General features: G+C 32.1%; 11 protein-coding genes, 1 long non-coding RNA gene and 1 pseudogene across 15 annotated transcripts; 7 read left to right on the forward strand and 6 right to left on the reverse strand.

Annotated features, from left to right (window-relative positions):
* Nucleotides 1–997: 997 nt before the first annotated feature.
* Nucleotides 998–7,742, reverse strand: LOC145945235 (ubiquitin-protein ligase E3C). Its single transcript, XM_083054110.1, has 6 exons — nucleotides 7,117–7,742; nucleotides 6,180–6,637; nucleotides 5,196–5,734; nucleotides 4,129–4,940; nucleotides 2,593–3,861; nucleotides 998–1,748 (listed from the first exon to the last, which is right to left on the reverse strand). The coding sequence occupies exons 2-6, from the start codon at nucleotides 6,593–6,595 to the stop codon at nucleotides 1,581–1,583; spliced, it is 3,204 nt and encodes a 1,067-aa protein (XP_082910236.1). The 5' UTR covers nucleotides 6,596–6,637; nucleotides 7,117–7,742; the 3' UTR covers nucleotides 998–1,580.
* Nucleotides 7,743–8,523: 781 nt separating this feature from the next.
* LOC145945244 (uncharacterized) lies at nucleotides 8,524–17,414 on the forward strand. Its single transcript, XM_083054123.1, has 6 exons — nucleotides 8,524–8,728; nucleotides 9,404–9,587; nucleotides 9,755–9,951; nucleotides 13,724–13,933; nucleotides 14,546–15,540; nucleotides 15,961–17,414. Exons 1-6 carry the CDS (start codon nucleotides 8,524–8,526, stop codon nucleotides 17,143–17,145), a joined length of 2,976 nt encoding a protein of 991 aa, XP_082910249.1. The 3' UTR covers nucleotides 17,146–17,414.
* On the reverse strand, nucleotides 10,258–12,875 carry LOC145945245 (carbohydrate sulfotransferase 14). The gene is made up of 4 exons (XM_083054124.1): nucleotides 12,506–12,875; nucleotides 11,987–12,309; nucleotides 11,488–11,674; nucleotides 10,258–10,978 (listed from the first exon to the last, which is right to left on the reverse strand). The coding sequence occupies exons 1-4, from the start codon at nucleotides 12,599–12,601 to the stop codon at nucleotides 10,469–10,471; spliced, it is 1,116 nt and encodes a 371-aa protein (XP_082910250.1). The 5' UTR covers nucleotides 12,602–12,875; the 3' UTR covers nucleotides 10,258–10,468.
* A 3,655-nt stretch (nucleotides 17,415–21,069) lies between the features above and the next one.
* Nucleotides 21,070–30,909, forward strand: Med1 (Mediator complex subunit 1). Its single transcript, XM_083053782.1, has 8 exons — nucleotides 21,070–21,353; nucleotides 21,718–21,881; nucleotides 21,956–22,089; nucleotides 22,465–22,603; nucleotides 22,690–22,909; nucleotides 23,059–23,284; nucleotides 24,145–24,376; nucleotides 24,504–30,909. The coding sequence occupies exons 1-8, from the start codon at nucleotides 21,320–21,322 to the stop codon at nucleotides 29,427–29,429; spliced, it is 6,075 nt and encodes a 2,024-aa protein (XP_082909908.1). The 5' UTR covers nucleotides 21,070–21,319; the 3' UTR covers nucleotides 29,430–30,909.
* A 177-nt stretch (nucleotides 30,910–31,086) lies between these two features.
* On the reverse strand, nucleotides 31,087–39,164 carry LOC145945019 (sterol O-acyltransferase 1). The gene is made up of 9 exons (XM_083053783.1): nucleotides 38,741–39,164; nucleotides 36,780–36,853; nucleotides 36,418–36,551; nucleotides 35,689–35,859; nucleotides 35,005–35,153; nucleotides 34,197–34,336; nucleotides 33,886–34,049; nucleotides 33,167–33,440; nucleotides 31,087–32,232 (listed from the first exon to the last, which is right to left on the reverse strand). Exons 1-9 carry the CDS (start codon nucleotides 38,829–38,831, stop codon nucleotides 31,798–31,800), a joined length of 1,632 nt encoding a protein of 543 aa, XP_082909909.1. The 5' UTR covers nucleotides 38,832–39,164; the 3' UTR covers nucleotides 31,087–31,797.
* A 4,104-nt stretch (nucleotides 39,165–43,268) lies between these two features.
* On the forward strand, nucleotides 43,269–69,905 carry Kkv (hyaluronan synthase-like protein kkv). 4 transcript variants are annotated; one of them, XM_083054409.1, is made up of 20 exons: nucleotides 43,269–43,799; nucleotides 53,293–53,406; nucleotides 54,146–54,396; nucleotides 54,477–54,770; nucleotides 55,415–55,624; nucleotides 55,787–56,128; nucleotides 56,364–56,755; nucleotides 56,842–57,109; nucleotides 57,217–57,479; nucleotides 57,669–57,879; nucleotides 58,034–58,281; nucleotides 58,846–59,038; nucleotides 59,440–59,594; nucleotides 60,575–60,880; nucleotides 61,042–61,289; nucleotides 61,455–61,755; nucleotides 62,852–63,028; nucleotides 65,667–65,828; nucleotides 66,230–66,458; nucleotides 67,349–69,905. In XM_083054409.1, the coding sequence occupies exons 2-20, from the start codon at nucleotides 53,294–53,296 to the stop codon at nucleotides 67,696–67,698; spliced, it is 4,713 nt and encodes a 1,570-aa protein (XP_082910535.1). In that variant the 5' UTR covers nucleotides 43,269–43,799; nucleotide 53,293; the 3' UTR covers nucleotides 67,699–69,905. The 4 variants fall into 4 exon arrangements, with proteins under 4 accessions (XP_082910535.1, XP_082910536.1, XP_082910534.1 ...); XM_083054410.1 differs by lacking the exon at nucleotides 62,852–63,028 and adding an exon at nucleotides 63,635–63,811; XM_083054408.1 differs by lacking the exons at nucleotides 60,575–60,880; nucleotides 62,852–63,028 and adding exons at nucleotides 59,965–60,270; nucleotides 63,635–63,811 and having other exon boundaries at nucleotides 43,271–43,799.
* Nucleotides 45,775–46,945, reverse strand: LOC145945252 (uncharacterized). Its single transcript, XR_014426808.1, has 2 exons — nucleotides 46,712–46,945; nucleotides 45,775–46,095 (listed from the first exon to the last, which is right to left on the reverse strand). It is a non-coding gene; the product is annotated as an uncharacterized LOC145945252 (long non-coding RNA).
* Nucleotides 69,906–70,087: 182 nt separating the features above from the next.
* LOC145945370 (fatty acid synthase-like) lies at nucleotides 70,088–82,607 on the reverse strand. Its single transcript, XM_083054335.1, has 20 exons — nucleotides 82,525–82,607; nucleotides 81,674–81,857; nucleotides 81,286–81,536; nucleotides 80,885–81,116; nucleotides 80,166–80,584; nucleotides 79,321–79,611; nucleotides 78,808–79,015; nucleotides 78,186–78,346; nucleotides 77,137–77,454; nucleotides 76,556–77,055; nucleotides 76,089–76,393; nucleotides 75,474–75,875; nucleotides 74,347–75,368; nucleotides 73,977–74,218; nucleotides 72,999–73,692; nucleotides 71,955–72,786; nucleotides 71,246–71,721; nucleotides 70,898–71,152; nucleotides 70,528–70,776; nucleotides 70,088–70,457 (listed from the first exon to the last, which is right to left on the reverse strand). The coding sequence occupies exons 2-20, from the start codon at nucleotides 81,843–81,845 to the stop codon at nucleotides 70,359–70,361; spliced, it is 7,128 nt and encodes a 2,375-aa protein (XP_082910461.1). The 5' UTR covers nucleotides 81,846–81,857; nucleotides 82,525–82,607; the 3' UTR covers nucleotides 70,088–70,358.
* A 1,569-nt stretch (nucleotides 82,608–84,176) lies between these two features.
* Nucleotides 84,177–96,531, reverse strand: LOC145945392 (fatty acid synthase-like). Its single transcript, XM_083054356.1, has 20 exons — nucleotides 96,448–96,531; nucleotides 95,604–95,787; nucleotides 95,235–95,485; nucleotides 94,826–95,057; nucleotides 93,529–93,947; nucleotides 93,071–93,361; nucleotides 92,569–92,776; nucleotides 92,003–92,163; nucleotides 91,425–91,742; nucleotides 90,844–91,343; nucleotides 90,353–90,654; nucleotides 89,796–90,197; nucleotides 88,669–89,690; nucleotides 88,292–88,536; nucleotides 87,315–88,008; nucleotides 85,931–86,762; nucleotides 85,220–85,695; nucleotides 84,873–85,127; nucleotides 84,353–84,601; nucleotides 84,177–84,282 (listed from the first exon to the last, which is right to left on the reverse strand). Exons 2-20 carry the CDS (start codon nucleotides 95,773–95,775, stop codon nucleotides 84,184–84,186), a joined length of 7,128 nt encoding a protein of 2,375 aa, XP_082910482.1. The 5' UTR covers nucleotides 95,776–95,787; nucleotides 96,448–96,531; the 3' UTR covers nucleotides 84,177–84,183.
* Nucleotides 96,532–99,285: 2,754 nt separating this feature from the next.
* LOC145945576 (very long chain fatty acid elongase AAEL008004-like) lies at nucleotides 99,286–101,196 on the forward strand. The gene is made up of 4 exons (XM_083054637.1): nucleotides 99,286–99,325; nucleotides 100,038–100,309; nucleotides 100,539–100,841; nucleotides 101,017–101,196. Exons 1-4 carry the CDS (start codon nucleotides 99,286–99,288, stop codon nucleotides 101,194–101,196), a joined length of 795 nt encoding a protein of 264 aa, XP_082910763.1.
* Nucleotides 101,197–105,311: 4,115 nt separating this feature from the next.
* On the forward strand, nucleotides 105,312–107,947 carry LOC145945224 (very long chain fatty acid elongase AAEL008004-like). The gene is made up of 4 exons (XM_083054086.1): nucleotides 105,312–105,429; nucleotides 106,093–106,364; nucleotides 106,598–106,900; nucleotides 107,047–107,947. The coding sequence occupies exons 1-4, from the start codon at nucleotides 105,390–105,392 to the stop codon at nucleotides 107,224–107,226; spliced, it is 795 nt and encodes a 264-aa protein (XP_082910212.1). The 5' UTR covers nucleotides 105,312–105,389; the 3' UTR covers nucleotides 107,227–107,947.
* Nucleotides 107,948–109,943: 1,996 nt separating this feature from the next.
* Nucleotides 109,944–111,844, forward strand: LOC145945577 (very long chain fatty acid elongase AAEL008004-like; annotated as a pseudogene).
* Nucleotides 111,845–114,987: 3,143 nt separating this feature from the next.
* LOC145945417 (very long chain fatty acid elongase AAEL008004-like) lies at nucleotides 114,988–117,338 on the forward strand. The gene is made up of 4 exons (XM_083054405.1): nucleotides 114,988–115,129; nucleotides 116,007–116,278; nucleotides 116,510–116,812; nucleotides 116,997–117,338. The coding sequence occupies exons 1-4, from the start codon at nucleotides 115,087–115,089 to the stop codon at nucleotides 117,177–117,179; spliced, it is 801 nt and encodes a 266-aa protein (XP_082910531.1). The 5' UTR covers nucleotides 114,988–115,086; the 3' UTR covers nucleotides 117,180–117,338.
* Nucleotides 117,339–121,896: the final 4,558 nt, after the last annotated feature.

A 121,896-nucleotide genomic window follows, 5' to 3' on the forward strand; every position in this document is an offset into this window, starting at 1 on the left:
TTCAGATGGCTTTAGCACATTCTTAAAAAACCCCGAAAACTATCCTTTCCCCTTTATAATCAATCAACAGCTGTAAAATGTAATATTATGAAGCCCAGTCCGTCTGGTCTTTGCACATGCGCAGTCATTCCGCATGTCAAAGTCTGACATCTCGATCATTTTACAGATGTTGATTGATTATAAAGGGAAAAGGATAGTTTTCGGGGGTTTTTAAGAGTGTGCTAAAGCCATTTGAAGTGCTGTTTAATCGAAATATCTTTTCATTAAAAAATGGCATCTAAGAATTTTCAGCGTGTGCTTTCTCGCCTCTGACGTCACAATCCAATATGGCCGCTGTGAGCACCCAGGAGCCTTAAAAAGCATTGAATAAATTACACTACAGCTTTAAAAAGGCGTTAAGTAAATTACGTGTCAACGTTAGAGAAGAATGGAAAACTCTTAAAATTATGTAAAGTGGGACCAAAATTTGTGCTTTCAAGAATTCATCGACACTTGTCTTAAAATTATATTTTGCTGAAATATGTATATAAATTGAAAAAAATCATCGAGTTTCTATATTCCTGTACGAATTTCTACAATTTGGCAGATAGACACTTTTTTAAATGTTATTTTTTTTATCTTTTCCTTTTCGAAATGAAAAATCTTAAATTATTAAAATAAGTTGTTCAAATATATTTATATTTATATTAAGTAATAAGGGAATTTATATACGAATATATAACTATATAAAAATGACCTGACATATTAAATATTATTTTCTTTCTAATATAATTATTTAACGTGATTAAAGATTAATTTATTAGCAGTCATTTTAATCGCTATTTAATAGTTTATTTAAATAATTTTTTAAAGAATTTGTAAAAGCGGAAATTAAATATCTGAAAGAAAAATGTTAAAATTAGTTTCAAGTTATAAATCGATATATATCACAAGTAAAATAATAAATTAATACGAGTCTTATCTACAAGTGATTTTTGTTTTAATAATACGTACTCTCTTCTTTCCAACGTTTTGAAATATTTTATTTACACAGACTTAACAATATATATCTCATAAATACGTACATCTATTCTCTCACGTACATTTGAAATGAAGTAGCACAGTCGTTGTTTTGGGCACATCACACACATGACGAATATATAAAACAATAAAAATATACATCATTTACAGTTATAGGCCAAAGGTGGTAGGAAAAGTTGAAACCGAATAAAATATCCGTATGAACATGTGTTTACGCATGATAAATGTCCTGCAGATATCTCCCTTTTTCCTCTTTTATTTATTTTTTTTCTTTACAAACGATTGCGGTCGCATCAAAGTGATGTCGGCAATAATCTCCGGTAGGTAGATACTATTAGCTTAGTAATTGGCCCCTCCTGTTATAATTATTATAATCTTTGAGAATCTGCGCACAGATTCTCGACGCTTCTCTTCTACACAGATATGATGCAAAATGTCTCTTTCTCTTTCTTTTTCCCTCTCTGTACGGCATTTCTTCCTTTTCTTAGACTCGTTTAATTATACATTGTATTTACAAATGATAGAGTCAAACGGAGTCGCCGGAAGTCAAGGAGGTCTCTCTAACTGAGTTCGAAACCCGCGCCCGCTTGTATCGCGTACAAAAGTTTCTCGCGCAGGATTTTCTCATCCGGAAACTCGGGAAGCTTTAGTAGATTCATACAGGTACTCGAAGTCGGCAAACGGTCCATACTGCCGGCGTGTTGGATGCAGAACGGCGGATCGAGTTCCTGTAACAGGAATATGCATTAGAAGAAATCAAAGAAAAATAACTATACTATTACTTTTATATAATAACTATACTATTACTATATAAATTAATATACTAATAATACAGTTACTATATTAATTATATAGTAATAGTACAGTTACTAAATAATGGTGATAACAGTATAGTTGTTATATAATGATAATAGTAATTTATAGTTACTATATAGTAGTAATAGTTATTAAATAATGGTGATAATAATAGTATAGTTTCTATATAATGCTAATATAGTAATTGTACTATAATAATTATTATTATATAATAAATAATTATATCATTACTATTACATAGTACTATTACATACTATTCTATTACTATTTTATAATAACTATTATACAGTAACTATTTTATTACTATTATGTATCAACTATACTATTATATAGTAACTATACTATTATTGCTATTATGTAGTAACTTATACTAATACTATTATATAGCAATTATATTATCTCTTTTAGTATATACGAATGTTAATATACAAATTATATAATAATTTCTTATTAATATTTATATAATAATTTTGTATAATGTTGAAAATGTGCTTAAGAATTGATTACAATAATTATATTGTCATAGTATTTCAATAATACAATAATAATTAGGGCTTAATTATACATATCATAATGAGATTTAAAATAATAATTTTCGAATTTAATAATTTTAAATTTCTAAATTCAAACCTAGCCAGATTGGTATGTGGCTAATAAGTATATAATATATACCTTATATAAATAATATACCTAATATATTAATATAATATATAAATAAAATATAATATAATATAAACTAATATATAAATAATATACCTTAAATCCTAGGAGAGGAGGTCGACTGCAGCTGGTGACGAATTTCAGTAGCTGGCCTTTTTGCTGATCGTTAAATTCGCCGACGACCTTCCAGAAAGCAGTGATGGTCGGATGATCGAGCGCGTATCCGCCGGTGTAGTTTGTGTGCAGCTTCAAATCGTTCACGTCCACGGGGATCTGCGCGCCCGATATCAACACCTGCAGCTCCTTGTTGTTGAACATTTGCAACCAATCGAGCGGGAGTACGTTGCCGATCCCCTGCTTGAACGCGAAACATTGAGCGCGAATCTGCTTGTTCAGCTTGTAATCGGCCATCAGGTGGATGTACTCGATGCGATTGTGATTCGTCACCGGGATATTAGCGCCGCTCGGCTTCAACTCGTCTACTCGTCTCTCGCCCAGCTCGTCGCTGAGGACGGTAAAGTCCAGGTTGAGATCCGCCACGTCACCCATATAGCTCTTCAGGTAGAGTAGATTGCGATACATGATGGGATCGAGGGAGGCGAGGTGGTGCACGTCCACGTCGGACTGGCGGCCGACGATCTTGGATAGAAAGAACTCGGCGAATGGCAACTCAACCAGTAGATTTTCGTACAACGATTTCCCCAAGATTCTGCCGATGAAGTAGTAATGTTTCGGAAAGTCATCGACCAGCAGGTGCACCGTGGGATTCGGATAGAGCATGTTATCCTTGGTGAGTTTGAAAAAGCCGCGATTGGGATCGAAGCTGGTCTTCAACAGCTCGGACAAGAACTCCCTGAAGACGCCGCCGCCGTCGACGCCGGCCTCCTCCAGTCCCGCGGTGTTGATTAACTGCACTCGTATCTTCAACCGTAATTCCGGCTCATTTTCGCTCGACAGTCTGTCGAAAGCGTCCTCGTAAAGATAACCTCGCCTCGCGGAAATCTGTATCGACGGACCCTGCATGAAATGCGTCAGCTCGCCCTGCTGTTCCCTTTTGTCCTTGTAGATCAAGGACTGGAACACGATGACGCGATTGTTGAACGGTACGACGAACGGTATCTCCCGCAGCAACGTCAGCGTTCGCACTTCTGTCGCCGAGAGAGGCGGTCCCTCCTCGAATTCCTCCCTCGTGAACGCCCTCAGATTCTGGAAGGGCACGTATCCGCGAAGTCGACGTCGACGGAAGGCGAAGTCTTGCGGCTTGTCGATAGGAATGACGACGTTGGATGCGATCCAGTGATTTGCCGGACAGAACTGCCGTCTGAGATCGCGCGTATGCAACTGGCGCAGAAGGCCCACCGTGACCTTCAATGAAATTTGTAAAAACACATTTTATTTTTAATCATTAATTAATTATTAATAATTGATATTATAAGAGCTATGGACATTTTTCATAAATAATAATTTAATAATAATAATTTCATAAATAAAAAATCAAATGCCAATTAGGCGAAGAATCTATCGTGAAAAATGTAATGAAAAGATTGGAAAATATTATATGTAGAAGACTTTAGATCAATCATAATCGTCCCAAAAATTTCAGATTAATATCAGACTAATTCTGAGAGTGACCTTGAACAGATGAGTCCAGATCTGGGTGTCGTGTCTGGATTGAACGGTGGACATCGGACCCAGTACGGCGTTTTTGTAGTCGTCTCGCACTGTGGGCCGAGTGTCGGGAAACGCGAGCTCCACCAGACCTAGGCAGACGCCCTTCAGATGACCTGACAACACCGCCAGTTCCGGAATGGTGAACGGCATGGCATGCTGTTGCCGATTGTTCGACGAATTCTGTTCCGCGGAGTTGTTCTGCTCGAGGAAGAACTCGGTATCGTGCAAAGTCGCGATCAGCAGGCTGAACAGCGAGCAGAAGACCGCGAGTAGAGGGACTATCTTGTCGGTGTCTTCCGCGGAGAGGGCGATTCCGCGCGAGATGATCTGCAACAGGGATGTGGCTGCAGCGGTGCCGCCGAACAACGACGTCTGACGAATCGACACCAGGCTCATCCACAGGTGTTTGAGGAACATCGGCTTGAAGGCGAGCATGTAGAGGAGCTTGTACTTGTGGACAGCCAGCTTATTGGTGATGAGCAGGTGGTGGCACAATCGGCACAGCGGTTGCAACAGCGCAGCGTGATCGGATCGACTCTGTTCCATCGAAGATAGTATACAGTTGACGCGCTGTTGCTCGTTCAGCATTTCGATGCACTTTCGCAAAATGTCCGCCTCCTGATCATTGATATTCCCATCGGATTCGTTGTCCGAGTCGTTGTCGGCAGCTTGCTGCTGCTCCGAGACACTCTGCTCTACCATCACGATGGTAGAGCTCAGAGATGCAAGGACTTGCAGATAGTTCGTCAGCGCGTCTTCGGATTTGCACCACGCTGCAATGGAAAAAAAAAAAAAAAAAAAAAAAAAAAAAAAAAAAAAAAAAAAAAAAAACAAGACAGCAGTTTGATCAACTTCTGCATCAATTTACAAAGTTAGTTTTGCTTAAAAAATATTATATCACATACGTATAAGAAAAATTACTTATGAAAGAAAAAAAGGCTTTGACAGGCCTTGATATCTTTATCTATACATCTTCATGATTGAAGCTATGCGTTAATAACAAGATTAATAGATTCTTTCCTACTTACAGAACTGATCGATCGAGTCTAATGATAGAACGCAGTAGAGGAGGTTTATCGTAGGTTGCAGCTGAAGACGATTGACGCAGGCAATCAGCTGGACATATGGAAAGTCCTTGAACTCCGTCAACGCTGGCACAACAAACATGCGGATCGGATCGGACAGTCTGGGGGAAAACACACTCTTGCACATTTCTCGAAGCACAAGCGTAGAGAAGTCCTCCTTCCGATCCACGTAAGAGATCAGGTTCAGCGGCCGTTTGATCATGTCAAGTAGACACTTGGAGATCGGCGTGGGTGCGACCGACGTTGCCTCCACCATCAGAGGCACTTTCTCGTCCAGTAGCTTTCTCAGTTGCTCGAAGTAGCTGTGCAGGATCAGGTATACGAATATACTCTCCAATTGCCAGTAACTGTTCTCGCGCAACATCTTCTCCGTGTCCTCTCGCGTGGTGAACACCTCCAGAACACGCAACGGGATCGCCAAGGAGTAAGCTCCGTCTGGTAGGATTTCTGTGTTGTATCGCATACACATGCGAAGGATCCACCTGTATTGATGAATTCATGAATTATTCAAGATATCTCTATCTAGTATCTGTTTTGTGATTTCCTTAGATAATTTACATATATTAGGTAATATTATATAAATTTATTTCTTCATTTATATATATTATATTAGATTTTATATATTAGATTAAATAATTATATATTATTTTGTAAATTTATATATTATATTAAACATTTATATAAATTTACTTTGTTATAAATATAATATAATATAATATAATATATCTGTATCTAATATACATATACACACATTCTTATTTACTAAATTATTATTTCTTAATTATTTTAATGTAATTTCTGAGTGACTTTTCTGGATTTGTTATGTTTATATAAACTGCAAGCAGTAATAATGGAACAATTGTGAAATCAATGTACTTTTTCCATTTAATATCTCTTTTGTGGCTTAGCTCTATATTAATAGCCTACCGCAATCTCCACAACCATTGCGACGAGTTTATGGACTTCAACTTGATGTCTCTCTGATGCTTCAGAAAGTGCTGCAGGACCCATATTAGTCTGTTGGCGTCCGAGATGTGATTGTAAAAGAAGAGCAGCTTTCTCAGATAGGGCACCAGCTCGTCCAGACTCAAATTCCTACGTCCCGCCGCCTGTTGCGCCTCGTCGAACTCTTTCCTCTTCTGCGCGCACTGCCGTCTCCTGGTGACAAAGCTGCGTGCGCGCGCTTGTATCTTCAACGCGGCGTCATGCTTCTTACGCTGCTGTTCCCTCTTCAATCTCTCCAGCTGCGCATGCTGCAGCAGGACAGTCCTCTCATCTCGCCTGCTGGCACCTGCCAGATTCTGTTGCGGCTTACGCCTGTAGTCTCCCTCAAAGCTATACATGCTGACACATGATCAGTTGCGCAACACCTTAATGCTAATTCTCTGAAATATAGGTATGTTCCATATATTATATATTTCATTATTATATATTTTATTATTTGTATACGTCAAATATACTACGTTATATTTTATTATATATAAAATATCTCCAATATGTTATACATAATTTATGCATTAAATAATTTACTGAAAAATTATGCAATATTAATAAATTCTTGTAATTTTTTTAAAAATAATTTTGTTTCAGATGTATGAATAATTTAATAAATAATATAGTATATATATATATATAATAATTTAAGAAATAATAAAATATAGTGAATACAATAACATAAAATATAATAGAATTTTCATATATTGCGCAATAAATATTAAATAATAAATAGTATGGAGCAAAACATTTTATATATGTACATATATATATGTCAATGATATTCTATTGAATTGCTTGTTGCAGGGTTTCACACGTGGTTCTCTCGTCGTGCATAAAATATTTATACATCTCTATATTCGTTACTTACTTTTGATACAAACGAATGATACAACACTCGTGCAATAACTACAGAGATACAAGTGTACTTTCATTCCCTAGGAGCGGATTAATGGCACGTCTTCTATATATAATTAACGTTTATAATATTCTCCCATCGAAGAAGAGTATCACTTTCGAAAAAGAAAAATATCTTCAATATTCAAACTTGGAATCTCTCCATCAAAGGTTAAGCTCAGTCGAACCTTCTCGATCGAACTCGTCGATCCTTAACCTTAACACACTGCGGTCGACGAATCCCTTCCTGGATTCGAAGACTTCGTCACACCGGACGATGACAGAGGCAACAATGACGTCTGGCCGACGAGTCGCGCGTACAGCTTTTTATACAATAACGCGTACATACAACGTCCAGTCATCTAGAGGCTCGCCATGTTTTTCGGGGTCTCTTGCCGAAAACCAATGCCGTCACGCTGACCCGCCTCCTCGTACGCGCGAATCAGGATTTCGTTATTACTCTCGTAACTCCGGCATCCTCGAGGACTCGAGGCCTCGCGGCCCTCCAGGCCCTCCGACAGGAACACTCTCGTGCCCTCCGACTGAACCGCACTTTCGACAGGTGCAAAGCCGCGTCGTCGTGTTTGGGGTTTCGGGGTGCCCGAGCACTCGAACCCCAGGGTGCCCCGAGCGTCATACTACGTCCCTGGTGCGCGCGAGGTTGGCCAACCTTGAAACTAGCGCGGCGGCGCGAGCCAATGACGGCGCGAGTCACCGCGCATGCGCGGCGGCGCGAGCCAATGGCGGCCCGTCAGCTCGCGCATGCGCGGCGCCAGTGAAGTATTTAGTTCGAACGAAAAAGGGTGTCATTCGGGTCCCGCACTTTTTGAAAATTATCCGAGTCTTTTTTTCATTTTTGCACAGAATCTTCTTATATTCTCGATCGAGGTTAGACAATCATTATCTTGTTGTTATTTTATTTACTTTATTTCACCATTTTTACTTATACAAATATGAGATTCAATAAAAGTTAAATAAATAAAATTCAAACTTTATAAAGTTATAATTATAAATCAATAATAATCCTCTTCTAATTTAAATAATAATAATATTTTTATCCTAATTTAATAATTTTTTTGCTTTTATTATTATATTCAAGTTAATGATCTTGATTAAGTTTATGTTTGGAAAACCTACTAAAGAAATTGAAATTTTCTATTAACTTATAATTTAATTATTTTATATTATATTTTAATCGTCCTATCAATCAAGATGGAGAAAAAATCATTATTATACACTCTCGTCTATTTATTTCCGATTTATTCCGATCGATTTACGTCACGTTTACCTCGTCTGGCGACAAATGTCAAAGTGCGTACGTCACTGCCGCGCATGCGCGGGGCGACGCGGGGCTCGAATCGGGCGCGAATTCGAGGCTCGAATGGCCGGCGTCGCGCCGGGTGACGACGAGGCGACGAGGATGCGGGAAGATGGCGGCGGCGGAGTCGAGCAAGTCGAATCGCGTCGTCCAGGACGCGACGCCGACGACGACGACGGCGGCGACGACGGAGAGGGAGGACGCGCCGCGCCGGCGCCGCGAGTATTACCGATTTCGCGTCGCCGACCTGCTGTACTACGCGCTTTCGGTCAGTTTCTTTTTCGCGGACGTAGCAACAGGTGAACAAAGAGTGCTCTCCCCCCTCCCCCCAACACTTAATACGCATGCACGGGGTGTCCCGTGATTTCGCAACCCTCGATGACAGGTGTCAAGTTTTCCAGCTGATGGACTTTTCACTCGAATATGAATTTTGAAATTCCTTGAAATTTTTTTTATCTCGATCCCAGAGAGATTTGTTATGTCAACACAATTTTCGCGATAAATAATATAAATTTTCTTGACTTTCGCGTTAAAAAATTACGGGACACCTTGTATATGAAGATGTTTGTTTACTTCGATGACGCTAATTGAAAGTATTGCAATTTCACCAAACTAATTTTTTTCCCAGAAAAATTATACAGCTAATTTTTTTTTAAATTTATTTCTTATAGTTTACAATAAAAAGAAAATAAGACTAAATATATATAAACAATAAAATATAGCAGCAAGAGATTGTAATTATATGCATATGTGATAACTTTTATTAACGTCGTCGAAATATTATTTTTCTCATGCCAATATTATTTGATATTTGTCATATGACGATATATTTATGTATAAAACTTGCATACTCAAAGCATGCGATTGTAAAAATTTGCATTAGTGGGAAAAGCTTTTGTCTTTGTACAGTGAACACTTTGTAAGATATTTTTCGCACACACAGACAGCATTGTATGTGTGGAATACCTTTTGCAAGGCCACTCAGCGTGGGGATGCTTTGCAATGGGTTTCAGCATCTTACCCGCTTGTGTTACTCAACTATTTAGTTTGAGATGGCATCGCAGCGACGGTTCTCTGCGGACTGTCCACTGGTTATTGCACTTCTTACTACTCGGCTTTTTGCACAGGTACTTGATATTCATGTTTTTGCACAATCTCTTCAGCTAGATTGTTTGCGAGTTTCTTGTAAATTAATATAATATAATTTATGCAATATAATTTGATTTATATATAAATTATAATTTTATTTATCAATAAACTGGCTATTTATATTCATTTATGTATTTGTCTTTAGATACTTGACGTTGCTTTACACCGCAATGCACTCTTTGAGAAATAAGTCGAGCTTCAGCAGGGACAAGAGCTGGGTGTATCGACAAGAGAGCGATATATGTATGTTGCATTTGTTTGAATCGTTTATGGGAGCTGCGCCACAGTTGATACTACAGTTGTACATTATTGCGGTATTACATCATGCTCCACTTTGGACGAGTAAGTGTTATTTATCATTTTTTTTACGCTTTTCAATATTATTTTATTCTACATTTTATGTATATAATGAAAAACATATGTATCTGTTTATTTTTTTAAACTGTTTTCTTCTTTATTTGATCGCAATATCTCTTTCTTCTTTTATTCTGCAATGCCTGAATATATGCTTATTTAATTTTTTAAAAAATGTTAAATCTAAGACTATATATATATGTACATATTTGGACATATTTTATTTACATTTAATACAAATGTTTTAATATATATACAAATTCTCTTTCTAAGAATATTTAAGACATAGAAAATAATTTACAAAGATTGTGTTATATCACGTTTGAGGGAAACTTTAATACCCTATATTTGATACTATTATTTATATGATTTTATATATCATATAAAATAATATATATCATATAAATATATTATATATACAATTATATTATATGATATTATATATCATATAATATAATCACAAGCTGCCATAAATATTATAATACGAAATGAAACAGGTCATGTCTTATATAAATGAGTAGTTGAATAATTTGTAATCGTTCTCGTAGATTTTATAAATCTCGTCGAGAAGCGACCGAGGTATCCCTGTGACATATTCGTTGAGTATTTCCCTGGTAGTCGCACCGTGAGGATTGACGTTTCCCGGAAGTCTCACCTCATAGAGATGATCGCTCAGTTCGGTGTCCTGTATGAGAAAGTTCTGATCACGATCCAGGGTCTCTAGCTTCAGTATGTAATCGTAGCGGAGTGCGCACGGTTCGCAGGTGCGATAATACGGCGCCCAGTGCTCGTCGAAGTACCTCTCCTTGGCTATAAATCGCAAGAATTCCGCGAACGTCGGCTCCAAACTCGTCGCATTTTTACCGGGCTGGCGATACTTTAGCGTGATACGCCGTCCGAAACGTCTGTAATAATATTCGCGGCCCTGCATGTGCTCCAATTTGTCCCTGTACGCGGATAGGAGACGCTCCAGCGGATGTCGCACGATCAGGAATTTCTTGGTTCTGCTCACCTTCTGAAAATCAAACGCGCATTCGCGAATCTTAGATCTGTCGATTTGTTTGTTTAATGGTTTATAGGACAAATTAAAAGACGAGAGTAGAAAGAGTTTATATTTTTTATTGTATAAAATTATTTTAAATTTAATCTCTCTATTTTTTAACAGTTATTTTATATTATTTTACATTTTATATTTAATTATAATTAATTTGATGAAGATATATATTTAGAGTCCATTTTTAATATTTTTTTATATTAATATTTAATTAATAATTGTTTTTATTTACATAGACGTTTAATTTATATTATTTTATTCATATATTAATAATTTATATTATTAATTTATATTATTTATATAATTTATATTTGATTTATATATTATATTAAAAATTAATAATTTTTATTATATTTAATGCATTTATTTTATCGCATTTAATTAATTTTTATCGCATTTTTAATATATGCAATCATTATTTTATATGATTGATGAAAATTGCAGTCCTATAAACAAAGTGTATCTCTCACCTCATAGGTTTTATTAAAATCCTCGTCGAGTCGAAACTTCTGTCTCACAATATCGCTGACTTGTACAAGATTGCGTCGAATTGAATCCACAGTAAGGTCCGTCAGAGCACCTTTCAATGTGGCGAAGTAAATCATCCACGTAGAACTCGCTGCTTTGTATATAGGGCACCACGATATCTTGTGCTCCCTTCGAATCGAATTCTCGATTATCGTTCAATTTCTTTATATATTTTATAAAAGTTTGATTACTCCTCTCCGTCTCGTGAATTAATGTCAATTTTTTTATATTAATATTATACATATATATATACTTTTTTTTTATTGCAATAAAAATTTCTGATTTTTCGAGCTAATTAACATAAATTAGGATTGATTAGGATTAGCAAAGAGGGTCAAGATGAAAGAGGGGAAGCGGATAAAATTTGGAATTTTTTTTAATTGAAAAATATAAAGCACACAATTCGTGAAAATTCTATTCGAAAAAAAAACTTTTACTCACGTGTCGATGATCATGTTGGTCAGGACGGCTTCCAAGCGCGATTCCTTATTCAGGTCCTCAATTGTCTCGCACACGCAGGCTACTCGTCGCCTTCTGCTGTCCAGTTCTCTTTTAACATCCTCCATCTGATTTTGCGACATCGTTGCACGCGGTATTATTATTATTTCAGATGCGTATTTCGGCGTCGCATACCTCGGCAATGCGGTCGATTCTATGTTTGTCTTCTTCATCATGTAAGTTTGCGTTAGATTCGTCGTCATTAACAATAGAACGGCACTGATTGTCATCAACAGTACGATCGATTTTATCACCGTGACTTGTCTCTGTAATTAATGGAATAAATTTAAAAAAAAAGAATTTTTTTCGCTCACACAAGACACTCTTCTGGATTTATTTTATCATCATATTTTTTTCTTTGTTTTATTGTAGAAAATTTATTTCTTTGCTCACACAATACTTGGGTTAATTTTATTATTATTTTTTTTTTTAGAATTTTCTTATCGTAGAACCTGGACATACCTGCTTCAGGGAAAAGAGTCTTTTCGCGAGGTGATAAGAGCCGGTCTTCAGTAAAAGCGGATAGACGGATAAATTTTCCTTCAACGCGTCTATCATGTTTGGTTTAATGAAATTATCCTCTCTCGACGAAGAGTACGTTGTATTACTGATGCTGAGCTTGCCGGGAATATGAAGAGAGCTATCCGGCGAAGAGGACGCGCTATTTTTTCTTCCTTCATCCCGTCTCTCCTCCCTCGCAACTCCTAGTCCGCCCCCGGAACAGATAACTGGATGGCGGAAGGGATCCTGACTGTTTTTTATCGCTGGACAGCTGTTATCTGTCTCTTCTCCGAAGAACAATGATGCGCGACGACACGAGATCTGCGGGGGAGACTCCTCCTCTTTGGTTTTAAATATAAAGCGACGTAGCGCGAAGCGTATTCAAAAATAGAAGCCGAAAGAAAGGCAATAACCCGTCACGGAAAAAAGTGCAGAGTTTCTCGAACTTCCTTTATTTGACTCTTTTCAAAGTCTAATTAGTCTAATAATGTTGATGTTGCACGAGGTGAAATATCTATATTTAATTTTAATGAAAGTTAATTGATTATATTATATAATATAATAATTTCTATACATTTTTCTCTTGTATATTCCTTTCGTAATATTGAAGACATAGGATTAGGAATAACACATACATTAGGAATTAGATTAGGATTTAATTTCAGATTTTATTATACGATGAATTCAATGTCATATATTTAAATTTTATATTTATGAATTATATTTAGAATATATGGTTAAGAATTATATTTATAATATATAGTTTAGAATTATATTTAGAATACATAGGCAAAATATATAATTATATTTATGCATTTTTTGTACATTTTATATAATATCAATATTTATGTATAAAAATATTTTAATTAATATTTGTATTTATATATAAATTTACATAAATATAAATATTAATATTACATATTAAAATAATTAATATAATATTAATATTATATATAAATATTACCATTAAATATAAATATATAATAAATATTAACATTATATAGAATATATATAAAAAATTCATAAATATAATTCATAAATTATATATTCTAAATTATAAAATTCTATATATAAAACTATATACATATTAATATTATTAAATATTAATATATCGTTATTAGATATAAGGATATAATTTTAATATTTTTATTAATGTAACATATTTTTTTTATTGCACAGGCGCTTCGGCCATAGCTTCCTTCTGTTCCCTGACATGGGCAGTGAGTACGTACATAAGAGCCATGCACAATATCAACCGCGAGCGCAGCAACGCGACCTGGGTCGCCCTCGTTTTTCAGGCCCTCTGGCGCGCCGGTATGTTGCTGTCCAGAATTGGGGTTCTCGTGTTGGCCGCCATTTTTATGAGAGCATGGTTCTTCTTGGTTCTGGGTAAGTTTCTCCGACAGAAATAACAAGGAAGAGGAAGAAGCGAAAGTTTACTATTATTAAGAAAAACAACCAGTCCTCATCAATCACAAAAATGGGATTTTGTCTACATTGTCTCCTGACCACATATGGCTAAAATAAATAACCCTGCGATAACCCAGGAAAAAATTCTAAAGCTTTTCATGGTCAGTTCTATCCCTTCCTCTTTCTTCTTCGAAATCTTATTTTATCAGATCAACCTTCTATCTCTTTAAGTCACTTAAAAATTAAATGGAAAAATCGGGATATCGAGATAGATTTATAAAAAACTTTTTTGCATCAAAACCTCCAAAATTGTTCGAGGAAGGCATTAACAAATAAATGGGAACAAGTTGTACTTAATAATAAAGAATATATAATAGATTAAAATTTGTTGTAAACAATTTTAAATATAAAAATTCAGTTTGTCAAGCAAAACTTATTTATGAATCAACCTATTACAAATAGAAAATGATATTCGTATCAAAATAAAGGACAAAAAATGATGCAAGTTAGTTTCTGTAGGATAAAGAGTTTCAGTAGTCTTATGTAAATTAAAACACATTGAGCTGATAAATGACAATTCTCATCTTGCAGGTCTGCATTGGCTGGTCATGATGATCTGGGTGATCCTGCAGAAGACGGAGTTCTGCCCAACCGTGTGGGAAGAGCGCATCTACAACTGCATCATCGGGCTGATCTACTGCTTCGATTTCTTCAACTTGCGCGAGGGCAGATCTCGTTACCGCGTGCTCGGCTTTTACATGCTGATCGTGGCGCAGAATCTGATTTTCCTGACCATGTACGCGTTGAAATTCAAGGACACGATCACCAACGACACGATGATCGCGATAGCGTCCGCGATAATCGGCGGGATGCTCGTTGGTTTGACGAGCATGTCGTTGTACTACGGCAAGTTTCATCCGTCGAGGATGACGACGAGGACGACGAGCGGAATTTCAAGATCCCAGAACGAGCCCTCACACGCTGCGAATACCGCGAAAGCCGACACCCCCGGCAAATCCTTCAAGCTGTTCCATCGCGGCTCCCTAGTATCGTTGCACCACTCCATCGACATCTCGCCGAGGACCGAGGAGGGCGAGGTGGCCACCGACAAGCAGTCCCTGCTGACGAATATCGCGCAAATTTCCGACTGCGCCGAGGAGGGCATCGTGAATCGCAACTACAGCTCGGAGAACGAGTCCAACGCGAGTGTCGTGCGCGTCTCCACCGAGTGCGAGAGGCCGCATAGTCGTGTCGGATCTAAACATAAAGAGGAGATCGCGTCGAACGACAATAATCCGGACAACGGCAGCCCGGCAGCTTTGTATCCGGGCTTGCTCGACATCGACTCGTCCCGAAAACGTCACGGCATCTACGAGCACGATATAACGTTGCAGTTGGACTGGCGAGCGCCTGACATACTGAACATCGACCTGCTCGATCAGCTCGACGACTCCGAGCGGAACAATTCTCTCGCGTTCAATTCCTGTTCCAGCAAGGTGATCGACGCCTTAGACGTTATCAAGAACAGAGGAAAATTGACGACCCCGACGCCGCTGGAGAGCGGCAGGATATTCGATATAGAAAAGGTAGTCGTCGAGGTCCTGCAGGAGCAGAAGCTCTTCAATTAATTTTTTTAAATTTTATTAGAGTTATTTTTTATATTTGTTATACTAATTATATACTATATACTACTAATATATAGTATAGTATAATATATAGTATATATTATAATATATAGTATATAATATATAGTATAGTATAATATATAGTATAGTATAATATACAGTATAGTACAATATATAGTATATAGTATTATAATATATAGTATAGTATAATATATAGTATATATTATAATATGTAGTATATATTATAATATATAGTTAATATGTATAGCGTAATATATAGTATAGTATATACTGTATATACTATATACTATATAGGTACTATCATATATTACTATATACTGATGCACATTATACTAATTTTCTCATATACATGTTTTCCAGCAGCAACAGCAACAGCGGGACGACACGATGAGTTGCGTGACGTCGATCCACGATTACGAGAACGTATGTCCCCTGGGGATCGCCCGGCCGCCTTGGTGCATCCGCAGCTGGAAAGGCTACATGGACATCGAGACGTACATCCACGACGACAGCGTGGTGCGGGATCGTCGACGGGACACCTTGACGAGTACGACCGGGACGACGTACAGCTCGGAATATTCCGACGGTATGATCTCGCGTGGAACGTTAAAGCAGGACGATTACGCGGACGCCCTGACTTACGACCTGGTAGAGTCCAAGGAGGGATCCAAGTCTTCGTCTTACGGCGACAACACGTTTTCCGCATCCGACGTGGACGATCGGACGGCCAGTTTATATGTCGCTAAACCGGTGGTGATCGACGATCGGGGTGGCATGCTAGCCCTGGACACGATATTAGAAGAGCGCGACGATTCGTCGGACGAGAAGTTCTCGTCTCACGGGATGGAAGCATCGCGCGACGGTTCCGCGAGCACCCTGGTAAGCACGATAGACCAGATCAGGCGGTACACGGCGGAGAATTCGCCGCGACACGTCTATCACACCAGCGAGACTCAGTGGGAGGATCTGAGTCCCAAGAACCTGATGGCGCGAGCGCGCTTCGCCCAGGTGCTCCTGGACAACGACCTCAGGAACTCGTCGACGACGGTCGGTTCGGTCGATCTGACCTCGCGGGACGTTGAGAAGCGCGAGATAGACGCTATCAGGGAGTTTGTCCGTTGCTGCGCGATAGAGTCCATCAAGAAGACACCTCTAATAGAAGCTATTCTGTCGGATTCGCCGATCCTAGGCAGCAGGGCGAGCAAGCTGGTGCGGCAAGTCACGTTCGCGGATCGTAAGGACGACTTCGACGCGAACGAGAGCGATCTGTACGTGGAGATGAGTCCCCTGGTGTCTGTCGAGAACGGCGAGAAGACCAGCGAAACGGAAGTCTCTGCTAAAAGAAGCAATCCGTCTACGATATCGGAGAAATCGCCGGACAAGGAAAATCTGGCGCCGATTAGGTCCAACAACAACATCAGGCGGATCAACAATATGATGTACGATAACAGTGATAGTCGTGACAGACGTGCTTGGACCATAGAGAGAGATGACAAGAACGACAGGTCGTTGTGCAATGTGCGTTTCAGGGCCGGATTAACCTAATATGCGGCCCTAGGCAGATTTTGGTGGGGGCCTATGTAGGATTTTTTGAAAATTAATTGAACATTTGAGCACTAAAAAAGGAACTGTAATTAATATAATACAAATAATAACTAATAGTGAAATGCATCATTAACTATTTACGAATTTACTTATAAAATATAATTTTTTTGGTTATAAAAAAAATTTTTCTTCATTGGTTGGTGGGGGCCTTTTCGTGGTGGGGGCCCATAGGCAGTGCCTAGTTTGCCTATGCGTTAATCCGACCCTGGTGCGTTTCAATCTGAAGGAGAAGAGACACTTGTTTCTGGAACAGGTTCTCTCCCCGGTTCCGAAACTCTGGAACAAACGTATCTCCTTTCATCCGAGCACCAAAAATTTATAGCAAATGGCTCTTCGGATCAAGCGAAATTCGTTGAGAATTGACTGGAGGTTTTCGATTTTTTATCGAATATTTTTTATCAAACATTTATTGTAGTGAATAATTTTTGAAAAATTTTAAATAACGAGTGATTCTATAATCTTTTATATTATATATTTGGATCGGCAACTCACAATTTTTTTTGTCTTGCTCAAGTATTCTTCATTTATGTTTTAAGAATTTTCTAGGAATTTTTTGTAAAAACTTTTGTAAAATAAGCTCACGAGACGTGATAGAATTAATAATCTTAAGTCCATCAGAGTATTGAGTACTTTTTTTAATGATAATGTTATCATTTCTTTTCCACGCGTATCCGGAGATAAATCAGGAAGATGATGATCGAATGCAGCGGAAAGGATTAATAATAATACACCATAGTACAAATGTACCGCAGTATATTACGTCACTCGTTAATTTTACACCACACATGTAACTTTTTTTATCCCACGATTTTTAAGCTGCACCGCGTTTTATATCTTTATAGATGACAGAGAGTGAACGCGATGTTAGCGTGTGATACGCGCCGTCCTCTATTGTTATAAAGACATAGTTATAAAAATATATAAGTATTGCGCTTTTGCGATCCTTTTAATTAAGTGTATATAAAATGACGTATATATCGTTCACCGAGATTATTTTTGTAATTTTTTACTATGTATGTATAATAAAAAAAAACGATTCAGCATTGATCAGCATGACAGATTTGAAATATGTATTATTATATTTATTATTATAATTTATTATTATTATTATATTATTAAAAATCAAAGAAATTTTTTCAGCTCTTGAAGAAATTTTAGACATCTGTAATTTATAAAAGTCGAGATAAATTAAAATTTGTACAAATTATTAATTTTGATATTTGTCTTTTATTCATAATTAAATTTGTAATTTGATACATTAAATTATATGTAGGGGAAGAAAGTAACGGAACCGACAGAACATTGCTCTCCTTAGGGAAGTTATATATAATTTAATATATTATAAATATAATTATGTATAAAAAAAAAAAAAAAATTTATATTTTAAAATTAATTTGTACAAATTTTTTTATTTCAATTTTTATAAATTACAAACATCTAAAATTGTTTCAAAAGCCGAGAGAATTCCTTTGATTCTTAATAATAATATTATATAATATTATTATTAAGATTCAAATATATATTATATACCAGGTGTCCCATTTTAAAGGACCCACTCAAATATCTCATTGTCAGAAACGCTGCGTTAAATCGAAAAATGTTTCCTACAAAAGTTGTAGGGTTTCGAGGGGGACATAACATAGTAATATTCATTTGACCTTGGGCGGCATCTCCAAGATCAAGTGAAGGTGAGAATTTGAAGGTGAGAAGATGAATTTTGAAGAAAATAAAAAAATGCTTCAGATAAAAGTTGTTCAAATTAATTAGTAGAAAAAGATGTTATAATAAAAAATATGGGTTTCCATTTAAAAAATTTATTCTCACCTTCACTTGACCTTGGAGACGCCGCCCAAGGTCATATGAATATTACTATGTTATGTCCCCCTCGAAACCCTACAACTTTTGTAGGAAACATTTTTTTATTTAACGCAGTGTTTCTGAGATATTGCTTATTATTTATTGTTATATGTATTGATTGATAGTGTTTTTATTAACTTATGTTATTTTCATTGATCTACACTACTTTTATTGACCTATACCACTTATATTGATTACATCATTATTTTATATCACTGTTTTGCATTTAATCCCTTAATTATAATGTTTCAAATTAATTAATTTTGCTTATTATTTATTATTATAAATATTATCTTTTAATATTTTATTGATTTATACTACTTTTATTGACCTATACTACTTACATTTACTACATTATTTTATGTCACCGTTTTACATTAACTTTTTAATTTATGTACACATTTATATATATATACATTTATGTACACATTTATATATATATATACATACATTTATGTACATATTTATATATATATACATTATGTACGCATTTATATTTTTATTGCATTTGTATTTAGATTATTTTAAGCATATCAATCATATTATTTCCAAGATCATCTTGTTAAAAACTTTATAATTATATATAGAATGTTCTATAACTTAATTGCGCAAACTTTTACTTTTTCGAAAAAAAATAATATAATTATTCTTTACATTATTTTTTAATTATTTTAATTATTATTCTTATTTTTATCTGTTTAAATAATGCATAAAATATATAAAATAATAATAATGTAAAAATATATAACAAATAATATAAAGTAATAATGTAAAAAAAATATATATATATGTATAACTATAGAACAGACTGCACTATCTCTGCAATAATATGTGTCATTTATGTCCGAAAAATCGTCTGAGTTAATAGGAGAATATAATTTGCAAAGAGGTAGTGTCAATAGTGCAGCAATAAATATATTCGAAAAATCATCCGCGTTAATAGGAGAATATAATTTGCAAAGAGGTAGTGTCGATAGTGCGGCAATAAATGTCTTTTAATATGTCCGAAAAATCGTCTGAGTTAATAGGAATACATGTTATGCAAAGAGGTTGTTCGAAGTAACGTCGGTAATGAAGGTTGGTAAATATCTTATTATCGATAAATTACCAACCTTTATTACCGTAATGAAGGTTGGTAAATTATCGACGTTATTATCGATAAATTACCAACCTTTATTACCGACGTTACTTCGATCTACCTCTTTACATAATATGTATTCCTATTAACTCAGATGATTTTTCGGACCTGAAAAGACACATATTGCTACACTATACCTCTTCGCAAAATATGTTCCCCTATTAACTCAGACGATTTTTCGAGCGCAATAAGACATATATTATTGCTCGTTAAATCTCTTCGCAAAATATAATCTATTAATTTAGATGAATTATCGAAGATATTAAAAGACTCGTATTATTGCACGTTAATTGCATTAATAATTATCTGTAAATTAATAACAAAAATATATGAAAACTGATTTTTCTCGCAGATTCTGCCACTGAATAAGCGCAAGAAAGAGTCCTGATGTCTTTTAATATATTTTAAATAATATGTTATAATACTTTAAACTTGATTAATATTTTTGAAGTTATCAGCTCTGATTTCTATCAAAAAATATTAATCGAGAATAAGATATTATAACATATTATTTACAACATATTACTATTTTAATTTTTTATCATATTATTTAAAAATTTAATTAATAAATTAACGCTTTAATCAGCTGATTTCTATGAAAAACTATTAATCGAGTTTAAACAAATTTTATAATATTTTTAAAAAAATATTTTTTTTAACATAAAACCGAAGAATGGCGCGTGTTGTTCTAGTATAATATATAACATAATAATTTTATAAATATATAATATATAATTATTTATAATAATATTATAATATAATATTTTTTGTTGAATTATTTTAAAAAGGCTCTCTAGTTTCTTGTTAAAAAATTCCCTAGAAGAAAAGATTGACGCGCCATCTGGCGGCGCGCGCGAGGTTAGGCCAGGGTTAGGTTAGGGAAGAGAATTCCGCGAGCTAAGCCTCTGCACTTCGGAGCGATCGCTGCGAAGACAGACGTAGACGCGATACGGTGTCGAGGAATACGGACGAACCTTAGGTAGTCGCGCGATCGCTTCAACTTCGCGGATCAGCGACCAGGAGAGCCATGACCGGGAAAGCGTCGTCCAGAGTCATGACGCCGCGGTAGCGCGAGCGCTGCCCGAAAGAGGACTGTCGACCGTTCCATATCAACGACACATGGATGCGACCAACGGGCAGAAGCCCCACGGGGGTGAGGGAGTTTTTTTTTTTTTTTTATGAGAATTTAATTAGAGAAGTCAATTTCGAAAATTCTGTACAAATAATGCGTGAAATTATTTCGCGCGATCGTTGACACAGTTATTAAATATAATTAAATTTTTTAACATTTTTTAATAATGATTCGAGAAATTATTCTTGGAATGAAAAAATAAAATTCAGTTACATTTGCATAACATATTGATGAAACACTCTTTTTCATTCTCTGAATTATTTCTCAAATTGTGTTTAGAATTATTATTCGAAGATTACATCTATATCTCATATATGATATATCTTTTATGCAAGAAAAATAAATTTACAACAATATAGTTCGATTAACTAAGCTTGTTTTACAGCGGGACAATCCTCCGGAGGAGGAGGAACAGGTGGAGGAGGAGCACCCGCCTCCTCCGATAAGGGTAAGGACTGGCAGATGGAGCTACTGATGGAGAAGTTGCGTTCCAAGGCCTCCACGTTTAAGCCTTTGGTGGAGACGGCCAAGAACATGCGTATGGGCATAGTGAGTGACTTCCGTCACTTCAAAAATTGTAGATGCGATTGTAAAAGACTATAGAAATTGTTTTGTATAAACAGGATAAGCGATTCGTAATTGACAGCGTGGAGAGGAATCAGTTGCAGAAATGTTTGGATACTCTACAACATTCTATCAAAGTCACTTCCTTTCAGTCCATGGTAGAGCGTCTAGAAAGTTTAGCGAGACAATTAGGGTGAGTGTCTATTTATTTACATAACAATATGCATTGTCACATTCTCAGCTTCTCAGTGACCAGACTTCACTAAGACTTCACTTTATCTCAAACGGAATAAATATTACTATACCTGTGATATCAAAAGCATATCACATAAAAATATATATAATATATTTTAAAATATATATAATAAAATACACAAATATTGTAATTAAATTATATCAAATTAGTCAGATTTTTCAATATTAAATAATTTAAATAAAATAAATTTAATTTAATTATATTAAATAAATTAAACTAAACTCAATTATATATAAATAGTGTTATAAATAATAGATGTATGTGATATTTCTATTGTAATACTTATTCTTACATCATTGTCTTCTTACGCAGATTAAAGTTCATGATGTCTGGTCCTCCAGGCACAGAAATATTCATATCCTCCGACATGTTCTTCTTGGAAGTTCTGTTGGAACCGTCAGGACTCGTTAGAGACGTCAAGATCCATCACGAGGGAAAGAGTGAGCAACAGGTGACTATTGCGATTACTATTGTATGCTTCTTTTTCTCATTACTTTTTTTCGTTTTTATTAATAATCTTGAAAATTGTTTTTGCAGAGCTGCGAAGCGCTCGCATCGGCTTTATCACGCGGCGACTTTGTCGATTTCACCACCCAACTGGAAGGTTTAGCGTCGATATACCAGCTGAACGCCGATAAGAAAGTCAAATGCAAAGCTTTCAGCGCTCTGCAATCTCTGGAGGCGGATCTGGGTGTTTTGGCGCAGCTGCAAACGTTTATGAAAGAGCCGTTCAATCTGGTTCACAAGAGTCCTGTCGGTTAGCGATCTATTATATAGCTTGTGTCTTATATAGCTTGTATTTCGCGGATAAAAAGTCAAGGAAGCTATTATTTATTTATTATTTATGCGCAAGTGCACTTATATGTTTCTGCGATGCATATTATAATTTACTGAATCGTTATCTAGGAATTTTGGAGAGAAGAAGAGGCGGCCACCCGATGAAGTTAACGTATTTCGTTTCGCCATACGATTTAATCGACGAAGAGAATCGAACCTACGACGTTTTGAATCCCGATGTCATCGTGAAACGGAAAATAGGTCATTCGGTGACCGTTTGTATGGAAGGTTCGATGGGTCACAAGCTTCCTACATCCAGTATTATAACTGTAAATAGAAGTCCCACGGGCAAGAGGTACGTTGGATGAAACTACATTTCTATTACAGGGTGTATACTCCTGGGAAAAACCTTGAAAATCTGGTATTATCAGGGAACTTTGTTCAACCTTGAAAAATCAGGGAATTCTCATGGAATTTGATTTGGATTCAGGGAATTTTTTAAAAAATTATCCTTTTGTTAATCTTATTTTTATTTAGTACTTAAGAAACGAATATGTCTAACATATCTTGGCAATATTTAAGTTTTTATTAAAATTTTGTGATTTTTTTTTTATTAACAATCTATTTTTAGTATCAAATTCTTATATAAATTATGAATTTTCTAGAAAATTGTTCAAGTTTTTAGATAATATTTAAATAAATTAGTAGTCCCTATTTATTTAATAAATAATTAAATAAATAATTAATTTAAATAAATTAGTATTCTCTGAAACGTTTATAATAAATTATTTTTTTTATTTTTATTCTTATTTCTTTTTTTTATTTTTATCAGGGAATTCTCAGAGAATTTTTTTACAAAATTTGAGTAGACACCCCGTATTATTTATTTATTTTTTTGCTATTTTTTTTCTAATCGATATGTTGAAGATGGTTGGTCCAAAAAAGGACCAAATTAAACAGAGAAGAATTTAAAAATAAATTTGTTACGCCTAATTTCTGCCCTGATTCTTATTAGCCGGTTTCCTATCTGAATTTGTACTTATTTATTTATATATTTGTTCGTATACAATATAATGATAGTAAAATATGTAGCGATAGAGTGTTATACATTTTTATCGTTCATTTTTTATGCTTTTTTCCGTTTCTTTATATCATTTCCTCCTTCATTTAGTTGCGATTATAAATTCATGTCGTTGACCCTGTTACTTCTTCCAGTACACCCTCATACGCTCCGTTGACCAGTACAAATTCCTCCATGTTGCCCGCCTGTTTCGTGCTGAAACTCGGCAAGAAAATGCCAATCTGCATGGAGCTGGTGAGGAGAATACAGAAAGTTACGGAGCTCGAATGCGGCGATATCTCCGCGCCACATCCGATGCTCAGCCTGATAATACAGCATGCAAGTGATGGTCAACTGGATTGTCGTAATAACAGGGGTCTGTACGTGGTGAGTAGCCAAGTTAAACATATTTTTTGTTTTTATAATATAACTACAAAATAGATGAAAGTGTGAGTTTGCTGGTTCTATAAAATTTCCTGCAATTTTCAAATTCTCACCATTCTTTAACCTTCAGACCCTGCCGGATCAGCAGCACTGTTACTTCATGACCGAGAACAAGAACATGGAAGGTGTACTGGTGTGCAGCATCCCCTTCACGCATCCCGCGCACGTGCCGCAGATCTTGGTGTACCTGCGACAGCAGGCGCTATTCAATTGCCTGATCGCGAGCTGCGTACGACCCATGGCACGCCAGGATCCCGAGCACACAACCATTCTGGAAGTAAGCGCTCTTTCATGGCAGCACATCAGCGTGAGCGTGGAGCACCCGTACGAGGAGACGATGGCCACCGCAGAGCTGGACCTGACGGACATATCGGCGCTCAAGTGTCGGCTGTATGGCGTCAGCATGACGACGAACGCGGAACAGACGTCGGAGCTCAGTGGCAGGGTGCTACAACGCTGTCTCAGCATACCGTTGACCATGCGAACGTTGCTGAAGATCTGGGAGGGTCGTTCCCTGCCCGCGGTGATGAACAATCTGACCGATGGCAGCGGTAGCAACAACGGAAGCTATAATCTCAACCTGGGATCCGGTGGTAAAGACCAGACCGGTCAAAACGGCACCGCGTCCGGCATGCCGGACTTTACGAACGGCGAGACGAAGGTGAAGCAAGAGCCCGGCCTGAACAACGGCAGCAACGGGTGCATGGGTGGCAGACAAGCTCAACAGCAACAGCAGCAATCGTCGTCGTCATTGTCCTCGCATCAGTTGCAGCAACAACAGCAGCAGCAGTCTTTTTTAGATGCCGGAACGGAAAATAGTATCGGTTTTCCGTCGTATTCCGGCCAATCCGATACGACGACGCTGACGATGACCCTGGGCGGCGCCGCTGGGACGAACAACGCCACTTCCGCTTCCATGCTGAACCCGTTGCAGCTGGGTGCGCTGCTGGGACAGGCGAAGAACTCCTTAGCGGGTAATTCGAACTCGAGCGAGCGCGCTAAGAAGACGCGAAAGAGGAAGTCCGCTGGCACAGATAATCTCTGGCGCAGTCCAAAACGGAAGGGCGACAGCGGAAGCGGAGAGAGTGGCGCCGGCGCGGAAATTTTACTAGAGAGCTCGAGTTCGGAGAACTCGACGCCTCTGGGAACTCCCATGGGTGGCAGAGAGAATCTCACATCGGAGACCAGAACGTCCACGCCGACTTCGGCCACTAGTTTGGCGAGTGGTATGGATTTCTCGAACCTGGATAGCACCGACATACTTGGTACCGACAAGAGCACCTCGGATTACGATCTCGACAACTCGGAGAGAGACAGCGAGATCATGGAGGTGCAGCACAGTAGCGCGGAACACCAGCAGCAGGAGCTGGAAGAGTTGACGAAGACGCGCGAGTCCTCGTCGACGCGCAAGTCGAAGAAGAGCCGGAGCAGCGGTGGTGGCGAGGAGAAGAAGTCGAGTCCAACGAGCATATTCGTCGACGAAACGAATAACAGCAGCAAGGGTCTGCCGGTACCACCCTCAGTAAGTATCACCCCGATCTCATGCAGTAATCTGGACCAAGCGAGCACCACCACCAATTATAATTCCGTATTGACGGGTATGGGTTTGGAAAAGAGGCCTGGCATCGAGATCATACCCATCACCTCTTCGCCGTCGCAGACCAGCCTTCCGAGTTCGATCACCATCACGCCGATCGCCGGGCCGGCGCCCTCGTCGAAGACCGGCAGTCTGACGACGTCGAGCGCAACGGAAGAACGTCAGAGAAGCGAGCGGAAGAGCGGCGGGAAGAGCAGCAGTGGCGGCGGCAGCAAGAGCGGCTCCGAAGATAATAATAAGAGCAGCGGGAGCAAGCTGGAGAAGCGGCGCAAGCGTAAACGGGAGGACAGCCCGATGGGTCCGCCGGACAAAGTGCCTTCGAGCGGCAAACAGCAGCAGGATCTCTCGAAACCGGTGTCGGTGACCATCACCAAGCCCAGCACCGAGCAATCACCGCCGAGCAGCGGCTCGCTGAGCTGTCCGTCGTCGAGACCCACCTCACCCGCGGCGGTAAGGAAGTTTAGCCCGTCACCGACGCATCCGAGCTCGCTGGCCACGCTGGTAGGTAAATCCAGTCCTACCTTGAAGGCCGGTCAGTCGGCGGCGGCGGTGGCAGCCTGCGGTGGCAAATCGGTGCAGAGCCCTAAGCACTCACCCGTCTACAGCAGCAGTCCGAAGCACAATACGCCCAATGTGGTACCGGTGATACCCATGTCGGTCCCGATGTCGCTGTCCGTGTCCACGATACCCAACACGGTGCCATCTGTAGCGGTGTGTGTGCCAGTACCAGCTAACGCGAGTCCGAAACACGGCAGCATCTCGTCTCCGAAACATGGAAGTTCAGCCGCTAGCAGTGGCAAGCCCAGTATGTCCGCCCTGAAGTCGGCGGCGAACTCGCCGTCCGGCAAGAGCGGCGGCTCGGCCGACGCGACGGCGACTCCGTCGAAGATCAAGTCGTCCTCCTCCTCTTCGTCCTCCGGTAAGGATTCCTCCGGTCGCGGAGACAAGGAGAGACGAGCGTCGTCCGTCGGTTCGTCCGGCGGCTCGACCGGCGGCCATCAGAGTCCCAAGACCAAGTCGTTGTCGTCCAGCGTGAAGCTGAAGCAGCTGGAGATGATCCCTCCGCCTGGTGAGGCCGCCCAGGTCTCCTCTTCTCTGTCGTCCGCTGGCAATAATGGTGGCAACACCCCGCCTTCTGGACAGGCCGACGCGGCTAGCAAGTCCGCGATCGCGGCCCAGCAGGCGCGAAATCGCAAGAGCTCCCTCAACGCCGTCATTGACAAGTTGAAGAACGCGCAGCACTGCACCGAGCCCGACGCCTGCGGTAATGGCGGCGGGAACGCGAAGAGCCACGCGTCCACCAGCTTGGGAAGCAGCAGCGGGGGGATGAGTGGACAGAAGGAGAAGAGCATGGGCGGTTCGTCGTCGAGCGGTAACAAGAGCGTCGTCGAAGGAGGGAAGTCGTCATCCTGTGTCGCCAAGGGTTCGGACACCAAGAATCCCGCGTCCGAATACATGGTGAAGCACAGCTCGGACGGCATCAAGATCACCATCAACAAGACCCGCACCAAGGATTCCAAACAGTCGGCCGCCAATCAGAAGCTATCATCGTCCTCGTCGTCATCTACGTCGGGTACGATGACGGCCGCGACCTCATCAACGGGAACGTCGTCATCTACGGCTTCTTCGTCATCGTTGTCGACGTCCGGCAACGTCGTCGCTGGCAGCAACGGCTCGCCGAAGACTCATACAGGTCTGAAACCCGGGGTGAACTCCGGACCGGCGTCGAAGAAGCCGCAGACGCTGCAGACTCCGCAGAAGTTGCTGCCCGCGAAGATGATGCTGGCCGCTGGAGGTCTGAAGTCGACTACCTCGAGCCTGATGAACACCAGTGGTGGCGCGAGCATAACGGGCGTGACCGGGACCGGAGGGAACCTTCTGTCAAAGAGCGGTTCGTCCTCCAAGACTACGGGTTCACCGAAGACGGGTAGCTCCGTGGCGACCGATCTGAGCCGCGGTCGCGACAAGGGACCCAGACTGTCCAAGTCCGGCGACAAGGGAGTGTTCGCGTCGAAGGGCCTCGGCGACGCGAGGAAGTCCAGCCCGTCCGCTCTGCGCGAAGAGAGCGACAGCGAACGGGCATTCAAGTTGCTGGCCGCTCACGCGTCCATCTCTAGCCTGCCGCCGAGTCTACCGCCCCAGCTGGTGATGGAGGGTCTGATGAAGCAACTGGACACCAAGTTTCAGATACCAAAGTTGTCGGCTCGCGCGAACGTTGCTGACGCCGCCGACAAGAACAAGTCGTTGGACAAGCTACCGATGTTGCCCGACTCTACCAAGCAGACCCTGGACGGTCTGAAGCAGGAGTCGGGTAACAAGTTAGTAGCTGGTCTGTCCAACGTTTCAACGTCGAAATCGGATGATCAGTCGAGACGGGACCATCCGCAGACGAAGCTGGACAATTTGTCGATCGGCAGCAGCGCCTCCGGCGCCATGTCCTTGAATCTCATCGGGGAGAACGCCGGTGGGCTCATGTTACCCCCGCAAACATCCGTCGACTCGGACGTGCCTACGAATCTGTGCATTCAACCGATGGTGGACAACGAATCGTCTCGCAGCGACTCGTGCAAGGACCTCGGAATGAGGCAGACGTCGAGGGACGGTCAGCAGTACCTCCTGGGCAAGCTGGACGACGCGAGCGGCAGCGGGGGTGGAATTCTGTCCAAGAGCAACATCCCCGACCAATTGACGTCATCATCCGCGAAGCCTTACACGCCGAGCTCCGGCATCTCGACTGCCCCGTCGAGCGGCGGCTCCTCCCTCGTCACCGAGAGCCTGAATCTGAGCACCAAGTCGTTCGAGCAGACCAGCCTGCAGCTCAAGTACAACAAGCTGACCGCCGAGGAGAAGAAGTCTCAGCAGACGTCCGCGTCCTCGTCCTCCTCCACGTCGTCATCATCATCATCATCAACATCATCATCATCGATTTTCTCGTCGTTGGGCGGCGTCGCGACCGCTTCCACCAGCTCCGACGATAATTCCAGCGTCGTGATGACGTCAGCAGACGGCGGCGGCGACCAGGAGGCGACGACGGCGGCGGCGGAGATGCTGCTGGACTTCTCCGCGGCCGGCAAGGAGCCGCTGACCAAGACCGGCCACGGCATACCGACGACCTTGACTCAAGGTCACCACCTGACGACGATCCCGGAGCGGGCGATGTCCCAGGCGGCGCCGACGGTGCGTCGCAACACCCCACCGCCTCCGCCGCCCCCACCCCCGCCTCCTCCGCCGCTGCCCGCCCCCTTTCCCCCCGCCGCCAGTCCGTCCGTCAGCGTCCACATCGTCAAGAGCCCGGCCCCGAGCCCCCGCGTCATTCCGCCCTCGCCCCATTCCTCAGCGTCGCCCTGCATCACCGACGACGAGCTCATGGACGAGGCGCTGGTCGGGATGGGCAAATGAAGATTACTTAAATTATAAGGAAGAGAATGTGTGTGCGCATTGATATCGTTCTGTCTCTCTTTCTTTTTTTCTTTCTTTCTTTGTCTCTCTTCGGGGTCTCTTTAGATGATTTTATAATCGCGTCGACATTCAAGATAGAATTTTATTTGTCATTTGAAAGATAGTTTTTTTTATGTGTTATGTAACATGTCAGAAATTTATTTGTATATGCATAAAATACATATACATAAAGAATTTGTGACGTATAAACTTATAAATTGAACTGTTTTCAATTTTTTCGTGAATTAGAGATTATCTAAAGAGACCTTTATTCCTCTCCTGTGAATAATAATTAAATAATTAAATTATATATATTATATATTTGTATGTATATATATTTGTATATATACATATATATACAATTTTATTTTCAAGAATTTTTTTTTTCAAAGATTGGAAAGTTAATAACATACAAAACGTTTGGTTGACCAGGGTTGGCATGTTTAAATATGTTTAAAACTGTTTGATTAAAACTTGTTTAAAACAATTTTTGTGTTTTAAACAGTTTTAAACAATAGTTTAAAACTGTTTAAAATATCGCAATTAAAATATAATTGTTAAATATTAAAATATTTTTATAAAATATTTTTATTACACAGATGAAAACGTTAAATTTTTTTTGCTTGTTTAAAACATGTTTTTTTTCTTGCTTTACTTAAAAACACAAAACAAGAAACATTGTTTTAAACAAAAAATCAATGTTTCTTGTTTAAAATGGAAAAAAAACAAGTTTTTTGCCAACCCTAGTTGGTTCTAACGTGTCTTTCTTATTTCGATGAGACATTGATAGATCTCTCACTTAAAATTGTTTGAATTAAATTTGTATAAATTCTTTTGTATTTTTCTTTAGAAAAATTATTCGAATTTTCTATTTTTGATGAGCCATTCCAACTTTATTTCCGATTAAATCTGCGAAAATTCGACCTGTTGAAGTTTGAGATTTCTCGAAAAATGATGATTTCTCCTCTGATGATTTTGAGATCATTGATGCACTCTAGATCCGGAGTCTTCCTTTCTTCCGATCTTGCAACGATATTCTTCCATTGTCTTTTATCGTACTTTGTCTCGAGAAGACACATTATACACTTCCATGATACTCGAAAAAAGTGTTAATCTTATTGTTAAAATCTTAGTTTTGAAATAAAAAAAATTTATATCTTATTTGAAGTGTGTGAGAGAGAAAGAGAAACAAAGAAAAAAAATATATATGAGATATGTAAATATTATATGTATATATATATATATATATATACATATAATACATGAAGAAGAAAAACATTGTAAAAATGACGAAAAAAAATGTACATGTATTATATATCGAATGTATGGCATAAATTAATTTATATATGGTGGACGATATATTATACATACTTCTTCATCATCGCGAATGCAGTCGGGAGACGCATGTAGAGCTTCGATAAATAAAAATTATCCTTTTTTATACTCGTGTGTTGTGCACTTTTGATAATTACAACTTATACGTCGTTAAATCTTGAGATCTCAATCATTATCGTTTATTATTGTTAAGAGAACTTTCGGGGGGGGGGGGGGATCCTTAAATATATATATTCTTTTCCAAATTCTGTTCTCATTATATTAACTATTTTAATAAAGATTTATTAAACACAGTGTAAAAGGACATTTGTACATGCAAATTATAATATTATACAATATATATTTCTGTTTTGTTATAAACAGAAAAATTCGAATATCTTTACTCTAGACGCGATTATATTTTTCTTTCCAGTTGCCACGTAAAAAATATATCACAAATTAATTTAATACGATTTTGAAAGTTCTAATAAGTATGTTAATATCTACGGATTATATAGGAATTAAGAGAATTATGAATTCGGCCGAAAACGAGAAAAACTTGAGCAATAAGTGTAAATAAGCAAATTATAGCCAGCCATTTTCGTAAATTATTAATCGATTTTTTATCCGAGTATAGAGCTAATAATTTTTTCACCGAGAAAGAAAGAAAATTTTGTTTTCTTAATCAAAACGCGAAGCAGTTCAAAAATCATACAATAGATATTTACGATTCGAATTGATCAATTTATCGCGATTCGAATTAAATTATTTTCTATTATCAATAGATTAATTGAATTATAATAATTAGTTAAATTTTAATTGATTAGAAAAAAATGACAGAGTCATCGAAAAACCTCGTAAATAACTTTAAGAAATTCTAACAAATCATTCGTTTCATGTTAACAGCTTTTGACTTTGATCGGTCCTTCATTATCATCGCGATTTTATACCAAGGAGCTTTAAGATTGTTTCTACACTATGTAGTCAGTCCATTTCCCAGACAGCAAAACATCATCTATGAGACAAATTGCGCCTGACAGACCCAGCTTCGCGGTACGAGCAGGTCCAGGTAGTAATTAAAGTAAGGTGGACAGGAGTTTTGCCGAGCGTAGTACTCCATCGCGTAGGTGCTGAACATTAAGCCATTGCCGAGGCAGAAGCTCAGCCATATGAAGACGTTGCTGGCGGCGATGCTGCCGATGAAGATGAAACAGAAGCCGAAGCCGGCGAACAGGACGAACATTACCGGGTAGAAGAAGCGGAACGCGAACGCGAGGACGTACTCGTGAAAGGCGGCTGATACCAGGAAGACGGTGAGGGTCGCCAGCGTCTTGTTGCGCGGCACCACGATCTCGTACATGTCCTTGTAGATGTACGTGTAGAGCCAGTCGTGCACCACCACGTTCCACGTACGATAGTACATGCGGTAGGACGTCGAGTTCCACCAGTCCTGAAAACAATCGATGAATGGTTCGTATAATTTACAATTTACAGTATCTTTTACCAGCGATGGGATTAAGTATCTTACAAGTAGATTTGAATTTGTTTGCATGATTTCGAACTCTCTATAATTATTTCGAAAAAAAAAAAAAAAAAAACAGTACTTTCAAGTACATTAAACCAGATAGGTTTAAATTCCTTAATATGAGTACTTTCAATTAAACTTGAACCTAGACGAGACAAGTTCGAATTCTTTATAAATACTTCGAAAAAGTAATACTTTCAAGTAGATTCAAATTTAGACGAGATAGGTTCCAATTTTTTAATACGAGTACTTTGAAGTAAACTTTATAAATACCTCGAAAAAGCAGTACTTTCAAGTAGATTCAAACTTAGACGAGATAGGTTTAAATTCTTTAATATGAGCATTTCAAGTAAACTTGAACCTAGATGAGATAAGTTCGAATTCTTTATAAATACTTAAAAAAATCAGTACTTTCAAGTACATTTGGACCTGAATCAAGTATATGTTCGAATCTTTTATGAGTACTTATGATAAAAAATTTTTAGCAATTGGATTAAGTATCTTACAAGTATATTCGAATATGTTTGCAGGGTTTCGTATTTTCTATACTTAAAAAGTTTATTTTTAAAAAAGTAGTACTCAAACCTGGACAGGAAGTTTGAACTCTTTGTAAGTATTTTGAAAAATCATAGCAATATTTCCAAGGGGATTAAATATCTTACAAATAGGTTTCAACTTGTTGCATGGTTTCGAAATCTCTATGATTACTTAAAAAAAGAGAAAGTACTTCCGCAGACACATCAGAGAACTCCACGCAACTATTTATTCACTGATTTACTGGTTACTTGAAGATAGGAATTTTTTTGCACTGGATATTTGAATATAATTTGATAATCTTGTGACTGACAATGAGACTCGCCTTATAAAACAGCCGATCGGCAAACTGCAGCATCTCCGCCCAGGCGTTCATCCATGCGTGTAGCAGAAGATAGTTTCCGGAGAGGAAGAAGAGAATTCCGGGGATGCTCGCTTCGAGGACCTTCTTGACGACCCACTTCGGCTCTACGTAACTCTTGCCGAAGATTTCAAAATTCGGTCCCACGAGGCGCTCCAGGATGAAGGCGAGATAGAAGATTATCAGGCCGACCTCGCCGAACTTTTTAATCACCACCATCCATCTGATTCTGTTCGTCCTGAAAAATTGATCGCGGATATTTTAATTAATTCAATAATTATAATAAATATTATTGAATCTAATTAAAATTAATTAATTACTATCATTCGTTTGGTTCTTAATAGCTCGTAAAAATTTAAATAATTTTTTCTTCCTTAAAAAAATATTGCTTATTGTATATGATAATTAAAAGAGAAAGAGAAATATTTTCGAAATAAAAATAATTTATACTTTTGTACGATAGACATACGAAATATTTGTTTTAATTATCGGATCAGTTTTGCAAAATATTCGGACATTATGTCAAGGACATCAACGTTATTAAGTCATTTTTTCTATAGTTTTTTTTTATGACACAATGAAAAGTTTAAATGGTCAAATATGAAGGATTCTTAAAGATTGAGTCGGCAAAGACTCCAGACGAAATTTTTTGCAGTTTGTAGAATGCCAAGGTCTCTGTATACCTCGGATACTTATCGCGATATATGAGAGTTGGCGCGAACAGGAAGTACAAGTAATGCGAGAATCCAGGTTCATTCGGTTCCGGAACATCGCTGTGGGGTTTATAGGACATGAATCTAGGCGCGACGCTCCTAACGAAGGCATAACTCTTCATCAATTGGCGCATCTGAGAAAAAGAAGCGATCCTTGATTTACATCGCAGGTAAAGTTCGGATTATTATTTTTACATTTAATGCTTCGATTTATAAAAATTTTGAAAAATTATTATATTTAATTATGATGAAGTTTCACCATCTTAAACTTTTATACATACTTGTTCCAAGAGTATAATTAAGCTGCAAGCTGTGCCTAGATCTTCTCTAAGCATCGCCGAGACAGAAAAATGTATAAAGTAAAATCCATATATTATAAAGATTGTCAGGAAGCTATAATCCCAAAATTTCCGGGTGGGAGCTGAAAAAAAAGATGAGAATAATTTTTAATATTTTAATAATGATTAAATAATTTTTCAATATTTTAATAATAATTTAATATTAATTGATTAAAATAATTTGTATAATTCAGTTTTATACACACACACACACACACACACACACACACACACACACACACACACACACACACACACACACACACACACACACACACACACACACACACACACACACACACACACACACACACACACACACACACACACACACACACACACATAATTAAATTGTGCAAATTATTTTAATTATTTTATTTTCATTAATAATATTATCTAATTATTTCTTAAACTCACAATTAAATATTATATTGTCTTATATGTTATATAATAACGCTAAATTTCGCATAAATCAGCTCTCTGATTAATTTATTATTATATTATAATTTTATTCTTTAAATTTTATTCAGTTAAATTATTATTTATAATTATTTTAAACTTGATTAACTCATTTGTAACTTAGTCATACTTTTTTTTTAATATTCTTGTATTTAATGCTTTTCTAAAAATTTTAATCTTTTAAAAGTCGTAACAAACTATTATATGTATATAATAATAATATAAAAGATATGTCAAAAAAATGAAAAAATTAAAAAATTAAAAAATTTAAAATCTGAAATTAAATTATTACATTTCGGTGAAAACTGAAGTCGTTGATAAGCCCAGAGGTTGAAAGGCACGTAGACACCGATTGTCGAGATCTGCATGAGCGACCAAATGTAGAGACAGGTCGAAAAGTTTGCGAAAGCTTTGTATATCGTCATGGTCCCAAACTCGAATCTTGAAGAAATTATTAGATGTTTTGATCACTCGGGGAAAGGGTTCAGTGAACTTTTGACAAACAAGAGATATATTTCAATCATCGTCTTATTTCGCGAATTGCTTCTCTAAGGCAACAATATAATAACGCGATTGTTCGTTTTCCATACTTAATGTCTACTTCGATCCCGATAATTCTCGTCACCCTTTAGATAAGCCGCAGCTTCCATTATCATTAAAATAGTATATAATTACAATTCTAATGCATAGGAGATATCTTACAATTTTGGAGTATATAGTCTAGAAAATTTTTTAAATAAATCCGAAGCATTTTTTTTCTGACGAATTTATTGAATCGTAAACGATTGAATTAGATATTTTTCGTTAAGGAAAAGAACAGGAAATATAGAATCATCTCTCTGTCGATATGTATATACAAATTTAATTTCTCATTTAAATTAAAAATTAATTAAAATTAAATCTAAAATTAATTAAAAATTAATTTAATTTAATTTAATTTCTTCAAAAATGTCGAGATTGATAATTTCTTACTTACGTTCCCGAATCCATGATATCGTTCGCGACGGTGTTGATAAAGAACAGTATGAGAGTCACCATGAATAGATTGTAAACCGTGCGAATGTCCGTAATCTTGAAGAGATCGTCGAGTAGCGAGTTTCTGGCGAGAAACTCCTTATCTGGGAGTGCACCTTCCTTGTTAGATTGTCTGCAAGACAATCAGAGATGCAAATGCATAAGCGATTTATTATCAATATATCATTTGTACGTTAGTATTTCCGATTGTCTTGCAAATTTATTGATAAATTTATTTTTTCATCGATATTTAATCAGTTTTAATTACCTTTATCTAGCTGTTAAGTTTTAAATAAAGATCGGCAGCTTCTTATAATTATGGACAATCTTATTAAATTACATACGTTTTCGAAAAATTTCCAATCAGAATATATATAATAAAAATATGATAAGCATAATGATATATAGGAATTTTAATTAATATTTATTACATTTATTTTTTTATTCATACGATATTTATTATATGTATTCCACAAAATAATTTGTGTTTAGGATCCTTTCTTTCTTTAAAGTTACAATATTATAATATATATTATATATATATATATATATATTATTAATAATTAAATATTATATTATACTAATATTAATAAATATTTATTATATTATAATATTATAATATAATATATTATATAATATTAATTTAATATTTAATACTATAATATTAATTTAAACATGTATAACTTTTTACCTTTTATCACGATATTTGTCCTTGTTAGACGACAGTTCTTTTTTGGATAGAGATGTCTCTATTCTTTGGTGAACCTCGGCTATCATATCGTTAATACGATTGTTAACTTCTCCCAAAACGGTATCCCTCATTTCCTACGAAAATATATATGTTTTAGAGAGAGATAGACGAAAGTAAACATGCCTTACAAAAATAATGGTAGGACGGAAAATGCGTAATCTTATCGGTCAAATTTATTATAAGCGCGATGATTTAACAGGAATTTAAACATCATCTCGCGCTTCTGACCGAAATAATTTTCGGCCTTTAAATCGCGCATTCCATTAAATCAAATCGATCGAGCCGAGGTCATCAATTCGTACCTGCATACTTGTTCGCAATTCATCGGCGGTTGTCTCACGTAAATAAATGTCCGTGGACACATTTCCGTCACTCACTGGAAGAAGAAAATAAACATATAAATATATATATATATACATATATATATATATACAGGGTGTCTGAGGAATTAACTGACCAACGTTTAAGGGTAGATTTCTGGGATCATTTGGAGACGAAAATGTCGAGACACCAATAATTTTCGAGTTATAAGCGATTGAAAATAAAGAATTTTTGCAAACTAAAAGCCTTATGGAAATAAAATATTAATATTAATATTAATATTAATATTATTAATAAAATCGCATTCTTCAATTAATTTCATGTAGAGTTTACTGTAATAGAATTTTTATTTAAGGCTTAGTTACAAAGATACATGATGGCAAAAGTTGGGAACATGCAAAAAATGATGGCCTCCCTCGACATTTTCGCTGAAATCTACTCTTATTATATTATATATATATGAAATTTGTGCAAAATATTAGCAACTAAATATTCTTTCTTAAAAACAACTGTATATTTTCTTTATATCAATTGATTCCTTCATTTTCATTATTTTGTGCATAAAAGTATCGAGGTAAGATCATCGAAAAATAAATATTTTAGAGATTATAAAAATATAAACTATTTACTTTTTTGGCTATCCTATCCTTATAACTTTTTATACCGAATATTGCGATCAATTTATGTAAAAAAATTAGGATGGTTCCATTAAAAAAAAATCAAGTTGATTTTCAAATAACTTTGAAATAATCTTAGTTAAAATTCAAGATTATTAATTATTTTCCTCTTGTAAATCTTTTAACTTTTGTATAAAATATTTTCTCACTACAGCCATAGTTTTAGCAATATTCGACTATATTAATAGCGGATTGTAAATATATTGGTTTGATGCAAAAATAGATTTATCATCGTATAAATTTTCTCGAGCAAAAATTGAAAATGTATAGCATTGTGTGAAGTAAATTTTATCGATCAACTTAATCGCTGTTAATTTCTGACGTAAAGAGGAATATCTCGATCATATGTCATCACAATGGCATTCTTTCAATATCCTTAGTCAGAATATCTGTTATTAATACTGTTCAATATCTTTTTTAATTGGCGTTTTCATGCTTTATCGTTTATCAATTATTGTTAAATTACGATATAAAGACCTAAATTTTAGATATCAATTTCTGTGACACACATTATGCTCTCAAATAGTCAATACATTATTTATAATAATAATAAAATAAACAATTAAATATATACATGTAGTACATTATATAAAATAAAAATTTTTATAAAAATATTTAAAAAATATATAAAAATGTATATTAATACATGTATATACATAAATTAATATATAGGAAATATTTCTTTCTTTCTACGCAATTAAATTGTAAAAATGCTACATATATTCATATCGACGCATGAAATTATCAGTTATTAAATGTTATCACAATAATATAAAAGTCTTTAACCGATAGGTCGTAGCAACATAATAAACAAACAAAACAAAGCTCGTCGAATAATACGTTTGTGTTTAATATAATAACAGAACTCTCCGCGAAAATAATAACAGAAACTAACTGGTCGGAAATTCAATATAAATTTCATATACAAGAAATTTATTTCGAATATTTTGCTTTTTCCATGAAGGTTAACGAGATTTGAAATATAACTGAAAATAAAGTGATTTCTCTCTCTAAAGTACGAAATTGTTAAAAATTTGCACAAAATTATTTAATAAAAATATATAGTAAAAAAATCCTTTCCATAATTATTATGAAATCAGAAAGAGCGAAGGATTTGATCGAAAATTAATTAGAGAATATCGCGAAGGGGGATAAATGTCTGTCGCACAAGATACTTTCAAAGGGAATTTAATTTTCTGCGGAATTTAATTTCCGAACAATTAAATTTAATTATTCTAGGAATCACATCCGACGATTTCCTTTACCTCTCTCGTGAAAATTCGCTACTGATTCGGTGTTAATTTCCTCGGAGGGTGAATTTATGCCGTTAACATTAGTTTCCGTGACGGATTCCATGATGATCGAACGAAGTCCTATCTTCTCCTCTGAAGATACGAAGGACGATTTACGATCTCCTTGGAAGGTCAGCAACTTTACATCCAATTAAAAAAAAAACAAAAAAATACAAACGATTTTTCGGAGCGATTTTATTATCACGACGAATTTACGCGTAATTTTAATTTTTTTAATTTTAAGACACCGAGGCGAATTCACGGTCAAATCGGGCGAATCCGCGCACTTTGATTACTTCACTTTCGATTTCGACCTCGTGTCTCTCTCTCTTCGTGTTCGACCTGTGTTTCACGCAGCGGCCCGCTATAAACTGTGCTGGCTCTTCGGCTCTTCGTAAATTATTATCTCACTGCTGGCGCTTATCAACACATTCCACTCGCCGGTACAGCCGCACCGATCTAAGGAGCCTAAGGTCATGTGTACTTAGACTGATACTTGTCCAATGAATCCGTGATATACCGTGATACGAGTACGCATCAATTACTTTCCACGCGTCAATACGATACGTCAATTGCTTTCCACGCGATTAACTCTTTCGATTCGGGTCATCGTAAATCATTCGAGTCTATGGAAGAAATTTCTCGAGTATAGAAAAAACTATTTTTTTAAATAGAAAATAGATAAAAATAAATTGAAATAAAATGTATTAAAAATTAAAAGACAGAGGGAGGGAGAGAGAGAAGAAAGATAAAAAAAAATAATAAAAATTGTTAATGTTTAAAAATTAAGATTGTGTTGTTAATACAATATTTGAAATGCTAAACTCAAAATTAAAAAAAATTAAAATTGAAATTAGAAAAAAAATACTCTCTCTTCTGTCTTCTGAAATATATATTTTAAATTTTAAAATAGAGAAATTATCATTCAAGATGTTGAATGGTAATTCAACAAAAGCTTCAATAAAAACAAAAATTAGAGAAGTAAGATTTAATATTTAAGTAACATAAAATCTATGAAAAAGAAACTATTTTTTTTATAGAAAATAGATAAAAATAAACTGAAATAAAATGTATCAAAAATTAAAAGACAGAAGGAAGGAGAGAGAAAGAGAGAAGAAAAATAAAAAATAAAATTGAAAAATTAAGATTGTGTTATTAATACAATATTTGAAATGCTAGACTCAAAAAAATAAAAAAAATTAGAATTAAAATTAGAAAAAAAATACTCTCTTCTGAAATATATATTGAAAACTTTAAAATAGAGAAATTACCATTCAAGATGATAAAACAAAAATTAAAAAAGCAAGATTTAATATTTAAGTAATATAAAATCGGAAAATAAAAATTTTGTTATGTTAAAAATCAAAATAAATTAAAATTAAAAATATAAAAAATTTTAGAATAAAAATGACGAATGAAGAAAGAAATTGAAAATGATGCGCTTTTGATGAGCTAAATTTTGATAGATAGGTAACGTTGTAAAATCATATTTTTTCAGTTACTTTTAAGTGGATTTTTGCAACAGAGTTAATTTGTGATTTTAATTACGAAGATAAACAATAATATTAAAGTGTGAATGTTACGATAAATATGCCGGCCGGTTTCTGATTTTTGATAAGGAAAATTTCAACATCGAAGGATTTGTTTTTATTATAAACTTATGATAAATAAAAAGTAAGACTTTCTTTGAGAGAATATTTTATAGAGAAAAAAGCGAGACTATATTTTATATATTCAACAAAGTATTTATATTATTATAATTTTATATATGTATATGTATGTGTGTGTGTGTAAATTTATATATAGATTTTTATATAGATATTATACATAATAGTACGTTATTATAAATAATATACAATTACAATATATTTATCTGTTATATAAAAATAATAATATTTATTACATACAAATTATTATAACTATTATAATATTTATAATTATTATATATAAATTATTCTAATGTATGTGTGAATGTGCACTTCATATCTAAATTTATATTCTTTATATACTTAGACATTTTAACTTTTTTATATGCTCATTATTTCTCTCTCTCTCTCTCTCTCTCTCTCTCTCTCTCTCTCTCTCTCTCTCTCTCTCTCTCTCTCTCTCTCTCTCTCTCTCTCTCTCTCTCTCAATTAAATCTAAGATTAAATCTAAGCAATCTTGATATATTTTTGGAATCTCAAAAGTGATTATTAACTCGGTTCCTTCGTCGAACAGTTTAAAAGATATGTAGGTCACGGGTATGATTCGACAGGATTGCTTGTTACTACTTGATTAACCACTAATCCTTATGATTTGCCTGACCTTTATCTCTCCTCGTCGAGATACGATTGACGATGTGAGAGCGAGTGCGACATATACATATTTGTCAAATATAAGCGATAAACAACAGAGTTTATACAGACTCGTTTCAGTTCTTCTTTTCCGTTCCATACACATTTTTGCTTGTTTGTCTATATTAAACTTTGCCATTAATCAGAAATCGAAAAGAAAATAACGAGATTACCATTTTATTATTGTGCATATTTGTAGATATATATTTTTCACATACATACACATATGTATATATGTATATCTTTCTTATTTAATTGTATGTTTGTAACATATATGTATATATCACACACATGCACACATATTTTCTCTTCTTTTCTATCACTATTTTCTTCTTTTTAATGATCTTGTTTCATCATTGAACTCTCGCAATATTTTACTGATTGTGAGCAAAAGTCTTAAGAGTTCCATCTATTAATGCGTGAGATATTATATCATATCGTTGGTTGTTACGATATGAATTCGTCATACACACACACACACACACACACACACAAAATATTTATCGAAGATTTCGTCAGGAAATCGTGATGTAATATGCCCCGCGTTAAGTTCACAAATACAAATTATCGAATATACAATATATTATAATAACAACATTATTATATCAGAATCTGTATATATTGTATATATTGTATAATTATTACGTCAAGACAATTTAAATAAAATTAACATTGTATTTTCGCAATTATTATACTTTTGTATCCAACGATACATATTATTATTTGACTATTTGTCACATATTCTGTGTTATAATATTTAACAATATATTTAACAATATAAAGAGAAAGAGAGATGATTCTGATGATTTAAAGACACATACACATCGACATATAGAGTGTCCCAGATCTTTGAACGAGGAACTATTGTACTATATGCTTTACAATTACATTGCATTACTATATTGATATGTGTCAAATAATATTTTATATGTTAAAATGGAAATATTGCCAAGTAAAATATATATATTCATAATTTATAAAAGTTTTTATTATATATCATATATACACATACATATAGTTGTAAAAATGAGGAAAATTTTTTTAAAACGTATATTTCAATTTCAATATTGATGTTTCTTCAAACTATCACGTATTTTGTCGTGGAAATGCATTAAGCACATTGCTGCAACAGTCACGTGATAAGATGATGAAAAGCTATCAGGTTTTTAATTGATCGAGTAATTCAGTGTAAAATAGTTTGGGAACGTCACGTAAACATCTACATGTAAGAGATATAATTTTGCAATATTATGAGAGGTGAGATTTTAAAAAACGTTTGATAACTAAGGGGCATTTTTACTAATATAAAATGAAATACAAATAATAAAATTGCAATATTTTGTAGAAATTATTATAACTTTTTCATATACATATGCAATAAGTTTACGTATTTCTACATTAGTATTTTTATTTCGAGAATTGTATTTTCAAAAGAAATATCGTATTCTGAAATATCGTGTAGCATTTTGACGGTTTATAATATGTCTTAGAAATAATAATTTTGGGAATTTTTTAAAACTGCATTTAATCAGAAATTCCCCAAGTAGCAAGCGTACGTCATTTTGACGGCAATGACGTCATTTTGATGTTTAAATACGTCAGTTTGTTATTTGAGTCATCTTTACTACAGGCAATCCGTTTTGCAAAATGTAAAATGAATTGCCTATTCGCGGGCAACATTTTACTCAACTTTTACTAACATAAGATGATGTACTAAAATTGCAATATTATGTGAAAAATATAAGAAATGGTTCGATGAAAATTACATGATAATTTTACAATAAGAACGAGACTTTATTTATTACTATTTATTTCTACATTAATATTTTTATTTCGTTCCGAGAATTATATTTAAAAAAAAATCATATTCTGAAATATCATGTAGCGTTTCAAAAATAACATAATTTTGGGAATTTTTGGGGGGGATTTTTTGAAGCTGCATTTGTAATAACAAATTCGCCTTTAAGGCAGGCAACCCGTTTTGCGCGATCGCAAAATGATTATCAATTGTCGGGGCAACATTCCACTCTACGTTCTCGCAAGAAAGTCTGACATTTAATCTCGTCTCGATCTATCGCGAGGAGAGAGAACGGTTCGATCAAATATAAAAGAGAAACATGGTAGAGATGTTGAATCGGCGATCCTAAAAATCGACGATCTTACGTTTTCAAGAAAACGGAAAAGGACGCGACGAAATAATCTAGATTACGTTCCCTTCTCATCCCGCGTTGAAGTCTCTCACTTTTGCTTCGCCTCGCTTTCTGTCTACCTACTCTCTCGTGAAAGTACACGGCCGATCAGGAGGGGAGAGGAGAAGTATCTACTCCTCGGAGGAGAACTACCTACCTTGGTGGACGATGCCACGGCAGTCTGACGTTCACCTCGACTCCGCTTTCACCTGACCGATCTTGCGCGATCTCCTCGTCTGCGACAGTTTTCTCGCCGTCGTCGAGAGTATCCTCGATTTTTTCGCGTTCCTTTATCTGTGCGACCGAGAAAAACGGATATACACACACACACATATGTGAGAGAGAAGAAACAGCGTGCGCGAAAGTAGGGAACAGTTTTCTTCCGAACGTTTCCGAGAAAGCTGGTCCAGGAAGCGATCCTTCGGCATCTCCGTCGAGCGTCATCATCCGTCATCGACTATGAGGATACCCAGGATAAGGATCTAGCAGAGACCGAATCGTCCGCAAGTGAGTGACATTATTTATGAACTTTTCTCTATCTTTCTCTCCTTAATCGCAATTAACGCTAATGTTTAGATACGAGACTTTCTGTTTACTAAGCATACTGAGTTATCTAAACTGAATCGTTGACGTTTAATAAACCTAGTAATACAGTCAAGTTTTTAAATTATTATATTATAAACATTAATAAATATATTTAATAAATATAATTAATATATATGTATATAAATATAATGAAATATTTATTATTATCTAATGCACTAATTTTTATTTTACCGAACGTGAAATTTTAATAAGAAATGATCTTGTGCTCTTTAAACTTTTCGATATCTGAAATTCGCGAATAATTATATGAAATAAAAAAAGTGATTCTACGATCTTCAAAAGTAGTCGGTAAAAATACTTGTGGTTTAACTAAAATTCTTTAGCTTATAGCTACTTAATGGCTATTTTTAATAGCGGTTATAAAAGTTTCCTTAAAGATACCTATAACACTTTCCAAACGTAAGTTACTAGTTAATTAATAATTCTGATATTAATCCGAGAGAGAGAGAGAGTTCTAAGAAGATAAAAGCGCAATCATGTTTATTAACTATCCATTTATTATATATCATAATTATAACATTTAGCGGACAAATTAAAAAATCCTTTTAAGCCTAAAATAATTAATTGTCAATTATTCGAAATTTATTCGAAAGTCTCGATGAAGAAAGAGACGATCGCGATTTAACACTTTGAATGCGCTTCACGCCACGATTACTGGGTGGTTTTACTGGGTTAACTTCCTACTTATTAATCGCCGCGAGCAGAAATGAAAGTAGTTTTGTTGCGTGCCCCATTTGCGCTGTTACGCGAAAACTATGCGCGCCATAAGTTTCCGCAGACTAGACTTTGAATTCTAGGATTTCAAAATCTTTCGTGCCACGAATAAAAAATCTAACAATCAAGAATGCAATTCGAATGTGTTAATTAATTTGTCACACGTCAGTAAAAAATTTGAAGTTTTATACAATCTCGTGTTGAAGCTACAAATCTAACGATGACCGAATGACAAGAATTAAAAATTAGAAGAGAATTATTATTATTATATTATTCATTATTTTATATATTGTTATCCTATTTTTCTATTGTTATATAAAATATATAAATATCTATTATTATATAAAATATATATATATATGTATATATATATATATATATATATATATATATAATATGTATATTATAATTATTTATAAATTATAATCACAAGTTTAAAATATAATATAAAATAAATATGCATATATTGTAAAACACAAAATATTGAAAATATACGTATATTCTATGCGCAGATTCTATATGTCTATTTAAAGATATATAGATTTTTTATAATATTTATTATAATTTATTATAATAAATCTGATATTTTAAAACAAAATTATATCATCAAAAAATTTGGAATTTACTTATGCGGAATACGTAGTCGAATTACAGTACATTTAACTTGCATTTCTATAAGTTGATTCTTTTTTTCGGAATAAGAATAATTAAAATAATATATAATAATTAATAATTCAGGACAGATGAGACCTTCCACTAAACTTGTAAAACTTGTAAAGAGATTACACGTGTCTTACTAATTTTACTCAAAAGAAAACATCTGCGATTGTTCGTGCAAATTGTTGGACATTTGATTGTCCGATGACAGAAGACGAATTTTAACAATTGTCTGTTCTATTTGTCAGTGATGTTAATTTTTATTATTGATAGACTCTAAAAATTTTGTATCGATAATCGCATACATATTACACACACATTACGTCGATTACGTTTCAGTATAAAACAACTTACACTTAAGTTAGAACTTGTATGCAATATAAATGAGAATAATTTGTTCTAAATCTAATTTTCTAAATTATAATTCGTATGATAAAAAATATGATAAATTCAATTTTGCGATTGCTGGATAATAAGGGATTAGCATATAAACCATAAATCAAACTTGTACTTGCATAAGATAGATATTTATTCACACAAGATATGTATATCTTGATATACGATAATATAAAGTAATATAATTATATATTACACACATTTTACATAATCCCGACACCAAAAATATTTTTCCATGCAATTTTTCACATTATAATATATAATTAATACCATAGAATACTTGTAATAATTAAGAATTCTGCTGAATATATTGTTAATAATTACTTAATAATTTTTCGTGTCATAATTTATTTTAAGTGTATTGTAGTCCCATGTAACGTTAACGTTCGAGTAGGTCTAAGACTGATAACAGACCGTCAAGTAAGGCCCTCTGAAATATAAAGAAAGTAAATAAAGTTTAGTTTTACATAAATACGTAACTTTAATTAATAATTATTATATTATCAACATATATATATATATATATATATATATATCGCAATCGCAATATAAATCTTAATACATGTTGATATATATGTATACATATATATATATATATATATATATATATATATATATTTACAATGTACATATAGATTTTATTTTTGATACACAACAAAATAATTTTTTTACATAGAATTCTTATTTACAAATAAATAAAATTAAAAAATTTATTAATAAATAAATTTATTACTTAATTTATTTTATGATATTCCTATCATATTCCATTTCATGTATCATTTCATGTTACTTTCTCACAATATAATTATCTCATACCTATATAAATAATTTTGATAAAAACACAAAAGAGGAAATATGTAATACGATTTGTTTTCATTTGATATCACGAACATACATACAAGCACAGTTACTTGTAATATCAAATTATCAATTATTAATAATTAAAATGTACAAATATAAGAATTTTAAAAAATATAAAAAATCTAATTTTGTATATACAATATATATATGTATATATAATATATATATAAATAAAAATTTTATACCTTAGATCGTGATAACGTATCAGGCTCCGCTGATGGTTCGGCCATGACGTCAAAGATCGAGACAATCGCAAAAATGGCAACCAACAAAAATAGATATATTTGAATATTCATCGTTGCAAGAATTATGAAGGACTAATCCAACAATTTTTTAATTCTGATAGTACATCTTCGTAGTGACTCAATTTATACAGCAAAAAATCGTGATCTGGATACCATAAACATTATCTAATCTAAAAAATTCTAACATTTAGGTATTAAAATTATTGAATTTTATTTCAGCGTTACTTTTTTAAAACTCTTTTAAAACTACTTTAAAAAGATAAAATAGAACTTATCGCTTATATAAAACTGCTCAAAAGAAATAAACACGGTGCTTTTAATGTTCTTTATAGATATTACATTTATTTTATGTATAATCACATACAAGAGATCGTGCAAAAAATATATTTTTTTTTGTGTGATATGAAAAATAGAATAAATTTTACACAAAACATATATTATATTCTTAAATTGTAGATAAAAAATTGTTTCTCAGGAGAAAAACATAATAAAGTTGTAATAAAAAATTTATATTATGACGAGCGCAAGAAGGAAATAATATATATAATATAAATATATATATGTATATATAAAATTATATACATATATATATATTATATATAATATATATTATATATTTTATATATAGATATTATAATATTATATATATATTATTATATTTATATTAATTATTATAATTATTAATATACAAAATGTCCTTTTAATTTAATCTAATTCAAAGTCGATTCTTCTTCAGCGAAAATGTCAAGATATTAATAGTTTCTGAGTTACAAGTGACAAAAGAAAAAGCTTTTCGCAAACTATATTTTCAGATGCAATTTACTTTAATAGAATGTAAATTTTAAGGCGTACACGATGGAAAAAAATTAAAAATTGCAAAAAATGATGATCTCCTTCGGCATCTTCGCTAAAGAAAATTCGAATTGGCCAGAGAATCTGATATTAAAAAGACATCCGGTTCTGAAACATTCTAATGTACATATATATAAAAGTTTTCTGAGATTTTCGAAGATCTCGCGAAATGGAATGAGAGAAAGGAGATGCTGAAAGAACAAACGCATAGATTAAAAAATAATAATAGACCGAATAAGTATTCGTGGGCGAATCAGCGTAACGAGAACGCTAGTAAGGATAGCCTCAAAGGCGCGTGTCGAAACGATCTCGCGGAACTTCATTGATCGTCTTGGAAGATGAGTAAGGGGGCGGCGTGCGAAACGCCGTGACGAGAGATGAGAGAGTCACGTTGTTGCGAGAGAGGAGGCGATAATTGCATATTTATGGCACGGCGTGACCTTGCGCCCGTTACTTTCGCTATCGCCGATTATCCCGTGAGGATCCCATCCATCTTAGCGATGGGATTAAGTATCTTACAAGCAGGTACGAATTTGTTGTACGATTGGTTCCGAACTCTTCATGAGTGCTTCGAGAAAGCAGTATTTTCAAGCACATTCAAACCTGGATCAAGTATGTTTGAATCTTCTTTGAGTACTTATGAGTACTTATGAGAAGTTTTTGGCAATTAGATTAAGTATCTTACAAGTAAGTACTTGTAAAATTTAAATCATAGTTTGAAACTCTTTTTGAATGTTTCGAGAGAACAGTATTTTCAAGTATATACAAATTTGGATCAAGTATGTTTGAACTTTATATGAGTACTTATGAGTACTTATGAGAAATTTTTGGCAATTAGATTAAGTATATTACAAGTAAGTACGAATTTAATTCATAGTTCCGAATTCGTTTTGAATGTTTCGAGAGAATAGTATTTTTAAGTATGTTTGAACCTTTTATGAGTACTTATAAGAAATTGTTAGCGATGGGATTAAGTATCAAGGGAGTTTGAAGTTGATTACAAGGATATGTATGATTACTTCGAAAAAAAAACAGTACTTTCAAGTATACTCGAATCTGGACAAGCAAGATAGGTTCAAACTCTTTAATATGAGTATTTCAAAAGAACAATACTTTCAAGTACATTCGAACCTGGATAAAATATGTACGAGTCTTTTATGAGTACTTATGAGAAATTTTTGGCGATGGGATTAAGTATCTTATAAATAGGTTCGAATATATTTGTAGAGTTTCATACTTTCTATAATTATTTTTAAAAAAACCAAATTTTTAAGTGAAGTCAAACCTAGACAAAAGATTTTGGGAATATTATTTTTTATAAATATTATTTGAATTCTCTAGAAATAGTGAAATTTAATTATTTGATTCGACTCGGGTTTTCAAGTATACATTGAACTAAATAGATATATATGGAATATTAAGTACATGTGTGAATCTCATACCTATAATCCATCTCCCGCGTCTACGTGCGTTAGATCGATCTCGACGATATGAAGTTGATGACGCAACAGAGAGATTAGAGCAGCTAGGAAGCGTGTGTCTCTTGTCCGGATATTTTTTTCTTTTCTTTCTCACGTAGAGTCATCATTTATCTAACGGATGACGCACAGACTTATCTCTCTTGTAATCCGTTGCAATTGTCGGTGTAATTGTCCGTGGAAGTCGGTCATTTTATTTCGATATGATCGACATTATCGATATCATCGACGCAAAGAGAAACAATAAAAATTCCCTCGATTTTTTTCTCACCGCATATCGAACGATAATGCATTATCACGATGCGGGTTCTTTGTTTTAATGTTATTGCCAGTTATCAAGAGAATCGCTTGTTTGAATTAATCAAGAAATCTTCTCATAAAAAAACTTTCATTCGATTATTTTTTATTTTTATTTATTTTTATTTATTTTTGCTTATTTATTATTTTTATTTATTAATTTATATTAATTTTTTATTAATTAAATAATTAATAATTTAATATTAATAGTTTAATAATTTCAAAATGCGTCTACGAACGTAAATAAATGATTCAATATATGTACATGCTATGATTGTCACAGCTTGTATTATTATTTAGAAAATATAGCGCGACCGCTGTCTCTTGGTGAAAATTCCATTAGAAAGTTTCGTCGCGTTTATCTTTGAAAATAGCGAGGTATAAGATTTATATTCGCAACGACGCAACAATTGCTTAACGTCAGAGAGATTAATAACTTCTCTCTCTTTTAGTGGAAAAATTCAATTTTCATAAATAATGAGACTATTCTTATTTAAAATTTTTAATTTATTATACGAGCAATAAATATATTTAGTGAAAAGGATAATTTCAAAAACTTTTTGCAAGATTAAGTCTTTTTTGGAATTGCTCAATGCATCCTTAAATTAAATGTAATTTCAAGTTAAGATTAAAAATAAAACTTCAATTAAATTGATTAAATTAATTAAACTAGCTGACAAGTTACAATTGCCATATATATAATTTATATTGTACATATTTTATATATATATATATATATATATATACACACATATATATAATATATTGTTAATGATATAGCTATATAAATTATATATTTACATAAATTAATTAATAATATATAAATTAAAGTGTATAATTATATATGTATATTGTATAAGAGAGAGAGAAAAAAAGATTGAATAAATATAATCTAATCTAAAATAATATATAGACAGATAACTCGATAAAGTGCCATCGAACCATAGACTTATACAGTATAAGTCTATGCATCGAACGATAAGAATTTTAAGTACATTAGAGATAAAAGCGTAAAACGCGGAAGAGCTCGGCAATTTAATTCCGGTGCGCGAATCTTCGCCATTTTTTTCTCTTCTTTTACGATGCATCCTGTATATATACGTAATCGCTAGAAATCGTGGGTACCACTGTAGAACTCTCTTTCCCCTCTCGCACAGCGATGAAATAAGTAGCCGAGAGACCAAACCAACACACACTTCTCCTGGGAACGGCGGGAAAAATGGTTGATTCACGATCGAGAGCTATCGAGGACGATGAACTGGATCCGGCTGCCGATCCGCAATCTCGTGTTTTTCCCTCCTTTTTTTTGGTCCCTCACCTCTCTCCTCGTCTCGTTAAGATCCATTCTCGAAATATATCCGCCGCGAGTGGCAAGGTCGTTCCTTTCCACGTGACCTCGCGTTCCTCCGAGAACTCTGGCTCCTTTTCTGCATGTGTGACTCACAAACACATACACAAGAAATTCTTGGGCGATTCCGCGCCAGGATTTCTCTCTACATCCTGCGCTTTATCGATATAATAGATAAGACGCGAATGAGTTGAATTCTGCTGAATCAACCTTTACTGCTCTCGATAAATGAGAATTTTTCGTCAAATACATCTTTTATTATCCACGATAAATCAATTTTTGCTAAATGAAGTTTCAGCGTTCGCGACAAATTGATTACTTTATCATCTTTGTACGAATCGATTTTCTATTAACGAAATCTTTTATTATACATTTAAAGACAGCAACATATTTGCTAAATAAATATTCCTGACAAAAACTAATCTTTAATTAAAAAAATGTTTACTAAATAAAATCTTTAATTAGTCATATTTTTCTATAAAAACAATTCTTGCCTATTCTTCTCAATAAATTAATTTTTCACTCCTGTAAATTTGTTTTGATTTTTGATATAAATAAATACCTAACTTAATCTAACGTAGATAATCTAAACATTTAAATTTTCTATTAGCTGATTTTTTTTTGATACTGGGAACAAATCTTTCACTGTTCCTTTTGATGAATAAATATGAAAGCGCGATTGTTGTACAATAATTCTTACGATTAACCGATTATTAGAAACGCCTTAACTGTCTCCGATCAACCGCATTTCCTTTCGCAATGCGAGTAGTTCGTTGCACCCGCGAACGCGTTTCAGAAACTTATTATTCCGAATTGGTGGCTAACGGTACTTCCTCACAGTTTCGATGCGTCAAGAATTCTAAAAAGAGAAAAGAAAATCGGTCGAGAACTCAAGCTGCGATTAAAAGAGTGATTTCAATGACGTTTAGATATATGGAAAAGTATTTCGATTGCGAATATTATCTTTATGTATGAATCATATGCTAATTAAAGCAAGTATTTCTACATCTTTTTCTTTTCAGTTTATATTATAAGTTCTCTTTGTAATTTTATAGAAATGTCAAATTAAAAATAAATATTAATATAAGTTTTTTTTTTCTAAAAGTAAGGACAATTTTTTAAATTAATTAATAAATAATTATTTATTTAAGCAACTTTATAGAGCAAATTAATCGAGATATTAGATTTTAGAAATAATATAAAATAGTGATATACTTAAAAAAAAAACAATTGAAAGAGATTCGTCAATTTAATCGAATTAAAATAACTACTCTCTCGCTTTTGCAAATACTTTCTTTATGCATCCATCGTCTCCTTATCGAAGGGCGTGAACAGTCCACCAAAAAGAAGTGTGGACAAAGAAAAGAGAGAAAGAGAAAGACGAGAAAGGAGAAGGTCAAGAAGGGTTCGCGGCTAAGAACGGCGCCGAGACGGTGATTTTTAAGTTTGATGACTCTTGAAGGAGGGATTTGCAGGAAGGGGAGGGAGGGGGGAAGCAAAGTTGAGGGATATCTCGAATACGAATACTCGACGAGGGCGGCAACCGCCGCCGGAGTCGCGGTTATTGCAGTGGACGTCCTTGCTACGTTATCTGCCACGTCGTACGTTTCGTTTCCCTTTCACTTTCAGTCTCTCGGAGGAGTCCAGGAACCAGAAACCCCGGATCTTTCTCGCGGCCGGCGCGAACAAAGATACGTACCTCCCCCCCTTCTCTCCCCCATCGTGTGCCAGATGCTGAGGAGAGATAAATTGGGCGAACGCCCAATGCGATAAACTCGAAACGTTGAATTGAAACGAAAGATTTTGCGCATTCGAATTAATTGACGTTAATTAGATTGAACGATCAACTTATTGTTAGATTGTGTAACATATATACGAGAGAGAAGGGGGGGAAGGGGGATATAATTAGACAATAAAGTGAAATGAAACAAAGGTGAAGGGTAAAGAAGATAATTGACAGATACAAGATGGAGGTGCGATAGAAATAAAAGTTTGACAAGAAGCCTGCTTTGAATTACTTAGAAATCTTTTGACCTAAATTTTATTACGAGTCTAATCTTGCGTTTCTTCGTAGATCATTATAAATCTAATCTCGCAATCGTGGGATTTAGATAGACAATTGTAAAAGAGAGGCATTATTCTTCGGAAGAGTACAGAGAGAGTGAAAAGCTTATTTTAACTTTAAAATAAAGAAAAAAATAGAAGATTTAATTTATTAATTTTATATATTTAATTTTTATATTTTTTAACAAACGCTCTTTTTTAAACTTTGTATATATTTTATATATTTTATATATATATAGATGTAATTTTAATTCTAAAATAATTTATATAATTTCTTCATAATTCTTATGATTTAAATATATTTAAACCATTTTGAAAACGGATTTAGATATTCTGCGGTGAGCTTTGGATCTTTAGAGCTCATGAAACTTTGTATCTTTTGCATCTCCCTGAAAATCTCATTGTCAGCTGATAGAGAATTGCGTTTTGTTCGTTTAAACACTGCAAATAAGATTGCGAATGAAAATCATAATAATTTGCAGAATGGCGAAGAGTCAACATCAGAATGGCATAATACCGGGCGGTGGCGCGATGTCCGGACCGGATGATTTTTCGGATGGTGAAAGCACTCCTCTGACTCAGGACTACGTCGGAAGGTAAATGGCGATTTCATCATTATTAATGCGATTTCTTCTCAATTTTATCTCGAAATGATCCGAAAGAGATTCGTAGAAATGCAAAAGATTTAATAAAACTAAACTCTAAAGTAAATTAAAAATGAAACAGGTCAGAAATATTGAAGAAAATAAAAATTAAGAGAAATATATTATATATATTTGGAAAAAAAGATCAACAGAAAATTACATTAATTACAATGATTTATTATTGAGATAACTATTTATTAAACTATTACTTACTATTGTTCACTAATACTTACTATCGCCTACTATTGTTGACTATTACTCATTATTGCTGACTGTACTATTGCTGAATAGTACTTACTATTATTTATTATTGTTTACTTATTATTACCTATTATTGCTGAATATTATTTACTATCGCTAATTATTACTCACTATTGCTTATTATTATTTACTATTACTATTATTTACTCTTACTTATATTATTTACTACTGCTCGCTATTATTTATTTACTATTGCTTACTATTATTTATTATTGCTACTATTACTATTACTTTCTATTACTTACTATTGCTCGCACTATTAATTATTGTATGAAGACTATTTTAATTAAAATTGAGAAAAGATAGAATTACTTTTCATTGTAGATTGCAAAGAAAATAAAATAGTACGGAATTAGAAAGATAGAAAATTCTTTGATATTGATTTCAAATTAATTTGTCGGCTGATCGAAATAATATTTCTATTGACCAGCCAACGCATGATCGTCGAGACGAAAGGATGGGACGTATTCCGAAATCCACCGCTGAAAACCGACTCCATCTCGGGCTCCATGGCGAACCAGAAGTGCCTGGAGAGAATGGTGCAAATGATCAAGGTCCTTGTCTATCTACTGGTTTTCGTCATCGTACTGGGAAGCGGCGTAGTCGCCAAGGGCACGATCCTCTTCATGACGTCGCAGCTCCAACGGGACAGAAAAATATTTTACTGCAACAGACAATTAGGTGAAGTATTAATTTTTACTTTTATTATTTTTATTAATTTTTAATAATAATTTTTTTGCGATTTCTTTCTTTATGCGCAGACCGAGAGAATCAGTATACCGTGACGTTGCCCGAGGTTGAGAGAATCGCCTGGATCTGGTGCATAATAATCGCGCAGTCAATACCGGAGTTTGGCGCGCTAATGCGCAGCATCCGCATGTGCATCTTCAAGTCGTACAAGAAACCGCAGTTGTCGCACTTTCTCCTGGTCTTCCTCATGGAGACGTTTCACGTGCTGGGCTGTTCCTTAATGTTCTTGGCGGTACTTCCGGAACTGGACGTCGTTAAGGGAGCGATGCTGACCAACTGTGTGTGCTTCATTCCCGGATTGCTGGGTAATTTTATTCGAATTTAACTTTAATTTATATTATTCGATTTTGAAATGTAAGAAATTTTACTTTTTTTTAAGTTTGTAAAAATTGATTCTGTAGATCTAAAATAAAATTAAAAAAAAACAAATATCTGAAAGAAAATCTAATAAAAAAAATAATTTAAAGAAGAGATAAAATTAAAATTAGAAAAAACAAAATTAAGAAAAACAAAAAATAATAAAAGTATTTAATAAAATTAAATATAGCAAATAGTACAATTATATTTAATTTTACTAATTAATTTAATTAATTTGTTTTTTTTTCAATTCTATTTGCTTCTCTTAATTTTAATTTATTCTTTTCTTTTTTAAAATTTTATTTTAGCTCTACAGAATTAATTTACAAACTTAAAAAAAAAAAGTAAAATTTCTTAGATTATATACATGTATAAAATTTGTCGATATAATATATACTCTATTTTATTAAGTAGTGTAATGTGCGGAACGATTGCATGTTTCACATTAAAGGAAATAAGAATCCGCTTGCTTTCGATCGCGAGCATTCGACTTTCACGTTCCATCTTTCCACAGTTCCGTGTTATCGGACAAATAATCATGTGAGAATAGCGAAACACCACGCTGCAACATGTACATTATTAATTATTACAGGCCTACTTTCTCGTAACAAAAGCAAAGATGAGTCCAAGCGATGCGTGCTCGTTCTCGTCGATATCGCCGCCCTGGCCGCCCAGGCGACCAGCTTCGTCCTTTGGCCGCTGCTGGAGAACTCGAAACACTCCCTGTGGCTGATTCCGGTCGCGCTTTTTCTCGTCTCCTGTGGCTGGTGGGAAAATTACGTCTCCACGCAGAGTCGGATCGGTAAGGTTCTTTCGAAGGTGGACGAAACTTTTTTGTTAAATCAACAAAACCACAAGAAAACATTTAACAAAAGTTCTTTTCTATTGATTATATAAATGTTAATTCCTCGAATATTAGAACCTCTCTTGAATTATACTTCAGTTTTCCACTTTCTTCTCACAGGACTGATCAGAAGTCTCGGCAGAGTGAAGAAGGAGATGCGACTGACGCGTTACTTCACTTACATGCTGGTGTCCATCTGGAAGATCGTGGCGTTCTTCATCAGTTCGATATTGATATTATATTTGAAAGGGGAGAACGTCGGCCATCTCTTCACCATGTTGAGTAGCGCTTTCAGCGAACACAAAATCACGGTCACGTCCATCAAGACGGTAGGCGGAAGTCTACCCGATCTCTCGGAAATCGTAACCGGCGACATGACCGAGGTCGTCAATTCTGACTTCAGCACGCCCATCTACGTTCTTCTCCTGCAGATCGCCGGCTCTTACTTTGCCTACATTTTCGGTAAGAGACCTAGGTAGCAAGCGTACGTCATTTTGATGTTAATGACGTTAGTTTGCCATTTGGGGATTAAAACTAACTTTGGATCCTTTCTAAATGTCACAATTATATTTTTAACATTAATAAAAATTATAATTGGAACACAATAAATATATATTTTTTTAGAGAAATCAGATAAATTATAATTAACATATTCTAAATAATTTTTTTTTAATAATAATTTTAATTTGACCTTCAGGCAAATTCGCGTGCAAGATCCTGATTCAGGGCTTCAGCTACGCGTTTCCGGTGAATCTCACGATACCGGTGTCGATCTCGCTGCTGATCGCCGCCTGCGGTCTTCGCAACAGCGATCCATGTTTCTTCCACGGCACCATTCCGGATTACCTGTTTTACGAATCGCCACCGCCGAACTTCCTCAACGACTTTGTGTCGAAGCAGTATGCCTGGGTGTGGCTGCTCTGGCTGCTGTCGCAGACCTGGATCACCTTGCACATCTGGACACCCAAGTGCGAGCGTCTAGCAGCCACGGAGAAGCTATTCGTGGTGCCGATGTACAACTCTCTGCTGATCGACCAGTCGATGGGATTGAACAGGAGAAGGGACGATCAACCGGAAGTCAAAGTCGAAGTAAGTATCCTTAAGCAGAAGATCTCAGTTTCTTTATTTCCTATTTTTTATTGGCTTATAGATTCATTAATGAATTGATTCAATAGGATCTGGCGGAGATAGAGAAGGAAAAGGGCGACGGTGACTACGAGACGATCTATGAACAGACGGACGGCTCGACGACACCTCCATCAGCGGTGAAAAGTAGCGATCACGTGACCAGGATCTACGCTTGCGCTACCATGTGGCACGAGAACAAGGAGGAAATGATGGAGTTCCTGAAGAGTATCCTACGCCTAGATGAGGACCAGTGCGCGCGACGCGTCGCCCAAAAGTACCTCAAGGTCGTCGATCCCGATTACTACGAATTCGAAAGTTAGTTGGCGAACAGTAATTCATCATCATTGATCGAACGAATCGTACTAGCGGTATTTGTCGGTTTATTTGTCTCGCTTTACAAACAAAAATATCTGTTTTTTTAGCTCACATATTCTTCGACGATGCGTTCGAGCTGTCAGATCACGATGAAAACGAATCGCAGGTGAACAGGTTCGTGAAACTCCTGGTTGGTACTTTGGACGAGGCCGCGTCGGACGTGCATAAAACGAGGATGCACGTGAGAGCACCCAAGAAGTATCCGACTCCGTATGGCGGACGACTGGTTTGGACTCTTCCCGGAAAGACGAAGATGATCGCCCATCTGAAGGACAAGAGCAAAATCCGACACAGGAAACGATGGAGCCAGGTGACTCCTCCATTCTTTTAGGATGAAACTAGGATTCAGAAATTTAGAATTGTTAACAAACCTTTGTTAACAAACCTCTATTATTCTTGTTAAGAATTAAAATTGTATCCTTCTTGATTCCTTGACTTTGTACCTTCTGAATTCTCTAATTTCTCAGGTTCTTGATTTCTTACTTATTTCCGAATTTAGGTGATGTACATGTATTATCTGCTCGGACATCGGCTAATGGAATTACCGATCAGCGTCGATCGCAAGGAGATCATCGCCGAGAATACGTATCTGCTGACGCTCGATGGCGACATCGACTTCCAACCGGCGGCGGTGAAGCTTCTCGTGGACCTGATGAAGAAGAATAAGAACTTGGGCGCCGCATGCGGCCGAATTCATCCAGTCGGCTCTGGTGATTTAAACGACCATCATAGCAAAGTCTAGAGAGAATTTTTATTATTATAATATTATCATTTATTAAACATAATTAACTGAATATATAAGAAATTTTTTTATTATATTTATTTAATTTCCAATTATTACAATATTTTTTATAAAATTTGCAGGACCAATGGTGTGGTACCAGATGTTCGAGTACGCGATTGGTCACTGGCTGCAAAAGGCCACCGAGCACATGATCGGCTGCGTGCTCTGCAGTCCCGGATGTTTCTCGCTGTTCCGTGGCAAGGCACTGATGGACGACAACGTGATGAAGAAATATACGACCAAATCCGACGAGGCGAGACACTACGTGCAATACGATCAGGGCGAGGACCGTTGGTTGTGCACGTTGCTGTTGCAACGAGGATATAGAGTAAGATGCAACCTCGTTATTGCAAACTATTTTTTTTTGTAGTTTTAGTGTAATAGATACTCTTATTAGAAATATCAATTTTATTTTATTAATATATACAAGGTGTCCTATTTTAAATAATGCATTTTAATATCTCTTCTTTAACTCGTCGTAGACAAAAATGCTTTAGACAAAAGTTGCATGGTTTGGAAGGGGTCATGATGAAAATATAGATTTTACCTTGAATGACTTTTTCAAGGTCAGGTCAAGGTCACTTGAACTTTTTTAAATGAAACCCCCTATTTTTCATGTCATATTCTTGTAGCTAACTTCAAGACCTTTTCATAACACTATAATAAAATATTTTTTTATTAAGAACTTTCCGAATTATAAGACTCGAAAGTTAACAGGTGAAGGTTAAGTCAATTCACTATCTTAAAGCAATTAGGTTTAAAACAAAGAAAGGATGATAATCTTGGTTGATTTCGACATACTATCTTCAAATTCACTTTGAATTTCTTAAATATTTCTTACTCTAATTCTACTTTTAGAGCTACTCAGAATCAATTATATTGACATGTTTAGGTGGAATACTCGGCTGCGAGCGATGCTTACACTCACGCACCGGAAGGATTCAACGAGTTCTACAACCAACGACGTCGCTGGGTACCTTCCACGATCGCGAACATCATGGATCTGCTGATGGATGCGAAACGCACGATCAAGATCAACGACAACATCTCGCTACCTTACATCTCCTATCAGATCCTGCTGATGGGTAAGTGCTCGTTGATTCAATTTAGAAAGAAAATTCAATAAAATTAAAATACGTATATTTGTTTAAACCATTGAACATTAAGACATTTTGGAACATTTTCACTTGGTGTTATATAATATGTAGAATATTGTAGCCCTTTGCCGAGCAGAGAAAAAGTATCGGGGTTCTACCGAAACTTGACTCTAGAATCTCCCTTTCATTAGTCACTTTGTTACTTTGTGATTCATTCATCGTCTCATATCACCCTATTGTTTTTGCTCGTTTACGTGTTCTTTATAATATTATAATATAACTTTAAACTCTCAAAGAAAAAACATATTTAATTAAATATTAATAATAATAATAATTAATAATAATTAAATTAAGTATGATGCTTAAAACGATTTGACTATAAAAAACAGGTGGTACGATTCTGGGACCCGGCACAATCTTTCTCATGTTGGTGGGTGCCTTCGTGGCGGCCTTCAAGATCGACAATTGGACCAGCTTCTATTACAACATTATTCCCATCTTGCTCTTCATGATCGTCTGTTTCACGTGTAAATCGAACGTACAGGTATACATTTTTCGATTTTTCACGCCTCTGTGTGTCCGCTTTTCGTCGCGCATCGTGTTTGTCTCTTTTGCTCGCATTTCAGCAACCAGAATTCTTAATTAATGTACAATATATCGTAATACATTAATTTCTCACAGAGTGCAGAAATCGGACTTGGATTTCTCTTAAAAAGCTAAAACATATAATTTCTCTCGCATAATTTTTAGAAAGAGAACATCACATCTGGAAATTGATTGTTTTACATTCACAATTTACGGAAAAATTTCCACTTACGATCTTTTCGAGTCAAGACAGTCAAATGAAAGTTTGGTGGAATGTCTCATGAGGAATATCTTCAAGATGGGAGGAATTAAGTGTGAGTGATTTTCAGCTCTTGTGCGCCCAGATCCTGTCGACGGCGTATGCGATGATCATGATGGCGGTGATCGTAGGTACGGCTCTGCAGCTTGGCGAGGACGGTATAGGCTCACCCTCTGCGATCTTCCTCATATCACTGTCGAGCTCGTTCTTCATAGCGGCCTGTCTGCATCCGCAAGAATTCTGGTGCATCGTACCCGGCATCATATACCTACTGTCCATCCCGTCCATGTATTTGCTCCTCATACTGTACTCCATCATCAATCTTAACGTTGTATCGTGGGGTACCAGAGAGGTGCAAACCAAAAAGACCAAAAAGGTTCGTCCACAGGTCGATTTTTTTTCCTTCATCCTAATTAATCAAGAGTACATGAAGGAATATATTTTCTTTGGTGAGAAGGGCTTTGGGGCTTTAGCAAGAGGAAATATTTGTGCTGGACTTTAACTTCTATACATGAACTAGAAGAGATTACACCCTGGAATATAATAATCACAAAGGCTCCTTCATCATTAAATAATCTTACAACCATTCGCTTCGGCTTTATGAGTCGCTTATCTTAAAACGGAAAACGATTAACACACACGTACACATACACACCAAGGATTGATGGGGATAACGGCAGGTGATGGTGGCCGCTGTGATCAGCACCGTGTACGCGATCATGATGATGGCGGTGATTGTCGCGTGCGCGATAAATATCGTGAAGGAGAGCGTGATGTCGCCGAACGCCTGGTTCCTGTTCCTCATCGTGGGCGAGTTCGCGATCGCGGGTCTCCTACACCCGTACGAGGTCGGTTGTCTGCTGCACGGTCTGATCTATTACCTGGCGGTGCCGTCGACGCACATCCTACTAATCATATACTCGCTATGCAATCTCAACAACATCACGTGGGGCACGCGGGAGATTAAGACGAAGGAGACACGCGTGGTAATTAATCGTTCACTTTACTAACCGACTAATCTGCACTAATCAGGATACTTACACTTGTACTTTAAACTCGCATTAATTATTTATCTAACACGAGAAAATCATGGAGCAAAGATTGTGTCTCTCCATTCGAATCTGTCATTGCCATTCCTGCGATTCAGGAGCTCGAGCAAGAGAAGCGAGAGGCGGAAGAAGCGAAGCGCAAGGCCAAGCAGAAGTCCCTGCTTGGCTTCCTGCAGAATGGCGCGGGTACCAACGACGACGATCAGGGCTCCATCGAGATATCCCTGGCCGGTTTGTTCAAGTGTCTGCTCTGCACTCATGGTAAACCATCTGCCGAGAAGCAGCAGCTCGTGGCGATCGCGGAATCCCTCGAGCAGCTCGGCAAGAGGCTCGAGACTATCGAGAGGTGAGGAATCAAAGTAATCTTTGTTAAAAACAATCCTCGTAGATTTTAGAGCGAGTTTACGCTTTATTTGAGGCATAATAAACCTGGTGAATCTCTTATCTGAATTATTTCAAATTTGATTTAAACTTTTTTTGACGCTTTTAAAAAATTACGATCCTCTTGTAGAGCGGTGGATCCTCACTCTGGAAGGAGAAGGGCCTCGTCCGTGGGTTCGCGGACCGCGGACCATCTGGGCGCCATCGGCGAGGACCCGGCCGAGAATGACGAAGCCAGCGACACGGAAACGGTGACGAGTTTGAATACCGAGGGTAATCGCGACGGCAACTTCCTCACGAGACCGTATTGGTTGAACGACGACGGCCTGAAGAAGGGCGAAGTGGACGTGCTGTCGCTGCAGGAGGAGCATTTCTGGAAGGATCTGCTAGAAAAGTATCTCTATCCTATCGACGACGACAAGGCGGAGAAGGTAAAACGACGAGCAAACTACTCAGCCTGGTTTGAATGTTCCTTTAATCGGAGGAACTTGTATCTGTTTAAAAGTTTTTTGTGAATTTTCTTTGATTCACTATATCCAAATATGACGATAATCACGTCTCAAAGCAGTTTCTTAAATATTTTTGTTAATATAATCTCTCTTAAGAACTTTTATAAAAAATATTTTAGTAATTGCTAAAGAATCTTTATTCTGCTTAAAAATTAAATAAATTGTGAAAGAAATTTAATTTTTTTCTATAAAATTCGAAAATTCTGATTTCTAGTTTTCTTTTTAACTTTGCCAATTCACATATTTTTTATAAATCAAAACAAATATTTATAATTTTATCTGTTGTGTGAATAATATAATTTTTAAATGTTAAACAAATATGGAGATTCTTTAGTTTTTTAAATTTTTATATAAAATGGATAAATTGAAAGAATTTTGAAAGAAATTTATTTTACGAGATTTAGAATGTTTAATTTTTGAATTTTGTCAATTTCCTCCAGTCCGCATCTTTCTTTGCATAACAGAAAAAAATTTATTTTGCACTTACATTTTCAAAAACTTTTATGTAGAGATGTAATTAATATCTTAATATGAATTAATTTTCATCTTTTGTTAGAATAAATTTTCGGGATCGAAACGAACTTCCTTGCTATACAATACGTCTTTGTCATTGCAAGTCGATCCAGGGTGAAGAAACAAAATTTATCTTTCTGAAATATTTATTTTTAGACCATTTCATTCTCTCATTGGATGATCACGCAATTGTTGAGCATTCAAAAAATTTCAATAATTTATAGATCCTTCATCTCTCGAATCGCACAGAGAGTGCGATCACCTATCAATTAAATGAAGTCAAATTAGAAATCAAAGAAAATTCTTGAATTTAGAAAATTGAAAGAAAAAATTAATGATTAACAAAAGAATAATTTAATTTAGAAATTGGGAAAGATCGTCTTTTGTAAAATAAGATGCGCTTTCTATCTCTTTTCTCTCTTTATACAGAGGATACATTTATTTGTTAATTGTATATTCTCACATACGTGTGTAATACTTGAATTAATATACGCCATGCTGTCAGGCAAGAATCGCCAAAGATCTAAAGGACCTACGCGACCAGAGTGTCTTTGCATTCTTTATGATGAACGCCCTCTTCGTCCTGATCGTCTTTCTGCTGCAATTGAACAAAGACTTGTTGCACATCAAGTGGCCATTTGGCATCAAGACGAACGTCACGTATGACGCTAGCACCATGGAGGTAAAGCCAGCTCCGTCGTCGCCTCGCTTTTCTCGATCATGAATACAGATCGTTGACGATCTATTAAGAGAACTTATAGATTTAAATCTAGATTTTTAAAGTGCTTTTCAGCAACAAAACACAGTCGTACATTAGGTGACACAGTGTTATATAGTGTCGACTTGTAGCTGGAACTCTGCTTTTTTTTATTTTACCACCAGAATGCAGAGCAGTCACTTTACATAACTTCTTCAATTTTAAGATTTTTTAAAAAGTTTATCTCCTACCACTCCATAGAAGAGAAAAATGCAAAAATGTAAAAATATTGAAATGACACAAAACGATGACACAGTTGAACACAGCATTTTAACTGTCAACTTGTGTCATAATTGGAAAGTACTTAGGATTAGGTTAGATTAGGTGCATTGTGTATTACACAGTATCTCCTGTGTACGTTGCTGGGAAGCATCTTTAAAGACACAAGGATTTGCAGACAAATCGAGCGGATCGTTAACGACGAGATCGACGGATATCGATGGATCGATCGACGGAGCTTTTTTTTTACTATTCTAATGCCGTACCGTCTCTTTCTTTTTCTCTGTTTCCTCTGCGCCATTTGCAACATAGGCCCGCATCGCCGGCGATTTGATCGAGCTACGCAACAAGAGCGTGTTCGCCTTTCTAATGTTCAATGCGTTGTTCGTTCTGATCGTATTCTTACTACAGCTGAACAAGGATCAGCTGCACGTTGTCTGGCCGCTCGGCGTCAAGACCAACATCACCTACATCGAGGAGACCTCGGAGGTATCCGATCGTCAAGCATCAAGGCGGGGGAAAAGGCGATGGTGTCCATGGTGTCCCGTTAAAATCGCCCTCGATGCCCTCAGATTCTCGCAAAATTCAATTTTTTAAAATTATTATTTCATAACTCTTGCCAATAAAATTTATCGAAATCATTAATTAATGAAAACTGATTAAAAAACGGAAATTGTTCACGAAGTTATAATGTCGAAGCAAATTGAATGTCAGATATTGAATATCTGAAATTATAATTCCAAAATTTTTAATTTTCTCATGATTCTAATAGTTAGTTTTTTTATTTTATAATTTATTAGCTATTTTTAAGGTATTTTTCACAAAATCCATTTATCCAATTATCTGACAATGAGTATCCTACGCATCGAGGGCAATTATTATACCTACGATGATGTTGCACCTGCTCGATTCAACATGTGTATATATTTTTGTGTGTAATTAACACGACTGGCTCGCGTTCGACAGCACGTACGAAAGATTAATTAATATTCCGGTCTCCGGTTAATATTCTCACACAGGTACCTCACCCCCACCCGGGTCGAATGGAATGGAATGACAGGAAAGATGATTTCTCTGTGACTAGGAATATAACTAGAAATTAGTAGCCTGAACACACAATAACATACTTCTGTTTACCTTCTCTCACTAAATTTATCGAGATTCACAAAAATATATATTAAATCCCGTTAATTTACACTCATTAACAAAAAAATTTAAGCACCCAAAAGTCAAACTGAAATAGTCAAAAATGAAATTATTTGCATATCTACCTGTAACTTAATTCTACACCAAATGTTGTTATTAGATGTGTTTTTCTGGGTGCTTACATTTTTTTTTATCAATGAGTTTAATTACATGACTCAATTAAATCAAGATAATCCAGAGATAGAGGCGGATGTCGATCTTTTTCAGGATTTAGTAATAATAATTCTTGGATAAAAATTTAATACTTCTAAATTATTTAATACTTGAAAAATTAATAGCATTAATATTATAAAAACTAACTATTATTAAAAGTGTTACTGTGTTATCAAAATTAGTATTTTTACATTAAGAGATTAAAGTGTCGTAATATATTAAAATTATACTTTTGACAAAAATTATTGCTATTAGAAAATTAACAAGTAATACTGAACAAAATTATAGATCCGTCTCTGTAAAAGTCTTGTAATCGCAGACTCTCAAATTCGCAAGAATCTACAGATCTATAGATTTTTGGATCTGCGTCTCTCTTCTCTCTTTCGTTGTCTCTAACTCTGACATATGCACCATATCGCCAATTGTGGACGAGCACCACTAATGTATAATATAACGTAATGGATGCTTTCAGTGTTCAACTCCCGAGCTCGTCTTATGTCGTTCATAAGCGTATATATATATGTATATATGTATATGTGTATATGGATGTGTTAATCTTAACACGCACGAAAGATGCACCGACGATTGTGGAATTTTAATTGCTAACAGAAAACTTATTTGTGTACTCGATTGTGTGAAGAAACGATTCCCGATGACGATCGATCAGTCTTATCATTGCAAAAAAAAATCGAAATTAAATTTCTATAACTTGTGAAAAAAAATGATTCCAAGCGGTTTCTCTTTGAGGGTAAAATTTGTGAAAATAATTCAATGTTTAATTTAATAATTCAATAATCCAGAAAAAATTTAATAATTTAAATTAATTATAAATTTTATTTAACAGTCTCAATAATCTTCTTCTTCAAAATTAAATGAACGAATAGATGGAGCCGATTTCGATCGCCATCGGGCGTTTTTTCCCCCAACAAGCACGTCTTTTTTTTCGCGCACATGTTACACATTTTACACACGAGCGATTTTGCAGGTACACATCACGAAGGAATATCTACAACTCGAGCCGATCGGTCTCGTCTTCGTGTTCTTCTTCGCGTTGATATTGGTCATACAATTCACCGCGATGTTGTTCCATCGATTCGGCACACTGGCCCACATTTTGGCCAGCACTAGCCTAGATTGTTGCAAGAAGGTATGCACAATTTATTTTATATAAAATTATGCATGTCTCGCTTTTTATAATAAATCGTCATCCTTTCATATTTCAAGTAAAAATAAAAGTTGGGAGTTAACATTTTTTTTAAAAGGAATCAAGTAACTTTGCCTCTACAGAAGAAGTATATTAAAGCTAATTTTTAATTGATTATGAATTTACACATTTTACATTTTGAATTAATCTTTCAAACACTTGTATAACTCTCTCTCTCTCTCTCTCTCTCTCTCTCTCTCTCTCTCTCTCTCTCTCTCTCTCTCTCTTTTGGAATATATTTTTAATTTCTCATAATTGTTATTCATACATTTGTGTTTCTAATATTTTTAATGCAACAACTTATCGAGTCACTTTACACAAACGCTCTCTTATAATTTTCGCAGACGAAAGATCTTTCCGAGGAAGCCTTGCTGTCAAAACACGCGGTCGAGATAGTAAGAGATCTACAGAGACTGGACGGAATGGAGGGCGATTATGAGGAAGGTAGCGGCAGCGGACCTGGTAGACGAAAGACGATTAGAAACCTGGAGAAGAGTCGCAGGAAGACGCAGGCGATCAACACGCTCGACGTAGCCTTCAGGCAGCGATTCTTCAGCATGAACGAGGGTGCAGGTTTGAATCATCTTTTTCCCCCTTCTTTAATCCCTTAACACACAGGCGCGAGTTCTGGGGCAAGTAGTGGCAGAATTGTGCAAGTCTGAGTTAGGCAAGATTGTAATTTTCGGGATTCCTTAATTTGATAGATCATTTTCATATAATTTTTTATCACACACACAGAAGAAGAATGCAAATGTACTACAAGCCATAGCTTTCGAGATATCGATTTTTAAAAGTCACAATACTAAATATTTTATTTATGAAAAAATACACTAAACTTTGATTAACACGTTGGGAATTAACCCTTAATGATGGTTAAGACCCAAATTTGGATGTTAACCATCATTAAAGGTTAATCCTCAACCTACATTTATTATTGAACATTAAGCGACTTATATCAAATCTTAATGATCAATGTACACCTAAATTTAAATGTTTATACTCAACTTTGATGAACACTTAAGTGTTAACACCTAAATTTGAGTGTTACAATGTTATTGAGCGTTGACCATTAAGATTTGATGTAAGTTGTGGATTTAATCCTCAATGATAAGTGTAGATTGGGAATTAACTCTTAATGATAGATAGATTTGGGTGTTACTTTCATTTGAGAGGTCTTATTTTCAGAGTTACTATTATTTTTAAAATTAACGATCAATTTTAATCTTCAATTAGCGAAATTACACTCAATTTTGAGAATGTGTGGTTTTTCTTTTTTTTTTTTTTACGATTAAAAATCCAAAGTATTATTCTCTCCCCTGAATCAACTTGGACAGCACATGTTTTATGTTGCATTCTGTTGCAAAAAAAAACCGTTAAGGAAATAAACTACAATCAAAGCAAAATAAGCAACAACTTTCAATCAAAAAATTAACGCTGATTAAAATTGAATAAAAATTTGCCAGGTTTGCCGAGGAACATGTCGACGCGACGCACCACCGAGGCGTTCAAGGCCTTCGAGGGCAGGCGCAACAGCATAATGGCGATGCGCCGGAAGTCGCAGATGCAGACCTTGGGCGCGAACAACATCTACGGCGTGACCGGAAATCCGCTCGGGATCCAGGGCCGACCGTCCCGCAGCAGCCAGATATCCGTCAAGGACGTGTTCGAGGGACACGGGACGACGTCGGCATCCGGGCATGTGAACGCCGGCTACGAGGGCTACGAGGGCGACGACAGCCCGGTCAATAGCCTGAGGCTGCAGAATCTCGGCAGCGGTCAGGTGACGTGGCGGGAAGCCAACTCCAACGTTTGATCGTTTCTCACTCGCGAAAGATTGAAAGAGAATCGGGCGAATTATAGCGTTTTCGAACATAGCAGGCAGTGTTTGCTGTTATCTAAATAAAATAATATAGATGATCATCTAGATAAAATTTTGGTGTCATGTTATCTTTATAGATAATAAAAATATGTATTATCTATATCTGGATCTTAGATGAAAAAAAAAGTGTTATCTTTATTAAATTATCTAGAAATTATCTAGATAATTTCTAGATAATGTTCAGATAATTTGGTTTAAAGTTATAGCACATAAAAATATTTAAGTAATTGAACTTAAACAGTAAGTGATAAAAACTTACAAATAAAAATATAAATATATTTTTATATCCCTTTTATAATTTACATTTTTTTTATAACTGTGTTTACATAAAAAAATAATATTATCTGGAAGTTACCTAGGTGAATCGTCACATAATTTTATCTTTTATTTAGATATATTTAAAACAAAATCATCTTCATCTTATCTAACAATCAGATGAATTTACATATTTTCATTTCATCTTTATCTAGCTAATTTTAAAATCATCTAATTGTAAGCACAACACTGTGATAGCAGGTTTGCTCGCTCTGAGAGCGATTAATAACGTCATTGACCAATTACAGCTATTTATTCTTCAGAGAAATGGCTGTGATTGATCAATAACGTCATTAATCGCTCTCAGAGCGAGCAAACCTGCTATGTTCGAAAACGCTATTAGTTTTATTAGTTTGAAAAGAGAAACAAAGAGCGCATTTTCGAATCGCGTAAAAAATTTAGGATTTCAAGCTTTTTATAATTTTTATAATTTTTTTTTGTTTTTATGAGATTATAAGAGTCTAACGAAAATATAGGATACTTTTTAATATCGTGCAAAAGTTTTGTTCAAACTAATAGACGAATAATAAGTTTTTTTTTCAAAATATATTTTTTAATAATATTGAGATAAAAATTGCAAAATGTTTTGAAACAAAAGAATAATTATGACATTCTAAATATGTAATTGTGTGCATAGTGGCCAAGATTCAGCCTCAAAAAATTATCTAAAATAAAAAGTGGCGTTTTTTCCATCTGTACACACATCATTTTCAGTTTTTTTTCCGAAAAAACTCAATTCTTATAAGTTCAGATGAGTAATTGTCCAAAAAATTAATTTTTTTTTATTTTGTCTATGAATTAATAGTGATAAGTATAAATAAAGAAAATGCCAATTTATCGAGATTGAATCTTGCCTGGCCATTATGCAAATGCTATTATTATAATTCTATTTCTCTGTTTCAATATTTTTTACAATATTTATCTTGATTTTATTATTAAAATATATATTTTTTTAACACAAAATAATATTTGTCTATTTGTTTAAACTAATTTCATAGGATGTTGATTATCTCGATATTACATGGATTGGAGACGCTATTCTGTAAATTATCAACGACAATTTTTAAAAATATGAATTAAAAGTGATCAAATCAGCTCTTTAAATTGTAGGCTAATTAAGAGATTCCTAGCATCAAAGGTTACAATATTTTAACACCTACGTGTTCCATTAACTACGTCACAAAATAATTTTAAAACTATATATCTTTACCAAAATCCGCACAAACTTTCTTGCTTATCCGATAAATATTGACAAAAGCCGATCGAGTTTCCTTTTCTGCATATTTTTCGCACGTTTTTCTCCTATTTCTAGCACATCCCGTTCATCGTTTATTGTTCTCGCCGCTTTTTTATGGAGATTTTATCTCTCCTAGACCCTTAAAAAAATATATACATTATTCTGTATCATAACGTTGAATTGCAACAGCACTGTTTTATTTTATTTTTCTTTCTTTAACTGCACATCTATACTTTCTTACCTTTTAATTTTTAATATACTTTTCTCAAGTTTGTTTCATCTTTTGCGCAGAGAGTGTAGCGTGCTGTTAAAGGAAGGAAAAATTTGATTTTCGTATCATTACTGCCAGGTAGTGATCGCGATGATTACGCTTACTTGCTCCTTTTTTTATCGTATAGATGATAAGGCCGATATTTAAAATAAAAATTTGATTGCGTATGACTGTGTAAATGTGTGCGTGTGAATTGCACGTGTGTATTCGAAGATTGCATGCATGTAATAATAATAATAATTATTCTACGAAAAAAATGTTGTGAAAGGTTTTAAATAAACTTTGTCAAATGAGAGAAGAAAAGAGAAGCTGTTCTTTTTTCCTTATTATCTGTCTACTAATATACAATATTATATCAGGTTGATGCAATAGATTATTGTATCAAATTCAGGTATTTGTGCGTAAAATATAAGCAGCACTTTATCCAAAGTAATAATACGAGGATCACACTTATACAATTAGAAAAAAGTAAACTTTTAATTTGTGTGGAAAAAAATTTATTTTATTGTTTTCCTTTATTGTAAAGTACATGCGTGGGCGAGTAAACTTTATTTTCAAACATTGATTTTATATGTGTATGTCTAATTTTCGAACATTATATTGAATGTGTAAACTTCTTAAAAAATACTTATGCTAGAAAAAATTTTACACAGGCATATTTCCATACAATGTTGAATTTTTTTATACAAAAATTATCGTGTTTTTTTATCTTGTGAAGATTTTGTTGTGATTATTTTATATAATTATTATTGTAATCATTATAATTTTTAATCACAACGCTTCGTTAATAAATGATGCTATTTTGTCATTGTCTATCATTGTGATATGAGTACCTTCAACATAATGAATTTGTACTGTACCTTCGGTAACCTAAAAAAAATTTCTCTTATAAGAAATATCTTAAAAATAATAAAATAATTTACAAAATAATCAAATTTACCTTATACAGACCATAATCCTCTTCGATAAAAGTGAAAGGCGTAAGTGTGGGTTTTAAAAGTATTACAGACGATTTAAGACGTGGCAATGAAGATATATTATAATCTTGTACAGCGATTATATGATCGTAAGCTATTGAACATAAAAGTATCTGATTTTCAACAGTTAAGTCAGTGATCTCCTTTGAAAAGTGAGGAAATACTTCTAACTTTTCTTCCCATGTATTGCACTTATTCAGTTCTAATGCAAGCTGTAAATAATAATATAATATGTAATTATTATATACAATTAATAACAAAACATCAATTTCTTAAACTGACAATGAGATAGTAATATAAAAAGTCATAATGTAATTTTAATAACTGACTAACCATTTCATTGTTAGAACCAAGATACATTTTTATGAAACATAGTAAAATTTCATTTTGTAGTTCTTGTTCCGACTGTTGATTAAGAGATTTCTCAACCAAAAATTTCATTAGATCAGGAGCTCCATCAATAAGTATTAAACGTCCAGAGAAATTCTCAGCTTCTAATAATCTTGCTAATTCGATGGCAATTAAACTCCCAAATGAATAACCCACAATCAGAAACTCTTTTTGACTTTTCATTTTCTTCAATACACACTAGAAAAAGAAACATACACATATATAATGTAGTACGTAAAAAAGTGTGTACGTACATGATTATTTCAAATAGATTATCTTATAATTCCATACAGGCAGAAGATGTGCTACTGATTTCGTTATAGAACGAGTAACATCTGGAGTACAAAATACACCGTGTTGCAAACACATCGCTGAAGATTTAATTTTCGATTCTACCAGTTTATATACTCTGGCACAGCCATCGACTCCTGGTATAAGAAATATTTCGCTTCCAACAACTTCCCTCTTCGTACCGATTTCTATATAAATATCTGAACTTATATCCGAATCGCTAAGTTTTCGAGTCAACATTTTTAAACCATCCAAATCATTTGTGTCAGTTTCAGTAGCGTCATGCACCATTCCTTCCACGGCTATATTTGTCATTTGTTTAAGTTTAGCAAAATTGAGATTTCGAATATCTTGTGCTGTCAATAAAATATCGAATTCTCTCTCCAACGTCTGTTTAATTTCCACTGCCATCATTGAATCCATTCCTAGTTCAGCCAGTGATATGTTTGGCGCCACCATGTTTGGATTTTTTAATCCTATTTTAAAAATTATTAAAAAGAATTATTTATATATAGTTTTAAGCGGATTTTACTTAAAACAGCGATATAAAAATTTGGGATTAAAGTTTACGTTTCTTTAAATGACTTTAATTCACAATTATTTGTTATAATGTTCTAATGTACTCTTATAATAGTGTTGAGTAATAGTTGATTTCGTATAAATGTTTTGTCACGAATTTTTCACATAATAGTTGTATTTATAAACTGACCCATAATATCTGCAACCGCTTCAAGTGGATTCGTTGCCTGGCCAAAACCTTTCCTTTTCTCGGCAACAATCATGCTGCCTACGATTGACCGATCTTGTAGCAAGAATACTTCTAATGTATTCAAACAAGAAGATATTTCCTGTTGCAATGTACCTCCAATAACAAGTTCTTTGTCATCTTCTTGCATATCTGCGACAAGCCCAACATTACCAATAGCACCCCATTGTATAGCCAAACCATGTAAACCCTCTTTCATTCTTCTTTCACAAATTCTTTCCATTACGGAGTTTGCCATTCCGTAATTTGTTTGACCTGCGTTGCCTCTTCCGCATGAAACGGAAGAAAAAACGACAAAATGTCGAAGTTGGGGACAAATTGTTCTCGATAATTCGTCCATCTTCTTTGTCGTCCATGCCTTTGACAAGAAGGATTCTTCGAAAGTTTTTGGAGACTGATTCTTGAATATACCATCTTTCAACACAACTGCGAGATTGAATATAGCATCCACAGGACCTTGTTCTTCGGCAAATTTTAATAGAGATTCACAATCTTCGTATTTCGAAGTATCAACAGCCGTAACGATTTGTACATTCACACCTTGTGATTGCCAAAACCTTACTCTCGATCGCTGATAACCGTTTTTTATTCCAGTTCGCGAAGTCAATACTAGATTTTTCGCACCACGTAAAATCAACCAATCAATCAATTCTAGACCGAAACCACCTAGGCCACCCAAGACGATGTAGCATTTGTGTTCCAGGCAATAGTAGCTCGGATATGCGAGTATAGGTGCATCCAAAGCTTCATCTTCATTTTGGATTTTTATTATTATCTACAAATAATATTGATTTAAAACGATAGAATATATACATATTATAATATATCAAGAGGAAAGGAGGTAAAAATGAGAAAAAGAACGTAAAGAACGAGAAGATGTTAGAAAAAATGAAGACAGAATGAAATGAAGATTACAGATAGACATCTGTAATAAAATTCAATAAATTATTCTCTCCATTATACGTATAATAAAAAATAACTTCGTACCTTGCCAATATGCTTTCCGGCGGCCATATATCTAAACGCAGTTTCTACTTCATCCTTTTTGAAGACTTTTCTGCATAATGGTTTGACAGCGCCGTTCTTTAAACCTTCTAATAATTTGCTCGTCAGTACTGTCTGACTTTCTGGTTTCGCAGAAAATAATTTATCTAATAAAATGCCGTGAAAACTAATGCCTTTGGAGAATGAATAGATTTCTAAAGGACTATTGGCAAACATGTCAAACTTTCCAATTTCGAGGAAACGGCCTCCCTTTGCTAAGCAACGAACGGATGCTTGCAGTTTCTCCTCGGCTAAAGAATTCAATACGATATCCACTCCGCGACCTCCCGTTCCTTGGATAATCATTTGTTCGAAACTCGTGTCTCGAGAATTTCCGATATGATCCTCGGGTATAGAGGGAAACGTTTCTCTTAAAAAATTTCGTTTCTCGACACTCCCGACCGTCGTAAATACTTCGCAACCTTCGTAAAGCGCGAGATGAATCGCAGCCTGACCGACGCCTCCCGTACCAGAGTGAATCAACACTTTGTCGCCCTTCTTCATTTTACCTCTCAGATATAAAGCGTAATAGCACGTGCAATATACGCAAGAAACCGTCGCAGCGTCTTCCATCGTCCAGTTGTCAGGTATGATCCAACTGAGATATTTGTCAGCTACGCGAATATTTGTCATTCCTCTGAAAATAATGAATTAGAAGATGTATTATTTATTATATTAAAGTTACATTAAAAAGTTTTTTTTATTTTAAATAGTATACTGTATTTAAGAGTAAAGAAAACATATAAAATATAACAATTCTTTCATGTCTTATTTTATCGTAAGCACATTTCTAATTAAAATATACATATAATAAAGACAATTTAATTGAATAAGAATTCTCTATAATAAAAAAGTTATATTTCATACAGTTTATTTACTAAAATTATATATAATTAAAATTCTGTATCACTACTATCATACCCAGCTGAACAAAGACCCATTATTCTTTGCCCATGTTTATTAAAACCAACAAATTCCATTCCAAGTAAAGAACCATTATTTGGTTCGTCTGAGATAGTTTCGAGGTTGAGTCTACCGCTGGCTATCATGACATCTTTAAAATTGATAGACGCATAGACTATTCTTATGAAATTATCTTTATCGTCGTCATTGAAAGGTATCCTGTTATGTACCCAACAAAGAGTACTTAGATCACCCGGTACCTAAAATAAATAAGTATAACGAATTATTTTAATTGAATTAAAGTTACATTAAATCGTTATTTCATTTATAAATGAACAAGCAATATCAATTACTTCAGTTTTTCATATAACGAATTCTCTGAACGTACCATCTGAGTAATATAGGCACTTTTTACGAGTTTTGGTTCTAGTGGTGGTAATGGAAAATGTCTGTAAGATCCCCAAATGTTACCGGAACGTATAACATTAATTGGTAAATCCAGTTGTAGCTGATTCATGTACAATGATTCTTGTAATGAAAAAGTAGGCACATCTTTATCTTGAATAAATACACCTCTAATCATTTCGCCACCCGGTTCTCTTCGCAAACAATTGACAAGGCCGATTATTCCGGATTCGAAGTCTCCTTCTGCGACCAGTATTATCCTCATATTTCTTGTTTCATTTTCTACGTTCATGAATGATTTAAGCTTGTTTACCCATGAAAATTCATAATTGTTTACATGCACTATCTGCTGAATCTTCACAACATATTGTATTTTCCTTAATAATACAAATGTCTTATCGTTGGTGCGTTTTTCCAAAATTACTTTTAACCCATACTTATTCAGGCACGAGTAATCGTAGACAGCATCCAACTCTTCCAATGTTAGAAGAAATCCTTGCGGCATTATGGCAGACAACAATTGCTCATATAATTCGTTATTATTTTTTGTTAGAATTCCGAAACCTATAATCATCAAATTATTTTCATTTTTCGTCAGTTTCCCAAATTCTATTGTAGAAACGTTGTCAGGCAACGCGATATCTTTGAATCGCTCGTGTGTTGCTGCTAGTTTGATTTCAGATTGAATTTGCGGTAAATCATCTAGAACGTTATTCACAAGTAAACAATTTAAATTTTCCGGCATCACTTGATCACTATCTTCGATGAATTCGATGATTTTTACATTTATGATGTTGTAACATTCAAGAGCAAGGTGCACCGACATTTTTATTGCATCTTGCAAAGATAACACATTTAGATCTCGATGAGCAACAAACTTGTACTCTTCAAGAACCGGATGGGCTGCTCTTTGTCGGCGAGATATAGGTGTAGCCACGATGCCGGATATTTCTATTCCTTCTGATATTATGACGTCTAAATTTTTGTAATTTTGTACGAGGACTTCTGCAATATAACAGACATACAATGATATATTAGATATTTTCTAAAAAATAATACAGGCTGTAATCTTTTATTTAAAATTTATAATTTATAATACTACAAATTTACGTTTTTCATCATTTGGAAGTTTGTTAATCTGTTGTAGGTGAGATTTCGGGTCGATTACTACTTTGCGAATTCTTGTTGGGACAAGGAGACTTCTCGAATTCTGTCCTAAAATCATCAACTGTAACATGTTATCCATAAATGTTATCCAGTTATCAGACCAGACTATATGACCATTCTTTCCTGTGATTGAGGCGCTTTTTAGTCCACGATATTCGCCGGTATATTGATAACCACGAAGTTTCAATTCTTTATAGATGTCTTTCGTACTCATTTCTTCTTCATCATTGTTATTTTGATCGATAAATGTAATAAACGTTTTCTCGTCTTCAATATCAACTGGAATTCGTACTGTTCCAGTAACGACAGTATTGCCTCCTTCGATTATTTCGAATTTGTTACTACCTATAATAATATCGACATAAATTTTGCATAAATGTAGTTCAGGAAAAGATATTCTATGCTATACTTTGTAATAAAATTCCGAAAAATAAATTAGCCAATTTTGGAAAGGGAAATATATTAAGCTCATGAAGAAAAAAATTTTGTATATATCAATTACATATTTCATATTTGCATATCTACAGTTTACAAAATTAATTTAATTGCACAAGTTACCTTTCTGGATCATAAGAGTCAAATCGACTTGGTTTTGTGGTGACAAAATCGTAGAACGTAGAAAATTGACATCTTCTAACACAATTGGTATATCGACATGATTTTGCTTTTTTAACCAGCCGATCATCTGCCATACAAGTACAAGATATCCTGTAGCTGGTAATAAATTTTTTCCATTAATGATATGCCCGGTCATATGTATGTATTCTTCCTCTTTTATATTAATATTAACAATTGTTTCCCCGTTTTCAATTTTCCTTTGTACTAAATAGTGATAGGTATACCAATCTTCAGAATGATCCCATCTGCAAAGCATGTCATTAATTCAGCAATGTATAAAACACCAGTCTATATTAGTTTACCGTCTTAAACGGTTAAAAATAATTTAATTCCATATTGTTTGAAATTTCACTATTTTTCAATCTTCTATAGTAAAAAGAATTAACGCCATGACAAACAGAATTTACCTTACAAGATGAGAGATCATCGGTGTACCACGACTTACAGGAAATTTTACTTCCGGATATAAATTTGCGATTTGCGGCTGCAATCCTGCATTATAAAGTTTTCCAATTGCGTCTAAAAATATTTCAATATTCGGTTTGCGACAGAATTTGTATAACGCGACATTAGTCACTGTTGTCTCTAGGGAATCATTCAGAACGTATTGTAGCATATCATGAGGCGCTATTTCAATCGTCACTGCGTCGTTTGGAATTAATCCCACAACTTCCGAAAATAATACCGGGGTTAACAGATGGTTCGCATAATATTTTGCTAGATATGATTTTGGAGATGCGCCGAACCATTCACAAGAAAACACACTCAACCACTTTGAGCTCGGAGATGCTTTCTGTGGCAATATTTGATTCAAGTATTTCAAAACTTTGACTTTTGCAGACTCGACGTAACGACTATGAAAAGGTATACGTCCGCAGGAAATTTCTCTCGCAGAAATGTTATTATTCTAAATAAAAATAAACTTTCTCGTTTATTAAATTCAACATTATAATAAGCGTGATAAATATTATTTATACTATTTTCAAACCTGTAGTTTAGCGAGGAATGCTCTTACAGAGTCTGTTGGTCCACTCACGATAGAATTATGGAGACTATTGTAACAAGCTACATCGATATCCGATGGACACATATTTTTCATAGTTTTAAAATCGAGATTAATTTCAGCCATTGAGCCGTCTATTATTTTTGAGTTGAGAAATGCTAAGCCGACATAATATGCCAACATGATCGTTTCTTCGGCAGTCAAGCATCCATCGGCGTATCCACAAATCAACTCGCCAATGGAATGACCCATTATAATATCAGGAGTTATACCGATGTTTGTTAAAATATCAACTATTCCGATCTGCAATACATATAAAACATCTAATTTTCTATTTCTTTGGAATAAAACAATATTATAAAATATTATCAATTTCTCCTTCTGCGCATGCAATTATATATATGTGACAGGCTCCTTTCAATTTTAGTTTGCTTACAAGCAGTTGTGTGCTTAGATAATTTTAATGAGATTAAAATATGTAAATTCATCTTAAATAAGGTAAAGATGATTTTGTTTCAAATATATCTAGATGAAAGCTAAATTTATATGGCGATTTATCTAAATAACTTCTAGATATTATTTTTAAAACCGCTAATGTAAACACAGTTATAAAAAAATGTAAATTATAAAAGGGATATAAAAATATATTCATACTTTTATTTATAAGTTTTTTTTATCGTTTAACTGTTCAAGTTTTACTATTTAAGTATTTTTATGTGCTATGAAAATCTCTAAACCAAATTATCTGAATATTATTCTAGATAATTTAATAAAAATAACACTTTTTTTATTGTAAGATGCAGATATAAATAATACATATTTTTATTATCTATATAAAGATAAGATAACGCCAAAATTTCATCTAGATAATCATCTATATAATTTTATTTAGATAACAGCAAACACTATTTACAAGAAGCTTTAGTTATAAAATAAAAAGCTTTACCGATATGTTTATAAAAATTGGAATGAATACAGAAAAATCCTGCAACATATATAGACGATATATTTTATTTATACACATTTGTTTGTACCTGTAATCCAATGAGGCCTACAAATAAATTGACTACGTTGTCGAGAATATGTTTGTCTTCATTTGTTAGAATATCTGCGACAAATATGCCGTGAGGTCTCAAAACACAGTCACATTTTTGGATTGCTTTAGTGAATACTGGAAATTTCATTAAAGCACGACCTACGAATGTTTAAAGAAATATAATTTATTTATCACATAATATTGTAGATATTGTTTCAAATAATTTAATGATTTTACATAATTGATCTCAGCATACATACATATATGTATAAATATTCTTCGAAATTGTTTATCTTTATTTTGTATTTTTGTGATTCTTATAGTTTTATATTATTACTTTAATTTATATTTTAGTTTAGTTTAATTTTCATCAAAATTTAGTTAATATACTTAATATACTTAATAAATGTAACCCCAAGAATTATAAAATTCGCAAATATTATAACTGGAAATATTATAATTGTTAATTTTGTTATATTCTAATATACATATGTAAGAATATCAACACGTACGTGTATAACTTGAAAATTGTTAAATGTTAAATGCAAACAAACTTGTTACATCTTAAAAATTATTAAATATAATATTGTAATCTATTGTAATATTTGATTTACACTCACCCATGTTAAGACATTGAGATCCAATGCCAGAAAATATGAAACAAATTGGTCTCTTCGTACACGAGTTACGTCCCATTTTAATTATTGCATTATCAGATAATTTTGATCCAGCAATTATGTATCCTCTGTAGGGATGACCTTCTATATTTTTGCTGTGAATATGATGTAGCAGAGAGATATATTCTATATCTACTGCTCGACTCTGTACCTATAGAGATAAATATAAATATACATATATTAATAATTGGAATTCTTTAAAGTCGCCAGTAAATAAATTAAAGAAACAAATGAAATTATTCGACTAAACTGGCAAGTAGATATTTATTTATTTAATTAATAAGTATATACATCTAAATTGATATATAATCTCTTTTGACAAAGGATTAATTTTTTGTAAATAGATTAAAATAATATAATAATAATAATAATAATAATAATAATAATAATAAACAAGATATATATATAGGAAAGTTTGGATTAAAAGTTGTGAAATAAATTGTAATGTATACTTACGTCATCTAATATAATTTTAACTGCTTCCTCGGTACGACCAGATACAGCCACAAGCCTAGGTAAATTATAATCCATTCCATTATTGACTTTAATTTTCGGATTTGATTTCAGTAAGACGTGGCAATTAGCACCGCCAAATCCGAAGGAATTGATACCGATGTAACCACCTTTCCATTCTGTTGGTTCAGTGATTATTTTTATTCTTCCATCAATGATAGCAGTCATTTCTTTTCGTGGATGGTTAAAATGTATAGTAGGCGCGATTATACCAGTTTCCATCGCTATTATAATCTTTATAAAATAAATACATTTTTTATATAATAACAGCAATGATATCTTCTATAATTACAAAAAATAATAAAAAAAACTGACAATTAAAAAAATACTTGCACAAGGTTACATATAACCAGTATTGTTCTTAGATGATTTAAAAATTAGTTAGATAAAGATGATGAGATGAAAATATGTAAATTTATCTTAGATAATATGAAGATGATTTTGTTTTAAACATATCTAGATAAAAGATAAAATTATATGGCGATTCTCACCTAGATAACTTTCAGATAATATTATTTTTAAGACCGCTCGCGTGTAAATACATTTTTATAAAAAAATTGTAAATTATAAAAGGGATATAAAAATATATTCATATTTTTATATGTGTGTATGTTTTTATCACTTACTGCTTAAGTTCTACTACTTAAGTATTTTCATGTGCTATAACTTTAAACCAAATTATCTGAACATTATCTAGAAATTATCTAGATAATTATCATGACGCCAAAATTTCATCTAGATGATCATCTATATAATTTTATTTAGATAACTGCAAACACAAAACTCACTTTTGCAATTTGGCAATGACCGCTAACAGGTTCAGAGTGTCCAATATTCGACTTCACTGAACCCACTAACAGAGGGACGTCTCTTTTGGCGCATAACGCTTCATCGATGGCTTGAAGTTCCACAGGATCACCAGCTAGAGTACCAGTTGCATGAGCCTCCATGTAAGATAGCTCAAGGGGCGAGACACCACATTCTTCGTAAAATTCTTCCAGTAACATTTTTTGCTTGTCAAATGATGGAAAGGTAATTCCTTCTTCTTTAAAGCCATCGCAGTTGGTTTTACCATAGACAAAAGTCGCATAGATTCTCCTTGCATCCTTTGCCTTTTGTAGATACACTACTACAGCTGCTTCACTACGCATGTAACCAGTCCCTTTCTCGTCGTAAGGTTTACAGTAGCCATCAGCAGAAAGAACCCCTAAAATAATAATATCAGTAGTTCATTTGTTTTAATATCTATATAAAAGATATATAATTTTATTTTTTTCTATTTTCATAGTTCCTTGATTTATATACCAAGTACTTGAAAATTTTGATAAATGTATGTAAGCGAAATAGTCTCGTTGTTCAAAAACAAAATTTACTAGATCTAGCGAAACACGTATTTATATAAACATTGATTAAATATTTTTTTTTTTATAAGTCGCGATAATATATTTATACAATAACTATTTGACAACGCAACAAGTTTGAACGCAATAATATTATCTTTACGTACCCAGATGATAAAACTGATAAGTTACAAAAGGATGGATGCACAAATTGACACTAGCGACAATAGCAGCTTCACAAACGCCAGATCGAATCATCCTGTAAGCCTCCACCATAGCGAAATGACTCGAACTGCATGCAGTATCGATGTTATACGATGGTCCAGTAACCCCGAGCCAATGAGAAATTCTGTTCGCTACCATGGCTTTGCTGCATCCAAGAATGGGTAATCCAGCAATCTGTTAGCAATTGCGCAATATAGTATTCAGGCGAAAAAATCTTTTCCGCATATTTAGCAATATCTTTGTATGTAAATATCTTTTATATAATTTTAGAAGCGCGTGTTTTCTTTTTGAACGATTTTTGATACTTTATAATTATTGAATAATCAATACGTGAATCACATACGTGAGGCTTTCCGTATATTAAATCCAGATATGCATCAGAAACACTTATTGCTGTGATGACGCTTGTATTCGTTCCTCGTAATTCTGCGGGATTTACACCCGCATCAATGATGGCTTCGTAGGTATGTTCGATTAATATTCTGCTTCCAGGATCAAGTACATGAACTTCTGGGGCCGGTATATCGAAGAAGCCCGCGTCAAACTTTTGTATATTGTTCAGTTTTCCTATTCGAGGAGGCATTTCATATAGATCTGTCAAGATTTAAAATAATTTATGTCAAAATAATATTGTCAAGTTATGCATAACAATTGCATAGGTATGCAATAAATATCTTTCTTACTAGAAAACAAAGATATTCTTAATTTTAGAAAAAAATATATATTATTACAATTAGTCCAGCGTTGATGATCATTCGAACCAAGATCCATTTTATTCAAAATATTTTCCTGAAATTCTTTTACATTGTCAGAGTTAGGAAATCGCCCGGCGATACCAGAAATAACGATTTCTTCTTCAGCATCGACGCTGACATATGGATTGAATCGCTTGTTTTTATCCATCTTTTAAAAATTCTAGTAAAAAAAAATAGATTTCAGAGTTTTATCTTAGAATTACATACATATGTGTATTTAGAACATAAAAAAAATTTTTATATACCATTTCTGAGAAACAACGGAAAAATCATTTTGTTTGTTCAGAAAAAAAAAGAGTATTTAAAGCTTATAGTTTTCCAAGTATATATAATTAAAAAATTTTTCAAATCACTGACTTAATCGTAATATAAGCAAAATTAGTTTAATATACATATATTAAAAATTTCATAATCATTACTTGGTTAATTTGCTAACGAAATAAATAAATGCATACAATAAAAAACTGAATTAAAAAAATTCTAATATAACAAAAGATAAATCCATAAAAAAAATTACATATAAATAATTCTACAATAAATATAACTGTACAAATATATCATTGTTATGTAAGTATAATTATTATGTAAGTATTATTAATGTACATAAAATGCAACGTTATTATTAAGAAACGAAAAATATATATATATATTTTGAGTTGTAAAACCTGATTTAACAAAAGAATTATCAAAATAAAAAAAAATAATTTTAATTGTACGCAGCATATTGTACACATAATCCAGTGACATGTAGAAATATAATCTTTGGGATAATTTACTCAAAAATTAAAAAAAAATTGTTGAAAAAAACAAGAAAAATTTATACTCACCAAGCTCGCGATTTAAAAGAATTTTTTTTATAAAATTAACAACAGCGACGATTCTATTAAAACCAGTAATTTATAAAACTGAGTAACACACTGTGATGAGCTGTACTATAGAACAGAACACGTCCAACTATCTGTTAAATTATATATATATATAAACTGTGCGACAATTACTCAAATATTTTAACAGACTGACTTCCCGGAAAAAGTAAGTTATATAATATAATATAATTACATAATCAGCATAATTCAATTGTAATCGACTTAATATACATTTTGTGTCAAAGTTCAGCGAACATATCATTACAATGTAGGAATGGACGGGTTAAAGTGGACATAATAATGCGATTTATTGTCATGTTTTTGCATTTTAACGTATAATCAAATGCGAGATGCATTTTTTATTCAAACTCATATACACAGTTGTATAAAGCATGAAAATATATGCAATAAATATCTTTTTATAAGAGTGATATTGATGTTATAAGATATTGACCTTAAGAGATAATCTGGCCTCTTAATTTTTCAAAGTTATGCTCGATATAAATTGTACATTCAATTTAAATCAACATATTGCTTATATTCAGTGACCGGACGATAATTGGCGCTTTACAACGTGGTATGTAACAATATTTTGAGTTTCTGGAGAAATATATAATTTGAGAATTTTAAAACTATTGTAACATAGTTTTTAATCATCATTTAAGTATGTATTTGAAACCAAAAATATACCATTATTAATAACATGTGTATATTTTTTTATTTTTATTTTTGCTCACTTTCTTACTCTATGTAATATTTACAGTAGAGAAAACATGAAACAAAAAGACCTACATAATAATAATCAAAGAACAATAAAAACAAAATAATAATGCTTTATAAAATATTTTTGATAAGGCACTTGAAGTTTCTTGACATACTGTTAACACTTATGTAAATGCGTTACATCTTTCGTTAGTAAACATAATAAATATGTTCTAACTATATGTATATTGTAAAATCTTTCCTCTCTACTAAAAATAAAGTCCTTAATATATGATATCTATATTTGTCCTTGAAGTTCAGTAATCCTGCTATATCTATCAACGTTAGATATCAATTTTAAATATTTATTTTGGAAACTTTGCAGAGGTTTTAAGTTTGTTTTCGCCATATACTACATCATATCACCGCCATAATTAATCTTGCAATTAGTATCATTATATAAATTTAAAAAAATCTTATTGCGTTTGCTGACTGCGGAATTTTTGACCATTAATGGATAGAGCTGTTTCATTACTGCATATATTTTTCTCAATATAATGTTAATGTAATGTAATTTTTATATTAGGTTATATAAATCTCAATTGACACCTAAATATTTGACTATACTTTTACAATTTACTTTTTGATCATATATTTTAATTGGTTAAATTATTCCCGAAACTTTGACACTGTCCTAATAAATACAATTATTTTTGTTTTTGCAGCATTAAGTGCTATTTTCTATTTTTTATAATACTCCTGAAACAGATCCATGTGTATCTATATTTGCTTAGCAGCAACTACAGTTATTATATTTATATTTTAAAAATTTTCATAAAATATTTTTTGAGAAGTATAATTATATTTCTATTGCTTTGCATAATTATACTTTCGCAATTATCGTCATATTTTTTAAATTTACAATGCTTCGTTAATAAATGACGCTATTTTATCATTGTCCATCATTGTGATATGAGTACCTTCCACATAATGAATTTGTACCGCACCTTCGGTAATCTACAAAAAATTTCTCTTATAAGAAATATTTTAAAAATAATAAAAGAGTTTACGATCTAATCAAATTTACCTTATAAAGACCGCAATCCTCCTCAATAAAAGTGAAAGATGTAAGTGTAGGTTTTAAAAGTATTATAGATGATTTTAGGCGCGGCAACAAAGATATATTATAATCTTTTACAGCGATTATATGATCGTAAATTGTTGAACATAAAAATTTTTTATTTTCAACAGTTAAATCAGTGATCTCCTTCGTATAATGAGTAATTACTTCTAACTTTTCTTCCCATGTATTGCACTTATTCAACTCTAATGTAAGCTGTAAATAATAATATTGTATTATGCACAATTAATAACAAAAAGTTAACAATCTGAATAACGTTAAAGAAACTCTTTTCAAAATTTTTTAAATCTAGAATAAGATAAAAAATTTAGTTTATTTTATCGTATTTAGCATATTTGATAAATTTAGCATATTCTGTAACGAGTTTTATTTTATATATTTATTCCTATTAATTATATGTAAACACAGTTACATAAATCATTTTTGTAGGAAAAAAGTCAAAGTATATTTTTGATAATTGACTAACCATTTCATTGTTAAATTCAAGATACATTTTCATCAAACGAAGTAAAATGTCATTTTGTAATTCTTGTTCCGACTGTTGATTAAGAACTTTTTCAACCAAAAGTTTCATTAGATCAGGAGCTCCATCTATAAATATTAAACGTCCAGAGAAATTCTCAGCTTCTAACAATCTTGCTAATTCGATGGCAATTAAACATCCAAATGAATAACCCACAATCAAAAACTCTTTTTGACTTTTCATTTTCTTCAATATATACTAGAAAAAGAAACATACATATATAATATAGTACGTAAAAAAGGTGTGTACATACATGATTATTTTAAATAGATTATGTTATAATTCCATACAGGCAAAAGATGTGCTGCTGATTTCGTTATTGAACGAGTAACACCTGGAATATGAAATACACCGTGCTGCAAACACATCGCTGAAGATTTAATTTTTAATTCTACCAGTTTATATACTCTGGCACAACCATCGATTCCTGGTATAAGAAATATTTCGCTTCCAACAACTTCTCTCTTTGTACCAACTTCTATATAAATATCTGGACTCAAATCCGAATTGTTAAGTTTTCTAGTCAACATTTTTAAACCGTCCGAACCATTTGTATTATCTTCAGTGGCGTCATGCAGCTTTTTTTGCTCGGCTACATTTGTCATTTGTTTAAGTTTAGCAAAATTAAGATTTCGAACATCTTGCGCTGTCAATAAAATATCGAATTCTCTCTCCAATGTTTGTTTAATTTCCACTGCCATCATTGAATCCATTCCTAGTTCAGCCAGTGATATGTTTGGCGCCACCATGTTTGGATTTTTTAATCCTATTTTAAAAATTATTAAAAAGAATTATTTATATATAATTTTAAGCGGATTTTATTTAAAACAGCGATATAAAAATTTGGGATTAAAGTTTACGTTTCTTTCAATGACTTTAATTCACTCGATTATTTGTTATAATGTTCTAATGTACTCTTATAATAGTGTTGAGTAATAGCTGACTTCGTATAAATGTTATGTCACGAATTTTTCACATAATAGTTGTATTTATAAACTGACCCATAATATCTGCAACCGCTTCAAGTGGATTCGTTGCCTGGCCAAAACCTTTCCTTTTCTCGGCAACAATCATGCTGCCTACGATTGACCGATCTTGTAGCAAGAATACTTCTAATGTATTCAAACAAGAAGATATTTCCTGTTGCAATGTACCTCCAATAACAAGTTCTTTGTCATCTTCTTGCATATCTGCGACAAGCCCAACATTACCAATAGCACCCCATTGTATAGCCAAACCATGTAAACCCTCTTTCATTCTTCTTTCACAAATTCTTTCCATTACGGAGTTTGCCATTCCGTAATTTGTTTGATCTGCGTTGCCCCTTCCGCATGAAACGGAAGAAAAAACGACAAAATGTCGAAGTTGGGGACAAATTGTTCTCGATAATTCGTCCATCTTCTTTGTCGTCCATGCCTTTGGCAAGAAGGATTCTTCGAAAGTTTTTGGAGACTGACTCTTGAATATACCATCTTTCAACACAACTGCGAGATTGAATATAGCATCCACAGGACCTTGTTCTTCGGCAAATTTTAATAGAGATTCACAATATTCGTATTTCGAAGTATCAACAGCCGTAACGATTTGTACATTCACACCTTGTGATTGCCAAAACCTTACTCTCGATCGCTGATAACCGTTTTTTATTCCAATTCGCGAAGTCAATACTAGATTTTTCGCACCACGTAAAATCAACCAATCAATCAATTCTAGACCGAAACCACCTAGGCCACCCAAGACGATGTAGCATTTGTGTTCCAGGCAATAGTAGCTCGGATATGCGAGTATAGGTGCATCCAAGGGTTCATCTTCATTTCGGATTTTTATTATTATCTACAAATAATATTTTTAAAACGATAGTATATTTTAAAATATCAAAACAAAAGGAAAGAAGACATGAAGGTGTTAGAAAAAAAATAAAAACAGATTGAAATGTAGATTACAGATAGAGGTCTGTAAGAATGAAGAATTTACCAAACCAAGTAAAGAGAGAAAAAGAAGAGGTGCTGAAAAGAGCGGCAGAGATGAAGAAGAATAAAAGAGTGCACGATAAAAAAGATTTAAAATATAAAAGAAGAAAAAGAGAAATATAGATTAAAGAGATGTTAATCTAAAAATTATAAGCAAAATCCATTTTCAGAGCCAAAAATAAAAACATAAGCACATACATACATAAGTGCTTACATATCTCAAAAAATCAAATATTTTAAATTTTAGTTTAACTTAATATTCAAGAATAAAAGTATTATGATACTCAAAAGAGATAATTCTTATTTATAATAATAAAGATACAAGGGAATTAAAAATTGTGTGCATTTTTTGAGATATTATTATTACTCCAATCAGTTACTCCTCCATTTTAAGTATAATAAAAAATAATCGTACCTTGCCAATATGCTTTCCGGCAGCCATATATCTAAACGCAGCTTCTACTTCATTCTTTTTGAAAACTTTTCTGCATAATGGTTTGATAGCGCCGTTCCTTAAACCTTCTGTTATTTTGCTCCTAAGTACTGTCTTATTCTCTGGTTTCGCAGAAAATAATTTATCTAATAAAATGCCGTGGAAACTAATGCCTTTAGAGAATGAAAATATTTCTATAGGACTATTGGCAAACATGTCAAACTTTCCAATTTCGAGGAAACGGCCGCCCTTTGCTAAGCAACGAACGGATGCTTGCAGTTTCTCCTCGGCTAAAGAATTCAATACGATATCCGCTCCGCGACCTCCCGTTCCTTGGATAATCATTTGTTCGAAACTCGTGTCTCGAGAATTTCCGATATGATCCTCGGGTATAGAGGGAAACGTTTCTCTTATAAAGTTTCGTTTCTCGACACTCCCGACCGTCGTAAATACTTCGCAACCTTCGTAAAGCGCGAGATGAATCGCAGCCTGACCGACGCCTCCCGTACCAGAGTGAATCAACACTTTGTCGCCCTTTTTCATTTTACCTCTCAGATATAAAGCGTAATAGCACGTGCTATATACGCAAGGGACCGTCGCAGCATCTTCCATCGTCCAGTTGTCAGGTATGATCCAACTGAGATATTTGTCAGCTACGCGAATATTTGTCATTCCTCTGAAAATAATGAATTAAAAAATGTATTATTTATCATATTAAAGTGACATTAAAAATTTTTTTTATTTTAAATAATATTATGTATCTACGAGTAAAAGAAACGTATAAAATATAACAATTCTTTCATGTCTTATTTTATCGTAAGCGCATTTCTAATTAAAATATACATATAATAAAGACAATTTAATTGAATAAGAATTCTCTATAATAAAAAAGTTATATTTCATACAGTTTATTTACTAAAATTATATATAATTAAAATTCTGTATCACTACTATCATACCCAGCTGAACAAAGACCCATTATTCTTTGTCCATTTTTATTAAAACCAACAAATTCCATTCCAAGCAAAGAACCATTATTTGGTTCGTCTGAGATAGTTTCGAGGTTGAGTCTACCGCTAGCTATCATGACATCTTTAAAATTAATAGACGCATAGACTATTCTTATAAAATTTTCTTCATCGTTATCGTTGACGAAAGATATCTTGCTTTGTGCCCAACAAAGGGTACTCATGTCACCTTGTACCTAAAATAAATAAGTATAACAAATTATTTTAATTCAATTAAAGTTACATCAAATCATTATTTCATTTATGAATAAACAAGCAATATCACAATTATTTCAGTTTTTCTTAAATACTAAATATTCTTGACGTACCATCTGAGTAATAAAGGCACTTTGTACGAGTTTTGGTTCTAGTGGTGGTAACAGAAAATGTCTGTAAGATCCCCAAATGTTACCGGAACGTATAACATTAATTGGTAAATCCAGTTGTAGCTGCTTCATATACAATGATTCTTGTAATGAAAAAGTAGGCACATCTTTATCTTGTATAAATACACCTCTTATCATTTCACCACCTGGTTCTTTTCGCAAACAATTGACAAGACCGATTAGTCCGCTTTCAAAGTCTCCTTCTGCGACCAGTATTATCCTCGTATTTGTAGCTTCATTTTCTACGTTCATGAATGATAAAAGCTTATTTACCCATGAAAATTCATAATTATTTATGTGTACTATCTTCTGACTCTTCCCTACATATTGTATTTTTCTTAATAATATAAACGTCTTATCGTTGGTGCGTTTTTCCAAAATTACTTTTAACCCATACTTATTCAGGCATGAGTAGTCGTAGATAGGATCCAACTCTTCCAACGTTAGAAGAAATCCTTGCGGCATTATGACAGGCAACAATTGTTCATATAATTCGTTTTTATTTTTTGTTAGAATTCCGAAACCTATAATCATCAAACTATTTTCATTTCTCGTCAGTTTCCCAAATTCTATTGTAGAAACGTTGTCAGGCAAGGCGATATCTTTGAATCGCTCGTGTGTTGCTACCAGTTTGATATCAGATTGAATTTGCGGTAAATCATCTAAAACTTTATTCACAAGTAAACAATTTAAATTCTCCGGCATCACTTGATCCTTATCCTCGATGAATTCGATGATTTTTACGTTTATCGTGCTATAACATTCAAGAGCAAGATGCACCGACATTCTTATTGCATCTTGCAAAGATAACGCATTTAGATCCCGATGAGCAACAAACTTGTACTCTTCAAGAACGGGATAGGTTGCTCTTTGTCTGCGAGATATAGGTGTAGCCACGATGCCGGATATTTCTATTCCTCCAGATATTAAAACGTCTAAATGTTTATAATTTTGTACAAGCACTTCTGTAATATAACAGACATACAATGATATATTAGATATTTTCAAAAAAATAATACGGATTGTAATCTTATATTTAAAGTTTGTAATTTATAATACTACAAATTTACGTTTTTCATCATTTGGAAGTTTGTCAATCTGTTGTAGGTGATATTTCGGGTCGATTATTATTTTGCGAATTCTTGTTGGGACAAGGAGACTTCTCGAATTCTGTCCTAAAATCATCAACTGTAACATATTGTCCATAAATGTTATCCAGTTATCAGTCCAGGCGATATGACCATTCCTTCCCGTGATTGACGCGCTTTTTAATCCACGAAATTCGCCGATATATTGATAACCGCGAAGCTTTAATTCTTTATAGATGTCTTTCGTACTCATTTCTTCTTCATCATTGTTATTTCGATCGATAAATGTAATGAACGTTTTCTCGTCTTCAATATTAACTGGAATTCGTATTGTTCCAGTAACAACAGCATTGCCTCCTTCAATTATTTCGAATTTGCTACTACCTATAACAATACCGATATTAATTTTTTTATAATTGTACTTTAAAAAAATGTTTCTATGTTTTATAATGAAATTCCGAAGACTAAATTGGCCGACTAGGAAAAGAAAATTCTATATATCAATTATATGTTTGTATACAGTTTCCGAAATTATATACCTTCCTGGATCATAAGAGTTAAATCGACTGAGTTTTGTGGTGATAAAATCGTAGAGCGTTGAAAATTAACATCTTCGAATACAATTGGTATATCGAGATAATTTTGCCTTCTTAACCAGCCGATCATCTGCCATGTAAGTAAAAGATATCCCGTAGCCGGTAATAAATTTTTTCCATTAACGACATGGCCGGTCAAATATAAAAATTCTTCCTCTTCTACATTAACAGTAATAATTGCTTCTCTCATGTCAAGTTTTCTTTGTGAATAATTGTATATATACCAATCTTCAGAATGATCCCATCTAAAAAGAATGTCATTAATTCAACAATGTATAAAACATTAGTTTGTATTTGTTTACTATCTTATACATTATAGTTAAAAATAATGCAATTAATAATGCAAATAATTAATTTTCTAGTTTTTAAAATTCTTTCAACCTCTGGTCTTCTATAGTAAAATGGACTTATGCTATATATCAAACAGTATTTACCTTACAAGATGAGAGATCATCGGTGTACCACGACTTACAGGAAACTTTACTTCCGGATATAAATTTGCGATTTGCGGCTGCAATCCTGCATTATAAAGTTTTCCAATTGCGTCTAAAAATATTTCAATATTCGGTTTATGACAGAATTTGTATAACGCGACATTAGTCACTGTTGTCTCTAGGGAATCATTCAGAACGTATTGTAGGATACTGTGAGGTGCTATTTCAATCGTCACTGCGTCGTTTGGAATTAAACCCACAACTTCCGAAAATAATACCGGGGTTAACAAATGTTTCGCATAATATTTTGCTAGACATGACTTTGGAGATGCGTTGAACCATTCATAAGAGAACACACTCAACCACTTTGAGCTCGGAGACGCTTTCTGTGGCAATATTTGATTCAAGTATTCCAAAAGTTTGACTCTTGAGGGCTCGACGTAACGACTATGAAAAGGTATACGTCCGCAGGAAATTTCTCTCGCAGAAATGTTATTATTCTAAATAAAAATAAACTTTCTCGTTTATTAAACTCGACATTATAATAAGCGTGATAAATATTATTTATACTATTTTCAAACCTGTAGTTTAGCGAGGAATGCTCTTACAGAGTCTGTTGGTCCACTCACGATAGAATTATGTAGACTATTGCAACAAGCTACATCGATATCCGATGGACATATATTCTTCATAGTTTTAAAATCGAGATTAATTTCAGCCATTGAGCCGTCTATTATTTTTGATTTGAGAAATGCTAAGCCGACATAATATGCCAACATGATCGTTTCTTCGGCAGTTAAGCATCCATCGGCGTATCCACAAATTAACTCGCCAATGGAATGACCCATTATAATATCGGGAATTATATTGATGCTTGTTAATAGATCAACTATTCCGATCTGCAATACACGTAAAACATCCAACTTTCTATTTCTTCCGAATAAAATAATATTATAAGATATTATTTTCTCCTTCTGCATGCAATTATATATATGTGACAGGCTCCTTTCAATTTTAATTTGTTTATAAAAAACTTAATTTTTTAATGAAATACTGATCATTAAAAAGATATGATCCTTATAAAAACTTAAATACAAAAATATTCTTCAATATATATAAAAGAGATAGCATATTTTATTTATACGGATTTTTCTCATACCTGTAATCCAATAAGGCCCACAAATAAATTGACTACGTTGTCGAGAATATATTTGTCTTTGTTTATTAGAATGTCTGTTATAAATATACCGTGAGGTCTCAAAACAGTATCGCATTTCTGAATTGCTTTAGTGAATACTGGAAATTTCATTAAAGCACGACCTACCAATGTTTAAAAAAAATATAATTTATTTATTACATGATATTGTAGACACATCCTTTCAAATAATTTAATATTTTTACTCAGTATACATATATAAATATTTCTCGAAATTACTTATTTTATTTTGCACGTTATTTTTATTGTATTATTATTATATTTTAGTTTATATCAATTTAATTTATATTAAAATTTAGTTAATATAATAAACATGATTCCAAGAATTACAAAATTCGCAAATAATTAAAAATAATTAAAAATAACTAGATTATATCTCTGTTAATTTTGTTATTATATATGTATAATTTAAAATTGTCTAACGTTAATTGCAAATAAGTATGTTACATCTTATAACAATTGTTAAATATTATATTATTATAATGTAATATGACATTTGATCTACTTACTCATGTTAAAACACTGAGATCCAATTCCAGAAAATATAAAGCAAATCGGTTTTTTTGTAGATAAATTGTGTCCTATTTTAATTATTGCTTTATCGGACACTTTAGCTCCGGCAATTATGTATCCTCTGTAGGGATGATTTTTTATATTGCCGCTATAAATACGATGTAGCAGAGAAATATATTCTACATCTGTGGACTGCATCTGTACCTATAGAGATATCATTACTCTATAATTGTAAATATATAACAATTATCTTATAATATCTTAATAACACATTCTTGCAGTTAATTAAAAGTTTATATATACTTAAATGTTTATATACACTTATAAGTTTATATGTATACTTTGTTTGCATCTTGAATATTATAGTCAAAGTAAGTACATTAACACATTAAAATGATTAATTTAGTAAATAAAAATAAGATAAACCTATAATAATAAGATACGAGATATACAAAGAAGATTAGATTATATGTGAATTAAATTGTAATGTATGCTTACGTCATCTAATATAATTTTAACTGCCTTCTCGGTACCTCCAGATACAGCTACAAGCCTAGGTAAATTATCTTCCGTTCCATTGTCGACTTTAATTTTCGGATTTGATTTCAGTAAGACGTGGCAATTAGCACCGCCAAATCCGAAGGAATTAATACCGATGTAACCACCTTTCCATTCTGTTGGTTCAGTGACTATTCTTACTCTACCTTCAATGATAGCAGTCATATCTTTTCGTGGACGTTTGAAATGTATAGTAGGGGCAATTATACCAGTTTCCATCGCTATCAAAACCTTTATGAAATGAATACACTTCTTATATATAATGGCAATAATATCTTCAATGATTATAACAAATAATAAAAAATGACTGGCAATTGAAACAAAATACTTGTACAAGCTTACAGATAGCATTACATTTTATATAATTGTATTGATTCTGTTTTGTTGTGTAAATTTACCTTCGTAATTTGACAATGACCGCTAACGGGTTCAGAGTGTCCAAGATTCGACTTTATTGAACCCAGTAACAGAGGGACGTCTCTTTTGGCGCATAACGCTTCATCGATGGCTTGAAGTTCCACAGGATCACCAGCTAAGGTACCAGTTGCATGAGCCTCCATGTAAGATAGCTCAAGAGGCGAGACACCACATTCTTCGTAAAATTCTTCCAGTAGCATTTTTTGCTTGTCAAATGATGGAAAGGTGATTCCTTCTTCTTTAAAGCCATCGCAGTTGGTTTTACCATAGACAAAAGTCGCATAGATTCTCCTTGCATCCTTTGCCTTTTGTAGATACACTACTACAGCTGTATCACTACGCATGTAACCAGCGCCTTCTTCATCGTAAGGTTTACAATAGCCATCAGCAGATAGAACCCCTAAAACAATATAAATAGTTCATTTATTTCAATATAAAGAAATAATTTCGACCAATAAAAGATACAATACTGTTTTACTTACAATTAGTTTCTTTTGATAATTATTATAAGTACTTGAAAATTTTGATAAATATCTACCTACTTTTTTTTTTATATCATTATACACAATGTTTGCTGTTATCAAAATAAAATTATATAGATAATCATCTAGATAAAATTTTGGCGTCATCTTATCTTTATAGTTATAATAAAAATATGTATTATCTATATCTGCATCTTAGTTAAAAAAAAGTGTTATCCTTACTAAAATAAATAATTATCTAGATAATTTAGTACTATAACTTTAAAATTTTATTTATGTACTATAACTTTAAACCAAATTATCTAGAAATTATCTAGATAATTATCTACTAGAACATTATCTAGAAATTATCTAGAAATTATCTAGAAATTATCTAGATAATTATCTAGATAATTTCTAGATAATTTCTAGATAATGTTCAGATAATTTGGTTTAAAGTTATAGTACATAAAATGCTTAAGTAGTAGAACTTAAGCAGTAAGCGTTAAAAACTTCTACAATAAAAATATGAATATATTTTTATATCCTTTTTATAATTTACATTTTTTTTATAACTGTGTTTACATAAGCGGTCTTAAAAATAATATTATCTGGAAGTTGATGAATCGCCACATAATTTTATCTTTTATCTATTAAATATATTTAAAACAAAATCATCTTTATCTTATCTAACAATAAAACGAATTTACATATTTTCATCTCATCTTTACCCAGCTAATTTTATAATCATCTAAGCGCAACATTGATTATACAACGCAACAAGTTTGAACGCAATAATATTATTATCTTCACGTACCCAGATGAAAAAATTGACGAGTTATAAAAGGATGGATGCACAAATTGACACTGGCGACAATAGCAGCTTCACAAACGCCAGATCGAATCATCCTGTAAGCCTCAACCATAGCGAAATGACTCGAACTGCATGCAGTATCGATGTTATACGATGGTCCAGTAACCCCGAGCCAATAAGAAATTCTGTTCGCTATCATTGCTTTGCTGCATCCAAGAATGGGTAATCCAGCAATCTATTAGCAATAACGCGATATAGCATTCAAGCGGAGAAATCTTTTCCTTATATTTAGCAATAATATCTTTGTATACACACACGCATGTAAATATCTTTATATAATTTTAGAAGTGCGTGTTTTTTGAACAATTTTCGATACTTTAATTATTGAATAATCAATACGTGAACCACATACGTGAGGCTTTTCATATATTAAATCCAGATATGTATCAGAAACACTTATTGCTGTGACGACGCTTGTGTTCGTTCCTTGTAATTCTGCGGGATTTACACCCGCATCAATGATTGCTTCGTAGGTATGTTCGAGTAACATTCTGATTCCAGGGTCAAGTACATGAACTTCTGAAGCTGGTATATCGAAGAATCCTGCGTCAAACTTTTGTATATTGTTCATTTTTCCTATTCGAGGGGGCATTTCATAGTTATCTGTCAAGATTTAAAATAAAAATAATATTGTCAAGCATAACAATAGCATATGTATGCAATAAGCATCTTTGTATTAAAAAGGATATTCTTAATTTTAGAGAAAAATATATATCATTACAATCAGTCCAGCGTTGATGATCGTTAGAACCAAGGTCCATTTTATGAAAAATATTTTCTTGAAATTCTTTTATATTGTCGGAATTAGGAAATCGCCCGGCGATACCAGAAATAACGATTTCTTCTTCAGCATCGACGCTGACATATGGATTGAATCGCTTATTTTTATCCATCTTCTACAAATTCTAATAATTTTGAAAAAAAGGATATTAAAGCTTTATTTTAGAGTTATATACATGTGTATTTAGATTAAAAGAAAATAAAAAATTTCATAAACCATTTTTGAAACTATGGAAAATTTATCATAAATTTGGGTGTTCAGAAAGAAGAGTCTAGTTTTGAGCTTATTTTTTTCCAAAAAAGTATATATATATATAATATAAAAATTTTTTTAGGTTTTTAAATTATTGGTTTAAACGTTGTATAGCAAAATTATCCAAAATTTCATTATTATCACTTAGTAATTTGCTGACGGAATAAATTAATGGATTTAATAAAAGTGGATTGCGAAATATCCTAATATAATAATAAGAGAACATATAAACTCATAAAAATACGAATAAGAAGTCCTGAAATAAATATGACTGTGCACAAATGTATCATTATTATGTAAAAATAATTATTGATGTACATACAACGTAATATTATTATTAAGAGACGAAAATGGTTTCCATATTTTGAATTTCAAGATGGAAAAGCAAACTTAACAAAAGAATTAGAATAAAAAAAATAAGTTTATTGTGCACATAATTCAGTTACACATACAGAAATTTTTATTGGGATAATTTATTCAAAAATTAAAAAAGAAACAAATTTTGAAAAAAGCAAGAAGAATTTATACTCACCACGTTTAATTAAAAAAATTGTTTTAATTAAAACAAACAGCAGCGACAATTCTATTAAAAGCAGAATTTAAAACTGTCTAACACACTATGATCTATCGACCATACAGCACAGAATATGTCATATTATATCTGTTAAATCATATATATGAACTATGTGACAATAGCTCAATATATTATAAGAGCCTCACTTCCGTATAAAAATAATAGTATATATATAAAATATAATAGTTGTCTAATCAGTATAATTATACACATTTAATCGTGATTCAACTTCATATACATTATGTCAAAGTTCAGCGGATACATAATTACAAAACAGGAATGGACGGGTTAAAGTGGACATGATAATGCGATTATTATCCATATTATTGCATTTTAATGAAGTATCGTCAAATGCAAGATGCATTTTTTATTCAATGTGCAGTTGTAAACATGAAAATGTATGCAATACATATCTTTTTATTAGAGTGATGGTAGCATTTTGAACAGGATCAAGGACCCTTAAAAAATTTACAGTGTCGAAAATTATTTTTCTGCGTTGAATATTAAATTACTACCTAAAAAAATTTTTTTGATAAAAATTGTATTCTTGTAACTGTACATTTTTCAAGAGAGCGTTATATTTTTAAAAATATTGCATTTTTAAATTATTTTTAAGGAAAAAGATTTAAAAATTGTAAAAATATGAAAACTCTTAAACGCATTTAATTTGCCAACGTCTTTTATATACAATATATATATATATATATATATCGCGTTTTTTCAACAGAATTTACTTTCACACGAAAAATAATATGCATATTTATGCGTAGATATATACATATATACACATGTATATACAGGGTGTCCGGTAATAGTCGCATCAACCGTCGTGTGCAGATTCCTGGGATCATTTGGAGACGATTTTTCCTCAGCAAAAATGTCGAGACACCAATAATTTTCGAGTTATAAGCGATTGAAAATAAAGGGTTTTTCGCAAACTAAGCCTTGTGGAAATAAAATAATAATAAATTCACATTCTTCAGTTAATTTTAGGTAGAGTTTACTTTAATAGAATTTTAATTTAAGGCTTAGTTACAAAGATACATGATGGCAAAAATTGAAAACATGCAAAAAATAATGACCTCCCTCGACATTTTCGCTGAGGAAAAATCGTCTCCAAATGATCCCAGGAATCTGCACACGACGGTTGATGCTTGACTATTACCGGACACCCTGTATATATATATATATATATATATATATATATATATATATTATAAATATTGACCTTAAGAATCTGACCTTTTAATTTTTAAAAATAAGATGCACAATCTAAATTATACATTCAATTTAAATCAATATATTGAAAGTAAGTTCAAAGTTTATCGGACATAGCTCGAATTTTGAATATTTAATTAAATTAAAGTAAATAAACATCAGTGCTATTTCAATGTTATTTCATATTTCTATCACATATTCTAAGTAAAAGATTTAACTTATCTTTATTAATTATTGCATATCTATTGTACATCTCTTTATTTTTTATTATCGTTTATTATTTTTTATTCATACCAAAAATAACAGGCGAACGCCATTTTAATTTTTTACAACAGAAAGTAAAATAAATAATGATATAGTATAATATTTAATATTAATAATGCCTCGATTTCAATCTTATGATCCTGTGTTAACGTATTTATATTATAAAATTATATAATAATAATCAAAATGCAATTTAGAACTACTCTTGATGCAAGAACAATAGCATGAATTATATTGCATAATTATAGATTGCTATTATCGCGCAAATTGAAACAACCAATCAGCATGGCGGAAAAATAACAATAATGTCAATAACATATCTTTTGTAGAAAAGGATTTAACTTGGATATAGAAATGAAGAGTTAAATTGTGAAGGCAAATTGCAACTTTTGATTGCAATCATATATTAATAATGTAATGATGTTTTAAAAAACGAAGAAGAGATCGAAAAAGTTATAAAAAAATATAAAATATTTAAAAGATTAAACATTAATAAATAAATGGTCACAGAATTTAAAAAAGAAAAAAAAGAATACCTAATATAATTTGGAAATAGAAAGGAAATGAAAGAGAAATAAAGAAACCATAGAAATTAAACAAATAAAGTATTTAAGATTATTGATTATTCACATTTTCAATAATTTTTATAATAGACAAATTGCAATTTATTGGATATATTTTTGTTTAATGGAAATTAACAAATTTAAGCATAAATTTTTATTTAGTTAGCGTAACTTTTTAATATTAATATTCTTGTAAAAAATTTAAAGAACTATTTTGTACAATTGTTTTCGAAATAAATAAATTATTAAAATAATTGTATAATTTTCTAATTTTCTGTGCGCAATTTTTTAAAAATATTATTTGGGATATATGTTGTGGAAATTAAAATAACAGTACTTCGCGCCGTTTTTTATCTTCTTTTAAAAAAGTAAGTTTAATTGAAAACATAGAAGATATATTTTCCGATTATTTGCTATTATTTACGCTTGCTTATTAGAATGTTTGATATTTTAAGAAAATAAGGTATAGTAATTTTATCGCATAATTTAATATTTGAATTTTCTTTTAACATTACATTTTACCACAAAATAATAAAAAAAATTCCATTTATCATAACAGGAAAACATAATTGCCCTATATGTCATTAATATTAACATCGAAGTGAAAAGTATGCATGAATATTAATATTCATATGCCTAGTGCATAATGAAACAGTTATTTCACAAACAAAGTGACTGCAGAAACGACATAATCGCGATTTAACTTATTAAGTATCAGAGGTGATCGTAGCTATTAACGTTTGTAGTTATGATGGCAGAAATGTATAATTATTTATTTGTCGAGCTCTCTGGTAAGTAATTTTATTTTATTAACCAAGTTAATGCATTTTTTAAAATGCTAAAAAAGTATATATTAATTATAAATTCTGAAGAAAAAAAATTCTATTAGCGTATTCGATTTGTTAACTCTACCCGACTCCGAGTCGGATCGGGTCCAACTCGGGTCCATTCCGCCATGATAATTTAATTACAAATCGAACTTTTGACCCGACTCAGAGTCGAATAGAGTCGACAAATAGAATACGCTATAAGTAAAAATACAAATTCTAAGTAACAAAATTCTAAGTAAAAATTAAATTTTTCATTATAAAATTTCTCATTTTGATACTTAATAAATCTAAATATTTTACCTATATTTTATAATACAAATATCTCAACATTCTTATTAAAATTACATTTAGACAATAATAAAGATTCAAAATGGAAGGAAATGTAATAAAAAATAGATATAATTAAAATTTTGAATTGTCACGCTGTTTCTTTATCTAAAGTAAAAAGCTCGAATTATTATCTCGAAATGTTTAAACGCGACAAATTTGTTTCATTTGCGATGCAAATTTGTTATGTAAATGTTAGCGCAAAAAGTATAATACTATTCAAATAATGACTATAATATACAATATTATAAATATTAATGAAAAAGCTCTCCGCCTTTAAATTTGATTACCAAAGATTTATGCTGTATATTTTATTTCAATAACTATGTCGCATTTTTTTTTACAGCTCCACTAACTCGCGAATGGCCATTGATATCTTCACCATTTCCCTTAACGCTCATAATTTTTGAATATTTATTTTTTGTTCTTTACGCTGGTCCTCGCTACATGAAAAATCGACCGCCGTATAAATTGAAAACCTTTATGTTACTTTATAACGTAATACAAATTTTAGCAAACATATGGGTCGTACAAGGACATATATCTTCCGGGTGGTTCTCAGAATATAATATAATAATGCATTCAGTGTCATCTCCGGATTCTTCCAATGCGATCAAAGTATGTTTTCACAATATATAATAATAATTATTACTTGTTATCGATTATATTGTTTGCTAGAAAAGGTAAAATTATATGTAATTATTAAATATGTAAGGAGAATACATAAGCCGAGAAAATACGATAGTGGTATAAGATCCATAAGTGACTCATTTATATAGGCAATATTTCTTTTTATTTCTTTAATATAGCACTTTGTATACTTCGTATTATCAAAGCTGCATTTCAGATCTTCAATATTATCTGGTGGTATCTATTATTGAAAATATTCGATCTTTTTGAAACTGTTGCATTTGTGTTGAGAAAGAAATACAGACAGATTTCTTTCTTGCACGTGTATCATCATGTCGGAAATATACTTCTCAACTGGTTGTTTTTAAAATATGTTCTGGACGAGAGAGTGACATTAATTACTCTGCTTAATTGTGCCGTACACGTAATCATGTATACGTATTATTTAATCTCTTCAAGGGGGCCGAAATATCAACAAATAATATCTCCTATTAAGCCTTTTGTAACTAGAATTCAAATGGTAAGTTGTTTATAACATTATAATATTTTGTAACAAAACTTAACACATAACACATAACTTTACACACACACACATGCACAACATATATATACATTTTAATAAATTTCAATAATTTCTGTTTCCGTAAATATAATGCAGATTTGTATAATTTGTTGTTTTTCTGATGCGAAATTAGGTACAGTTTTTTGGAATGTTAATATACTTAATGCAGTCTGCAAGTCCAGCAATTCAGTTACATCTGCCGATACGTATATATATATATACCGGTTTTATGCATATAGTATTGAATACTATCTTATTTTATAATTTTTATATGAAATCTTATACTAACGTATCTAAAGAAAAGAAGAATTAAGATTGTTATCAGATTAGTACAAATAATTAATGACTAATTAGTTTTTTGCTTCCACATAGAGAGAGTTTTATTTTCGTGAAAAACATTTTTTTAGATTTTTATGTCAATGTATTCTTAATTTTTTAAAATATCGAAAAATCACTTTTTTTTTAAATGTCCTTATTTGTAAATGTATGCATGTATGTGCTCATTTATATATTATATTTTGCTAAAAATTTAATTTAATTTACATTTCGAGATCTGTTTAAGCTACAATACTCGTATTTATACTGTCATTTTTATAAAAATTCAACGGTGTTTTAAATTTTAATGCAATTTTAATATTTTTTAAAGTGTCTGATTGCTTTAACCTTCGTAAATTTTAAGATACGATAAGGGGATACGTTTTTTTACATGAATGGACTATCATTAAAGCATGGTTGGTATTATAATTGACGAGAATTAATAAAAGAGTTGATTTTTTATAATATTTTGAATTTTTTTAGAAATGTCTGTGGTTGCTCTAACATCCATAAATTTTGACATATCGAAATAAATTTGTTCACATAAATCATTAAAGGATGGTTAATATTGAGTTTGGCAAAGATTGCGGTGAAAGAATTCATTTTTAAAAATTTTTAAGGAATGTTTATCTTTTAATTTTCGTAAAATTTGAGATATATCGATATTCTTTTTTACATGAATAGAGTTTCATTAAAGAATGGTTGATATTAAAGACGAGGATCGGTGAAAGAGATCATTATTTATAAAATTTTGAATTTTTAAAAAAATGTAATTCTCAAAATTTTACGAAAGAAACATACGAAAGGAACATATAAAAGTAAATACATACATAGATACATACTCACACATGTACGTGACAAAAAATGTTATTTTATGTGAAAAAAGTATGTAAAGTAGAAACTTGAACATTACTTTTTTATCATTCGGTTAAATAAACTACATATTGTTAGTCATTAATTATTTGTATTTAATTAGTATACAAATAACTAATTATATATATACAATATGTTATATTTATATATTTCAGGTATGTTAATAAATATACGTTGTATACAAAAATTGAGTATAACACAATGTTGTATTATTTAATACTATTTTATTATTTGTTTTGTCAATTATCTAACGGCATTTTGCTTATATAATGTGAATATAAGCTTTTGATTGCGATCAGTTTAAAGATGATTTTATTTATTACATAAAATTAATGCATATATAGTTCATTGCATGCTAGATTTTAAAGTATATTTTTTAATTTATTCTAGTAAAATTTTTACTGAATTTTATTTATATGTGATTTATTTATATACTCGAAGAAAATTTTATTTATTATGTACATAAATTTGCTAATGCATATTGATATAATTTATTGCATACCAAATTTTAATGCCCGGGCACGCCAAGTTTTTGTTCGTCACTTTAATTCTTTCAATGCCGGGTCTAAATCATTTTGACTATGCAGATGATTATTCTTAAAAATACAAAAGTGATACTTCATTATATCAGATCAGATAATAATCTGCAAAATTAATACACTATTTATACTTGGCAGAGTAGCTTTGATTTTATATTTATTTTTGAGCTACATATTTCTAAATATTATTTAAATTTTATTTTTCAACTTAAAAAAATTTTGATCCGTTGATGAGTGACATTAATAAATTTATGTGGTGTGATTTTCATGTAATATTCGGCACTCCGGGCCTAAGTTATCACATTGAAAAAGATAAACAATTAAATTTATTACTAAAATATTTTTTCATCTTAGTTAATCTTGTATATGGAAGCACCGAAAAAATTACAAAATGTTTTAAGATTATTTTTTTATTCACAAATTTGACAAAGCAATAGAAGTTCGGTAAAATGTACCACTAACTTTTTCTTATATTATACTGGTATGATTTACTAAATTAATTTTTTTTCTTAAGTATAGTTATTTTTTCTTTATATTTAAATGAACAATCGAAGAAAATATTATCAAATTTTATAATTATATTTAGATAATACTTCTTTATATTTTCGTGTAATACAAAAAGTATTTTTGTTAAATTTTTGAAGAGAATTTATGATTATAAATATGACATTCTAATAGATATGTTTTATTGCAGGCTAAGAACTTTTATAGAAAAAAACTTTATTTTCTATACAATGTTTTAATTTTATTGTTGGACGTACGATTCGAAAACTCATGGGTACAACTTAGCAAACTGGTATTGTAAATCGTACCGAATCGTACCACTTTTTAAAATTTTAATTTACAATATAAAACAATGATAAATTTGTGTTAATGTTTAGCGTATATCGTTGACAAAGAACATTAGTTTCAAATAAATAAATAAAATTTTTTTTTTTCATAATTGTATTACAATTTTAATATTTACCTTAGGGGGTACGATTTCAAATACTTTCCTCTATTTGTTGAGCAGATTCATTTCAATTTTAAAATGTTGCATTAATTTTAATTTACATGTATAAATAAAAGGAGTACAGATTACATAATAAATACAATTTTTTTCAAAACCTGTATATATAAATTTTGAATATATATATATATATATATATATATATATATATAAATATTCATCTTAAATATTTAACAATAATTATAATAATATTTGTTATTATAATATTTTGTATATTATACATATTTTGTACAGTTGTGACTTTGATAAAAATTTTGTATAATTTTTTATTTTCTGTTGACGCAACTTTTGAAATCATTTTTGTGGGATATATTTATTAGAGAATTAAAATAACTCTACTTGGCGCCTTTTATAATTTTTTTTGAAAAAAATAAGTATTATTGACGACAAAAAAGATATCTTTTCTGATTATTTGCGATTATTTCCGCTTACTTGTTTCGCTAGAATGTTTGATATTTAAATAAAATAAGATATAGTAATTTTATCGTTTAATTTTGCATTCGAATTATCTTTTAAAGATTTATTTTATCACAAAATAATAAAAAATATTCAGTGCAACTTAACAAAAAACACATATTTCCTATATGTCATTAATATAACCCTCCGGCCCGCAGCTTAGTTTACTTCCGTTCACACACAGCTGAGTCTGAGAGACCCTGTCCATTTTCAATTGCTTTTATCTCGGGTTGTATTGCATGAATTTAAAGACATTTTTCTTTCAATCGATACGCCAAAGATTAAACAATAATACTGTGCAATTTAAATTAGTCTAAATATTTTTGCAACAAAGATATCTGTAAAAATATAAAATAAGAAAATTTCAATTTTCGCAAAAAACGCACTTTTTTCAAAAAATTGTATCTTTTTTGAAAAAAAAAAAAAAATTAAAAGGGTTTAATTAGAGTGAAATGAAAACGTCTTGAACTTTATGAAAAAATATACGCCAGAACAATTTGTTTCAAAAAGTATAATTATTTTGCATAGTGAAAACAGCGAAATTTTCACATTTGCTTAGTGTTGTTTTTGACGTTATTCTGATTACTTATTTCATTTGAAACACTGCAACTAATTGACTCTGGCATTTAGTTTTATTAGCATTAAGTTTTGTTAACATAATGTATACAATAACTAATGGAAAACAAACAACTAAAGCGAACTCAATATAATTTTAAGCCCAATTTTAATATTTTTGTATAAAAGTTGGGCTTAAAATTATATTGAGCTCGCTTTCGTTAGACGTTTTTATAATAAAGAATTGATTAAATTGAATATTAGATCAAACTTAAATGTCCGACACTTTTTGGGGGTTTTCTTTTCGAAAGATATATAAAATAAATAAATTAATAATGAATTTGATAATATTTATTAAAATTTAATTTTTTCTTTTGTGTCGATTTTCTAACGTTTGCACACAGCTGGGTCTGTCAGACCCTGTTTTCAAGTTTCGACGCTGTTTGTTCTAACACTGTACACGAAATGAGACGGCTCTATAGCGGGGTACATATTGGGACTATACAACTCCCCCCCCTTAACACCCCCCTTTGACCTTTAAAAAAATGCTACGCCTTCGAGAAACGCACAGACCCACATGTGGGCCGGAGATTTAATAGCCAAATGAAAAGTGTTTAATGCATAATATTTACATCCATAAGCAAAGTGCATAACGAAGTTATTACATCACTGGCAAAAGTAACTGCAGAAACGACATAATCGTGATTTACCTTCAATAAGTATCAGAAGTGATCCTAGTTATTGACGTTTGTAGTTAAGATGGAAGCAATGTATAACTATTTATTTGTCGAGTTCTCTGGTAAGTAATTCTATCTTTTTAACCAAGTTAATGCATTCTTTAAGATGCTAGAAAAGTATACGTATATTAATTATAAAGTCTAAAGACTTTTACGTTAAGATAAAATTTGTGTCATTAAAACAGAGTGTTTACGCGCGATATTCTTGAACAACTTTTAAAGATTTATTCTTATTAACGTCAAAGTAAATACTCCGTGTAATTATTAAATAAAAATTAGCTTTTAATTATACAAATCACTTTTTTTTATATTTAATAAATCCAAATATTTTATGAATATTTCATAATACAGATAACTTAACATTGTTATTAAAATTACATTTAGAAAATAATACAGATTCAAGAATTGAAGAAAATGTGATGGTAAAATTAAATAAAATTGAATGTTTGAATTGTCACGCTTTCTTTACCTAAACGATAAAAAGTCCGCATTATTTTCTTGAAATGTTTAAAAGCGACTTTGTTTTATTAGCGATACAAATTTCTTATACTTATATAAATGTTGTCGCAAAAAGTATAATATTATTTAAATAATCGTACTCTATAATATACAATATTGTAAATATTAATGAACGAGTTCTCCGTCTTTAAATTTGATTACCAAAGATTTGTGCACACTGTATATTTTATTTCAAAAGCCATGTTGCATTTTTTTTTTTTTTACAGCTCCACTAACTCGCGAATGGCCATTGATGTCTTCACCATTTCCGTTAATGTTTATAATTTTGGGACATTTATTTTTTGTTCTTTACGCTGGTCCTCGCTACATGAAAAATCGACCGCCGTATAAATTGAAAACATTTATGTTATTTTATAACGTAATACAAATTTTATCAAACTCGTGGTTCGTACTAGCACATATATCTTCCGGTTGGTTCTCAGAATATGGTGTAATAATAAGTTCAGTGTCATCTCCGGATTCTCCCAATGCAATTAAAGTATATTTTCACAATATATAATAATTATTATTAGTTATCGATTATAATGTTTGCTCGAAAAAAGTAAAATTATATGTAATTATTAACTATATAAGGAGAATACATAAGCAGAGAAAATACGATAGTATAAGGACGATAAGTGACTCATTTATATAGGCAATAATTTTTTTTTTTTTATTTCTTTAATAGAGCACTTTGTATATTTTGTATATTATATCAAAGTTGAATTTCAGATCTTCAATATTATGTGGTGGTTACTGTTATTGAAAATATTCGATCTCGTTGATACCTACGTAATTGTATTGAGAAAGAAACTAAATCAGGCTTCCTTTTTTCACTTGTACCATCATCTATCAAATGTATTTTGCGTCTGGATGTATTTAAAATATGTTCTGGACGAGAGAGCGACATTTTCTAGTCTGCTTAATTGTGCCGTACACGCAGTCATGTATTTGTATTATTTGATCACTTCAAGGGGACCAAAATATCAACAAATATTGGCTCCTTTTAAGCCTTATTTAGTTAGTATAGTAATGGTAAGTTGCATTATAATATTTTATAACAAAACTTAACACATAACTTTACACACACACACAAAACATATACATATTTCAATAATTTCTGTTTCAGTAATATAATGCACATTTGTATAATTTTTTTGTTTTTCTGTTTGCGAAATTAGGGACACCTTATTGTAGTAGCAATATTCTTAATGCAGTTTGCAAATCCAGCTTGTCAACTACCAGCGCAGTTTCATTTAGTTTTATATGCTTCTTTTATTGTAAATATACTAATAAATCTTTACTTATTTTATGATTTTTATAAGACATATACTAATGTATCTAAAGAGAAAAAGAATTAAGATTGATATAAAATCAGTACAAATAATTAATGACTAATTAATTCTTTATCTAAGCGACTAATTAGTTTTTTATTGAATAACAATAATATTATTTCAAAACTTTAATCATTTCAATCATTTCTTGATTTTTAATCAGTCATTAATTTCTTGATTTTAATCAAGAACTAATATTATTGTTACTCAATTGTTATTTAATTTAATAAATAATTAATTAGTCGCTTAAAAAAATAACTTACAATCTTTGATTATTTGTATTTAATTATTATTCAAATAACTAATTATGTAGGATAGGTAGTCCAGCAATGAACCATGTAAATTTCAAAGGCTTATATCTTTCTCAATTATTGGAGATCTGTGTTTTTGCATACAGTTTATGAATTTAGTTGGCTACATAATGTACAAGATAACTCATAAGTTATTTTTTAAGTTTAACCGCAATTTCAATTTATTTAAAAAAATGTGAAATGGTTCATTGTGTACAGGGATGTGCAAACAATGAATCACATATGTTATACTGTGAATTCTTAGAGTTATTTTAGTTAGTATTTTAGTTATTATTAGACTAGTTTATTGTTCGACTACCTACCCTATATATATATATATATATATTTCATAAATGTTAATAAAATATACAAATAATTGTATACAAATTGAGTATAACACAGTGTTGTATTATTTAATACTATTTATTTCTTTCTTCGATGTTATATCATTGTTACATATACATATATAAAAGATTTTGTTGCTAAATAAATAATGTTTTAGCGACTATATAATTATTTTCTTTTGAAATGTTTACAAACATATAAAAGTATAATGTCAAATTTCAGAAAAATATAATAGGATAAAAAATTATTATCATATATATTTGTTAAGCAAATTTGTTTCGATTTTAAAATTTTACATCAATTTTAATTTACATGTATAAATAAATAGAGTACACATTATATAATAAATTCAATTGTTTCAAGAAACCTATAAATTGTGAATATATATATACCTAAAAACCAATAAATTTTGTGACGCACGAGTATGTTAGCTCTCATTACATACATGATTACATACAATCCGTCAAAGCACATACCTAATTGTTAAAATAATGACATAGAGAAACGAGTTGGAAAGATGAAACAGTAAAACGGACAGGAAATGAGACGGAGAAACGATAAAATAAATTTAATTAAAAAATTTATTATTTAAAATACATACCTCTTTTGACGCATGAGTACGTATATTAACCCTCATCATTACACACATTACAGACAGGGAGAAATGGAGAAACGATGAGACGGACAAACGATAAAATAATAAAATAATAAAATAAATTTAATAATATTTAAAATATACATACTTCTTCGCGCGAGTATGTTAATTAACCCTTATTACTCATCATGACACAAACTGTCAAAATATATAACTGTCAAAATAAAAATCGATATCTGTCAAAAGCGCCGCTATGCGACAGAATCGTGAGATGTAGAATTTCCCGGAGACGACCAAGGAAAAGAAGACGCTTCTTAATCATATATTTTCTGTTTCGGACTTTGCATAATAATATCTCTGGTTATAGATCACGTAGAGCAAAAATGCAATTTAGAACTACTCTTGATGTAAGAGCAATTGCATGAATTATATTGCATAATTTTATATTATTATTATCGCGCAAATTAAAACAGCCAATCGCGGAAAAACAACAATAATGTCATTAACATATCTTTTGTAGCAAAGGATTTAACTTGGATATAGAAATAAAGATAAGTCAAATTGAAGGCAAATTGAAATTTTTTATTGCTATCATATATTGATATATTAATAATGTAATGATGTTTAAAAAAACGAAGAAGAGATAGAAAATGTTATAAATAAATAAAAAATATTTAAAAGATTGAACATTAATAAATAAATGGTCACGGAATTTAAAAAGAAAAAAAAAAATACCTAATATAATTTGGAAATAGAAAGGTAATGAGAGAGAAAGAGGAAAGCCATAGAAATTAAACAGATAAAGTATTTAAGATTATTGATTATTCATATTTTCAATAATTTTTATAATAGACAAATTGCAATTTATTGGATATATTTTTGTTTAATGGAAATTAACAAGTTTTAGCATAAATTTTTATTTAGTTAGCGCAACTTTTTAATATTATTATTTTTGTAAAGAATTGAAATAACTATTTTGTACAATTATTTTAGAAATGAATAAATTATTAAAATATTTGTATAATTTTTTAATTTTCTGTGCGCAATTTTTTGATAATATTATTTTTATGGGATATATGTTGTGGAAATTAAAATAACTTTACTTCGCGCTGTTTTTTATCTTCTTTTAAAAAAGTAAGTTTAATTGACAACATAGAAGATATCTTTTCCGATTTGCTATTATTTACGCTTGCTTATTATAATGTTTGATATTTTAAGAAAATAAGGTATAGTAATTTTATCGCATAATTTAACATTTAAATTTTCTTTTAACATTACATTTACCACAAAATAATAAAAAAAATTCCATTTATCATAACAGGAAAACATATTTGCCCTATATGTCATTAATATAAAGATCGAAGTAAAAAGTATGCATAAATATTAATATTCATATGCCTAGTGCACAATGAAACAATTATTTCACAACCAAAGTGACTGCAGAAACGACATAATCGCGATTTAACTTTAATAAATATCAGAGGTGATCGTAGCTATTGACGTTTGTAGTTATGATGGCAGGAATGTATAATTATTTATTTGGTAAATAATTTTATTTTTTTAACCAAGTTAATGCATTTTTTAAGATGCTAAAAAAGTATATATTAATTATGAATTCTGAAAAAAAAATTCTAATAGCGTATTCGATCTGTTGACTCTACCCGACTCCGAGCCCATTCTCGATCCGAACTCGGGTCCATTCCGCCATGATAATTTAATTACAAATCGAACTTTTGATCTGACCCGATTCGACTCAAAGTCCGGTAGAGTCGACAAATCAAATACACTATAAGTAAAAATACAAATTCTAAGTAAAAATTGAGTTTTTCGTAATAAAATTTCTCATTTTGATACTTAATAAATCTAAATATTTTATCAATATTTTACAATACAAATATCTCAACATTCTTATTAAAATTACATTTAGACAATAATAAAGATTCAAAATGGAAGGAAATGTAATAAAAAAATAGATATAATTAAAATTTTGAATTGTCACGCTGTTTCTTTATCTAAAGTAAAAAGCTCGAATTATTTTCTCGAAATTTGTTTCATTTGCGATGCAAATTTTTTATGTAAATGTTAGCGCAAAAAGTATAATACTATTCAAATAATGACTATAATATACAATATTATAAATATTAATGAATAAACTCTCCGCCTTTAAATTTGATTACCAAATATTTATGCTGTATATTTTATTTCAATAACTATGTCGCATTTTTTTTTTACAGCTCCACTAACTCACGAATGGCCATTGATATCTTCACCATTTCCCTTAACGCTCATAATTTTTGAATATTTATTTTTTGTTCTTTACGCTGGTCCTCGCTACATGAAAAATCGACCACCGTATGAATTGAAAACTTTTATCTTACTTTATAACTTAATACAAATTTTAACAAACTTATGGACCATACAAAAACATATATCTTTCGGTTGGTTCTCAGAATATAGTGCAATAATGTGTTCAGTGTCATCTCCGGATTCTCCCAACGCGCTTAAAGTATATTTTCACAGTGTATAATAATTATAATTGATTATCGATTATATTGTTTGTCAGAAAAAAATAAAATTGTAAATAATTTATAAATATAGGAAGAATAAATTAATTTTGGAAAGAATCAGTATTTAAGAAAATATTATATTAATAGTTACAGAGCAGACCTAAATTTATAGCACAAAAAAAAAAACAAAATTTTATCTAAAACATATGTGTACATAATAATATAGTTACGATTTTCAGATATACAATAATATATGATGGCTATTGTTATTAAAAATATTCGATCTTGTTGAAACCTGCATATTTGTATTGAGAAAGAAACAAAGTCAGGTTTCCATTTTGCACGTATATCATCATGTAACAAATATATTTTTCGTCTGGTTTTATTTAAAATATGTTCTGGACGAGAGAGCGACATTAATTAGTCTGCTTAATTGTGCCGTACACGTAATCATGTATACGTATTATTTAATCTCTTCAAGGGGACCGAAATATCAACAAATAATGTCTCCTATTAAGCCTTTTCTAACTAGAATTCAAATGGTAAGTGTTGCATTAGAATATTTTTATAATATTTTTATTACAAAACTTAACACATAACATATAACTTTACACACACAGCATATACACAACATATACACAACATATACATATTTTAATTATTTCTGTTTTAGTAATACAATGCACATTTGTATCATTTTCTTGTTTTTCTGCTTGCAAAATTAGGTACAGTTTCTTGCAATGTTGGTATACCTAATGCAGTTTATAAATCCAGCTTGTCAAATACAAGCGGAGTTTCATTTAATTATAGGTGCTCTTTTTTATGTAAATTTACTAATAAATATTGCCTTATTTTATGATTTTTATAATAAAAGTTATACTAATGTATCTAAAGAAAAGAAGAATTAAGATTGTTATCAGATTAGTACAAATAATTAATGACTAATTAGTTTTTTGCTTCCACATAGAGAGAGTTTTATTTTCGTGAAAAACATTTTTTTAGATTTTTGTCAATGTATTCTTAATTTTTTAAAATATCGAAAAATCACTTTTTTTTTAAATGTCCTTATATGTAAATGTATGCATGTATGTGCTCATTTATATATTATATTTTGCTAAAAATTTAATTTAATTTACATTTCGAGATCTGTTTAAGCTACAATACTCGTATTTATACTGTCATTTTTATAAAAATTCAACGGTGTTTTAAATTTTAATGCAATTTTAATTTTTTTTAAAGTGTCTGATTGCTTTAACCTTCGTAAATTTTAAGATACGATAAGGGGATACGTTTTTTTACATGAATGGACTATCATTAAAGCATGGTTGGTATTATAATTGACGAGAATTAATAAAAGAGTTGATTTTTTATAATATTTTGAATTTTTTTAGAAATGTCTGTGGTTGCTCTAACATCCATAAATTTTGACATATCGAGATAAATTTTTTCACATAAATCATTAAAGGATGGTTAATATTGAGTTTGGCAAAGATTGCGGTGAAAGAATTCATTTTTAAAAATTTTTAAGGAATATTTATCTTTTAATTTTCGTAAAATTTGAGATATATCGATATTCTTTTTTACATGAATAGAGTTTCATTAAAGAATGGTTGATATTAAAGACGAGGATCGGTGAAAGAGATCATTATTTATAAAATTTTGAATTTTTAAAAAAATGTAATTCTCAAAATTTTACGAAAGAAACATACTAAAGGAACATACAAAAGTAAATACATACATAGATACATACTCACACATGTACGTGACAAAAAATGTTATTTTATGTGAAAAAAGTATGTAAAGTAGAAACTTGAACATTACTTTTTTATCATTCTATTTCGCTCATTAAATTTCCTCTATAAAGAAGCCAAAAAGAAAAACTAACTTGCTCATAGAAGAAATTTAATGAGCAAAACAGAATGATGCAATAGTTTCAAATTTGCACATTTTTTTTATTTAAGCGACTAATTAGTTATTTATTGATTAACAATAATATTATTTCATGATTTTAGTCATTTTATTTATTTATTGATTTTAGTCATAGTTATTAATTTATTGATTTTAATCAAGAAATAATATAATTGTAATTGATTTTAATCAAAAAATAATATTATTATTCAATTGTTATTTAACAAATAACTTATTAGTCGCTTAAATAAACTACTTATTGTTAGTCATTAATTATTTCTATTTAATTAGTATTTAAATAATTAATTATATATATATATGTATATATTTCATGTATGTTAATAAATATACACGTTGTATACAAATTAAGTATAACACAATGTTGTATTATTTAATACTATTTATTCGATTTGTCAATTATCTAACGGCATTTTGCTTATGTAATGTGAATATAAGGTTTTGATTGCGACCAGTTTAAAGATGATTGGTGCAGCATCAATCCCGAAAACTCGAAAATTCCCGAAAAAATAATCACAACAAAATCTTCATAGAAGAAAAAAACACGCCAAGTATATAAAAAAATTCGACCTTGCATGCAAATATGCTTTGTAAAAATTTATCTAAGTTTGAAAATAAAGTTTAAAAATATATTTAGAAATATGTAGCTCAAAAATAAATATAAAATCAAAGCTACTCAGCCAAGTATAAATAGTATATTAATTTTGCAGATTATTATCTGATCTGAAATATAAAATTTAACAAAGTATCCCTTTTGTATTTTTAAGAATAATCATCTGCATAGTCAAAACGATTCAGACCCGGCAGTGAAAGAATTAAAGTGACGAACAAAAACTTGGCGTGCCCGGGTCGGGGCATTAAAATTTGATGTCATACAATAAACTGCATCAATATGCATTAGCAAATTTATGTACACAATAAATAAAATTTTTTTCGAGTATGTAAATAAATCAAATATAAATAAAACTCATTAAAAATTTCACTAGAATAAATTAAAAAATATACTTAAAAATCTGACATTCAATGAACTATATATGCATTAGTTTTATGTAATAAATAAAATTATGTTCAATTAACTGTATATAAATAAAATAAATGTGAATAAAATTAATTAAAAATACATTGTCTTAGCATAATATAGCATAAAACAATAAATATCAACAAATTAATTAAAATACTAAAATGTATTTTAAGAACATATTACAAGTCTAGCAAGTAAAGTTTAAAATATAAAAATATAAAAATATAAAAATGTAAGAAAAAAATAGCATAACTACATTGTTTAATGTGAAATATTTTTAAACACAAAACAGAAATCTTACTTATTACTCCATAAATTAATTTTATTTATTATATATTAATTTTCAAGCAATTTTTTATTAGAAAATTTATGTCATTTTAAAATTTTGTCATTTCTTTTATAATTTTATTACAATTTTAATATTTACCTTAGGGGATACGATTTAAAATACTTTCCTCTATTTGTTGAGCAGATTCATTTCAATTTTAAAATGTTGCATTAATTTTAATTTACATGTATAAATAAAACAAGTACACATTACATAATATATACAATTTTTTTCAAAACCTATAAATTTTGAATATATATATATATAAATATCCATCTTAAATATTTAACAATAATTATAATAATATTTGTTATTATGATATTTTGTATATTATACATATTTTGTACAATTGACTTTGATAAAAATTTTGTATAATTTTTTATTTTCTGTTGACGCAACTTTTGATATCATTTTTGTGGGATATATTTATTAGAGAATTAAAATAACTATACTAGGCGCTTTTTTTAATCTTTTTTGAAAAAAGTAAGTTTAATTGACGACAAAAAAGATATCTTTTCTGATTATTTGCGATTCCGTTTGCTTGTTTCACTAGAATGTTTGATATTTAAAAAAAATGAGATATAGTAATTTTATCGTTTAATTTTGCATTCGAATTATCTTTTAACGATTCATTTTATCACACAAAATGATAAAAAATATTCAGTGCGTTATAACAAAAAAACATATATTTTCTATGTCATTAATATTAATATCCAAGTAAAAAGTACTCAATGCAATGCATGAATATTTCATCCATATGCAAAGTGCACAATGAAGTTGTTATATTACTATCAAGAGTAACTGCAGAAACGACATAATCGCGATTTACCTTCAATAAGTATCAGAAGTGATCATAGTTATTGACGTTTGTAGTTATGATGGAAGCAACGTATAATTATTTATTTGTAGAGCCCGCTGGTAAGTAATTCTGTGTTTTTAACCGAGTTAATGCATTCTTTAAGCTGCTAGAAAAGTATACGTATATTAATTATAAATTCTAAAGATTTTTATATTAAGAGAAAATTGTGCCATTAAACAAAGTGTTTACGAAATACTTACAAACTTCTAAGATCTATTCTTTACGTCAAAGTAAATACCCTAAATTAAAATTTAGTAAAATTTTTAAGTAAATATTAAGCTTTCAATTATACAAATCCCATCTTTTTGGTATTTAATCAATTTAATTATTTTATCAACATTTTATAATACAAATAACTCAACATTCTTATTGAAATTACATTTAGAAAATAATAAAGATTCAGGAATTGAAGAAAATGTGATGGAAAAAAATAAATAAAAATTTAAAGTTTGAATTGTCACACTTAAAAAGTAAAAAGTCCGCATTATCTACTTGAAATGTTTAAAAGCGACAAATTTGTTTCATATGCGATAGAAATTTCATATACTTATGTAAATGTTGGCGCAAGAAAGTATAATACTATTCAAATAATTATCATATATTATATCGGTGCAAAAGTACTTACCGATGCCTATATGCATGTGTTAATATAATTTTATGAGACAAAATGGTTTGGTTAAAAAAAGAAAAAATTATTTTGGTTGAAACATGGAAAATAGTCGTAAGAAATGATGGAAAATACTTTGATCAATTTATATCGTATGTATTTTTTTATTTTCATAAAAAAAATGGCAAAAAATCGACAAGAACTTATGCACCGACCTAATACAATATAATAAATATTAATGAAGGAGCTCTCTGTCTTTCAATTTGATTACCAAAGATTTGTGCACACTGTATATTTTATTTCAAAAACTGTTGAATTTCTTTTTACAGCTGCACGAACTCGTGAATGGCCATTGGTATCTTCACCATTTCCATTGACGTTCTTAATTATCGGATATTTATTTTTTATTCTTTACGCCGGTCCTCGCTATATGAAAAATCGACCGCCGTATAAATTGAAAACCTTTATGTTACTTTATAACGTAATACAAATTTTAGCAAACATATGGGTCATAAAAGAACATATATCTTCCGGTTGGTTCTCAGAATATAATATAATAATGCATTCAGTGTCATCTCCGGATTCTTCCAATGCGATCAAAGTATATTTTCACAATATATAATAATAATTATTACTTGTTATCGATTATATTGTTTGCTAGAAAAGATAAAATTATATATAAGTTTTAAATATGTAGGGAGCAAATACATAATCAGAGAAAATACGATAATGGTATAAGGGCGACAAATAACTAATTTATATAGGCAATATTTCTTTTTATTTCTTTAATATAGCACTTTGTATACTTCGTATTATTAAAGCTGCATTTCAGATCGTCAATATGTGCTGGTGGATAATTTTCTTGAAAATATTCGATCTTTTTGAAACTGTTGCATTTGTGTTGAGAAAGAAATACAGACAGGTTTCTTTCTTGCACGTGTACCATCATATCGGAAATATATTTTTCAACTGGTTGTTTTTAAAATATGCCACGGACGAGAGAACGACAATAGTTTCTCTGCTTAATTGTGGCGTACACGTAATCATGTATACGTATTATTTGTACTCTTCAAGTGAGTCGAAATATCAATCAATAGTATCTTCTGTTAAGCCTTATGTAACTAGAATTCAAATGGTAAGTTTGTTATAGTATTTCATAACAAAATAACTTAACACATAACACATAACTTTACACACATACACACACACACACACACATGCACAACATATATATACATTTTAATATATTTCAATAATTTCTGTTTCCGTAAATATAATGCAGATTTGTATAATTTTTTGTTTTTCTGTTGCGAAATTAGGTACAGTTCTTTATAATGTTAATATACTTCGCTCAGTTTGCAAGTCCAGCAATTCAACTACAAAAGCCATTACATGGATATTTATTTGCTCTTTTTGTTATGCATGTAATAATGAATATTATCTTATTTTCTGATTTTTATATAAAATCTTATACTGACGCATATAAAGAGAAGAGGAATTAAGATTGATACGAAATTAGTACAAATAATTTAATGACTAATTAATTCTTTACCTAAGCGATTAATTAGTTATTTATTGAATAACAATAATATTACTTCATGACTTTAGTCATTTTAATTATTTCTTGATTTTAATCAGACATTAATTTCTGGATTTTAATCAAGAAATAATATATTATTGTTATTCAATTGTTATTTAATAAATAACTAATTAATCGCTTAAATAAACAACTTACAATTATTAGTTAGTTGTATTGATTTAATATTCAAAATAACTAATTATGTATATATATATATTTTATATATGTTAGTAAAAAATACATATAATGGTATATAAATAATTGTATACAAATTGAATATAACAAGGTGTTGTATTATATAATACTATTTATTTGTTTTGTCGATGTTATATATACATATGCATGTATAATAGATTTTTTGCTAAATAAATATTTTTTTAACAATAATATAATTATTTTCTTTTGAAATGCTTACAAACATGTAAAAGTATAATGTCAAATTTTAGAAAAATATAAGTAAAGAATTTTATATATTTTTGTTAAGCAAATTTATTTCGATTTTAAAATATTACATCACTTTTAATTTACTAGCACGCAGCGCGTGTTGACGCGCGCACCTTCTTCGGCTTACTAACTAAATTACTAAAATCTCAATAATATACTTATTTTTTAATATAAAATTAAATTATTAAGCAATTATTTATGTCAAAATAATATTTTTTAATTATTAAGTTGTTATTAACAATTAATAGTTAAAATTTAATTTTTAAGTTAATATTTTAAATTATTATTAAGTTATAAGAAATTATATTAAAGAACAACATGCACACAGCCAAAGATAAAGTTTTAAATATGCGAGTGCAACTGCGATTCTAATATTGACTAAATAATTTCCGACTACAACCGCTAAATAATACGAAGAACATGAACAAATTGTAACACATTAAATTTTTTTCCAACGATTGTGAAAAGACACAAGTGAGTGTCGAAACGTATCGTCTTGAATATTTGTATATTATGTATCAAATCTATTAGAATACATTTAATTTAATCTTCAACTACTATTGCTCGTCAATAAAGCCTTGCTGTAACCTTATGAATTATATTAAAACTTATTTAATTATTTTTATTTATTTATTAGTTTATTTATTATTAATAATTAATCTTATTAACGGATTGAATTTGCACGCCCGTATATGTATGGTATAAAAATAATTTCCAAACAATGTACTATTGAAAAACAATAAGCAATAAACTGTTGCCTCTTTATAATTATTGGCTATGTATTAAAGATTTTAATTTTCGGCTCGTTTTACAATATTGAAAATAATAAATTACAAGCCGCGAATCCCATACGGCGCGGATTCATTTACCGTATATTAGATTAAAAAGTTGTACACTGGTATGCTGATGGTACAATCATAATGTGCAGGCAATGTACTGTTCAAATATATAGAAGATTAATTTTTGGCTCGTTTTACAATATTAAAAATTAAAATTATTTAACCGCGGATCCCATACGGCGCGGATTCATTTTACGTATATTAGATTAAAAAGTTTGTACGCTGGCATGCTGATGGTACCATCAAAATGTGCAGGCAATGTACTGTTGAAATATATACACAAATAATTTTTGACGCGTTTTAAAGTAATGAAATTTAAAATTATTAAGCCGCGGACCCCATACGGAGCGGATTTATTTTACGTATATTAGATTAAAAAATTTGTACGCTGGCATGCTGATGGTACCATCAAAATATGCAGGCAATGTACTGTTGAAATATATACACGAATAATTTTTGACGCGTTTTAAAGTAATGAAATTTAAAATTATTAAGCCGCGGACCCCATATGGCGCGGATTCATTTTACGTATATTAGATTAAAAAATTTGTACGCTGGCATGCTGATAGTACCATCAAAATATGCAGGCAATGTACTGTTCAAATATATAGAAGATTAATTTTTGGCTCGTTTTACAATATTAAAAATTAAAATTCTTAAGCAGCGAATCCCATACGGCGTGGATTCATTTTACGTATATTAGAATAATAAGTTGGTGCGCTGGTATGCTGATGGTACCATCAAAATGTGCAGGCAATGTACTGTTGTAATATATAAAAGATTAATTTTTGGCTCGTTTTACATTATTAAAAATTTAAATTATTTAAACGCGGACCCAATGCGGCGCGGATTCATTTTACGTATATTAGATTAAAAAGTTTGTACGCTGGCATGCTGATGGTACCATCAAAATATGCAGGCAATGTACTGTTGAAATATATAAAAGAATAATTTTTGGCTCGTTTTAAAATATTGAAAATTAAAATGTTTAAGCCGCGATTCCCATACGGCGCGCAATTATATTACGCATATTATATCAAAAAGTTTGTAGGCAGGTTTCTGATGGTACCATCATAATGTGTAGACAATGTACTGTTAAAATATATGTAAGAATAATTTTTGGCGCGTTTTAAAGTGATGAAATTTAAAATTATTAAGCCGCGAACCCCATACGGCGCGGATTTAATTTACGTATATTGGAACAAAAACTTTGTAGGTTGGTATTCTGATGGTACCATCATATTGAGTAGACAATGTACTGTTAAAATATATGAAAAAATAATTTTTGGCGCGTTTTAAAATATTGAAAATTAAAACATTCAACAGTACATTATCTGCACAATATGATGGTACCAACAGCATACTAGCCTACAAATTTTTGATCTATTATACATAAAATGAATCCGCGCCGTAAGGGGCCCGCGGTTTAAAAATTTTAATTTCCAATATTTTAAAACGAGCCAAAAATTATTCTTTTATATATTTCAACAGTACATTATCTGCAAAATATGATGGTACCATCAGCATACCATCAGTCTACAAACTTTTTGATCTAATATACGTAAAATGAATCCGCGCAGTATGGGATTTGCGGCATAAAAATTTTTATTTTGAATATTTTGAAACGGGCAAAAAATTAATCTTATATATATTTTAACAGTACATTGTCTGCACTTTATTACGAATTATGCGCGTGACTATATGCATATATCGCGGTAATATATGACGAAACTCATTTCTACTGCGCATTCGGAATTCGAATTATATCAAGATTATCGAAAAGTGTCGGACGAAATATATTTGTGACACTAATTAAATACATCATACTTTTTTTAATAAAATCGAGGAATGGCATAAGGCGCGCTTGTGTTATTCTAGTCTTTTTCTAAAAAAGACGCCAGCGTACAAATTCTTTAATACAATCAACATAAAATAAGGATGCGTCGCACAGGGTCCGCGTCAAAAAAGTATCAATTTTTAATATTTTAAGACGAGCCACAAATTCATCGATTATACATTTTAATAGTACATTGATTACAGAATTATTTGGTACCAAGCAGCCACCAGCGTAAATATTTTTTATATGATAAACATAAAATAAGGATGCACAGGGTCCGCGTCAAAAAGTATCAATTTCTAATATTTTAAGACGAGCCAAAAATTCATCGATTATACATTTTAATAGTACATTGATTACAGAATCTTTTGGTACAATGCAGACACCAGCGTACAAATTTTTTAATACGATAAACATAAAATAAGGATGAGTCGCACAGGGTCCGCGTCAAAAAAGTATCAATGTCTAATATTTTAAGACGAGCCAAAAATTCATAGATTATACATTTTAATAGTACATTGATTACAGAATTATTTGGTACCAAGCAGACACCAGCGTACAAACTTTTTCATTTGCAATACATAAATTAAGGATGCGTCGCATAGGGTCAGCGGCATAAATGTATTAATTTCTAATATTTTAAGACGAGCCAAAAATTCATCGATTATACATTTTAATAGTACATTATTACAGAATCTTTTGGTACCAAGCAGACAACAGCATACAAACTTTTTCATTTGCTATACATAAATTAAGGATGCGTCGCATAGATTCAGCGGCAAAAAAGTATCGATTTCTAATATTTTAAGACGAGCCAAAAATTCATCGATTATACATTTTAATAGTACATTGATTACAGAATCTTTTGGTACAATGCAGACACCAGCGTACAAATTTTTTAATACGATAAACATAAAATAAGGATGAGTCGCACAGGGTCCGCGTCAAAAAAGTATCAATGTCTAATATTTTAAGACGAGCCAAAAATTCATAGATTATACATTTTAATAGTACATTGATTACAGAATTATTTGGTACCAAGCAGACACCAGCGTACAAACTTTTTCATTTGCAATACATAAATTAAGGATGCGTCGCATAGGGTCAGCGGCATAAATGTATTAATTTCTAATATTTTAAGACGAGCCAAAAATTCATCGATTATAAATTTTAATAGTACATTATTACAGAATCTTTTGGTACCAAGCAGACAACAGCATACAAACTTTTTCATTTGCTATACATAAATTAAGGATGCGTCGCATAGATTCAGCGGCAAAAAAGTATCGATTTCTAATATTTGAAGACGAGGCAAAAATTCATCGATTATACATTTTAATAGTACATTGATTACAGAATTATTTGGTACCAAGCAGACACCAGCGTACAAATTTTTAAATCTGATATACATAAAATAAGGTTGCGTCGCATAGAGTCAGCGGTAAAAAGTATCGATTTCCAATATTTTAAGACGAGCCAAAAATTCATCGATTATACATTTTAATAGTACATTGATTACA

Source organism: Prenolepis imparis, unplaced genomic scaffold (assembly GCF_030444845.1).
Source record: "Prenolepis imparis isolate NDT839.2.m4 unplaced genomic scaffold, iyPreImpa1.0 SCAF_14, whole genome shotgun sequence".
NCBI classification, from domain to species: domain Eukaryota; kingdom Metazoa; phylum Arthropoda; class Insecta; order Hymenoptera; family Formicidae; genus Prenolepis; species Prenolepis imparis.

What these genes read in the sequence shown, in the direction of transcription:
- LOC145945235 (XM_083054110.1), bottom strand. Translation starts at nt 6,595, where the DNA reads ATGTATAGCTTTGAGGGAGACTACAGGCGTAAGCCGCAACAGAATCTG. An exon ending in AGACTCGATCGATCAGTTCT is followed by an intron (nt 4,941 to 5,195) that starts GTAAGTAGGAAA and finishes TTTCCATTGCAG; the next exon opens with CGTGGTGCAAATCCGAAGAC. An exon ending in CTCCTCTCCTAGGATTTAAG is followed by an intron (nt 1,749 to 2,592) that starts GTATATTATTTA and finishes TTCCTGTTACAG; the next exon opens with GAACTCGATCCGCCGTTCTG.
- LOC145945244 (XM_083054123.1), top strand. Translation starts at nt 8,524, where the DNA reads ATGGCCGGCGTCGCGCCGGGTGACGACGAGGCGACGAGGATGCGGGAA. An exon ending in TGCTGTACTACGCGCTTTCG is followed by an intron (nt 8,729 to 9,403) that starts GTCAGTTTCTTT and finishes TCGCACACACAG; the next exon opens with ACAGCATTGTATGTGTGGAA. An exon ending in TCATGCTCCACTTTGGACGA is followed by an intron (nt 9,952 to 13,723) that starts GTAAGTGTTATT and finishes TTTATTGCACAG; the next exon opens with GCGCTTCGGCCATAGCTTCC.
- LOC145945245 (XM_083054124.1), bottom strand. Translation starts at nt 12,601, where the DNA reads ATGATAGACGCGTTGAAGGAAAATTTATCCGTCTATCCGCTTTTACTG. An exon ending in GACTCTTTTCCCTGAAGCAG is followed by an intron (nt 12,310 to 12,505) that starts GTATGTCCAGGT and finishes CATTAATTACAG; the next exon opens with AGACAAGTCACGGTGATAAA. An exon ending in ACCAACATGATCATCGACAC is followed by an intron (nt 11,675 to 11,986) that starts GTGAGTAAAAGT and finishes TTCGATTCGAAG; the next exon opens with GGAGCACAAGATATCGTGGT.
- Med1 (XM_083053782.1), top strand. Translation starts at nt 21,320, where the DNA reads ATGGATGCGACCAACGGGCAGAAGCCCCACGGGG. An exon ending in AGAAGTCCCACGGGCAAGAG is followed by an intron (nt 23,285 to 24,144) that starts GTACGTTGGATG and finishes TACTTCTTCCAG; the next exon opens with TACACCCTCATACGCTCCGT. An exon ending in ATAACAGGGGTCTGTACGTG is followed by an intron (nt 24,377 to 24,503) that starts GTGAGTAGCCAA and finishes TTTAACCTTCAG; the next exon opens with ACCCTGCCGGATCAGCAGCA.
- LOC145945019 (XM_083053783.1), bottom strand. Translation starts at nt 38,831, where the DNA reads ATGGAATCCGTCACGGAAACTAATGTTAACGGCATAAATTCACCCTCC. An exon ending in AGCGAATTTTCACGAGAGAG is followed by an intron (nt 36,854 to 38,740) that starts GTAAAGGAAATC and finishes TTCTTCTTCCAG; the next exon opens with TGAGTGACGGAAATGTGTCC. An exon ending in GATATCATGGATTCGGGAAC is followed by an intron (nt 35,154 to 35,688) that starts GTAAGTAAGAAA and finishes AATTTCTTCAAG; the next exon opens with ATTCGAGTTTGGGACCATGA.
- Kkv (XM_083054409.1), top strand. Translation starts at nt 53,294, where the DNA reads ATGGCGAAGAGTCAACATCAGAATGGCATAATACCGGGCGGTGGCGCG. An exon ending in TTACTGCAACAGACAATTAG is followed by an intron (nt 54,397 to 54,476) that starts GTGAAGTATTAA and finishes CTTTATGCGCAG; the next exon opens with ACCGAGAGAATCAGTATACC. An exon ending in TTACTTTGCCTACATTTTCG is followed by an intron (nt 56,129 to 56,363) that starts GTAAGAGACCTA and finishes TTTGACCTTCAG; the next exon opens with GCAAATTCGCGTGCAAGATC.
- LOC145945370 (XM_083054335.1), bottom strand. Translation starts at nt 81,845, where the DNA reads ATGGATAAAAACAAGCGATTCAATCCATATGTCAGCGTCGATGCTGAA. An exon ending in TCATCAACGCTGGACTAATT is followed by an intron (nt 81,537 to 81,673) that starts GTAATAATATAT and finishes AAATCTTGACAG; the next exon opens with ATCTATATGAAATGCCTCCT. An exon ending in TTAAAATTATATTAGATGAC is followed by an intron (nt 79,016 to 79,320) that starts GTAAGTATACAT and finishes TTATCTCTATAG; the next exon opens with GTACAGAGTCGAGCAGTAGA.
- LOC145945392 (XM_083054356.1), bottom strand. Translation starts at nt 95,775, where the DNA reads ATGGATAAAAATAAGCGATTCAATCCATATGTCAGCGTCGATGCTGAA. An exon ending in CATTCCTCGCTAAACTACAG is followed by an intron (nt 91,344 to 91,424) that starts GTTTGAAAATAG and finishes ATTTTTATTTAG; the next exon opens with AATAATAACATTTCTGCGAG. An exon ending in CCGGAAAGCATATTGGCAAG is followed by an intron (nt 86,763 to 87,314) that starts GTACGATTATTT and finishes TATTATTTGTAG; the next exon opens with ATAATAATAAAAATCCGAAA.
- LOC145945576 (XM_083054637.1), top strand. Translation starts at nt 99,286, where the DNA reads ATGGCAGAAATGTATAATTATTTATTTGTCGAGCTCTCTG. An exon ending in TTTATTTGTCGAGCTCTCTG is followed by an intron (nt 99,326 to 100,037) that starts GTAAGTAATTTT and finishes TTTTTTTTACAG; the next exon opens with CTCCACTAACTCGCGAATGG. An exon ending in ATTCTTCCAATGCGATCAAA is followed by an intron (nt 100,310 to 100,538) that starts GTATGTTTTCAC and finishes GCTGCATTTCAG; the next exon opens with ATCTTCAATATTATCTGGTG.
- LOC145945224 (XM_083054086.1), top strand. Translation starts at nt 105,390, where the DNA reads ATGGAAGCAATGTATAACTATTTATTTGTCGAGTTCTCTG. An exon ending in TTTATTTGTCGAGTTCTCTG is followed by an intron (nt 105,430 to 106,092) that starts GTAAGTAATTCT and finishes TTTTTTTTACAG; the next exon opens with CTCCACTAACTCGCGAATGG. An exon ending in ATTTAGTTAGTATAGTAATG is followed by an intron (nt 106,901 to 107,046) that starts GTAAGTTGCATT and finishes TTGCGAAATTAG; the next exon opens with GGACACCTTATTGTAGTAGC.
- LOC145945417 (XM_083054405.1), top strand. Translation starts at nt 115,087, where the DNA reads ATGATGGAAGCAACGTATAATTATTTATTTGTAGAGCCCGCTG. An exon ending in TTTATTTGTAGAGCCCGCTG is followed by an intron (nt 115,130 to 116,006) that starts GTAAGTAATTCT and finishes TTCTTTTTACAG; the next exon opens with CTGCACGAACTCGTGAATGG. An exon ending in ATTCTTCCAATGCGATCAAA is followed by an intron (nt 116,279 to 116,509) that starts GTATATTTTCAC and finishes GCTGCATTTCAG; the next exon opens with ATCGTCAATATGTGCTGGTG.